At 39.8% G+C, this 121,675-nt stretch overlaps 2 protein-coding genes across 2 annotated transcripts in view; one reads left to right on the forward strand and one right to left on the reverse strand.

Moving 5' to 3' along the window:
* Positions 1 to 21,699: 21,699 nt before the first annotated feature.
* On the reverse strand, positions 21,700 to 70,130 carry lhfpl4a (LHFPL tetraspan subfamily member 4a). The gene is made up of 4 exons (XM_012874144.3): positions 68,897 to 70,130; positions 29,260 to 29,496; positions 23,957 to 23,973; positions 21,700 to 23,125 (listed from the first exon to the last, which is right to left on the reverse strand). Exons 1-4 carry the CDS (start codon positions 69,303 to 69,305, stop codon positions 23,072 to 23,074), a joined length of 717 nt encoding a protein of 238 aa, XP_012729598.1. The 5' UTR covers positions 69,306 to 70,130; the 3' UTR covers positions 21,700 to 23,071.
* A 30,665-nt stretch (positions 70,131 to 100,795) lies between these two features.
* LOC105934233 (copine-9) overlaps positions 100,796 to 121,675 on the forward strand; it is a 131,598-nt gene continuing 110,718 nt past the window's right edge. The window contains 2 exon segments of the mRNA XM_036124875.1: positions 100,796 to 100,884; positions 105,352 to 105,392. Of these exon segments, the coding sequence (XP_035980768.1) occupies positions 105,363 to 105,392 (30 nt within the window). The 5' untranslated portion in view covers positions 100,796 to 100,884; positions 105,352 to 105,362.

Raw genomic sequence — 121,675 nt, forward strand, 5'->3', positions numbered from 1 at the left:
GGGGACAGTACATTTACAGTTGTACAACCTGTACACTGACTTTTTTACATTAGTTCAGTGTCACATCTTCAGTGCGTCCCATTAAAAGAAAAAAAGAAACAAAATTTGTGGGCTGTTATTGCTAATGGGAGAAACTGTTTATTTGGTTTTCAAATATACAGTTGAATTGCACTATACACTGGTATTGTGCGATACAAACATCTCTAACCCTAACCCTTTGTCTTGGAAATCCTTCTAAAGAAGCCATACTTATTGCTAAGTCTTTATCGTACTGGCCTGTCACAGACTTACATTGAACATGCTCACTGAGGCCATACATCTAAAATGTAATTCTTGTGCTTTGGTAGTTTCTCTAAGCATTCAGCAGTTTGACATTTGGTTGAATTTACCGATGGTCCCCATTCCTTGGTAGTTTGCAACTGTCTTAAATGTTTTCCACTTGAGAATAATCTTTATCACTATAGAATAATGGACGTTAAATAGATAGAAAATGGTTGTTCCAGATTAATTGAACAATTGATCCTCTGCAGTCAATGTTAGTCTTTTCACCTTAGCATTATGTTAACATCTTTATCTTCCTGACCAACTAACTGCCAAACCTCCTCCTTTTATAGAGGTAATCAAACTTTTGCTGATCTGTTAATCAAGCAGTTGTGGCTTGTCAATAGGGGATGCTATGGCAGCGCCTACATCACAGTTAAAGAAAAACAGTGTAGACACAGTAGACATAAATTAAAAAAATACCTTAATGAATAAAAAAAATATTATCTTCTCTCTCATAAAACATGTCTGACATTTGATTTCTCAGTATTCCCATTACATTGTGGGCTTATTTGGGACTAAAGCCAATTTCAATGATCAGTTGTCAGACTTCTTATCTGATTTGGTGTTAAACACTGACAAGGTTATTATAGTGGGGGATTTTAACATTCATGTTGACACAAAATGGAATAACCTTAGTGTAGCCTTTTTAACTATCCTAGATTCAATTGGCTTTGCTCAAAATGTGCATAAACCGACGCACTCTTGGCTTCATACTTTAGACCTTGTGCTGACATATGGTATTGATTGTGTAGAATTAACAGGGATTATGAGGGATTGCTGCAAAGCCATGGACAATGCAGACGACTCTCCCTGTGGCTCTACGCTTCTCCAGGAGGGAACGCTGCTTGTCGGGACTTTGATGCAATCAACTGGGTTCCCTCATATAGGAAATGTTTGACCAATTTGTGTAATCTGACACAATCTGTATAATATGATTGAATTTGACTTTGTAAAATGCCTTGAGATGACATGTTTCATGAATTGGTGCTATATAAATAAAATTGAATTGAATTTATCTGCCTGAATTTCCCCATTATGGGACAATAAATGTATTTCTTATATTATCTTGAGTAACTCAAAATCTATAAACATTTCAATGGCAAGGACCAGTGGTTAGATGAGTGTGTATGTACGTTTTGCAACTTTTTGTTACCATGGGACTTCATGCTGGTTTCTGATTGGTTACCTAAACATTTTCTTTGGTGGACCAGCTCTCTGCACCCGTAGCCTGTCAGCGTTTTTTGTATCATCCAATCAGATTAATTCATGACTCAAGTCAGTCAAACTCATGCCCCTGGCAGTTTAGATGTGCTGGCACAAATGTCACTCACACAATGCAAACCTAAGAGTCCGGGTACCTAAAAAAGGACAGAATGATGGCAGCACAGGAATATTGTCATTTTCTTTACAAAATAATATTTTATGAGCTTATTGCTGGAGGAAACATTAAAGATGAAGGAATTTGGACCAAGTAGACCACACTCAAAAATCCAGGAGCAGGCAACTGATCATGGATAGATTTATGTTCAAGTAAAGTTTATCGTTGTGGTGATCTCCAACTTCTTGTGCACACCCCCTTCCCTGTGATAAAGAGCATTTGATTTGTGCACCTGGCAACTAATTCTGCTCTTAAATCCCATGGAAGCAACAAGGGTGCATTTGTTCCCCCCCCCCCCCCCCCCCCCACACACACACACACACACACACCCCAATACAGTATTTCACAATTCAGACAGTTTTTTTTAGATAAAGTCTAATTTTTTTGTAAACTCATGGATTCATTTGAAACATTTTCAAACCTTGGAAATTTTCAGAAATTGAGTTTTTAGAAAATTCCAATATATAAAAAAACGTTCTTTTTACCTTGGTGTTAGGACCTTATTGCTGGCAGTCGACTGAATCATTGCACAGCTGTTCCACCATTGACAATGCAAGAAACATAAACTCATTTCAAACCCACAGCACCTTGACAGTATCTTCAACTTTCAACCCCACCTGCCACCTCATATTGCTTTTCCAATTATGTACTGCCTAGTGCATTCATTTTCCCACATAGTTTCAATGCTTAAACGTTTTCTTTTGTCCCATTAAATCATTTAACAGAGACAACACTGCTCCTTCTATATTCCTGAAACTACAAAGAAGAAATTCTAACAAAAACAATTTTGAATTTTATGGTTATTTTACTATTATGGATGTTAAAATTCTTCATGCAGCTTTTTAAGAAACCATTGAAGGCAGAATGTGCCACAATTGCAAATACCGCAATGTACAGTGAATGAGATTTGAAGGATTAAGGTTTATTTATTTTTTTCACCTTAAGTGTGCTAAAAAAACAAAAACTTAAAGAGCATAAAGTATAATGGTAGCAATTGCATCTAATTTGTTGATCACTTAGCCCAGTAAACATTTCTCATCAGTAAAGATGAAAGGAACTAAAAGGCCACCATCACCTTGTGAGGTAACTGCACAAGGGGTTTTTTACCTAACCTACATCCTGTCATTTGCACTCTTGCTGAAAAACCCCAGAGTTCTGTTTAACATCCTGGAGAGGTTGCCATAGAGATCTTGGCGACAGGCTAAAGAAGTGAAGGGATTACTCAAATGTCTGTGGTAACAGTCAGGTAGGTTGAGGTCAACCCATTCTTCATGACTGAGTGAGGCTGACTGCGGTAGGCTAAATGTTACTAAGTGAAAGAGGTTTGACTTTAGAGTGCGGTGGGTCCACAGCCTGTTGTAAGAAGCAGAGACTGCAGATTAGGACCACACAAACGCTGACATGACTGATTGTATTCACAGTCAGAGATGTGGGCAAGTCCAAGTTGAGCTCTCTACTCTGCCTAAAGCAGCACAGAATTGTTTAATCCTTAGGCCTAAATTAAAACAAACTACTGCTGTGCGTTATCTTGGAATATAACAAAGTATATTATTTATTCTGAAAGCAATATTAGAATACATGTACAATGTCCTTCAAAAGTGTAAAAAAAAAACAAACCTGTTGAATGGCAAGTTTTTTTGATGTAAAAAATTATTTCTCCTACGTTTTAAAGTTACACAAATCTTGCGAGAGAAAACCGTAAAAAGGTACAATGACCTGGTCACATTGATTTGTACACCTTAAAACTAAAATTTCACCGAAGCACCTTTTTATTTGATATTGATTTTGAATTACCATCCGGCCCCGAGTTTAATTCTCTACTACTACTACTATTAGTAGTAGTAGTAGTTTATTTATAAAGCACTTTAAAACAACAGCAGCTGTGACAAAGTGCTACAGACAATAATCAATAAACATTTAAAATGGAAAGAAACTAAAGCTTACAATAGAAACATTAAAGGGAAAAAAAGAGTAAAATATGTGTTAAGAGTTTTAAAAGTGGACAGTAAAGGGACACTTCTAATATGGAACGGCAAAATGTTCCATAACTTAGGAGCGCCAACACTAAAAGCTCTGTCTCCCCTGAGCTTAAGTTTAGACCTCGGTACCTCCAGGAGCAGCTGGTCAGCTGACTAGAGGTAAGATGGAGCAAGACCATGTGAACTTTTAAAAACAAATAAAATAATCCTAAAATGAACTCTAAAATGTATTTTGCCAAGACTGAGTCCCATAGGGCAGCAGCTGAAACGCCTCATCCAGACGGCCTCCTTACCGGATGTCAAAGCCAACTCAACTGGCCCCTTTCCAAAAGTGGAAAGCAAATCATTTATTTAAGAACATGCACACTTGTACAAGCAGGTTAAGGCAGCTTTACATTTTTCCAATTGGCAAATGTGTGTTTGAATTGTACAGGATACACCAAATATCACATCAAAGGCAGAAAGGTTAAAATGATTGCTTATGATCTCGATTAAAAAGAATCCCAATATTTTAGCAGGGTTGTAAAGACGATTCCTACCTACTTAATACTTTGTTGAACTAATTGTGTGGTACTTTTTTTATTTCAAACATAGATACAAGACCTGATTTGGTGAAGAGCACTGCTGAGAGCCCAGTGTTGCAGCTGCTCCATATGGACCTCACAGAAGAGGAAGCCACTGATGAATTGCTGGTACTTACTGTGACAGTAAGTGTAGTCTCTAGTCACAGGTCACGCCAGAGCCTGTGTGTGCATCTGTGTACAGTTGGGTCTGTGTGATATTTTTGGCTGTGTGACTCAACATCAACACTGCAGAAGACCTGCAAAGCGTTATATAAATAATATTATGTCAGGCTCAGAAATAAATGAACACCCAGAGAACACCACTATAGAAGGTTGTTCACCTGAATTAAACATATGTTTCAATCAACAAATCCTCTCTACTAGGCAAGTAAAACTCAACTAAACTATTAAGCCAAATCAAGATAAGAAGAAGCTAAGGTACACACTGAATAACAAAAGGACAAAATAAAATAGTTTGAATACCGTTTTCTTTGCCTTTGACACCATGTGAGAAGTTGTTAACTTCTGCCTATTTCAGTAGTCTTTTATTGCATGGCCGCTAATGCATTTTAGTAATATTTTGTTTTCTTTGCCATAGCATTTTAATGCTTCATATGTTTTTCTGTAATTTTATACAGCACTTTGGTCTCTTTGGTAATTTGCAGTGCTTATCTGGGAAGCTAACAGCACTAATGTCAGCAGGACCTTGGCGCTTTCGTAGAAAGACTTTTGAGCCATATTTTGTCACAATGAGCAAACCGGAACACACAAACATTAATGTCCCATTGGTGTATAAAACCTTTATGGTGATAAAATTTGTTATAACTGTAAAAGACACCCAAAACAAATCAGCAAAGTATTGTTTCAGAATGGCTAACGGGAGGTAAGCTCAGTCTTTTACCTTGATCAGACCTTAAAAAAAAACAACAACAACACAGTACAACAACACAGTTGGGAAATCTACAGGCTTTCCCCACGTGGCTGTGTCCTGAGGCCCTCTGCACAGCTTGAAGGGACGATGTTCAGATCAGCTTTTGTACTGCAAAAGCTGACGAAAGGTTCCAAGCAGCCTGTTTCCAGGGCAGTCGGCTGTTTAAGTTCTGATGTTGGTTTCACAGAAAACAGACTTTACTTAGCCCGGCCGAACTCCATTCAGACCCAGGTGTCTCTCCAGTGTGAACCACTACTCACAAGGGCCCACGGACAAAGAGAACGATAAACTTGGGGGAGCCTACAGCAGTGTTGGCATCCCGCTATGATAGGGCAGTCCCCTGAATCCTGTAAAGGTTACACGTTTCCGGTCCCACATGGCTGAAAGCATAACACCAGTAGTGTGTTTGTAACATTTAACAGACAATGAACTGGGCTGATGGATTATTGGTTCTCAGTAAGGGACAATGGCCCATACAGCTATGGGAAAGAAGCTGTTTAAAGTCTATAATAACAATAATAATAATAATAATAATAATACATTTTATTTAACTGAGCCTTTCTTGACACTCAAGGTCACTTTACAGACAATAAAAAATACAAATACAGGAAACAGAAAAATATAAACAAACAGTTTATTTACAAAAAAGCAAGCTAGAACAGATGAGTTTTGAGTCTGGTTTTGAACAGGGGGAGAGAGTCAATTCTGCAGAGGTCAGGTGGGAGTGAGTTCCAGAGCTGGGGAGCAGAGCGGCTGAAGGCTCTGCTCCCCATGGTGATGAGTCGAGCTGGGGGTACAGTGATGAGATGGAGGAGGAGGAGGAGGATCTGAGGGAGCGGGAGGAAGTGGAGATGTGAAGGAGGTCTGACAGATATGGAGAAGCAAGGTTATGGATGGCTTTGAAAGTATGTAGAAGGATTTTAAATTGTATTGTATTGTAATTGAACTGGGAGCCAATGGAGCTGCTGAAGGACAGGGGAAATGTGGTGAAAAGAGGGGGTTCAAGTGATGACACGAGCTGCTGAGTTCTGAAGAACTTGGAGTTCATGGAGGGAGGCCAAAAAGAAGGGAATTATAATAATCAAGACGGGAGGTGATGAGGCTGTGGATAAGGATAGAAGCAGTGTGAGTGGTGAGGGAGGAATGGAGGCGGTTGATGTTGCCTAGGTGGAAGTATGCAGACCGGCTAATGTTATTTATGTGTGACTGAAAGGATAGGGAGGAATCAAGGATGACACCCAGACTCTTGACCAGAGGGGAGGGGGAAACCAAGGGGTTGTCAGTGGGTAGTGTGAAACTATTGATTTTGGATAGGGTGGATTTGGTGGCTACAAGGAGGAGTTTGGTTTTATCACTGTTTGGTTCACATCAAACGTCCTTAAACTAGTCTTTAATTTCAAGTAAGCAGTTAGTAAGGGACAAGGGGGGGGGGGGGGGGGGGGGTGAGGAGGTGGGTTTGCTGGATAAATAGAGCTGGGTGTCATCCGCGTAACAGTGAAAATAAATGTTGAATTTGCGGAAAATACTGCCAAGGGGAAGGAGGTAGGTGATGAAAAGGAGGGGGCCAAGAACTGAGCCTTGAGGGACACCAGTAGTGACAGGGGAAGGGTGGGATGTGAAAGATTTGAGTTGAACAAACTGAGTGCGGTCGGAGAGATATGAGCGGAACCAGTCAAGGGGGGTGTGACAGATGCCACGAGAGGATAATCTATTGAGGATCATGGAGTGAGAAATGGTATCAAAGGCCGCACTAAGATCGAGGAGGATGAGGATGGAGAGGAGTCCAGAATCAGCAGCTATGAGGAGATCATCTGTGATTTTCATTATGGCAGTTTCAATACTATGGGAGGGGCTAAAACCAGACTGGAAATGCTCGTAAAGACTGTTGAGGGTAAGATAGGCATGGAGTTGAGCAGACACTATTTTTTTGAGTATTTTAGAAATAAAGGGAAGATTTTAGATGGGACGAAGATTATTAAACTTAGTGGGATCAGAACCAGGTTTTTTCAGAATCGGGGAGACAGATGCAGTTTTAAAAAGTAAAGGGAAAATACCAGAGGAGAGAGAAGAATGAATAATGAAAGTAATGAAGGGGAGGAGGGAAGTGAGACAGGTTTTGACCAGAGCTGTGGGCAGGGGGTCAAGAGAACAAGTTGAGGACTTGGATTTACAGATGAGATCAGAAATTTCAGAGGAAGTGGGCAGTAGGAAGCAGGAAAATGTCTGGCTATGGGGGAGGGGCAGAGGGGAAGGGGGAGGCAAGGGGGTCATATGTAGTTGCTGGTGAATGGAGTAATTTTTTTATTAAAAAAGATAACAAGTCTCACGTGTATAAGTGTAAGTATTTGTTTAGATGGAAATGGTACAAACCGTGCATTCGGTGGTAGGGTGGGGTATGTGGCTACACGGCTGGCATATTTTCGGATGAAAATAATATCCATACTTCTTGCTAGAAATGTAATCAAAATGCATGGAAACATAGTTGTTTTGCTTAAATGTTTATTTTTCCACGTGCAACAGCAGATATGTTCTTTTTTCGCTGGGGAACACTTCATAGTCATGTGACCTGGTTGCAAGCCAATGTAAATGAGTAGGCCAAATAAAACATAGAACTGACACGTATTGAAGAGCTAAATTGTGACAATACTACATTTCCCTCTGTAGACAAACATGGATGCTACACTTTTTTTGGTGGGACTGGGTTGAACTTTACAGTCAGGGTTGTCAGCTGTGAAAAAAAAAATCTTCTGTACATACATCCCCTGTTCTTACCTTTTTTTCCCCCGAGCAATGTCTTGTCTGTTATAGACTAAAATTTGCTTTTACTTATCAGCTTGTTTTATTTATTTATTCTTTATTTCTTTCTTTTTATTTACACAATGCGAGCATTGTAATCCAAAGTCAAATTCCTTGTTTATACCCACAAACTTGACAAATTAAGTTCTGAAATAGGCCCAACACCACAGTTTGTGAAATATCTCCATATGATGCGTGCACCACCATGCTTCATAGTGTACTGGGGCTTGAGTCAGTGTTTTGAAGATTGCTGGATAAACCGTCTGCTGACCCTGGAGTCTTAATATAAAAATCAGTTCCCTTTGGCTCCCCCCAGTGTTTTTAAGATAATTTGCAGAAAGTCAGTGAAACCAAAATGAAAAAATAGAAATATTCTACTACAGTATCTAAGGCAAATTGGACCAGTACCTACAGTACCTACTGACGAGTTGGTGATCTAAATAATCAACTCCCCAGTAGGTAAGGGGCTTTTGGGAAAGACAACATATCTTGGCTGAACTAGGTTCCAGTTCCATGACCAAAAATGAGTTTGGTTTTCTGAACGTTACAATCAATGACCAGACTTATCACTACAGTGCTTTTTTCCTCAGGTATTTGACCCCTCTGAATATATTCACATTTTATCACATTGCGACCGTAAAGTTTCAGCGTTTTTTTGGGATTAATCCTTGCATTAACAAAGTTTCACTGAGAAGTGGAAGGAAAATTATATTTTGTAAAATCTTTTGCAGATGTAAATACGAAAGATGCATTTGTGTTTAGCCCAATTTTAGTCTCTGTTACGCCCACTTTAGACAGGAAGACAGTGTAACATGATAAAAAGATAAAATGGAATAAATGGAAATAAAATTAAAAGTGTATTTATAAGGTTTCTTTGAATAAAAGGAGACAACACCCAATACGTTGCTTACCCAAATTAATACGAACAAACGGGATTTAGATAAAACAGTTTCTAAACAAAACAAACCCAACGGGAAATCACAAACAGGGAGTGCCATTCAGCCCAACTCCATCAAGGAATAAAACCTACAACAAACAAAATATCTAAGTCAGGACTTAACTAAATCAACAACTGGCAAACTCACCAACAGTCAATATTCAAAAGGTAAACAACCACTAGTGTCTCAACACAATTGTGTCACAAAGAAGTTCCAGGCTGCACCGGAGGAGCCCAGCATGCTGGAGGCGAGGCCAACGTCCATTTGGCCAACCCCAGACATTTGCTGCCACAGCCTGTCATGGTTTAAGTTTTGTCTGGCTTCTTTGTTATTTTGTAGTTCACTTAGCTCTCCCTTGCTCAGCTTTAGTCACTCCTCTGGACACTAATTAGTTTTCATTCCCGTCACCTGTCAGGCTGCAATTACCCCTGATCTCTTGCCACCTGTGTTCACCTCTTTATAAGACTCACCTCATTCTGTTCTCGTCGCCGGACCATAGCGTTCACTCCCGCTCAGTCTCTGCTAGAATTATTGTTAGCTCAGTTTTTGTTACCGTCAGCCTGAAGACTTCCTTCAACTTGGTTTTTTGTTACAGTCAGCCAATAGACTTTCCGTCAGCTTTGTTTTGTCCAGTCTCAGCCTAGATCCAGCTCAGCTCTGTTCCCACTCCTGTTCTCATCTCCTGGTGAGCTGTTCCGGTCTCTAGTCCACGGTTCAGAGGATCTGCTCTCCAGTGCAAGGCTCAGACGTTCTACTCTCCAGTGCACGGCTCAGATGTTCTGCTCTCCAGTGTTCGGCTCGGAGGTTCTGCTCTCAAGTCCACGGCTCAGAGGTTCTGCTCTCCAAGACCTCAGCTCAGATGCTCTGTCCTGGTCGCTAGCCTTCGGCTCCAGAGTTCCTCCCGGTCAGTCTCTCCCCACGCCTCCTGCCGGCCAGCTTCTGCACCCTACACCTCCGTCTGTTGAAAGACTCTGGTCCCATCATCATCCATCTTCCACACCATTCAATAAAACTCACTCCTAAGAACTAGCTCTGTGTGTGCGTGCTGTGTCCGGGTTCATCCTCGAAAAATTTCATAACACAGCCAGTTTGGCATGAGTGTGGAGTCCAGTCTGCACCACTGGGAGCAAACACTTACTGTCGTAACAGTCTGATACCATAAATAATTTAGTTCTGTTTGCTTTATTTATATAGTACCAAATTCCCAACAGGTGTCACATCAAGGGGATCCAATTTACAATTTAGAATTTACAAATCCAATTTGGGGCTCTCCTCTGTTTTTTTTTCTGGGATACAGCTATCCCTGTATGGGTCATTCTTGAGCTCCGGCACTCTGGTGCTCGTTTCAATTGTCTGGGATTCTGGTCCCTCCGGTGTCTGCTTCAGAGCCCTGCGGGGAGGGTCTTTGGCTCCTCACACCCACTATATTTGTCACAAATCGAAGACAGGTGGACCCAGTATTCAACCAGACAAGCAGAGGTTAGGTGAAAGAACATTTATTTACAAAAAGCAAAAGCCAAAACGGGGATCAAGACAAAAATGGGAAAACTGCATCCAATAACCAAAAATAACAAAAAGGCAGTCACAGACAAAACTATAAGCAAAAACAGGGGACAGGCTAACTCAAATATCCAGAGGCAAACAGGGTCAGAAGAACAGGTAAACAGAGAGCATTGAAATCTGAACTTGACTCACCAACTGGGCACAGAAAAAACAAACAATGATGTGGAAGATTGCAGGGAGCAGAGGCAGGTATAAGTAAGGGAGTGATCAGGTGAATGGAGTGAAACTAATTACTGACATGGGTGGAGCTAATCGGGAACAGGGAAGTGCTTGGGAGTAAACTGAAGCCGATTGGATGGTGACTGGTGAAGGGGAGTGACAGGAAGACAAAAGAATGCTGGCAGGTGAACTGAACATAGACTGGTGACAGAAATGGTCTGAGGAGGCCGGATAAACTTATAACCTAAAACAAAATCAAACACTAAGACAGAACCAAAAATAGAAACTGAACTTAAGGCAGGAGAGTGAAGTACTTGATCCAATACAAACAAAAACTATAACCAAACCCAAATCATGACAATATTGGTTGGTTTTGCTGTTCTTTTTATCTCTCTGCAGACTCTGAGGATGTTATCTTGTACTCTCCTCTTCCCCCTGCTGTATTTTTGTCACCTTTGATTTCAGCGTCACATCTTTGATTGAATTTGTCACAGTTGATTTCATTGACCAAATCCACATGCCTTCAAAAGTCACCTGATTAGAATACACAGCATCTCAAACAAGTACACTCCTCACATGTTTGTAACTATTTTAGTATATCTTTTCATTGGACAACACTGATGATGTGACACTTTGATGCAATGTAAAGTAGTCAGTGTACACAGCTTGTATAACAGTGCAAATTTGCTGTCCCCTCAAAATAACTCAACACACAGAAATGAATGCCTAAAGCACTCTCTACAAGTGAGTACACCCTTAAATAAAACTTAGGTGCAATGTCTAAACTGTGCCCAAAGTGTGTTGGATCTGTGCAAATGCAAAACATTTGTGACTCCATGCAGGGGTGCCACCAAGAATTATGGGCCATGAAAAAAAATCAAAATCACCCCAAATGTTCACATTTATATAAGTAAATGTTCTATTTTGGGGCACCGGACTGTCAGGGGCCTTGGAATTGTCCTACCCCACTCCTCCCCCGCCCCTCTTTACAACGCCCCTGACTCCATGTCCCAGCAGGCTTTGCAGCTGCCTTCCTGTCCGTCCTGTGCTGCAGCCCCAGCAGCTTAGCTCCTCACACACAATACATGGCAAGAAGCAGGCTTCGAGCGATGCTCTTTTCACCCGTAACGTACCGTCGCATTGCTCTCTGAGAGCACATTCCATCTGGGTTTTTCAGAAACTGCTTTTCAGGAGTTAACAGAGAGTCAACTAGAATAACTACCTCATTCCTTCGAAGAAGAAAGCTCTGTGCAGCTTTGAAATCCAGCTGTGTGCCAGCTGATTTCCAACTCTGTTCCGATCGAAGGCTGGACCCAAGGCGGACCCTGGCACTAGAAAATTCATAGGAGATTTTTCGAGGAGACAAAGGCATTCTCGTTTTTCTTTTTTTAGTCGACCACCTGAGACTGAATAAAACCACCCACAGCTTTGAACATCTCACTGAGCATTTGGTTCCATCATCTAAAAAAGTAGAGTGTGGCCTAATAATACATTAGCTATGTTTACATGTGCAACAGTCCTTGATCAGATTAAAATTTGATCAGATTGGAAAATAAAAAAACAATCAGAATAAATTGTGTATATGGGCTCAAAATCAATTAATCAGAAAATAACATGCATTTACATGCACCATGCTTCATTCAGAATACAAGCACTCTGACCTGCATCATTCATCATTAAATTTAAACTAATAACCAAAGAAGAAAATGTACTTCTGTCTGTGCTGAAAAATGGCAGAAATGTTTTCTTTTTTACTTTATTGAACATATATCATATACAAACAAACATAGAAAATGAACACCAAACACATATACAAAAAAAGACAAAGTGTGTTTGTTCTGTGTCTTCTGAGCAACCAGAAAAGACCCACAGCTGGTTCTAAGAACGGTAGAGATGTTACACTCCCTGCTGAAGCTACAGGCTTAGCAACACATGTGCAGTCAGGGCAGTTTGCCCCAATCCGAACCACCTGAGCAGAACAAATGTTTACATGGAAGCTGTTCGGATTAACAATCAATTTTCCATGCTGGACTTGAACACAACATTGCACGCACAAGAGCGTAATGACATCAGTAACTGCTGGTCTAGAAAAAAAGCAAGCATGGCTGAATGCGCTCGAAAGTATTGGTTCTATTTTCCAAAATGCATTACGCTTGATGCAATATTTGTGATGCTAAGTGCAAGGCCAGTGCTAGGAATACCTCCAATCTGAGGAAGCGTCTGGTCACTGTTGCCAAGTTAGTGACTTTGTTGCAATATTTAGTGACTTTTCAGATGCATCCAGCAACCTTTTTCAAAAAAGTGACTAGTGACGAATCTAGCAAATTTTTTGTGTTATTGATGACTTGTGAAAGAACCCGTAGTTTTGCAGTCAGTGAGTGCTGCCGTGAGCCCTTTCCCTCTTCTCCAAGCGCTTTCTCACAAGTAGCTGCAGCTGCCTTGTCCTGAAACGCCCGCCTCCGGTCAGAGCAATGACAGGGCATTCACTATGTTTCCATATTACATATGTATTCATTCCTGGATTTCAAGGTGGGATAAAATACAATGTTTTTTAATGTAGTGTTTTTTTCTCTCTCTGAAACTGTTGCACTAAAATAACTCCATGAATTTGATTCACTCACAGCTTCAGTCAGTTGTTCACCTCGTTCACTCTGTGTGCCTCTGATAACTTTCATTTTAATTAAAAAAAAAATTTATTTGGTGTGAATTCAAGCATAAATTATTTCATTAGGTTCATCTGTAGATTCAAACAAGTTTATATAGTGAGAAATAAATATGTTAATTGAAATTCTTTTAGATGTTATTATCAATCTAATTAACATTTTTTTTTTACCACATAAACAAACAAAAGTACTGAAAACAGGTACCTTTGAGTATCGATTCCCAGGAACCAGGTATTGGTACCGTATCAGTTAACATGGGAAAGGTACCCATTTGTATGGATAATAGTACACCAATATCTGGAAGTGGCTAAGGCAAGTGTACTTTAGCATCTGGGAGACAGTGTAAATGATTTATGATCGATTCAGAACCCTTGCAACCACTGGGATGCTTGTAAACAGTTATTGAGTCTGTTGTGAGCAGCAAATTATAAAGTCTAACAGGCGCTGGGCGGAATGACCCGCGTAAGCGCTACATTGAGCATCTAGGATGCAGCAGTCTCTCAGTGAAAGAGCTTTCCAGCTCTGCAACAGCTCCATGCATGGGGTAGGAGACATTGTCCATCAATTATGTTATTTTTCTTACAGTCCTTTTGTCTCCCACCACCTGTACTAGGTCCAGGGGAGTATCCCAGGACAGAGCTGACCCTCTTAATGAGTTTATCCAGCCACTTCACCTCAGCTACAGATAAGCTGCTGCTTCAGCAAACCACCCCATAGGAGATGACTGATGCCACCACAGAGTCAAAGAAGGTCTTCAGGAGCACCAAGTCTGCTCTGACCTTTCCTGTATAGAGGATCAGTGATGTGACTCCGGTCCAGTTTATTGTTCAGGTGAACACCCAGCTACTTAGAAGAGTCCACTATCTCCACATCAGTTCTCTGGATGTTAACTAGTTTCTGTGAGGTGGGTCTGCGCCTGTGGAAGTCCACCACCACCTACTTTGTTTTCCCTGCATTTAACATGGGGTGGTTCTGTTGGAACCAATCTACAAAACTCTGGATCTTGTGATGAGACTAGCTATTGCAGAGAAGGACAGATGCAGATGTGGAGAGACTGTCACCCTGCTGGATGAACGGATGGTTCCCCTTCCTATTAAAGCTAAGCTGTGGCAGCGTTTAACCTGTGTAGCTTAAATAAAGAAATCACAACCGATTTTGAATGTAAAATATCTTTATTTACCTTTTTCAAAATGTGTTTTAATAACAGAATTTCTCATCACTGTGAGGTTGAATACTATTCACAAATAGGAATTAGACATAATTGTCAAATCAAAATCAGTATGTCACCCTTAACCATGGCAAGCAACAGGCCCCTTTGAGACTCTGTGTGCTCATTCATGATCAAGCAACTTTAGAAACAGACTTCTCGTTCCTTTTTATTTTTCCAAACGTTTTGGGCGTTGTGATCTCCAAAAGCAGCGGTCCATTGGTGAGTCCAAACGGAATTGAGGATTTTAGGTCCAGTAAGACCACACAACCGTCATATTTCATACCTAAATATTTTGAAAGTAAAATCATAACAGAACAGAAGAGTCTGCCGTAAACACATAAAAACAAAGATCTCATCAGAAATACATGACAAATATCTGTATATCATTCTTTTTGTTGTACAAAAGCAAAACTTTTTTTTTGTCTTTTTTTTCTCATGGTAACACATGATAGTTTATGGCATTTTGGCAACATCTGCATTTCAGGAGTTAACAGAAAGTCAACTAGAATAACATAAGTCACTGAACATTATTCTTTTTTTTCTTTTTTCTTTTTTTGTTCCCAATCTGTCCCGCCCCACACAATACGTCTTTATATATGATATTGCATGATAAAAAGATGACAAATCATTGACATGTCCATGACATTTACATAATCCACAAACATTTTGCTTGCAGCTAGAAATCAGATATTACTTCTCACTGACTCTTTTACACGCTTTCAGCCTTTTTCTTTATATGATCCTGCAAAGCTAGACTGAGGTGAATTCAGCTTTGAGTCCAATTGCAAATTAGAAATAAATGAAAAGATTTTTTTTTTCACTCTTAAGTTTTATATAGCAAAAGGTCTCCACAAAGTAAAGCAAGTAATCCGACTTTGTTTTAATTTCATCGTTTGAAACTGAATTAACCTCAAATCCGCAAATAACCCATCTAGTTTCAGAGCTCAGTCTGAGTAAGTAGTCTTTAGTAGAAAAAAAAAACAAAACAACAACTACCGTGTCACTACTTGTTTTGCTGGTTCTGCACCACATCAGAATTAATTCAAGAGTTCTTAGAGGCACCTGGAGTGGTACAAATATGTGCTCATCAGGGTTAAGGTATCGTCAGTTCCTTTTTAAGGTTCTTTTTTTTCCCCATAGGTTCATTGTCGAGTCCTCAGGAACAAAGTACCCGGAAAGAAGACCAGAACAACGATCGTACAGGTACTGATTCTTGGAAGCCTCACACGACCACTTCGGCCTCAGGGCTATGTTTTCTTCATATTCTAGGCGTTTGTATGTTATGCAATACAATATGTCCTGGGCCTGTGGAAAAAAAAAGAGCAAATGACAGATGCACACTACAGTGTGTGAGAAACATCACTGACTGCCTAATGCAGCCCTCGGTATGGAACAGTACACGAGTTCTGCTCAAATGATTGCACAGAAATCAAAAGCAAATGTGTGTATACTTCTTTTTTTTAACCATTTCTTTAATGGTCGAGCTCTGCTGCAAATGTCTGTTATTTTTTGACAGCTATCCCAAGGTGAAACAGAAAAACATTTCTTAAATGAGGGCCCAGCACTATTACACTACGACAGCGGATAGACATAGGCCAGGGGTCTGTGCAGAGCCTCCATAGACAGCATCATTAGATTCAGCATAAGGGCTGTTGTCATATTGTCTTAAAGGCCCAGATAGGAAAACAAGATCAGTGCTATTCTATTCTACGCTTTATCAAAAGAGACAGTGCGGAGCAAGGCATCGTTTAAATGGTGACCTCACCGATTTAACCAGTCACTCTTATATTTGACTTGTTTGTTTTGTAATTTCCACAATGAGCCTTTAATACAGTACTTAGTACACAGCTTCCTGAGAATTAGCTAGCTACCATTCTAAAACACACTGTACATCTAGCTATCTGCTCAATCTATGTTTATAAGAAAGGAATGCACTGGAATCCACTATAAACCGAGTGAAACAATATCCGATTGGTTCAGTCGGTGGGCATCTGTTCGTTTCGTTTACCAAATAGGCAACTTTTGAATATTGACCAAATATGTTATTAGATTATTTACGATGGAGTTTTTGACTTTTCCACAGTGAATGTATCAAAGTAATAACTGATTACAGTTTTCAGATGTCTTAACTGGAGTAGACAGAGGTCAGACCAATCGGACTTTGGAAAACCAAATTGAGATTGAGAACATTTCTAAAAGAGACAAAGGTTGGGCAGGTAATTCACTCCGAAACAAAATTGGGGTTGTTTATTTAACACTTTCACACTCCAGAACTCCACCACCTTTGGAAATCTGAGGATCTTTTATTTGGCTAGCTAAATTAACTGCTAAACCTCATCCACTTAGCTAACTTTATTATTTTGGAGTGGCTTATTAAACACATTTATACACACCTATTGCAATGCATAATACATAGCAGTTGCTCAATTTGTTAGAACGTTAGCACCATGGTCTATTTATTTTGTCATTTGATTCTACACAGAAACAATTTGCATTGCAAAAGTGGATCTTATTACCGTAAAGAGATATCTACATCTTAAAGCAATAAAGCAGACCTTTTGAAGCTCTGCGCCAGTCAACAAATGTGAAGAAATTATTTTGGTAATCCGGTTGTTGCATTATTGGGGAGCGTGAAACGATTCTCCAATCTCCTGGATTGTTCTAACTGCTGTCTACAGACAGTAAGACATTGACTACTCATGCGCACCTCTCACAACCTTGTTGAAAAACAACAAAAGCAAACTATCCCACACAGAAAGCATCCCTAACAGCTCATGGCATGGCTTACAGTGAGCTATGACACAGTAAAAGGTTATTTTGCACAATTCCTTATGTAATTTGGCCCGAAATGTAAACAATGAGGCGGACATTTGATAGTTGAGAGAAATTAATAAATCATCTTAGGAGGGTTTATGGCATGATTGTACTTTTCTTTTGCTTGGGCACAGCAAGTCAGTTTGTCATATAAAACAATTATCCATGCGCACAGCTAATTTTCTTCCTGTCATGACTTAAGCCAAGCTTTGGGAGTTTCTGTTACAGTATGTCAGCCTGAAGGGCTGCTCTGAGAGGGATAAAAACCCCCATGGTGCCCTGGATTACAGCAGACTGCTTTGTCATATTGTGCAACCACAGTTTGTCATGGTAGAATCCCGCTTGTCACTGGAACCACAGCAATCAGTGTCGCTGGTGGGGTAATGTAAAGTAGCTAAAGCCAAGGAAAGCCAAAGTTTGGCCAACAGGTACAGCAACTGATCAGGGTTCAGTCAAACGATAACAATGCTCTAGGTGGTAAGAAATAAACAGAAAGCGGGTGATAGCTTTTTGCTCAAATTTCCACAACTTCATTCAATGGAAACTAACAAACTACAGTACTTCCTTGGTTCCCATGGAATCTAATAAACCAGTAACCACCAGGTCTTTCGACACAGATGTGAAAGCATGCTTACGTTAAAATGTATACGCAAGGATAAATACCAGTTTAATGTCACAGCTACATGGATAATGTGGGAAAGCTCTAACAGTTATCCCAGAGGACAGTGTGTGGTCTGCATGTCTTTGGGAAACGTATGGGCAAATTTCAAAGGTCCTCACCGTAGAATCAGTTGTCCCATCCACACTTTTTATTCTTAAAACATTAAAACGAAAAAAAAACAAAAACAACACACACCATATGCTTATGTTTTCTAGGCTTGACTCTAGATATCAGTGAAGTTCTGTGTTTGAAACCTTATTAACTGTTGATCCAGCAAAAGAACCAAGTTGATAGTTGAAACGGGCGGATTGCAAAAACTACTAAAATGTGTCATCGTACTGTTCTTACAGTTTAAGGCTGAGAAACTGCCAGAGCGACAGATGTTTTCTCTGGCTGTAAGGAGTATAGAAAAGTGCAGCACTCCCTCTTCTCCACCTGCTGCTGCACACTGCCAGTCAGCTGAGAGAAAGAAGGCTACCACGCCTCCCCTTTGTTAGAGAGAAAGAAAAGAACAAATCTGGCTGTTTAGAAATGTTTTCAGGACATACTGGTGGAGGTAACCCATCACTTATAAAGCTGATGCTGTTCTAAAACTACGAGCAGCAGACCTGCTAACCAACGGACTGCAGGTTCGCTACCTGATCTGCGAGCCTGACCAGCCAGTATCAGCTCTTTACATTTGTATCGTTGTCTAAAGAGCAGACGGGCAAAGATGAAAAAGGTTTTGCTCAATAAGCACTTAGTTCAAATCTTAATCTTAGTTTATGCATCAAAATCCAAAATATAATTGAATGACAGTTATAGATAAATGTTATGGTATAGATAATAAATTAATATTATCAAGAGATATTTTTTCAAGAGTTGTAGAAAAAATGGTTGCCTTTCTGTTTTGCATAAAAGCTAAGTTGACTTCCGTTTTTGTGTAAATTCCACAAAACCATGGCCTTTTTCTCTCAAGGTTAATATACCATAAGAATCTCATACCGACTCATGACTCCTTCTGATCAAAAAGATTCAGAATCAAAATCAGAACAGTAGACCTTCATTTTTTTATCATCCAAACCCCTTATACAAAGCAGTATCCGTCGTCACAAATATTTTATAAAAGCTGTAAGTTCACAGCTAACTACTGACAAAAATCTGGAAATTTCTCTCAAGGTAGGCTCATCATAGCTATCCAACACATAAATCACCTGTCACTTTGCCATATTCTAAGATGCCATCTTATGTCCACAATTCTTGAATATTTTCTATTTTATTACTAAGGTCATTTGGGTAGATTACAGTCTTTTACTGGAAAGTCAAAACTTTTTATTCTGAAATGCCTCTTACTGCTCAGTTCTAGCATGGAACCATCCACTGTTTGAAGTTCCCCACCGTACTTTAAGTAACATGTTTCTTGATGGAACTTTTTCACATGGTAAAGGTAGCGTTTAATATTTTCTCATAAAAACATGCCCTGATTAGCTTAAAATTAGTCATTTCCAAGAAGTTTTCTGACTTTATTTTGTCATAATTCAGTAAAAGGGCAGTATTTTAAAATGATCATGCCTGAGGCAAAATGCTTAAAAAAAAGAGGGTGCGAAGATTTTACTTTAATTACCACCTTGTATCTCTGTGTTCATAAATGAAGATGACGAGAACAGAACACGATGCAACGTGATTGAAATTAACTTATTTATCAGTGTTTGGCTAAATGTTGCTTTAAAAAGTCGATTTTTTTTCCAAGAAGCAGAAACGTTAGAGCTAAAATCCCAGCAGTGAAGAAATGAAGAAATTCTCAGAGCAGTGGAAGGCTAATAGCAATTCATATGGGTGCACCCAATTTGGCTAATTTCAGTAAAAAAACAAAACTTAAACTAAAAATCCTATATCATGGGACGATGTGCTACATTGGCAGATATTAACTGCATTCACCCGGAGAAGACAAGAGTCAGATGCGTTTTTCACCGTGTTCTCAGCAGAACAACGTCCAGGTAAATTTGCTAAAGTTATTTTGGCAGAGGCCATGTACAAATCCAATTGGGAACATTTCCAAACCACTCTGAGATCTGTAATAGAAAAGACCCTCATCCTTTCACGGAGTCGCAGTAATGATATGTTGCAAAATATAAAAGTTTACACGCTCTCAAACAGCTTAAGGAGTCATATTGACAAATCCGACAGCCTCAACCAAAGTAAGTTCAGCGTAGTAAAACGGACATTGATTGGCTGAAAAAAGTCACTTGTGAAAGTGTAGCATTCAAAGTCCACTAGTGCAGCTTCGTATCCCACAAATGTAACTAGTTTAAGTTGAGTTGTTTTAAATTGCTGAAATTAGCTTGAGCTTAGTGATCTGTCTGGCTAGCTACAAAACTACAGAGTCTCAGCTGAGTTCTTTATTTTTTGAACTCACTGCAGTATAAAATGTGTCTACAACAGGTAGTGGACCTAACCTTGGCAATTTGTGTTTGGTTCTGTTTTCTTTTTTTTTTTAGAACAATGCTTCTTGGCATTAAATCTTATGTCATTGAAAACCCTGTGTTTTGCCACTTAAATTCTGCCGTACATGTAAAGAATTTGCTCTCTGGGCTGGCAGTAGGGTTTAGTATTATGGTCGCACCTAATCCACTCAGCCAATGCCAAGCAGTGTTTGGTGGAGGCAGTGCTATGACATGGGGTGGCGTCTCCCTCATGAGAAAAACAAGACTTGTCGTCATTGAAGACAATCTAAGAGCAGAGCCATATCAAAATGCTGTTTTACCAACTTGTAAAAATCTCCACATCGCCACTTTCAGAGATATTATTATATATTATATATAATAATATATAATATTATAATGCTCACCTCCACAGAGTAGGATTTCCAAAGTCTGGAGGAGACTACCTCCAGACTTTGGAAGTGGAGAGGTTGGAATGGCCTGCCAGCAGTCCTGACCTCGACCCCACCGAACAGTTAAAGGATCGACTTGGGCGGGCTGTCGGTGTCAAAGTGACCAACACAACCACACTGGCTGACTTGTGACAAATGCTATTTTAGAAATGGGATGCCATCCTACAGCAGTGTTTGACCAAGCTGTTGCTTAGTTTGGTGAGGAATTACTAGGCTACTGTTGTGGTTGTCTACAATTCCCGTCTACAGTTCCTGTTTGATAAATTGATAAACTGGTAAATTAACAATACGTCTTGTGTCCTCAAATGTCAACCTTTCAATGGAATAAAGGTTGCCAAACCAGACAGGAGCAAAATAAGCTGTGTGGCCTTGGTATAGTACCATGTTTCTCGCCCAATGACCGCTGGAGATAGGCACCAGCCTCCCCCCACGACCCTGCACGATGGCGTGGGTATAGACAACAGATGCAATTTTGACAAACCTTTCATTGGCGTAACCCACAAATTCTCTGATGCTTGACCCTAAAATGCATTTTCTTTACACATGTGGCACTATTTAAAGGGAGGTTAAATTTGAAGGGGTTTATTGCTTAAAAGCATTGTTGCATCAAATAATCTACCAAGCACAAATGTTCTTACTTTCTGTGTAAGAAAGTACACTAGTGATAACTTTACAGCATCTGACTTCAGAATATTCCAAACTATCGCTAGGATTTGTATTTCAAATTTTAATATCAAGTGTAGCATTCACTCATTCACATTTTCTATTCCATATTTATAAAGAACTACACTGAAGAAGTATTAAAACGGTTGTATTTCAGAAGAGTCCTGAAGTGTCTACCCTTTTTATCTTTGTCACATTAGCTGTATTTATGGACTGCCGTAACGCAAATATTACTATAGATGGTTGCCCCCCCCCCCCCCCCCAGTGATTTTTGTGGCATCTATAAACTGTTTCAAAGAGGCATATAAGTGACATCTTCTTAAGACAATGCAGCACTTGGGGCCAACTCTAGCAGTCATATTCAGAGACTCTTAAGACATCTGTAGCGTAAACTGATCACTGAATGCTGGAACAATAAACTGGCGTAAACTGCACACTGAAGAGAGGGATCTTGAGATGGCAGAAATGAGTGAGACACACAAAAAAAAACAAAAATTTTCTACATGACAGCTGCAGTTAATTTCCACATTAAAATCTACAACATACTGTAGGGTGAAAATCTACAATAAGCAGCTTCCTTTGAGGCCATTTTGACGCAGGATAAGTGTCTTTTTTTTTTTTCTTGTCCAAAAATAAATAAATAAAAATGTGATCAAACACAATTATTCTGAGTCACGGTGCTCTGCTTCTCTGTGGATCTTCCAGCTATGAAATCTGTGTTATTCCCATCTGTGTGATCCCACTAAATCAGTTGTGAGGAATCATGGGGACACAGCAAATATGCATGTACTCAGATGCTCTTCCAGCACAAGCAACACCGAAACCAAGGGTAGAAACACTATACTCGAATGCATCAGAGTCAGATGAGGTTTTGTTGTCGGCTGTTTGCGTCAGCAGTCATGTTATTTACATTGTTTCGTATGTACAGTAGAGAATCTCCCAGAGATGTTAAATTCTGTTAAGCTGCAATGGGGTACTCCTTTAAATTCCTCACATTTAAAAGTCCTTAGATGAAGAGCCATACCAGTCCCTGTAGTGTTTTTTTTTTTTTTTTTTTTTCTCTGAAGAGTGTAATAATGGACGTTCGGCTAGATTGCGAGTCTTCCCTCTGTAACTGTACGAGGAGTGCCACTAATTTGTCGGTCGATGCTATGGACGTACACATCACGCAAACTCAAAATCAGCAAATGGCGACACTTTAAAGAAAGAACTGTAAAACGGACATTATGGTTCTTCATCTTAAGGATTGGAGTTCTCACATAAAAATCAAGACTCTAAATACAGTAAATATCTTTCATCATAAAGGTATTTGTTGAGAAAGCTGAGCGTTAAATGCACTGTACAACCTTGTATTATTATTTTTTTTCAAAATATAGTTTATCCCCATGTGTTTGTGGTAGTTGTTTTTTTTTATCATACACAATCCTGTACACTTGGTGTCTGCATTGAAATTGGGTGATATCCTGATCATTGGATAGGAAAGGAGAAGAACAGAGGGCAAAGAGAATAAGAGAGGAGAAAGAGATAAACGGAATTTGTTCAGTGCCATTGTTGCCCTCAGCGAAGACGTTGCACTCCGTATCGTGGCTCTCTTCTGTCTCGTACCTCAATCTGATGAGAAAAACAAGACAGGGGACACATTACTGATCTGTTTATCAAAATTAAATGTAATAGAGTACCATTTATCAAGTACAAAAGGTAGATTTGAAAGTGTTGGTGCGTAAATATTTATGTCTTTGCTTTGTGTTTGTGAGTTCTGAGTCGGTGTCTCACCAACATTTAATTTTGGTCACATAATGTCAGTAAAGACTCTTGATTCTATATTTGTTAGTGAGTCTCTAATAATCATGGCAAGACGTATGTGTGGTAAGTTAGCATTAGTGTTGCAGTACAGCTAGCTGCTAAAAGAAGATATGCAAACGTTTAAAAATCCTATAAATGTTTGACATGAAAGTCATGGGATGTTTCCTCATCTGTTTGGTCGGTTCCATGTGAAAAGCTTTTGGCCAGAGATTCAAAGTGTAAAAGGGGCTTTTTATTGTGAATGTTGAAGACATCCATGCAATGTTGGAGTTTAACAACCGTCATGATGAAAGATCCTGTTGCACAGTTTCTCATCAATAATTTACTATAACATTCTTGTTTAAATGCCCCTAAAATTTTGGTTCATTTATTCTTATATATATATATATATAAACCTATTCTCTGTCTCTGCTGTTCCGTACTTTATAAATTCTCTATGTAATGTGTTCTCTTTTCTTACAGGCATTCTGCAATCCTTTTGTGATCCTTTTGTGATCTTAATTTAGTTAATGAATATTAATGGGAATCTTTGCCAGTTGCTAACACTGTCAGCTTGAGTTGGTTTATTTTAAGCCTATATTTCAACTCTGCTGCACATAAAAAAATATATGATGCTTCCTACAATGCAGGTTAACTTACCCTTGAAACAGCAAAATCTGTAAAGAAAGAAAAGGAAAAGTTTAGGAAAAGGAAAAGTTTTAGTTTTAGCCCAAATGAATATCTGTACATAAGCGTGAGTAAAACATTTTCTTCTGATTTGTTCATATATATATATATATATATATATATATATATATATAATATATATATATATATATATCTATATATATATATATATATATATGTGTATATTATCTATATATATATGTATATATATATCTATATATATAATATATATCTCTACTCGTATCTCGTCTCTCTCTACTCATCGCTTCTCTCTATCCTGTGTGTATATCTCTCTCTCTATCCTGTGTGTACTATATATGTCTAGGTATATAATGTATATATCGTACTGTTACCCCCCACATGGGCAAGTGCCCCGCAACACACAGATAGAACTTCAAATGCAACGGAAAATAACATCGCAAGTTGGTAGCCCCATTGGTGTGTGAACTCTAACTTAATATGCATAAAAACTGAAACAAGAGGCAACCGGGAGCACAACAAGTCATACGCATTGTTTAGATTCCAAAGATAAACTAACTAAAAGTACGCTCTAAATCACCCGTTTTGTCATATAGTAGACGAGAACAGTACTGTTTGTTGCCTACCCGCGGGACCCGGATGTAACGCTGACGTCACGCGTCAACTGGTCTATTAGTGGGCCGAGAGATAATGTAGGCCTACAAAGAACAGGGTGAAAGGGGCCGCGCACACCCGACGATCATGCCGCCTCGTGATTGGCCGGCCCAAACGACCTACGAGGGCCCGCGGCCCTTCTGGCATCTGCCCAAATGCCAGACCGTCCAGTCCGTCACTGTGTGTGTGTGTTGTGGCAATCATTCAGCCCATTCAACACCAATGTTTTTTTTTTTTTTTTTTTTTTTTTTTTGCTGCAAATAATTTGGGTTGTTGTAACCAAACAATAGGTCAGGCATTTTTGTGATTCAACATTATTTGTTGAGCTCTTGTTCATTTACTTTATTTATTATTGGAGTGACAATCAAAAATGCACAGAGCAGAACAAAAAAAGTTACATTTTAATACGGTGTTTTAAACTCCAAACAGAAAGTAAGCAAATTTTGGTTGATTTCTTTATTGTATTCGCTTAAATGCTCCAGCAAACATATTATTTAAACGGCATATGCTAACAGCAATTGTTGTTGCTCAATGTTACTGCCAATACTGTATTTTTGTACTGCCCACTGCTCATGTTCTCAGCAATGTGTTGTACAATACAATATATACAATATAATTATGTCAATATACTCTGTGTAGCTGTGTCTTTTTATACCATTTCTCACTGTTGTAAGCCACACTGCATCCACTGAAACAGTGTTTTGTTTTAAGTACGTCAGATGGTTTGAATGACAATAAGACTAAACCCACATCAGAATAATCAACGACAATAATCTTATACCACTGGATATTCTGTTGATTCCCCTTTAAATGGTGGCACATTTGCAAAAGAAATGCATTTGTGGGTTGAACTGCATAGTTGACAATGCGGGTCGGAGCCATGAAAAACTTGCCAACTTCCATCTTCCAGCATCAGAGTGCTTATTCTGCTATTGTGTCTTTTTGAGTGCTGTTCACTAGATTGGAGGAGTAAAGGCGAAGAAACAAGCCTTTTTTGGCAATTTAACAATTTATTCATTTGACAAACAGGGGAAATGTATATAGCCGCAACAACCAGACACCAGAACTGCAGTCAGAAAATTCCATCCATCTCTGATAAACCCTGCTCTGCGGTGGCAAGCATTGACATCTTCCTGAGAGAGGAGATATGGGATTGCCATTTGGTTGCAGAATCTCCTCTCTGTATCTCTCTGCATTGAGTTTGTCACCAACAACGGCATGCCTTGTTTCTCCAGGAGGGTGGATGCCCTCAAAAACATCACAGTGCCTCCACCAAAGGCTGCTTGGCATTGACAGAAGGGATTTGACCCCGAGGTTCTTCATGGGCACAACCCACATACTCAGTTCTGCTGTTCAACCCACAAATGCATTTTCATGCATGAAGAGTCATCACATTTTTCCAGCAGTATAATATTTGTTGCATGGAATTGTCACTGGACAAGAAACAAAAAGTGACCAAACACCAATTTTCTTATTTTTTGCAAGCAACGCAACTATTCAAATTCTGTTGTTAATATTATGTGGTGTTTATTTCAATTGTTTTGGATATTATTATTTAAATGCAGAAGTACACAAAAAAATCCTAAGTCAATCAAACTTTTATTAGACCTTTTATTGTTTTGAAAACCAGCATGGCTGAAGACTCAGTATGCTGGGTCAAACCCATAACCCAACACATCATTGTGAACTTAACCAAGGCCTAACCAAACCTATCCCAGAATGCAATTTTTATTTATTTTTTTACATTTAAAGTTAATCATAAGCAACCTAAACGAAAAAGCTGTAAAAAGCTGATTTGTATTGGTTTTCCAAAACAAAAATTAGGAGTCTAAGTATTTGCTTCTGCTAAAAAAGTGATCTAACTGATCACTGAAGTTTTATCCATTTATTGGTTCTACATGAAAGGAATGTTTATTTCTAAAAAAAAAATACATGGGTGTGTAAAAAAAAGCTTAGTTGATAAAGTGTCAGGGGGCGTTTAATGTGAAAACGCACAGACTGTTGGCGAGGTTAATCAGATAAGAACAGAAAGACACGCCCATGCTCTGGAATTTTGCCAGTTACCATGGAAACCATCATGGAACTGGATCGACGGAAAACTGAGACGTCTTATGTCACTATGCTCCTTGACTCTTCCTCTCCCTCTCTCTCTCTCTCTCTCTCTCTTTTACTGTTTCCTCTCATCCGTTACTTTGTTTCAGATTTCTTTCTCCCCCCTCTTTTGGTCTTTGTTTTGTGATGATGCACTTTAGGTTGCTGGAGTCAGATCAAACACAAAATCCTTATATGAGGAGACTTTATTGTTCAGAATAATATCTCCTGCCTTTGCCCTTCCACCGCCGCTCTTCCTTCCCTCCTCTTCCCGTTTCTTCTTAGAGCATAGAACAATGTGATTGGCCTGCCCTGATGCAATATCATGCAAACTGTCAGAGAGCTCCCAGAGGACTCTCCCCCACTCTTAGATTCAACACCGAGAGCAATTTGGCTGGAGATACAGAGGTCAGATTGAAGCGTATTCTTTTATCACCAAGCAAATCTTACTTTTGATAATGGTAATGACCTCATTTTAGGATCAAGAAATTAGTGAAGTTGGAAAATTTCACTTTTTAAGACAGTAGGTTTACCCACATAGCTTGGAGGGGAGAATTAAAAGTACCTGACATTGTACTGTGATAGTAGTTAAATTTGTTGAGAAATGTTTAAATTACTTTAACTGTGAGAAATGTGAATTAAATCAAGTTATGGGTATAGCTTTAAGTAATGCTTATAAAATAAGATTAGATTATGTCTAAAATCCAGGTGGAATTCCGGAAAAGCAATCTAAAACTGGCCTAAAGCAGAGGATTTAAAACTTTTAAGAGGATTGTTCTGCCCTTTAGATATTCCTTTAAAATCCCGTTAGATGCACAGGCAGACTGGTATCTACTTGTTTAATACACTGAAAAAATTGATTAATGTATATTCTTGAAACAAAAAACGTAAAAACCTAATTCTGCACTCTTTATATGGCCAATTAACTGCTGAGGTTTACCTGGTTTAGAACTGCATTATCTACCTAGCTTTGAGGCGTTTGAGTCCATTTTATGTGATTAAAAAAAAGGAATTTCAGAGTCTTGAGCCACGTTCTGTTCTTAGCATTGATGAATTGATGCGCAGCCTAACGGAAGCGAGACTGAAAACCCCTGAGCATAAATTGTGCATACATTTTTGTAGATTTTCTGTATATTTACACTTTTATATGCGAAGGGGGAAAAAACACAGAAAATTAGAACAAGAGACTGTACAGTAAGGGCAAACTTTCAACACAAGAACCAATACTGCACAGTTAATAAAGGTGGCATAATCAGATTAAAAGAACTGTGCTGGGTGATTTTTTTTTTAAATGCACAGAACATGCATGTGTAGGCTACTTGTGCATAAAACCAACAGCAGACTAGTTACAAGAAATGAAAAAATAGCAGGGATGTAAACACTTATTGAGTTTGTTGGGAGCAGTGATTGTTATAAAGTTAAACAGCTGCTGAGAGGAAGGATCTGCGATAACGCTCTTTAATGCATCTGTAGCAGTCTGTCCCTGAAGATGCTCTGCAGTTCAGCAAGAACTTCATACATTGTCCTAGAGTGAGGTATATAAACGTTGATAAAACATTTTGGGTATCGTCTTCTATTCAACTGACATCAGGGCTTTACTATTGGCGGCCCAAGACATTGTCTGTGTTTTCCTTAAGCCACTTTATAACCATTTTGGCAGTAAGCTTTAGCTTCATTGGCTATTTGAAAGACCCCTTGGTGCCCAAGCTTTCACGTCCTGACTGATGTATTGACATACCATTTCAATATTTCTACATAATGTTCTCCACCCCACCTCAGGATGCCATATGCTTTTGGAAATGTGCAAAGGGCACCAGCCCAACCCCCCCCCCCCCCCCCCCCTTTCAAAGTATAATGCTGTGACGCCCATATTAAACAGTTGTTCTCAGGCTTGCCGGTCTCCTGCTTACTTCCAAATTCAACACTGGTCATTATGGCTGATAACTGTAAATATGCTTTAATGACACAATAGGGGCTGTGCCCAACACTTAAGAGTTTGTCTGTGAGTATATTTGTGAGCTGTAATCTTTTTGTTTTTGCTTTTTTGTGGAGTTCCACAATTGTTTCATAATGTCACAAACGAGATCATGTGAGCTGTGTCTGCTTTTAACTCAAACATTGTGAATGTTGTGAATCAATCAGAAGCTTCCAAAGCCATGACACCATTACTTGGGCTTTCCAGAGTTCTTTAAAGGCATAGTAATCACAGTGTATGGAAACTACTGAATTAGAGGGAGTAATAATGATTATCTAAAAAATTCTCTCTGTGGGCATGAGGCTACATGTGGCAAAAAAAGTTTTATGTTAATAAGTTACTACAGATACTGTCTAATGTTAATATTCTGCAGATAAATGAGTTTTAAAAATCAAAATCAAACCTTTGTTCTTTCTGTTCTGGATCAAAGATATTTTTCACAAATGTTTCACATGTTTTCTTCAACTCTACAGGAAGTTACACCAGGAATTTATATCAGTAAACCAAAAGCAGATACTTAGATGTAAATACAATTAGGGAAAAACAAAGTCTAATGTTTAATTAGTCCTTTGCTTACCTTTGTTATCTGTCTGCAGATCATCAAGGTAGAAGTCTGTCTGCCTGTTTCCCAGGACAAAGGCCAGGAAGGAGAGGATGAGGGCGTCAAGGATGCCCATGATGGCCAGCATGTAGGCCCAGCGTACTGAGCAGTCACCCAGAGAGTATTTTCCTGAATGCTCCCCACACATATCCCGGATCACTTCTGCATCCCATCCGTCGGGGAAGATCATGCAACCCAGCACCAGGCACACTCCTGAGCAGGGAAATGGGAGAGAGCGTTCTTTTAGGTTAAAGTGAGAACAAGGATTGGGTGAGTAACAAATGACAAAAAAAATAAATAAAAATGATCCTAGTGGGTTTGCCCCTATTTTTTTCAAGCCAATCTTTTATTACTTAAACTACAATAAAATTATATATATATATATATATATATATATATATATATATATATATATATATATATATATATATATGTAGAGAGAGAGAGAGATAGTGTTTAAAACCAAAGCAAGAAGTTAAAGTCAACATTTAGAGGGTTGCAGCTTAAACAAGAAAGGGTTTGCCGTCCATCAAGGCAAAACTGTTTGGGACTACATTTAGCAAGCTAAGAGGGCGAGCTTTGTAAAGCAACAAACTGTTAGCCTGAGTAATTAACCAGCTAGGACAAGGTCGTTATACTCGTATTGTTACTCTGTAAAGAACAGAAAGGCAAAAACTGATCATATTTCGTGTTTTCATCCCCATGTTTCATGAAAACCCCTTGCTGACTTTAGCATAAGCTTAGTTTGACTTTAACTCTGAGGTTCATGTCGCTAAAGCTAAAAAAAATGTTTTTCCCCTGATTTTTAAAATATCTTTAGATGACAGAAACTGACTGGTAAACGACTGTCATGATCAGAATCAGAATCAGATATACTTTAATAATTTCATGGCTATGTATCAAAAATAACAAACAAATGTAAAATGTTAAATATACCAGTAATCTTCAGTGTGATATTATGTTAGCGGCAGCTGGAAGAACTGTTGATTTTCTGTTTTAAAAAAGCAGTTAAATCTTATAATATGTTTTTGTTTTAAATATTTGTGTTAATACCATGATATAATTAAACTGCTGTATTTTCACTCACTACTATAACAGTTTACTCACTACTATAACAGTTCAATCTGAAAAACTCACACAGAAAGAAAAGACAATTAGAAGAATTTTATTGATACAATATTTTAAGACTTTGGCACTCAGACCTCGGTAGGAAACAATAACACTGAATTATACTTTAATATGCATAAGTAGATGTAAGAGAACAGGGATATTGCCCCCCAGGCCTGAAACTGGTGGTGGAGTGGAGATAGTCAAAGTTGGCTCAGTCCATAGACGCTGGTTGGCAAGACGATCTGCTTGAGCTGTATTGGTGGGATCCAGTAGACTGAGAGAGCTGATTCTAGTGCTTCACTCGGGGACCCAGAAAGATAAATGTCCAGTTTGGATAAACACAGGTTTGCATGAACTGTCCATGATGAGCAAGCATGAAGCAACAGTGGAGAGGAAAAACTCCCCTTTGGGAAGAAACCTCTGGCAGAACCAGGCGCAACATGGCGGTCTTCTGCCGGACTGATTGAGATGTGACAGGGAATTCCGTAAAATTCCGGGAGGAATTACACTCTGATAGGGATGAGGTTGAAGGAACACCATGGAAAAGCCATATGGAGCTTAGCTACGATGGTGGAGAAGGGAATGGAGGTGGGTTGAATCAGGGTCATCTGAGTCCAAATCAGACATTGCGCAACCACTGCTTGCTCTTTTCCTGGTAGACGGCTGAGACGTGGATTTGAAGTTCTTTTAAGATGAACTCAGGATGCTGATTGGCTTCGTGGAGGAGCAGTTCAAAGCTGATTGGCTTGCGTCGGAGGCCAATGAGCCTCTGATTGGATGTAGGTAGGCAATAGAGTTTCTTCAATTGAACTTCCGCTTAAGCTTCATCTTTACTCCCACCTATCCCTTAGCAAGGTGTAAAATAACATGTTTAGCTTTCTGTTACTCTATCCATAAAGATTTCCTTAAATATCCGCAAAAAGTTTAAATCAAGATCCATAACCTCAGAACAAGACAAATTTGTATTTTATTTTTTGTATTTATGTTTTCCCAGGGGGGGACTGCATTTCATATTAAAAATAATACTCTGATATTAAACACATTTATAAACATCCTAACTCCGAACATCCTGCTATTTATGACATAAGTCCTTACATTGATTTGGTGTTGATATATGGTTCTAAAATCTCTCTGTTAAGTGAATCTGTTTAATGTGAACGGTAGAGTAGAATGAAATTAAGAACAAAGCAAATAGCCTATAGCCAAAAAAGTAAAATTTTGTACATTAAACAGCATAACATTTGGACTACACTTCTGCAGTTTCCATTCCCGTGTACTCTCCTCAGAGGAGATTTTTTTACTGGAGATGCTTTCTCTTGGCTGGGAACGTGAGGGAGGTGGTGCTTATTAGGGACATCTGTCTGCTCTACAGCATGCCGAAGACACCTCCACTCAGGTGGGACAGAATGCAAAAAGTATGGAGATTACAGTTTGTTTCTTTCCAACAGGTTGAGAATAGCAAATGAAGCGCTACGTATTGTTAGCTTGTCAAACACCACTAACACGAAGCTCTAAAGGCAGCCTTAATGTTGAAGAGCTAGTGAAAGGCAATACACAGATCAGCAGGAGGAAGAAAAAAAAAACAATGAGGAAGGAACTCTTACAGCGTGGAATAGATCACATGCGAAATGTTGACAACACACACTACAAGGAAAGGAATGTATTGTATGCATTTTTCCACGCTACAGCGGAGAGAGGACTCCATACTTTGCACCTGCTCATTCATCAAAGTGTGCATCACCAGGGAGCTGATTTTGCCATATTCTGTGCTCACCAGCACTGTTTAACAAGCAGTCATCGTGTGCCTCGGGGGGCTGTAAGTAAAGCTGTGGGTACACGGCGAGATGGAACATGCACAGTAGACATCACACCAGATCTTCCTTTCAGACCAGTCATGTCTTTTCCACAGGCGATGTCTTTAGTCATACGCATAGAAAGCCGCTCAAATTGAGTCAAGTCAGGGTTTAATGCTGCATTCCAATAAAGGTCAGAGGGGTAATGTCTGCAGCTCAGCTGCTTTGCAGTTGGGATCATTTTGAGGGCTCTGTATGCACTTTCAGCAGTATGATATTCAGCAGCTTAAAAACAGACACAGTTATATTAGTAAGGTGGATTTTGTTTTATACTGGGAAGCCAGATTTCCTGCTCTCCCAGTTGGACAAACCAATAAAACGAAATGTAAGGTTGCAGAACAGCTTAGAGTTCAGTATCCACTACAGCTGCGGTGAAAATGAAACCCAGTGAAAGTTGTAGGTATAAACTATTTATTCGTAGTTGGGACATTTTTAAAGGAGCAATGATGAACAAATGGTGAACAAATTTGTTCACCACTAGGTGGTGCTTGACCATTATCTGTAGACCAAAACAAGATGTGTATCAAGCCACGCCTCTCTCTGGCTCCGCTTTCCCCTCCCCTTCTCCCCCTTCTCCTCGAATGTGCATATTTACAAATGATAAAAACACAGCAGAACAGCATCACCTTTTCAGGAACATGTGTAGTGAACAAGTAAGGAACTCATAACTTTATAATGCTGTTAGCAAGAGAACGTTTTGATCCGCTGGGCGCCCTCTCTGTCATTTTGTGCCTGGCAGTGGCATTTTTAAGGGCAGGGGAGGGGGCTAAGCCCTGAGTGGCAGTTGTTCAAATGAATGTATGTGCACCTACGTACCCGTACAAAACTATTTTTTTAGTTATTTCCATCTAAAATAATGACATTTTACTTATTGCTCATTTATTAACCAAGTGTCACACATTCTTAGTTTCTGAAAACATACCTTTATTGTTTAAATAAGTATAATGGAAAGGAATGTGCTATTATCAGCTTGTGTGGCTAGTTGTACTCAGCACCAAAACAACTAGCAAATATCACTGCTTTTGATCTAGAGAGTATGGGCTCAACTTGATAAAGTCCTTCCCAGCTATGAGCTCTGTTTGCCGAGAGAACTGAAACTCACCATGAGGTTGCCCAAAGATCAATTTCTTGACACAGTGGCCTAGCATTAGACTACAGCTCAACACACCATATACACCCAACATATGCACAGCTGCTAGACAACAGATACAAACGTGACTGAAAGGTCGCTGGAATGACCCAGTCATAGCATTGCCTAATCTTACTCTATCCTATGTCTGCACTGAGGAAGATTCACACACGGCATGACAGATGCTCTAAACTAAGTGAAGGCTGTAGACTTCCAGGTTATTATTATATGATCACTTGGAGGCACTCTCAGGGCGTTGCAATTATCATTATATAATTATTATAATCATTAGATTCTTAAATATATATATAAAAAACAAACAAACAAACAAAACAAAAAACATGTGACCTCATAAAAAAAAAACCTGTCCTGACCCAGCAGAGTACTGTGATGCATTAATAAATGCACAATTTAGAACAAGGCTGCATCAAATGTGACACAATCTGCAGCTTACATTTAAATTGTGCACAATGCTAAAAAGTTCACATTTTTATATCGCTCTGTGTAGATTTTAACTCCACTAATTAAATGTGACTGCTATTAATTGTTGTCAGGTCTTCAAGTGATACCAAAAAACTCTTTTTTAATTATTTATTTATTTGTTTATGTATTTTTTAGAACTATAAACATTTTTTTTTCTTCTTACTGTTATCAACAACGACCACCATTAGTGCTGGTGACAATGTAACCTGAAGGATCTCAGTGAATATCACAATGTCACTGGTGAAGAGGGCACAGAAGCGACTGTACTTTCTGCGGAGGATGAGGAGAGCCCGCCTACCCCCGCCCATCCTCACGACCTTCTACAGAAGCATCATAGAGAGTATTCTGACCAGCTGTCTCTCTGTGTGGTGTGGAGGCTGCAGTGCCTCCGACTCGAAGAACGTGAGGTGAGTGGTGAGGACAGCAGAAGGGATCATCGGGGCTCCTCTTCCCTTCATTAAGCACATCTCATCACAGCGCTGTGTGTCCTGAGCCCGTAACATCATCAGGGACCCCTCACACCCCCACCATGGACTGTTCTCCCTGCTGCCCTCTGGGAAGAGGTTCTGCAGCATCTGCTGCAGGTCCACCAGGTTCTACAACAGCTTTTTCCCTGTTGCCATCAGACTGTTAAACTGCTGTTGAACCGCTAATCTACAACCCACAAACTCTGCACAACATTTGCATTTTTTGCACATTTTGCATCATTGCAGCTCATATAGCATTACAAATGCTATTGGACTCCTAGTCTTAAATTGCACAAATAAATGCATTCATGCACAAATGCCCTTGCACAATCCAATTCTGTACATAAAAATGTCTCTTTTTTGTTACATTTCAATTGTTTGTATACTGTATATTTAAAATCTACTATTTACTTCTAAATCTCTGCTGCACCTAGAACTGTAATTTAACTTCTACTGCAATTTACAAAAGCTGTATGAAACGAAATTTCGTTCTGTACGCACTCTGTGCATACCGAATGACAAATAAAGTTGTCTAAGTCTAAGTCTAAGAATAGGTTGGAGTTTAGGTCACAAAGTTATCTCAGAGAGACAGGTGGGAGAGTGCTAGCTATGTTTTCTTGAAGGAAAGTTGATAAGTAGACAACACTTAGAGGTGGGGTCTGTGACATGAAACCGTTATGCCAGAAACTCCTTGATTTCTACAGAAACTGAGTGGTTGAGGTACATCTTGCCAAAGGACATTTTTACTAAAATATTCATTTAGTTGTGAGGACATCTGAAAATGTGTGCCGATTAGAGAAATAACACAAAATATATCTTTTGTGCACCCAACACTTTGTTGTAGTTGTATGCTGTGTAATCAGTTAACCCTGCAAAAAAAACAAAAAAAACTTTAAATGAATAATTACATGTACCAGCACGAGGATGTTTATAGCTGCAATAAGTATATGTAACCTTCTGACCAGATCTGTGCATCTACACAACAAGATTGATGTAAAACAATGGAAGAAAAGGTGGGAATTTCGACTATTGAAGTGAAGTCAATTAATCATATACCTCTACTATCTAATGTCGGTGATTCCCACCGAACCTGTTTTTTTTTTTTTTACATACTGGCAAGCCATTATGAGAAAATGGTGGGCGGTGAACTCATGGCAACAGATGAAGGAGGATATGAGATTAGTCACCACCTCACTGTGTAAACATGCAAACACAAGGAGTCCTATTTTAGGCTGAGATGCACACCGTTTCAAACTGTGGCTGCAGCGCCGACAATGTGATTGCTGGTGTAATGAGAGAATATAATGACGATAATACAGTAAGTAATGAGGGAAAGCAAGAGCAAAGGAAGGGGTTATCATGGGAAATCATCATGTTATTAGCTTCTTTTATGACCTTTATGCGAGATTTTAGCCATGATGGGTGAAGATAAAATCATTAACGCTGTAATAAGCATCAGGTAACATGTTTTATGGATTTTTGATGGATGTGCCTCCTCCTGGCATCAAACTCATCCAAAGTTTATTATGTGGGCTTTCTGCAAACATGGTTCGAGAACCACACAGAAAATGATGGTGGTTTTAAATGTCTCGACACGATGGCAACTCATTTACCAGTTATTTCCCATTGTAGTAACTGTTATTTATGGCATTCAATTAGCTCAAGCAGTAGATGCTACAATTATATGAAGTCATGAGTGCAAATTATGCAGAGTGAGTAGGGAAATATCTCTAGAAGGTCAGGCGCTGTCTCTCTGCAATAATACCCAAATCCAAAGTAATTACAAGAGTGTTACACTATGTAAAAACTGCAGCACTCAGGATGTCCGCACTAGCAATCATAACTACCGTGCCACCAGAAGGTATTCACACTTTCTTTTCACACTTTAGTACATTACAGACTTATTTTTAAATGGATGTATTTTTATTTTGTCACGATCTAAACACTTTAAACATAATGTAAATGAGAACTAATTGCTAATTTGTAAAAAGATGTGCATTATTTTTATAACAGAACTTTTTTGAATCTGGTATTTTCATGATTTTAATATTTTGTTGACATACTTTCGGCGCCAATCGCAACCTGATGTCTTCTTGGGTATCTCTCTGTAAGTCTGCCACACCTGCTTTTGGATATGTTCTTCGTTTTGTCTCTGCAGATCCTATCAAGTGACATTCAACAGCCACTAGAGGACATTCACAACTCCTGAAGCTGCTCCTTTGTTACTTTGGCTGTGTACTTTGTGTCAGTGTCACTTTAGAAGATGAATCACCAACTTGGTTGGAGTTCCACTGCACCCTGGAGGAGGTTTTCATGAAGAATATCTCTATATTTGGCTGCTGTCAGCATCCCCAGAGCAGGATGCTATGTACCCCTCCCTTCACAGGAAAGATGGTGTTAGCCAGGTCATGAGTAGCCTGTTTATCTTCAAACATGATTGTTGGAGTTTAGGTCACAAAATTCTGTTTTGGCTTCATCAGAACAGAGGATTTAGTGTCTTCTGGCCTCCTCTCTTCTTTTGACTCAATCAAAAAGACCCGATTGTGGAGTGTGTTGTTCTCCTATCTGCATAAGCAGACAATGGAGCTCTACCTAAGTGACAACTGGGTTCCTGGTCACCTTTCTAACCAACCATTTTAAATGTGAAATGGTAGACATCACTGGGATTTTAGGAAAGTTCAGTGCTGCCAAATTATTTGAATGTTTCCCCAGATTCTTACATTAACACAATTTGATAAAGGCTGAGATGTCAAGAAAAAATCATTTGGTTTTGTTCCAGCTATCAAATATGAAACATTTTAATGACAATTAACATTCAATCAAATAAATCTAGCACAGGTGGACTTAAGTGACGTTATAGAATCATCTCCAAGATGATCAAAGGAAAACAGAATTCAGTATATTAAAAAATGCCAGAAAACTGTTTTTTTTACTTTATTAATATGAGCTACTTTGGGCAGATTATTTTAAAATAAAGCTACACATAGATTATCTTTAGAACAAGTCTGTAACCATTTCTAAATGACTTGCTGTGGTGACCATTGAAAGGGAAAAGGAAGATGAGAAGAAAACTTTTTAAAAACTGCTTTAGGTGCATCACTGCAAAATTGATTTTCAGAAATGATAACTTAACCTCCTACTACACACACTGTCACTACCTCTACCTTTGCTGCAAACCGTACCCACAGTTGAACTATGTCTAAAGGTTTGTCTTAAGGTTGTCATTATTAGTAGCAAAACACATTGGTATATGATGAAAAAAAGAATATACCCTAATACAGATATAATTTCAGACGCTACAATGAACAGTAGAGCCACCTAGATGCTAATCGATAAACCTGCGCAAGGTTCCTTGCATCCTTTTGGCACTGTTTCATTTATTTTGTTGTTCGTTGCATCTAAATAAAAACACATTTAAAGGAGCATAGTGAAAGTTCCAGTATTCTTGCAGATGTCTGCCTCCTCTGGCGACAAGTGGAAATTACACCAGTGTTGTACATGTGCATGGAAGAAAAGGAAAAGCATCTGCCGCTGGGACTATACAGGTCTTTTGTTTAGAGGTGTAAAGTTTTCTGAGGTAAGAAACCTATAAATATTAAAGTTAGCCCGTATTCTCTTGCTAATGCGTTGATTGCAGCAGAGACTAAACAAAGGAGTAAGGTAAAAGACAGTATGCAGCACGTCACATCAACGTGCACAACCAAAGGATTCGGCCTGAATCATTCTCTCATGAATTGACTAATCAAGACTATAGAGGCAACTCCGGTAAATAGAGGAAAACTCATTTTACATGTAGGGTAATTGTAAAGACATGTATGGGGTAAAATGTAACTTTCAAACTTGCACAATCCACCTTTAACTTAAGGGAGGTGTATCTGTCTTTTCCCACAATTGCAATCGATGGGAGTTTCCGTCTGGCAGAGACCCGACTGAGCCAAGCCGACCACATGAAAGGCATGGTTTGTTTTTGTTATCAAGAGTGACCTGAACCGTCGTGATCGACGAACGGCGGGACCGGGCCAGCGGGCCCGGCCCTGTCCGGGCTACCGGGAAAACTCCCGGTGCTCCTGATGGCCAGTCCGCCCTTACCGCTATTGACGTTCTAAAAGGGTAGCTATGTTTTTCCCATAAAAAGTTGACTATTGACTCAATATGAAATAGTTCCGTTCAAAATAAAATATTATTCTATGTAATATTATCTAACAAAATAATATTTCTAATTGTCTTACCTAAGGAGGCAGGGCAAGGCATGTTTATTTATAAAGCACTTCAGTAACAAGACGATTCAACGTGCAGAAGTCATGACAGCTAACTTTTTTTTTCCTTCTCCCATGCACATGCACAACATTGGTGTCATTTCAACTTGTTGCCAGGGGGACAGACGTCAGCAAAAATCCTGGAACTTGCACAATGCACCTTTAAAAACTTTGGCTTGAATGTGAAAAGAAGCAATGTGTTGTTGTAGTTGTGTGATTCTGCTCAATGCCTGGAATATGAGCTTTTTAAATCTGCTTTTAAATCACATCCAGGCACTGACAGCACTTTAAAATATTTTAAGTGCTATTTTGTCTCTTGTTGTGTCCATCAAGGATTCATAGACTTGTCCTTTTTGCCCCCAATATGCTCCCTTTCCGTCAAGTATTAAATTGCATGGCATCTGATTTAATTGCTAAGTGGATGTTGCACAAATTTACACTCTAATAAACTGTGACGGCAGTCCCTTTTGAAATAGCTTTTCCAGTATTTCTAGTTGTTAAAGCACAATTGGCAATACGTTTTCTAAATGAAAACAAAATAGAAGTTTTATATTGTGGAACTTTTAACATCTTAGTTTTTCCACCTTTAAGTGATTATTTGAGGCCCATGTGTCAGCTTTTTATTGGTTTTTAAACCTGTCCAAATCAATGCTTTTTCTTTGTTTGATGTCATTCTATTGACAATAACTTTTAGGAGTTTTGCAGCACTTTAGCAAACAATTGTAATTTTAAATGTGCTTTGTGAATAAATTGACTTGATGTGTATTATTGGCAAGAAGATATGTTTTTTTTTTTAATGATTAATGGTGCAGCATCACAAGTTTGTTTTTGCCTTGTTTTTGTCTTGAGCGGCCATTGTAAATGAAATCACCTTTCATTGCATATTATACACAATGGGATCTCTAGCTTAACCATGTTAGAAAACTCCATGTTCTTTATCAGTATAATCACACGTGTTTTTGCTTGTCAATAGCTTGCACTTGTATAGCACTTTAACTTGTCTGACATCCCCAAAGCACTTTACATTATAATCAGTATTACACTCATTCACACACACATCCACACTATTACAACACTGATGTGTGTTTAGGCTCTGTAGTTACTTCTCAAACTTGAACGAATGAATGAATGAATGATGTATTTTAGGCATTCTGCCAAAATTATAATTTAACACTTACAATAGTATGTATAAATATATGTAATTAATAATATATGTATTATTTAGTGATCATGTCTTTTTTTTTGAGTGTTGAATTTCTCTTCAGTATATGTTATACATGTTTAATATTGTATTTTCTTTTCTTTGAATTTTAGGGATTAAATAAAATGTACTTTTATTTAATATTGACATTTTTATATTCCCTACAAAATATTGCTGTCAAAATGTTTGCTATTTTGGAATATATGCTGGAGAATTGACAAACACACATAATATGGATATACACATGACGACAAAAACATGAAGTCCTGTCATGACTTTGTGAGTCTTTCAAGGCACCTCTGTTTTCAATTGTGCACTTGTATTGAAATCAGTGGTTCTGGAATCGTTCTTCAACTGCATTAGGACCGAGTATGGTACTTTTATTCTGATGTCACATTCTTATGTATTCATGTATGATTCCACTGAGTGTCTGGAAATATGATGTCTCTATAAGTGTCCCCAAGTGGTCAGAATGGCCAAATTAAAATCTTATTTCATGGATTTATTTAGAAATGTAAAAATATATATTATATTTGTGTGTTTCCTGTGAATCAGATGCTAAATGATGTAGAAATTGATTACTTAATAGCACATATAATAAATACAAATGTAGATATTTAGAAAATAAATAAGTCATAATTAGACACAACCCTGACCACTAAAGGATGCTTTCAATATGATCTCTGATATGTGTGGGAAATGACTCAATTGGCATTGTGGTAGATTAACTATTTAAATGGGTTGAGGTGAATTTGGGTCAATACTACAAAAAAGAACCAACAGAAGTTGGTTAGTCACTAAAAGTGACTAGTAACTTAGTCACTTTTAGTGGTGTCTCTGTCAGTTTCAAGCATCCAGCATGTCGAGGTGACTTGAGCATCTGGATAGCATCACATTATACTAAGTAATATTATTGGGTCATTGCTATTATATTTGAAAAACAGTTGTTGTTTTTAGGAAGTGACACATGAATAGCTGACCTATAGTGTAAGCTCCAGAAAGCCCAAATGTATAACCCCGTATAAAATGTTGATTCCCAACACAGGATTTGCTTGTTGGCTGGTGAGAACCTGTTATTTGTCACATGTGTGACAACAAGACTGCTGTGGCCGGCCAGTACGGTCTCTCCTGCGCTATCCTTTATCTGCTTTTCTTCTCCATCTCAAATATTCAAGTGGGCACCCGAGGGCTAAAAATAACCTCCACCTTCCCTCAACCCAAGAAAAAGCCCTTTGAAGCTCGAAGGGGGTTTCCCCCTCCCCCCACTGAAGATACTGCATTCTGAACTTGGAGGGAAGGAACTTCAAAGGCGACAAGCAGTGGGATTGAACACAAAAGGTGAAATGAAATGTAGCGAGGGAGGAGATCTTGAGAATAAAGGGGCTCAAAGAAACAAGTGTGTATTTAGAGAATTTAGCTCCATTATGTGTTCTTTTTTTTCCTCATTGCTTCCATTCACCCTGTTTTTTCAGGGCCGCACTGTCTGCATTAAAACAGACGGAGCCAATAGAAACAGCTGGAAGCATAGGTTTGATGTCCCACTGAGTAAAATGACTGAGTTAATTTATTTATAGCATCTCAGCGATATTTTTAGACTTGTTACATAAAAGTTTTGCCAGACTGTTTCATCCAAATGTCTTCACACTTCTTTTTTCTTTCTTCAAACAAAACGTCACAAATATTATGTAACACTTCTAAAAATACCACCAGTGTCCTATGTGTGTGAGTGTGAGTGTGAAGAAGGCTTCACACTGTTTCTTCTGAGCATCTTGACTCTGTTAGCCGTGACGCCATCCAGCACTGTCTCTTTTGGTCTTGGTGGGCCCAGCTTCAGCCTACATTACTGTTGTCTATAAGATGGTCACTGTGTCAGAGAAGGGGAATATAAATACATCCTTGCAACAGCCGACCTGTGATGCAAAGCGTCATCCATCCAATCCAATACAAGCTTATCTATAAAGCACTTAAAAACAAATACAGATACCTAAGTGCTGTACAGACAAAGACGACATATAATAAAAGTCGCAGAAAAGAACAGAAATAGGCAATGTTATCTAAAAACGCATACACTCATTGTTGAGCTGTGTAACAACCTCATAGAAACGCAACCTTTTGCAAAAAAAATGGAACACTATAGGCTTTCCTATAGGCTTGAACAGAGAAGAGCTTACAAGAATATGAAAACTGCTTTTAGATTTTAGGTGTTTTTGCTGAAGTATTTTATCCAATTTTTGAAATTAAGGTTCTGTGAAGTCATCATTGTTTCAGAAATAGTCTGCATGCCTTGATGTTTGATTTTATAAACCTGTTTCCCCCGGAAGTGATTGGTACGGCTTAATTAAAAAAATGGGAGGAGTGAGGGAACACGGGTTGCTGTAAAGAAAAACTGACAATAGACTGTAGCTTCTTTATTGTCGTCATTAAGTGGAACTCATGTAAACCGTGTAATATTGATCAAATCGAGTGTGCTCTTTACTGCACTTTGAAGGCGTACATTGTAAACAATAATGTACATTGTATTGATTTCATTAGCCTTAATTAATTGTTGTCTTTAAAAGGGACTCAATAACTGCAAATATGCTCATTGGCACATCTGTAGTTTATACCTTTTCTGGGAATATTTTTAGCAATACTGATAAGCTAAAGCATTTAATAAGCCTTTACGATTTTTTCTAGTTTTTATTTATTCCTTTATTTGTTTTTATTGGAAAATGAAAATCAATACAATAGATCTTGATTTATCCATCCATTTTCTGACTCACTTAATCCCTCATGGGGTTGCTGGTGCCTATCTCCAGTGTTCACTGGGCGAGAGGCGGGGTACACCCTGGACAGGTCGCCAGTCTGTTGCAGTGCAACACAGAGACAGACAGGACAAACAACCATTCTCACACACAATCACACCTAAGGACAATTTAGAAAAGCCAATTAATCTGACAGTCATGTTTTTGGACTGTGGGAGGAAGCCAGAGAACCCAGAGAGAACCCACGCATGCATAGGGAGAACATGCAGAAAGACCCAGAGTTGGATTTGAACCCAGAACCTTCTTGCTGCAAGGCAACAGCGCTACCCACTGCACCACTGTGCAGCCCATCTTGATTTTATAATAAAAGAAAATAATTGTTGTATTGTAGACTGAAAAGTTTTCTGCGCTAACACAAAAAGCAGCAATTTAGGAAGCAAAAGATACCCCCAAGGAATGATCACCACAGTTCAAAAAAGTATTAAATTTACCAAAATTTCTAAGGTTTCACTAAAATCATAGAGACTTTTTATTTTTAGTTACACTACTCTAACTATATCTCAACCCATGATGTAAAAAAATTGTGAAACGTTTTATATAATAATGGATTACAAACAGATTAAAAAAGGAAAAAGAAACATAAGGATACTAAAATAAAATAATAATAAAAATAGGTAGAAACCAGGGTAGGGGTGTTTGCATCTACAATAACAACAGCTGGTGTAACAATGCCATGGGAGTCTCAAGTCATTGCTCTCTGGACATTGAGTTTTTGACTATTAAATGTGGACCTTTCTATCTGCCCAGAGAATTTACCACAATCATCATCACTGCGGTAAACATCACCCCCAGTGCCAACACCAAGGATGCCCAGAGATCCGCACTTTCAATCGTCTTACTGGAAACTGCTTTATACATAACCTTGCCTTGCCTTCTAAGTGTGCTCCACAGCTCCATCGGTGACTGTGCAAACCATAGATCCAGAGGATGCTTTCGTTGTTGCTGGGGACTTTAATCAAACAGAAAGGCAGTTTTCCCACATTTCTATCAGCATGTAAACATACTACACGATGCCTACCCATTAGGGCAGCCCCCTGCTCCCACCTTAGCTGATCAGACCATCTCATTGTTATGCTAATTCCTGCATACAGGCTCCTGCTTATCAGAGGAAAACTCGCTATGAAACAGGTGAGGATCTGGCCTGTAGGAACTGTGTCAGCATTACAGGACTGTTTTGGGTGCATGGACTGGGGCATGTTCAGGGAGGGTTCAACTGAACCATCAACGTAGAGGAGTAAGCTGAATATGTGTCTGCATACATCCAGAAATCCATGGAGAATGTCTCTGCGACCAAGATTGTCAAAGCATGGGCAAATAAGAAACAGTGGACGACTATGTGTATAATGCTGAGGACACAGAACGCAGTATTAAAGTGTGGGGACAGAGAGGCACAGCCAGAGCCTACCTGAGCTGTGCCATAAGAATGGCAAAGCATGCCTATGGTCAGAAAATCCAGAGATTCTTCCACAACCATACAAACACCAGACGCATATAGCAAGGCATCCTGACCATCATAGAATACAAGGCTGTTCTTCTTCTCTGCAGGATAACACAGACTTTCTCAATGCACTCAATAATTACTTTAGTCAGCTTGAAGCTCTCAGCAACACTCCTGTGAGGAAATACACACCTCATCCAGATAACCAGGCACTCTGTTGTCCAGAGAACATTGAGAAAACTCATTGCACAGAAAGCAGCAGTCCCCGACAACGTACCGGGAAGGGTGCTCAAAGACTCTGCCGACCAGCTGGCTCATGCCCTTACAGACACATTTAGTACCTCACTGGCCAATGCTGTTGTCCCATCCTGTTTCAAGACTTCAACAATCATACCAGTGCCCCAAAGCCCCACAATTTAATCACTCAATGATTACTGCCCCATCGCACTCACTCCACTCATTATGAAGTGCTTCAAGAGGCTAGTGAAGGATCACACCATGTCCAAACCCCCGTCTTTTGATCCACTCCAGTTTGCTTACTGTTCCAACCACTCTGCAGAGCACAACGTCTCCTCTACACCCCATCTGAGTCTGGAACAACACTTACACGTGTATGCTGTTTCTGGACTTTACCTAAACATTCAACACAACCCTCCCCCAGTACCTGGTGAGTAAACTGGTCTCTCTTGGAATCAGTTCCCCACTGTGTGACAGGCTGTTGGATATTCTCAAAGACTGACACCTCCCTCATCATCTCCCTCCAACTCCTCCTCCCAAAGGTTGTGTACTGAGCCCACTGCTCTTCACTGTGATGAAGTATGGGTGATGTTCAGTATGACCCACATCATTCAGTATGGGGATGACAAAACCATGGTGGGTCTTATCAGGGACAGGACTGAACTGGTGCGCTGGTGGCGCAGCACGACCCATGTAGAGAGGCCTTAGTCCTTGACGCGGTCAATCCAGGTTTGACTCCGACCCATGGTCCTTTGCCACATGTCACTCCCCCTCTTCCACCCCCTTCCTGTCAGCCTACTGTGTTAAAAAGCGAGCCACTAGAGCCGTGACAAAAAGTCTAAAAAAAAAACGGCCTAAGAATGAACTGGCCCACAAAGAGGAGGTGAAACACCTGATGGACTGGTGCGACAAAAACAACCTGATCCCAAATGGTGACAAAACAAGAGAAATTGGGGTTGATATCAGGAAAACTCTGCCAAATCACACACCCATCCTCATCAACAATGCCACAGTGGAGCAGGTCTGCAATTCCTTGGGGTGCAGATCACAGAAACTTTGACCTGGTCCCTCCCCACTTGAGAAGAGAGCACAGCAGTGTCTGCACTTTCTGCGTCGAATGAGAAGATCAAACCTCCCCCTCTCATCCTCACCACTTTCTACAGAGGGACAATAGAAAGACTGGAAATGTGTAGACAGAGTGGTGAGGACACTGGATAGAATCAACAGGACAGTACTTCCCACCATCTATGACAGTGCTCGCAGATGCTGCAAGGGCTCAGACAACCATGAAAGACCCCTGTTCGGCATGTTTTAAGTTTCTGCTTGCTGCCACACACCTGACTTATATGAATGAGTGATGAAGAGGCTTCTGTAGCCATTGATAGCTGCTGAGGAGGTCATAAAATCATCTGAATCAGGTATGCTGCAACAGAGACACATCTAAAACATGCAGAGCATGGGGTACTTAAGGACCAGCATTGGGGGACCCTGATGCAAAGTGATCTGGGGCTCTCATCATTAATTATAGACAGGAATAACATTTCAAAATGTAATTTGCTATGTGAAAAACATTTCAATCTGAAAAACTCACACGGAAAGAAACGACAATTAGAAGAATTTTATTGATACAATATTTTAAGACTTTGGTGCTCAGACCTCGGCAGGAAACAATAACGCTGAATTATACTTTAAAATGCATAAGCAAGTGCATGAGAACATGGATGTTCCACCCAGGCCTGAAACTGGTGGTGGAGGGGAGATAGACGAAGTTGGTCCAGTCCATAGACGCTGGTTGGCGAGATGATCTGCTTGAGCTGTATTGGTGGGATCCAGGAGTAGACTGATTCTAGCTGATTCTAGTGCTTCACTCGGGGACCCGGAAAGATAAATGTCCAGTTTGGATAAACACAGGTTTGCATGAACTGTCTAGAATGAGCAAGAATGGAGCGACGGTGGAGAGGAAAAACTCCCCTTTGGGAAGAAACCTCTGGCAGAATAAGGCTCAACATGGCGGTCTACTGCTGGACCGATTGAGATGTGACAGGGAATTCCGTAAGAGTCCGGGAGGAATTACACTCTGATAGGGATGAGGTTGAAGGAACACCATGGAAAAGCCGGATGGAGCTTAGCTACGATGGTGGAGAAGGGAATGGAGGTGGGCTGAATCGGGGTCATCTGATTCAAAATCTGACATTGCACAACCACTGCTTGCGCTTTGCTGGGTAGCAGGCTGAGACGTGGATTTGAAGTTCTTTTAAGATGAACTCAGGATGCTGATTGGGCTTCGTGGAGGTGCAGTTCAAAGCTGATTGGCTTGCGACGGAGGGGGATGAGCCTCTGATTGGATGGAGGTAAGTAATTCAGTTTCTTCAATTGAACTTCTGCCTAGGCTTCATTTAATATTTAAGGTAATAAAACCTTTATATCCACATTTTTATATTTTTATATATACCAAAGTAAGCTATAGTAAGCTTTTTAATATTGGTGCCTAGGCCTCCCCCACTCTAACACAAAAATGGTTTGGCCAAGAGTTTTTCTGCTGCTCTTAAAGTTTATTTAGCTGCTTAAGTAAAATATTAAAATGTCCGGTTTTTAGACAAAGGAAAGAAGAGAGAAGAGAATGTGAAAGCAAGAGAGGGAGATGACCAGGTAGCAGACCTGAACATAAATTATCCATTTAAGCATTTTTTTTGTTCTGGTTTGGTCTGTCATATATACAGTCTACAAATGTATTTCTTATGTACTGAATTAGAAAAAAAGATGACCGAAGTAAGCCTCTTATTAACTGCCAAACTGACATGGAACAGCAAAGTAGCAGAGTAGCTACAAAGGAAACAGGAAAGTTAAGGACATTACAATGTATTTGGATGGATGGATGGATGGATGGATGGATGGATGGATGGATGGATGGATGGATGGATGGATGGATGGATGGATGGATGGATGGATAAACTAGCCTAATTCATTTTACAAAATAAAGTAAAGGAATACCCCCCCGCGCGCTTTGGTAGACCCAATGTTCCGCCCATGCCCACCACAGATAATAGTCATAGCACAAATGGAGGTCTGGATGTCTAGTCGGAGACTCTGGGCAGGATAGTTTAGGGATCGATTACTTAATATCAGCGACCATGCATTATGGCCAACCAAAATTACCATTTCTGATCGAGTGAACATCGTACATGTAATGACAAAACAAATACCTTTCTCAGAAGGAACTGCCAGCAGATACAGAGGGCCGGAATTCCCAAATGATTTGACTTATTATACCCCCCAAAAAGATAGCGTTGTCTCGGGCCCTGACTATGCTGTTAGCAGGCTTGCTTGAACTACACAACTGTCAAATATCCTGAACACTAACTTCCTCTGAATGGTTTGGCCTTCTCCGAAAGCTTCTTCTTGAAGTCCAACACAAATCTCTGGAGTACAAAGGTGTGAACATGAGTACATTAGGAGATCACCATGTTCTATCCACGGGATAATAAAGCTATCTGGGTTGTGCCCTTCCCTACGCCTTTGTGTCTGGACCTTGGCCTGATGTTCGTCATCTAGCTAATGGATGCCCTCGCTAATATGTGGGGCTATTACGATGCAGACTAAGCCTTGTATTTGTGTGTGTGTGTGTGTGTGTGTGTGTGTGTGTGGTGGAGCGGGGGGCAGTCTTTTGAGAATGTGAATTGCTGACAGGGTCCTTTACAAGATGCTTTGCTGCCAGGGTTCACCGACTCACTTGGCACTGAGCTCTCTATCTCTATTGTTCCATTTTTGCAGCCTTTCTCTCCTTACCCCTAATTGTGAATATGTTGTGAGTTTCCTTGAGTTCTTGATATTTATTAAAAACAAGTTGAAGATATTCCAGAGAACATCATGCTGTGACTTGGAAAAAGTATTGATGGCACAGATTCATTACCATTCTTTCAAATCCTAACTCAAAACTCATCTGTTTAAAGTAGCCTATGCACTGTGATAGTTTATTTTGTATTTATTTTTACTGTGTATACTGTGTATTAAGAAAGGTGCCTACAAATAAAATGTATTATTATTGATGTGTGCATGTAAACTGCAGATGATTTACCAAATTGAATGCACTTTTTTTTCACTGGTGTCTCCTTCATTAATTGAATAACAAGAAAGCTGCTGGTGTAAATAAAACATGCCGGGAGGATCCCTCCATCTACAGTCACATGAGAAAATTGCATTATTTTCAATGATCTATGTTAAGAGTTTAAGTTCCTTACAAGCCTACAGCATGTTCCACCAGTTTCTGAACCAGTAATTCTAACTGGACAACAACATCACTTCTCGTTTTAACCAACGTTTTAGTACTGCAACGACAAAAAGCTAATCCCATTTCTAAAACAATAACTTTTGACATTGCAATAATTTTTCGGTGGTGAGAATTTAAAAACTGAGAGGTTAAAATAACCCCAACACCTTTTGGCACACTACATCAGCACATAGGACCAAGTCAGTATTGGAAGCCACCCGCGTCCGTCCATCCATCCATCCATCCATCCATCCATCCATCCATCCATCCATCCATCCATCCATCCATCCATCCATCCATCCATCCATCCATCTTCTTCCGCTTATCCGGGGTCGGGTCGCGGGGTAGCAGCTTCAGTAGGGAGGCCCAGGCGTCCCTCTCCCCGGCCACTTGGGCCAGCTCCTCAGGAGGAATCCCAAGGCGTTCCCAGGCTAGAAGAGAAACATAGCCTCTCCAGCGTGTCCTGGGTCTCCCTCAGGGCCTCCTCCCGGTGGGACGTGCCCGGAACACCTCACCAGGGAGGCGTCCAGGAGGCATCCTGATGCCCGAGCCACCTCAACTGGCTCCTCTCGACGTGGAGGAGCAGCGGCTCTACTCTGAGTCCTCCCCGGATGACTGAGCTCCTCACCCTGTCTCTAAGGGAGAGCCCAGACACACTACGGAGAAAACTCATTTCAGCCGCTTGTATCCGGGATCTCGTTCTTTCGGTCACGACCCAAATCTCATGGCCATAGATGAGTGTAGGAACATAGATAGTAAATCGAGAGTTTCACCTTTTGACTCAGCTCTCTCTTCACCTCAGCAGACCTGACATGGCACCTTCTTCAATGCAGACACAGCACCAATCCGCCTGTCGATCACCCGTTCCATTTTTCCCTCATTCGTGATCAACACCCCAGGATACTTACACTCCTCCACTTGGGGAGTTTGAGTATCACCCGCATATTATAAATTAAAGGGTCAGTTTAGACTTTTTTCAGGTGACATTCTGTGAAGTTATAATCAGTAATATTTCCTTAACCAGCAAATAAATCCTGGCATAGGTGGAAGCTAAAGGCAATTACACGTAAACTGTTCTTTTTGACCTTAGCCATTAAAACTACAGTTTCACTACAGACCATTGTGTTTGCCGCTGGTTTGATCAGCTGAACATCTGTGAAGTTGCCTTGGTTGAGCCTGCCTATTGTCAAAGTAAATTCATTGTTTGCTTTTGAATTTTTAGCATCTCACAAAAGTGACTACACCCATCACATTTGTGAAAATGTCCTATTGTGTCTTTTCATGAGATAACGCGGTAGATATGACACTTTGATACGATGTAAAATAGTCAGTGTCCAGCCTGGGTAACAGTGTAAATTTACTGTCCCCTCCAAATAATTCAACACCTAACCATTAATGTCTAAACCACTGGCAAAGAAAATGAGTACAACCCTAAGTAAAACATATCCAAAGTGTGCCAGAAGTGATAAAGTGTGTGGCCACTATTCTTTTCCAGCACTCCCTTGATTCACTTGGGCCTGGAGTTGACCAGAGCTTCCCAGGTTGCCACTGGAATCCTCTTCCACTCCTCTGTGATGACATCACGGAGCTGCTGGATGCTGGAGACCTAACGCTCCTCCATGTTGTGTTCAACAGGGTTTGGGTCTGCTTGGCCCAGTGCAGCACCTCTACCCAACATTTACAAAGATGTGAAGAGTGTACTCACTTTTGTGGGTTTACTGGACATGAGCTGGAATTAGACAAGTTTGAAATGTTTTACATAAAAAGGTGCATAAACTCTATAAATAAGGTGCACAGACAAGAAACAGTAGACAAAGACATTTTCTTTTCCACATATTTAGTCAGGCTCGCATTTTGTCTCCCACACGGGCCTTTGAATGCACAGAAACATGCATTCAGATTAAGTGACAATAAAGAGAGGGGTCAAAGAAATCCATTATTTAGCTGTGGGGATATTTTTAGAAGCACCCCAGTGACTTTGGAATTATTTATTAACTGCCTGATAATTAAAACATGTACGTTTGGTTGAGAAAAGCCGACAGAAATCTCTGAGAGAGAGAGCAGGAGGCGGGGATGTCCCCCCGGGGAAACTCTTCCCTCTACATCTCTCTGCATTTCTGCCCAACCAATTCTGCAGCATTGATTTAACAGGAACTGCTGGAAAGCCCTACTCAAATGCACATCTATCTACCAAAATGATGAAGCTTTTTGTCTGAACATGGAATTGTGTGTGTACAGTTTTAACATTTAGAGCATACAAACCACACAGACTCTAAAGAGCAGACAAAAAGAAATCCAAATTAATAATTTAACTCTCACCTCGTCAAGTTTACGTTTAGCTGCCGACTCAGATGCTCACGTGAGCAGGCTAACCTGCATATTTTGGGCTCTATAATGTCTGCATGGGTGGAAAATATTATTTTCTTTTTTTTCACCCAGTCTTAACTTGGTTTCTGCCATACTCACAAAAGCACAATTAAACCTTATTTTGTTCTTGATTTGTTCTTTATTTAAAGGACCGAAACGAAGCAATGAACTTGGCTAGACTTAACAGTGGTGAGTGTGTTTGTTGCAATTTACCTGAGATTTTATTTTACTACAAGCAACTGATGCAACACAGTTTATCTTTGGGGAAGTTAAGAATCCACATTTTTTTTGATATTGTAACAAATAATGTAATTGTTTAAGAAAACAACTACTTCTTTAAAATAATTTGCCATTTTTGTTAAATAATCCAGTACAGGTTTACAGTGTCAGATTTACAGTTATTTGGAGGAGAAAAAAAATCACTTCACCTGCTTGTGGTTTTACTAACATCTTTGGACATAATGGATAAGTAATATGAATTCTAACAATACTGTACATTTTAAGCACAGTTTAAACCCCTCAGGAGGTTTGCCCAGTTTAAACCTCAGATATTTATTTTGGTGTGCTCCTAGCTGTTGAAGCGAGAGAAAATACAACAGTAGGACCCAAAGAGCTGAGTCTGGTGAGGGTTAGAGAGATCTCAAATAATTTGAAATCAGCCGTTCCACTGTACAGATATAGTCTCCAAACAGAAGAAATTTAAAAACAACTGCTAACATGCCCAGGTCTGGCCGTTCTCCATTAAAGCAGACTGCAAAATCCCAAGACAAGTCTGCAAAAACCCTAAAGCATCATCATGAGACCTCCGGTAGGGCACTATATTAAAGTGCATGCCTGCGTAATAACAAACTGGTTACACAAGTTTAACTTTCATCTAAGGTCTGCAAGAGGGAAACCTTTGTTCTCTAAGAAAACATGAGAACCAGACTAATGTTTACCAGAGAGAACAGACAAAGATCTGGACTTCTGGAATAATGTTCTGTGGCCTGATGAGTCTAAAACTGAGTGATTTGGTCTCTAGCACATAGGATTAAATGCAGCATTTCCAGGATGGAGCGACATTCCAACTGTGAAGCATGGAGCTGAAAGTGCCATGGTTTCTGAAATCTTTACTGCAAATTGGATCTGACCACATCCCCATACCATTTGAGAGAAAACTGGGATCCTCTGTGAAAACATTTGGAGCTGAAGCAGAACTGAACCATGCAACATGACAAAAGACACAAATCAAACCAGTAAATGCAACAAGGAGGGATTAAGAATTAAGGAATCAAATGTCCTGGGCCTTGTTTTAGTCCAGTAACTGTGTCCCTAGACACAACGCTTTTGTGGACAGGATCACATAAATACAACCTAGGTATGCAGTTTGAATGTCAAATGTTACTATCCTCCTCATGTGATATTCTATAAAGATGGCAATATTTCCTTCTAACTGAAATTAGGAATGCCCTTTTCAACTAAAACAAATGTAGTGCCTGACTGGAAGCTGGAAGGCAAGATAATTTCCACTCCTTATGTAGATGTTGTGCTAATTCCACTACTGAAGCCCCTAATCAATAAGTAATCATTAAATCACATTATTCTGACATTTTGATTAGCTTTCCAGACACTTTGGGTCAGCAGCTCACAATATTCATCTACTTTGGACAGTTAAAGAGGGCACTTAGCCATAAAGCTGCTGAATTTCAGCAGAGTCATTCCCCACTATTCTGATCTTTATTTCTGTTAACTGCAACTGCAGTGTTTGAAGTCAAACTACCATGTAGTTCAACTTTCTGTCATGGGCCCTTTTTTATTTTTATTTTTTATCATTATTATTTTATTTTCTACTGGTCGCAGGCATGCATGTGTCAGGGCTTCCACATAAAAGCAGATTCCCTTTTTCCTGTGTTTTCAAATTGAGCTGTTATCAAAGTGCAAACCGTGACAGAACCCTGTTACTGGGCTGTTCGTGAAGCTAATAACAGTTAGCACTAGCTAAAAGGTCTGTAGTTCTGGTGGGTTACAATTTTGCTGATGCACGTGAGCTTTACGTTGCTCTGAAACATCCGTGTCATACTGTTAGCTTAGCACGTAGAAACATTACGCTCACGGACAACTTGCAGTGTAACAGCTGTTAAACTGAAATGTGCTGCCAAGAATCTTCCCCATCGGAGTTGGTGGCTTGTTATGCTGATTTACCCCATTCAACCTCCCAGGTATGTACCATATTATTCAGCCGGTTGTGGATGAAGCTGTGTCATTGAATAAATTGGCTTACCAGATCAAATGTCAGTTTTTAGTCCTAGACTGTGAGAAATACATTTCTAATTAAATACGTATAGTAAGGTGTGACTTGTATATATGTTTTTCCTCTTTATCACGCTTTTTTTGACTGATGCGACTTATATTGCGGAGCGACTTATGGTCAGAAAAATACAGTAAACTGATTGTGCGGTTTCATTTAAAAATGGTTAAAATAAGGAATCAGTGTTTTGCTGAAACTGACCAAGGCTTTAAAATTAATTTCTTTTTTCAGCATCTGTAATCCAAACCAAATAAACATATTCTATTCTTAAAACATGAGACTAATCATCAGTCAGCTTTTCAAACATTCGCACAGTATTGACTAAAGCGGCAATATTATGCGTTATATGAAACAGATTTAGATTTAAATGGTTCCTCAAACTACTTTTACACATCTTTTTACATGCAAAGTGAGTAACAGCTGATCATTAGGGTTTGATTTTTATTTAACGCTACATGTGTACACTCGTATTTAAACCTGTCCGCTTGTAACTGAATCTGCCAGAAAACATGCAAATGACGGGTCAGAACAGATAATGAAAAATGAAAAATGAAACCTCTGCCTAATGCTCAACGTCAAGCCAATGCCAACCGCTAAGATTTAAAAAATTTCAATAGGAAAAAAAGGTTATTTTGTTAGCTAAATGTCTTATCTGTTTATCCCAGGAAACGGTGTGTTGCACTGAAGTATTGCACTGAACTGTTTTTGCTTTGGCTTTGTAGGCTGAGCTTGTGGAATCAGCAGAGGTTAATAAACTTAATATTCAATTCACACTATTGTGTATCTGCCTTTCCTCTCAGTGACATGGGAAAACACTATAGTATACGCAAATTGATCAATACATAAGCCAGGCTGCCACATGTATTTTGTGGAAATGTTGAAAAAGTTAAACTCATGAGCGCTGTTGCTTATATAGTCAGAGTGCATCACTGGACTGATGCAAATGCACCTGAAACACTGCTACAATTACCTAAAAATAATAAAAAGCCTTGTTCACACAACAACTATTCATAAAAAAACGGGTTGTTACCAGATTAACGTGACAATGTTTTAATTGTGACCTCCGTGCAGAAAATGCTAACAGAAATGCCAAAAATTGTGTAACTTTCCTGTCACGACACTAGTAGGTGGTATATTCTTTGAAACTCAACAGCATGTGCATGTCTACAAACTACAAAGACTCTGTCATGATTTAGGGTTTTGTTTGCTTTCTTCTGGACTAATGCGGTACCGCGCACGTGACGTCACCGTCTCAAGAGCAACGCCCCTTTTGCCGCTTAGGTATATTAGGATAACCCAGCTATTACAAGCGCAACAGAAACAGCAATATGACCGACTTTACAGCCGTTAAACTTTCCCAAGACGATGTCCCAGGCGCACGGATTACTGGCCGAACTGTCGAAGAACACACCAACCTTCAGCTCAAACGATGGCTTGAGGTTCGATGGCTTAAAAAGACTGGAAAACTAGCCGAGTTGATGAACGGTAAGCTTTGTTTTTTTTTTTCTGCGCGGCGATCATGGCAGCGTCGGCCGTTTTTTTTTTTGTTGTTGTTTGCAATCACCGTCCAGGAATGGGTATATGTTTAATGTTTGTCTCATTTGAAATGTTTTTGAGTAAGCTATCCTGGTAGCAGGCTATCATGTTAGCGCCTGCTACCATGATAGCCTATATGCTGTCATGGTAGCAGGCGCTTCTTTATTAACATGTCGGCCACCAAAATACTCTTACCTTGACTTGATGTCGCTGGAATTGGGTCAGGATGTTCTTCGGTTGGGCCCTTTCCTCCAACAAAATGCTTGCTACATATGTACTTGAATTTGGTAACTTTTTCCGGGTTGAACTGTTGTGTAGGCCGACCGCCCCGGTGTTCCAAGCGCCCCGGTGTTCCAAGCTCACACATTTCTCCTTGGCAGTCTTGAAGAAAACATCCTTCATATGCGGCCGATCAGCGTACCTCGAGTCGCTGTTGCCCGTTCCATAGCAACAATGTTTAAAAACCATGGTCTTAGATTTGGAAAAAGCAGTCGTTTTACCGAGTAAAAGCAAGGCTAACGCATGTCTCTTTTAAAGCAAAGCAGCGGCGGGTTTCAGGAGTTTGCCCCACTGCGTACCACGTGATGTGACGTCATTGTGACGTTGTGTTTCTAAAAATAGCTCGCGCGCGATACCGCATTAGTTCACACTCCCCTCAGTCAACAGTCACCCAGTCCGCTCTGTCCACACCTCAGTCACTAGTCTCCAGTCAGTTCAGATCAGCTCCACCTGCTGCCAGTAATTACTGTCAACTCTGCTCACCTGTTCACCTGCCTTCAGATACCTGCCTCACCTACACACTCACTGCCAGATCGTCGCATCACCTCACCGATGATCTGCCACCGTGGTGTTTTCAGTTCCTGTGTGTTCCACCTGCATCTCAACTCTGGTTCTGTCAGCAACTTCTGATCTGTCTACAACACTCCCAATAAACCTTTTAAACATAACTGTGTGTTCAGCTGAATTTCGGGTTCACACCTACAATCGTTACAGTCTCCCTGCTCAAAAAGGGCACCACCACTAAATAATCCTTTAGAATAGCAGGGACTTAAACGTGAACATACGACATATGACTGTGTCAGGCATGACTTTAAATCACAGTACCTCCACTTTGGTTATCAAACTAGTGACCATTACACTACATTAGAATGCACATTATTTTCTACTGATAGCAGTCATACAGTGCATGTGTCAGGGCTTCCGCATAAAGGCAGATTCCATTTTTTTGGTGTTTTCAAATTGTGATGTCGTCAGAGAAAACGCATGCCTTTGTGATGTACACAAACAGTAGAAACACGACACAACTTTTCTGTTTTAACCAAAATTGTTGTGTGCACCAGGCCTTAATCTCACCCTGTGCTATACAGTCACTCACTCACCTCAGTATCTTAGATGCTTGAAACAGAAAGTGAAACTGTTGCCATGACTTGCTTTCTGATTTATTTGACTAGAATTTATGAGCACTTCATGTGCAGAGCATTGCTCATAAAGCATCAACATTTAATTTCCAGATGAAAATAGAAAAAAAAGGAAAAGTAACTTACCAAGTCCAGAGGCAGCTATTTATCCCAGTACACATGCACTATTCAGAAAGGAAGTGCATTAAATGTAACACACATATTTCAAGCAGAACTGGATATTCTACAGATTCCCTTTGCTCCCCACATTTAGACATGGATTCCTCAATACACCAGGCAGTGTTCTGCCTGTTCACCCTTAACAAGAACTAGTTCCAAAGTTTGCTCAACTAAGTTAAAAGTCGTTTATGTTCCTGATTCCTCACCTTAAAAATTTGCACTTAGTTCACAACTCTACCATAACCAGCTCTGGTTGATATATCATATTTCTGAAATAACATTTAAAAATAAATCTGGGTCAACCAGTTAGCATATTGATTTTTTTTTTTCATGCAGTATTTGTAACTTGGCCTTTACCAGCTTTTTATACCACTTCAATAAAAGAAGCTCTCTCCGGTTCTCTTTGCTTATTTAAACGACATTTTACTGAGGCAAAATTCCACAAAAGCTGGAGTGGGTTACATAAATTTAATGTTTCCATCATTAGAAAACCAAATGTGTCTTGACTAAAACAAAGTCAATTAGGGCACATTTATTATTGCAAACATTTTTAAAGCACTCTGTGGTTGGTGTTCATCTTTATTTAAGTCAAAGGTAAGGCATACAGTGGTATTTTGACAACTTTTTTAGATGATAATCTGAGGGAAATTTTAGAAATGACTCAGCTGAATATTTAACTCTTTGTTCATCCCTTGGTTCTATTAGTTTGGCGGTTTTGGCTTTAGCTTTCATTTTATACAGTTGCATTTAATGTCAAAAAGACTTTAGTCAAGTTTAAAGGAATGGGAGAGGCGAACATTTTCGGTATCAGGTCCGTGCAACCAATCCATGTGCGTAGCGGCTGACCCAGGCCTGCGTCCGCGTGTCGACAACCAAAACCACGCGTGCACAGAAATTTTACAAAACTTGAAATTTACAAAATTGCATTTTAAATCTTCCATCCGGTCCGGAGAAGTGTAGCTGTTATAGGATGTCATTAAGAACTGTGTTCACTTCAAATTTGTGATTGAAAATCAGCTTTGCTCTGTTTAAAGTTCTCATAAAAAAAAAAAAAAGTGAGCGGCACATATCAACGCTGACGCAGCATACGCGGCAAATTAGAAAACAGGGTGACAGCAGCTTTTGTTGGGTTCAGCTGTTGTCTTGCGAAAACAAAAACCCATACAAGCCAAACAAAGCAACTGTCACACTCGTGCATCTGTCTAGCTTTTCTGAAGCCCATGAATATACACTGTATTAGGTAAATAACAGGTCACATTCATATGCATCTAATACCATGGCATGTCTAAATCAACTAGCAGGCAGAGCTGGTATTTGCCAGCCTTCTGTGAGCAAGATTACATGGAAAGGTCTAGTTATGGTCTAACTGCTTTCCTATCACAGAACATAGTACACCTGCTGAATTTGAAAACACAAAAGCTCTTCATGCATGTATTACATATAAATGCTCGTAGCTGATAGATTCATGTAGATGGGTGCGGAGCTGGACGGATTCCACGGGTGCCGATTTTATTGCTGTTTCTGAGTCTTGGCTTTCTGAAACCAGACCGCTTAAATACCAGGGAGGAGAGGAAGGGGGGAAAGCATGATGAGCAGGTGGAGAAATGTAGATGAGTATGGAACACAGGTGAGAGCAATGCAGGCAGAGAGCTGAGGGAGAGGGATAAGGATGGCCAGAGCAGACAGTGGGAAACACTGGAATCTAACAGAAACAAGATTCAAAAGGAACTAACACAATCTGCAAGCTAATAACTAAAATACACCACAGGGTGAAAAACTGAATAATGAAAAATCCCACAAACTGAAAGAGTAAATCCAAAACAGCAATCTTGGGGATTGGGAAATTTTCCTATTTCTTGCTATCGTTGGACCTTTCCCGTCTTGTTCATCCTCCTACATGTCATTTAGACCCTCTCAGGACTTTATCTCCTTCAGCACTCTGTTAGCGTGATCAGAACGTGGGAAAAAAAAAAAAACTAACTGTTTCTGCTCTGCCCTGTCAATTCAGAGCACTCCAAGTTGAACAGGGCGGAGCTGGATCCAAAACTATCCACACCCATTCCTCTGGGACATTGTAGATTTATTTCAAGAAAACATAACCAACTTTTCCAACAGAACTTGCTCTTGTTTTTAGGACACATTTTGAGATGCTATTTAATCTGAATTTAATGTTTTAATTATTTGTATTGTTACTTAGTTTTCAGTACAGTACTCTTGTAATGCGATCTTGGATATCAGTGAGATAAGCTGTATAAAGAAAGGTCAAATAAAACCAATATAGTTTGATCTCCACCTTAGCCAGGCTGTCTTGGGTTTTTTTTTTTATTATTGTTGTTGGCAAGATGGAGCAACCATATCTACCGCTCATATGTGGACATTGGTGCCAACTTTATACTGCAACAGCTCAGATACCATGGCAATGACCCAGTTGCCCCTTACTTAATGTTGCACTATGCTAGGCAGATGCTCTTTCACAACTGATGAAGAGTCACTCAGTGTACAAAGTACTTGGAGTGGAGTTGGACCTGTTGTCTAATTAACTCTATCTGAACTCTTGGTGGCACTCAGATTGTGTTTTGAGAATGGAAAAAGAAGCAAAGACATGACACCAATTTGGTTGCAGCTTCTATCCGAATACACAAAACGATATAAGTAACACAGTTGTCTCATAAGTGACACACATAATTCTCATAAGGAAAATAACTTGATGTTCCACCAAAAAAAAGTGCCGGATTTGATCATGTTTGTACCCACGTAAACAGCATTTTTAGACACATCAATGTTCTTGACAAGACAGGATGCGTTGTGGCAGCCGCCGTAACATCTTTCTCTGTGACGGGCCGGCGGTGACTTGTCCAGGGTGGATCTCACCTTTTTACCCGTTTGACTGGACACGGACACACAAAGTAGGTGCAGGAAATCAAACTGAAATAAAATTGATGAAAACGAGCTGAACCAAAAATAAACTCCTCCGAAATCCTCCAAAATCCGTCATTCATTTTTCAGAATAGATATTTTTCTCTTTCTCGCTATTCCTTCAGTGACACTATTTCCATATTTTCTGTCTCTTACACACACACACACACATACACACACACCTTTGTCTAATGTATATAGTGAGAACCATGCGTCGTCTTCCATAGACTTCCATTCATCTTGAAGCCTATCTACGGCCTAACCCTACTTCTAACCCTAATCCTTACCTAAACCAAATTGACACCTAAACCAAACCCCAGGTCATAAAAAAAAGTGAGGACCTTTTTTTGGTCCTCACTTTACAAGTAAAATGAGGGGAAAAATTTTTCGCACAGCTGCAAGTACAAGAACACACACACACACAGACACACACACACACGCACACAGATGTACAAAGACTGAACAGTCACTGACAGGTCGATTCTCCCAAGAAAGCGGCTCTCTTGTGCCTTAGCCCATGTCCTGCTTAGTTCTGTTTAATATTGCAGCAGACAGGGTCAGACGTGAAGAATGGATGCATGAGCTGATGGAGGAGAGGAGGGAAAAAGGGAGCCATCAAGCTGCAGTGGTTAGCATGTTACTGACTTTTTGCTATAGTACCTCAGATCTGCTGGAGCAATAAAAGAAAAACCATTAGAACCAGGAACAAGGGGAAAGTGGTAAATATCTCTTAGGGTCCATTGGGATTGAAAAGTTCAACCCCCCTGTTTTTACGTTCCTCAAAGATTTGAGGATAAAATTAATCTCTGTCCAGCTTGGTTAAGTTTAAACAAAAGCTCCAGAGCTTTCCCCGGGAGCCTTTTGTCCTAAATTAATCAAGATCCCAGCAAAGGTGGGAGCAGCAAAGTTCTTCACAGATTCAATGTGCTTTTGGGAAATCCAGTCCTATCTTTTCTCTTTGTGTGTGAGAGGGAAAATGCTGCTTAGTCTGGATTTTAAGAGCAAAATGACCCCATTTTTCACTTTCCCATTCAGGTGAGACATAACTGGGGGAGACGGGAAGCATACCAATTCGCAGGAAGTCACTGATTTTTAATGCCTCTGAGTGAATCTACTTTTTGTTTTTCAGCGTTATTGATTCATATTTTACCTTCCTGACCTCACAGTAGTGTTCAGTTTACTCCTTCACCTTTAAGCCGGTACAGTTCAGTCCTGTTCATATTAATTTTGTACATTTAATACAGTTCCTTATAGATGTGTTTTTCGTATGAAAAACACATGCAACCTTTTTTTACATCCACTCATGACAGAAAAATATAATTTCATCTTCGGAACACAATAAATATCTACACTACTATGAATAGAGCATTTTAAGCTTATTTTCTTTTATGAAGGTAAGAGCTATACAATCATATTCAATAAATTAGAATATGATTTAAAAGTTTATTTATATCATTAACTCAGTTCACTAAGGGAAACACATTCTGTAGATTAACGCAGATGGACGATGTTTTTACAGCCATTATTTTATGTTAATTATGATTTTTTTTTCTTCTTCCTTCAGTTAATAAAAACAGGGCATTTAAGATTTGAATATTGAATCAGACTGGTAGAAAGCTAATTTTTTTCAGGCAGAAATGGGGCTTAATCAAAAGCATGTTTAAAACCTGCTTAAAGGCTGTTCTTTTTTCCCCCCAAAAGGTCAAAAGAAGCCTCTTAGAAATGCATAATCTAATTTATTGAACATGACTGTACGTGAGTTTAGATGTATTACCAAATTGAAAAAGGCTGAAAAAATGGTTTGACATCGCACTTTCATGTACAGAGCTCTCATACCCATTCTGTAATGTTATAACCACAATCTTCAGGGTATTCTATTGGGCTTTTATTTGATAGACCAATCTGTGGTACAGTACAGTTGTAAGGTGAAATGTAAAGGACACCTGCTTTCACTCTCTTCATTATCTTTGCAAATCATTGCTTTGAGTGGTTTACGTAGGTGCTTTAGCTCTTCCACCTTTATTATATCTTCTTGCAGCTTCACTGTGCCCCCTGTCTCCTTCTCATCTACTCACACGGTTGTCCCGTTACTCCTAATGACTGCCATTCCTCTTCTCTCCGGAATGTACCTCTAACTCATCAGGTGCCACCTGCTCCCAGCTGTCAATACAAATCTCTTTGTCATCTGTAAACACCACAAACCATGATGGCTGTTTCCTGACCTTATAAGTCAAAGTTGTCATGGCACATTGCAACCAAAAAGGGCAAATGTATGCTTTCTGTAGATCCAGACAGTGAATACTCTCAACGCCACCATAACATCTTCCTCACATCAACCAATACTGCTACTCACTGACTGCCAACTCTTTTTTTAACCAACTTCAATAGATTTTTCCTATATTTACACAGACTTTGTGCCTTTGTAGCTACTACAGTTCTACAGATAACCCCCTGTTTTTTTTTTTGTTGTTGTTTTTTTTTACCACCGGACTGTGTTGAACAATCTCTGCTTATCACTTTGCAAGTAAACTGAGAAGAGATTCTTTGATATCTCAGTTATTATAGTGCACATCGCAGACATTTTTACAAACCGTGTCCATGTCAGCCTCCTGTAGCACTAATGAGGTCTCGAGAGCACTGTACCACAAGTGAAAATTCATCATCTAGAAACATCTAGCATGTCAGAGAACCCCTTCTCCTTTTGAAAAGTAATAGATTTGCCCATACTTTTGGACTCCAGCAACACTTTCATATCAGTAAACTGAACATAGTTAATTCTAAAAAAAGAAAAAAGAAAAAAAAAACATCAGATATATAAGAAATGAGAAAGCAGTTTACGAACTACCATGACTGGTTGGAATCCAAAGACCAAAGAACATTGTCCAAAAAGTAGATAGAATAAAGCTTGTTAAAGGAATTACAATTCTGTCTTGTTTTTCATATAAGTTAAAGGAAGAGATTCATATCTACTTGCAGAGTCATAGATTGTTATGTAAAAGTTTGCATTTTGATGTTGTATTTGTGGTTTTGTCAAGTGCATGTGTTGTAATCCTGGGGCAGCCAGTGGTAAGATGGTGCCACATCTTTCCAGGTTAGTTGGTGTGCAAGAAAACGTCTTATATGCACCTAAAAATAAGAACAATTTGCTTCTTTTTTTGGAGCTCAAACTGCCATGCGACTTAATGTTCAATGTTTTGTTAGAGCCCCCAAGTGGTCCAATAATTCTGACATTATTGACATTATAGTTATTTATTAATTAAAAGCTGAATTAAATAAAAAGTGGATTGTGCAGCTGTGAGTTAGAGCTGGTCCAAGCATCCAGCATGCTGAGGTGAGTGAATCGTCTTTTGGTATTGGGTCACTCTTTGGGTAATACTTGTTTAAATTTTGTAAAAGTGCAACATATTCACTATTTTAATGGCGTCTCAGAATTGCAATGCTTATGTCACTGATTTGTTTTTAAGATGCCAAACCATCTGTAGCAGCATTACAATGCCAGGGATCACATTAGGCTGTAGTGTCATATGTAATTCCTGGAGCTTTATTCCCTTAAAGCTTATTATGCCTTTGAAAGGCAAGACAAATGTATGATAGAGTGAAAGCGTTATGAGTAATATAGCTAGGACTCCCCACATCAAACCTTGTTCACCAAGGTGCCTAAGAGCATTAATACTATCTTTCTTTTAAGCTAAAGGAGCAGAGCATTTTAATGGCAATAGCAGTTTTTGTGTAAACATAGACATTTATTTAGGACATTTTTTGTGTGATCTTTGCCTTAAAAGTCCCTGACCTGATCTGAGTATAAAATGCTTTGTAGTACCAAGTTAAACCCTAACAGGACAATAAACTACTACTGTTTACTGCAATCCTCTGCAATGATATCGATGGCACACTGAAAGATTTCTTCTTGGGACTATAACAGGTGTGCCTCATGCATGTGAAAAATGTACCCTTTCAACAAATTGTGTGGATCGTGTTTTATTCTGGCCTTTACTGCATTTCCAAGCTTTTATTTTGACATCACGGTATGCATAATCACAATGTATTGCTGGGAGTCATGTGTGCCATCCTTAAGTTATTTTCAAGTGCTTTAGCCTCATTCACATTTGGTCAGTTCATCTTATATAGAGGCCAACTTTGGCTTGTTTTCAGCTAATGGATGCCAAGAAGTGCTGTGTCAATCTGCACTGGCAACAGTCCTGCATCCCAGGCAGCGTTTTGGCCCCACTTCCAGTTTGTCCTCATCTTTTATTCCACCTTTACTAAACCAATAAGTCTCATTAATCTCTGCCACTAGGTGAAGTACTCACCCAGATTTTTACAGGACGTTTATCAGAATAAACCATGGCCCTACATGGATGTTCATACCTTCTTTAAACTCACACCCTAAATCAATAAGGGTGAGTAGGTGAGAGCATCTATAGCAAGACAGCAACATTTATCTTCTAGTTACTGTCCTAAGCATTAGACATCAACAATAATTAATGTTCAGATGACCCCCGACCCCAACAAAGGCTCTTAATACATTTTACACAAACCCAGGCCCTGAAAATCCAGATGGAGCCATGCAGTTTTTGCTATTGTACGTTGAGACAGGTCAGTGCCAGGAGACCTGCTGCTACACCCTGCCAGACAACGTGGATGATTAAATAATCAACTCCATAGTTTTAAACTGCATTTAGCTGTCTGGCAAACTATACATATACTGTATATAGGGTGATCAATAAAAAATTCTGAAGACCAAATAACTTGGAAAGTACTTCAAGTTTGTTTTTGAGAGGGAAACGTGTTCTAGACTTTTTTAGACTTTATATGAAGAGTCGAATAATATTTCTTCTCTGACCTTACTGAAGAAGTGGAAGTCATACAAAAGGGTTTGTGAACAGACAAGACTAAAGTGCTCCTGATTTTATCATTTTTTTTTAAATCTTGCATTGAGACAAAAACAACACTAGAAACCTGCCCAAGGCCCGAGGAAGCAAAATGGAATAAAACCGCTTTACTAGAAGTCCAAAATATTGGCATGTTCTGAATCCTTCCTTATTTGTTGATGAACAATAACGGAATGCTAGTCAGTGTAACAGTTTATACAAAAATAAAGCACAAAGTCATGTGCAACAGATGTTTTAGTTCAACTTGTATCTCCTCTTTGAGCTTTGTTTCCTCTGGTAAAACCCCTAAACCAGCCATGTTGTCCATGCATTCGTTGACGATGCCCGTGTGTGGGACAAAGGCTGCAGAGATCTATGCATTACGAGGCTGGTGGTTTCAGAGGATAACAAGACCAATCAAACACATTTGTTATTTAGTGCTTCTATCACTTCTCTACCTCTATACTGTTTTTTTTACTCCTGTGTACACATTTGTACTTACTGTAACATGTTGAAATATCACAAATAAGTTGTTAAAACAGAGATTACCAAAATATCCCAACAGCAATTTATCTAGTGGTCCTTTAGAAGCGTATTGACATCCAAAATAGGACACACAGTGCCATGCAAAAAAAAATAAAATCATGAAGATTAAACTTTTTTTTATCTTTTCTTTTTTTGTCATAGTGATGTTATAAACTCTTTTGTGGCATCATTGTAACGCTTTTCCTGGAACTTTATGGGACACAGCAACAAAAGGAAAGCAAAAGGTGATTAAGAATCATTTATATTTGTTCTATCTTTTTTGTAAATAAAGTATGCAGTGCATTTGTTTTTGGCCATCTGTAGTTTGAAAAACATTGTTTTTGGAGTATGTCTCTATCAGCTTTGCTCTGTGTTTGCTTGCCTGTTCTTCTTGAGAAGTAGCTCAAGCTCAGTTAGATTAGATAGTAAGCAATTATAGAAATCAAATTCAACTTCTTACCAGAGATTGTTCATTGGATTTAGGTCTGTGCCTTAACTAGGACATTCTGCACATCAGTATGCTTTGTTCTAAACCATTCCATGCTTACTCTGGCTGGATGTTTAGGGTTGCTGTTTTGCAGGATGGTTCAAGGAATGTACTGGTTTCACTTTTTTTTCCTGATCAATTTTCCTGTCCCTCTTGAAGAATTGCACCTAAAACATTATGCAGCCACCATCATGTTTCACCATGGGGATGGCATGTTCAATTAAGCCAAGTAAACCTTTTTTTTAAACTGTGAGCAGCGACCAAATGATTAGAATAATGTGCACTGCTAGTTTTCCTCAACACAGAATTTGGCCTGCAAGCCAAATAGCTCAACGTTGGCCTCAAATGGCTTTCTTTCCACACCAGAAAAAATGTCAGCACATCAGATTCTCCTTCGAAAGGAGTCGATCACTGAAGCTCCTCTAGAGACTGTCCTCTTGGCTGTTTCTCTGATTAATACTCTCCTTGCACAACCGGACAGTTTAGAACAGTGGTTTTCAACTCCAATCCTAAGCACCCACAGTCCTACATGTTTTAGATGTGTCTCCGCTCCAGCACACCTGAATCAAATGATTGTATCACTTCCTCAGCGGCCATCAAGGGCTGCAGAGGCCTCTTCATCACTGATCTATTTAAGACAGGTATGTGGAGGTAGGGGAACACCTAAAACATGTAGGACAGTGGTTCCAGAAGACCAGAATTGAAAACCACTAGCTTAGAAGGATGGCCATGTGTTAGTGGGTTTGCTGCTGTGCCACACTCTGTTTTCGGGAAGATGGATTGAACAGTGGTTTGAGCTTGGGATATCCTTCTATAACTTAATTCTGATTTAAACTGCTCCACGACTTTAATACTAAACTGTCTGCTGTGCAGCTCGGTCTTCCTCATGCTGTTAGTTCCATGGTGTTCTCCAACAAACCTCTAAAGCCTTCTCAGAACAGCTGGATTCTCCCTGATATTAAATTACATATATATGGAGTAAATGTGCTAATTAGGTGACTTTGAAATGCCACTGGATGCAAAGGGTTTTATTTAGGACAAATAAAGAAGGGCTCACAAATTCATTACAAACTTGTCAGATTTATATGTGTTCTGAACACCTCTGATCATTTCCGTACACAATAAGCACTTCTTTGTGTTACTCTATCACGTAAAATCCGAATAAAACTTTCGGGTTTGTGGTTGTAACGTGACAAAACTGAGAAATATTCCCAGGATTATTAATTATTTTGCTAAGCCGTGCATTGTGTTTGTTTTCCCTGTCTGCTATGTTGACCAAAAACCGAATTCAAGCCAGAATTGTGTTTCATGAGAGGAAAGCAGAACTGACTGTAATTTGACCCCTTTTTAGGAGTGGATCTTAGGAACAGAAAACAAAAATCTGTTAAATCCATGAATTGCACCAAACTGATCCTTTACATGCTTTTGGGATGTGGATATTTGCATTCTTCCTGCTTTGCATCAAATTACTTTCGATGAAGACTATGGATTAGCTGCATCTCCCGTTAATTCATGAGCATTTAAAGAGAGGGAAAAAAACTCTGTACCTCTGCTGTCCTGCCCGATTCGTGCTGATCGTAGAGCAACAAAACCTCTTTCAACACACTCGGCAGAACAGAGGACAGAGTGGGCAGATGAGGATGAGAAAAAGAACAATACAGAAGGAAAAAAAAGTGCTGATCTTTCTCTCCCTCCCTCTCATTCAGTATGCTGACTGTTTCTGTACAGAAAACTGACTCCCACGCTTTTCTGCCTGGCCTATTTATCACACTGATCAGGTTATGAAGAATGCGGATATACACGGGAGGCTAGCTCGAGACGCGCATATGAGAATGTTCTTGATTAGTTTCAACCTTCCACTCTGCACAATAGACTTGCCATTTTTGAGGAATAAAATATACCATTTTTTAAATTTACATTTTTTTTAATAGCCCAAAATAATGTGTTGCCCAGCCGTGCCCTTCTTTGGGTTCACAACAGCATCAGCAGCTACCAGTGAAGCCCCACTTCAGAAGGATCTTACAGTGCTATCTGCAGAGATATGAGATGAGCTATCAAACTTTCCTTTTTTTATTGTCAACCTCGTTCCTCTATTCCGGTGAAGGCAACACTGCTCAGTATGTCCCGCATGTGTTCAGGAAACCACACTTTGTCTTCAATAATCTCTCTACAAACTGTAATCTACACCCACAGGGGTGGGAGAAAGGAAAAAAAAACACACAACCTCCCTGAAAACAGTAATCCAATCGACCCGGAATGATCCTCGAAATAGCAGCCACCATCGCAGGGAATTCACATTTCCACTGAACCATGCACAACACACCTCCCCGCCTGGACATCCCATACACGGTTGGCCTGATGGATGGATAGATAGATGGATGGATATATAAATGAAGGGACGGATGCCATTTGCATTTCATCAGCACAAAGCAATGATCCTGCTGCTGCTGCTTGCTTTGGAGATGCAGTGGTGTATCCTCGGAATATCAATGGTAAAATGGGAGGTGTGGGTGGCTGGGGGGAGCTCTAGCTCTGTTACTGATGTCAGTGTGTTTAAGGAAGCGTCAAAATGCATCTACTCAGGGAATATCTCAACAGTCTATTTGGGAGTCAAACATAGAAATACATACAATACGTCTCCGGCACATTATTGCGAGATAATAAAAATGAACGAACAGAGACTTATAAACCTGCTTTTTCTCAGTCAAAAGGAAATCACATGATGTTCCCATGATGTTTTGCTAAATTAGCAAGACCAGTATTGGATATCTTGTTAACTTAGAATATTAAAGGTAATTTTTGGTTTATCGTATTTAATATCCTATTTCAAACGTATTTCTGAGAATTCTATATTTGAAACCCCAGAATGCCACATGTATTATTTTTGACACATTTATTTCCAACAGTTTGTACCTCTTTAACTGTAAAATACAAACGCATAGTTTTTAGAAACCCGCATTTGTGAGACATTTACCTCTATTGCCCCATCATGCCGGAAATCTAATTTGTGATGCATGCATTTATAGGAATTCTACCTCTTTAATCCCATACGGTATTTTGTATCTTTTGTTTTTTTTTGGGGGGGGGGGGGGGGGACAAATTTCCAGGACCTTTGCCTCTTAACTGCCATAACCTTAAGTGTATACTTAAAATAAGCTTTTTTTTTCCTGATACATCCAGCTCTTTATCTCCATCATGGTAAACCTACCACCTACAATGTGTGTACTTCAGAGACATTTACCTCTATAGGTCTAGAAAGCCAAGCAAAACTGAATTTGATATACATATTTGTCAGACCTCTAAATTTTTAATTATACTTTCATCACAAAACTTTAGCATGGAATGGTTTTTGGAACTATGTCCTGCACATACATGTTTATGGTGCACCAAGACATTATTGGTGGTGGACAAACTGTCACAATACCTTAAACATCATTAAATGTTTTTAGGAAGACTGGGACACCGGAAGTACATAAGTAGCTTTTAGTGGCCTTTTTCAACTAATTTTTCAGATAGATAGATAGATAGATAGATAGATAGATAGATAGATAGATAGATAGATAGATAGATAGATAGATAGATAGATAGATAGATAGATAGATAGATAGATAGATAGATAGATAGATAGATAGATAGATAGTCAAAATCATCCAATGGACAGGTCAATTGTTGGATGCTATTAACTGGCTATTATTTAATGTAACAGGGTTTAGAGTCCAGCTGATTTCTGTGAGTATGTGAGGGGAGGTTTTGGGGGGTGTTGCTCCAGCATAATACTAAAGACAGAAAAATGGCAACCTACCGCACAGCAGCTGCATCCAGGCACAGGTCTTGTAAACGGTGGAGGTGTTGCAGAAGAAAAAGAGCGCCATGCAGGCGATGCAGCTGAGGATCAGCACCATGGACAGCAGCACGAACACCGAGGCGGCCTTGAAGGCTCCCGACGGGATGGAGCCGAAGTCGGAGAAGCTGCCCACGCAGGTGAGGTCCCGGCTGGACGCCTGCACGCTGCCCACGCAGTAGTGGAACAGGCCGAAGTGGCCGATGTGCGGCGTCTTGACGCTGTCGCCGATCCAGTAGGGCTGGATGAACACCACCACGTTGACGATGGCGAAGCAGATGGTGAAGATGGCCCACAGAACCCCGATGGCCCGGGAGTTGCGCATGTAGTTGTCATGGTAGATCTTGGAGGCTTCTTGTGAGGGCAACATATTTCTGTTTTTTTCTTTCTTCTTTTGCACCCCGTGATCTGTCTTTGTTTACTCTTACAAGAAAAATAATATGGATATGTAGAACCCCCCCACACAGATTGACACATAAATATCCCAAGCTCTCTTTGCGCTAAGATTTCCCCCGCTTTGGCTCTTTCTGGAATGGGCCTAAAAAAATCATGGAACCTGAAAATATGTATATGACCCCAAAAGACAACACATTACAAAAAATGAAATATAGGAAATGCTACATTAAAGCAATATAAAATCATAATCTACTTCTACCTCTGATGAATAATTTACCAACACCAGTGATTCAACATTGCTGGTTTTTCCTTGGGGCTACACCATGAATGATTAACCAAAAATCCATCAGAATAGGATTTAGTTCCTTCCCAATCGCCAGGTGGAGGGGGCTAAAGCTGTTGTTCCTCTTCATCCATCAGTCCGGAGCTTTTCTTCAGGATGTCCTTTATCACCATACGGGGGGTGAGATGGTGCCTGTAGCGCCAGCGGTAGAGCTCGTTTTTACCTTCCAATGCATCCGTGGGGGTGCTCCTCTGCCTCTGCTCGCCTTTTTTTTTTTCTGATGTCCACGCAGCGTGTGGAAACCAAACGCGGCGGAACGAGCAGGAGAAATCAAAAAATGCAGCGCTCTCTTTGACACGAGCCCTCTGTCAAATTTCAACAGTCCTTTCTGGTAAATCCGACATCCTCCACCGCCTTGACTCCATTATCGTCATGGTTTTTGTCGTAGCCTTTAACCAGTATGTCTCCTCGCTCCCTCTCCCTCTCTCTCTCTCTCTCTCTCTCGCTCGCTCTCTCTCTCGCTCGCTCGCTCTCTCTCTCGCGCGCGCGCGCGCTCGCTCTCTATCCGTCGTCCTCCTCCTCGAGTCGGTCTGCGCGCCGCCCGGAAGATCCTGATGTTGTACTGATGACAGCGATGGAGCGCGTTCACGGCAGCAGCAGCAGCAGCAGCAGCAGTAGTGAAGGGAAATTTGCATAATTTCGCCTGTGATCACCTTGAATTTGAAACCAGGTAGCGCAAAATCACGAAGGTTTTACAAAGCAATGATGTTTGCCACGAGTTGGACCATAACACACTTCGACGCTGGCAATATGGGGTGATATTTGAGTTGAAATGGGAGACAAATGGATATGTACTATTATTATCCCTTTGGTGACACAAAAATGTAACTAATTATTTAGACATGGTCTTTTTTTACTAACAAATATTAACACATTTTATTTTTTTCCCGTTATATTTTATTATTTACATTTATTTTTAATTCCCTCCATATTCATATCTGTTCTAAGAATTTCTATGTTATATTTTTATAGAGAGTTTAAAGTTATTTGAGGTCCATTTAATGAGTTTATACTTAAAGGTAATTTATCATATTAGAGGATAACATGAGTAAGTACACAAAGAAAAATGATTTTTCTTCAAATTAAGTTTGACTGTCTGTTTGGCGGAAGGAAGGCCCTACAAATGCACTGGGTAAACTGTCTTGGAGAACCATTCCACAATAGTGAGGATGGCATCAAGGCATCAAGGCAGTCAACAGATGGAAGACCAGTAACAAAGTCAAGCCTGACATGGGACCAGGGACGTCTAAGTGGAAGGAGAGGTAGATGATCCCCTGCAGATGGATGGGTGGAGGACTTGGACCGGGCACAGATGTCACAAGCAGAAACCAATTTACAGACATGCAGAGCCATGTAAGGCCACCAGAGGGCACGTTAGAGGAGATGAAGGGTCCTCTCTGGGCCAGGACGCCCCCAGAGAGGGAGGAGCATGCCCAGGCCATAGCCTCATGACAACACTGAGATGAAATAGACCAGGGTTCACCAACATGGTGTCCGCAGGCACCAAGTAGCCCTCGAAGACCACATGTCGCACCCACAACCTTATTAAAAAAAAGCACAATCCACCAATGAGCTGCATCTAAAACTTTTTTTATTCTGTTGTGGATCAAAGGTCAGTACTGGTAGCCCTTCATATGACACAACACCAGTAAAGTAGCTCTCAGTTTCAAAAAGGTTGGTGACCCCTGGAATAGAAACACAACTAGCAGTAGTTTTAGGAAGAGGTGGTTTGGCAGGCTGGACAGCAGCGATGGAGTGGGCGGGTAGGATGGACTCAGGGAATGGGAAAACTGTCTGGGCTGCATCTGCCTCATCATTTTGGAATCAGGACAATAGACGAGATGAAAAGTGTAGGACTCATATAAAAGATTGCAACAAGCCCATCTAGAATTATTAGATTCCATGTGCATTAGATTGTTATGATTGGTGATTGATGATCCATCCAGATTATAAACTGTTCTCCCCATTGCATTCCTGCCACGCCTCCAGGCCCCACTTGATGGCCTACAGCTCCTGGTCCTGAAGCTGTATTTCTGCTATTTGAGAGCGTATAGCACCAGCGCCTACATCAGAGACATCAACTTCAAGTAGAAAAAGTTTAGCAAGATTGGGATGGAAGAAAAATCGGTGCTGTGGTGAACAAACAAATGAGGTACTGGAATGATTGTTCCTCTGAGGAGAGAAAGAAAAAGGTTTGGCTGGTTAGCAGGCTTGATGAGAGACAACCGAGGTAAGATCTCAAATGAAGTGCCAATAGAATTAGGCAAATCCTAAAAAGCTTTTAGGGTCTGCTGCTGTTTGAGACCAGCGGTTGAAGCCAATGAGTAACTGATTGGACTTTCTGCATTTTCATGGCTAAACCTTTGGAAGAAATGGTAAAACGGAGGAATGTGGTGGAGCACAGGTGGAAGGCACATTTTTTCAGTTTACTAAATAACTGGTGCTTAAGCAGGCGGTTAAGTACCGCCCTTCCATGACGGACATGATCTATTTCAATCTATGTCCAGGTAAACGAAGACCAACCAACTTAGCATTTCATGCAGCATGTCATTTTGGGAAATCGGCAGGACTATTGCACCATCTAAATGGTAGAACCAGGTACTCCCAGTGATCTTCAGGGGTGCTAAAATCTGTATTTCACCCGTCCACCTCTCAGAGGCGCACCAAGGTCTAGTGCTCTTTGGAGCAAAGGGAGGGGATGGTGGTTCCTAGTCGCGATGGGATAGGTCAGATAAAACCTTGTAAAAGAGCCTCAGTAATGTACTCTTCCATGGCCTTGTTGTCCTTGGGAAATAGAGAAAATAGACAACCTCATGGTGGTGTAACTGCAGAGAGAAGTCCGATGGCCATGTCATAGGGGTGGAGAATAAAGGGATTTTTTTGGCCAACAGAGTGACCTTGTCAAAGTCTGTTCTTGGATCAGATTGAGGCATACCAGTGAGGCTCTAAAACTGAAAATATGTCTGCGTCAAAATGATTGTTCAAAAAAAAGTAAAGTAAAATTCCCCTAAAGCATAGTAAAAGACTGTTATTTTCCTGTTATGCCCAGCTATTCATAACAGGTAGGCAGGTACTTTATTGATCACAGAGTGTAATTCAAAATATCCAGTAGCCAGAGGTGTGTAGAGTACCAAAAATTCTACTCAAGTAAGAACATATTTTTACTCAAGTAAAAGTAAACAGTTGTCAGTCAAGAAATTACTCAAGTAAGCGTAAAAAGGCATTCAGAAAGAAGGCTACTTAAGTACTGAGTAACTAATCGTAACATCTGATGTTTTAATGTTTTAAAATCATGTAACCGGACTGACAAAAATATAAGGTTATGTGCAAATTCTGTTATTTAAAAAACAAAAATGAAAAACTATACAAAGAATAATAAGCAAAATAACAAATTCATGCAGAATAAACACTTTTCTATTTTTTTTCAAAATTAAACTTGAAAGCACTACTTACAGTAGTTAATGTATATATAGTATGTTAGAATAGTGCAAACTACTTCCGATGACAACATCTACTTCTTACTGTGTGTTCATTTGACCTCCAAATGGCTCAATGAGCTCAGCAGATAGAAAATAACATTAAAATAACAAAGCTTGTTACAAATAAGAAGTCTCGCTTCAGCCTAAACTCTGGGTTTTTGTCTCTCTGGTGCAATTTTGGTGAAAACAAGTCTGTGAAAACACTGCAGTTGGTAGAGCATTCAGAAATTTTGCTCAAGTAAGAGTAGCGATACTTGAGTAATAATGTGACTCAAGTTAAAGTAAAAAGTACAGCGCAGTTAAACTATTCCTTACTACTACTCCTTAAGTAAATGTAACTGAGTAAATGTAACTTGTTACTACCCATCTCTGCCAGTTGCTTATTCATGAATGCATATAGCATAAAAAAGCATGAACTCAGTTCTAGAAAAATAAACAAAAACATATAGTAAAGGACACACAATGTCAGCACAACAAGTAGCAATCAAATATTCTACACATGCACATGTTCGATGGAGGATACTATATCCAATTGTCCAGAGTGCAGCAGTGATTTAATTTACTATGCTGGGAGGTGTTAAACAGTCTAAGACTTCCTAAACCTCTCAGTGGAACAGGACAGAGAGAACACTGAAAAAAAGAAATCGAGCATCTGTTGGTTCTACTTTATACTAGTTTCTTCAACACTATTGTTTCATGTCTTAATCCTATAGTTGGTGATCCTTTTTAGAAACACTTTTGTTTTACTGGATAAAATCATCCTTCCATACTGAAAATGGTTAATACATTTTGTAATAACATACAGGAGGTTAAAAACCTCGTTCTCTGTGGGAGCTGCATGCCTGTAAAAACTCTAACCAATCTCTGCCGTTCAGTCCGAAGGACAGGGATTTGTCAGTGTTTTGGTTCTGCTCTAATCCCCCTCTGTCCCTCAAGTTCCCAGGGTATTCCTTTTCTATTGGATGTCCCACATGCCAATCATTCTGACACACTCACATATCGCCAGTGTTCATGCTCTTTCCTACATAGTTTCCACTTGCTGGCTGTGTATGTGCACTTCTAGTGCTTATGTATCCGGTTAGCTTAATGGCTAGGTAAGCGGTTAGCCGACCATTGTGGCTCCACTGCTCTCACTGAACATGGCTGAGAGTCACAAGAAGCGAACCGCGCTCATGTTTATGAGAAAAAAAGAAAGGCTCAGTAGAAGGAAATAGTTGATTTGTGAGATTTATTTCACACGAACCAATGTGCAGTTGTTCAAAAAGGGACTTGGGGAAACTTCCGGAAAAAAAATCACTGGTTCTAGCTTTGAGTTGAACATAATAATACTGTGTAGGTACTACATAATAAATTAATGCAATGAGAGAAATTCATTTACCTGAAATCAGCTGTTAACTCTGTTGCAAAGAATGAACTGTTGGTTCAAGTAAGTTGTGTGCTTGCTGCACACAAACGTATTCGCCTCACTTGTCTGCTAGCCACTAAACGTAACATCACAGGTCAAGGACACATCTGTTGTAGTCAACAGGTTGCAAGGTCAAAAACAATGAGGTATCCTATTACTTCAAACCCGCACCAGTTTTGATTGATTAAATATTTTTTGAGGGAAGTGATTGAGTTGTGTTGAAGTGACCAAATCATCAACACAACATTATAGGCTGCTGCAAAAACATCCGTTTTGTGTGCAACCAATGTCCACTATTGAATTAAGTAGATCCAAAGCATTTTCTTTCAGTGAAGAGTCAACCACCGACATCTGCCTATGGTTCTGTGCGCATGGTGGTGGATATTATCATTACACTCAGGAGTTTATTGAGGGCCCTCCTCTCTGCCACTGATGTGAGTCCAGTTAGGTTTCCTGTACAGAACCAGCCTTCCTCACCAGTTTGTCCGGAAGCTCAGTGTTTCTCTTCTTAGGTAGGTATCGGTGCCAAGGGTAGCCCGATCAAGTTTTAGGTTTCCACTTTTTCACATAGGATTAGTTGTTCTGGATAGCTTGTTTTTAAATGAAATAATCTCTTGAAAACCTACATTTTGTATTTACTCATGTTACATTTGGTTGAAACTGAAATTAGCTTGATGAACTAAAACTTTTTATTGTGACTAAGAGCAAAAACAGAAGATGTCAGTAAAAGGGAAAATACCTTTTCACAGGAGCGCACTCCGACACATGGCAAGACCACCCCAGATTTAGCTTTCACTAGGCCGGTAAACTTTGCAAAATAACTCCAGCAACTTTTTTTAACAGAACACATTGTTCACATTTAAAAAGTTACATAACTGGGATCCAAAAATAATGTTACCCAGTCTCATGGTACACTTTGCAAACACTGATACAGACTCGCTCACCGCGGCCTTCCTTTAAAGAAAGGCCTCCACTCCTTCTTGGGCAGGTTTTGGCTGTTTTTCAGAGTCAAACAATGGATTACATGGTGGTGGTGTGCTTGCCTCTACCCATGCCCTTATCTTCTTTTTTTGGCATGTTATTCAAATGCACATGTCTTGTTGGTTTTCATGTTATATCTGGAATAAATCATGAAAAAAGACATACAACAGAATATCTAAGAATCACATTTAATTCTAATGTAATAGCATACTGCAATTAACTCAAACTACTGCACACCTTTATTTAGACTCAACGGGGTATAATTTTATGTACATTTAGGGAAATAATGCCATCCCTGATCTTGTTCTCAATGTTCAACAGAGGCCAAAGGAGAAGTCCAATGCACGGGAAAGGAGCTCTCAGCAGTTTAAAATCATAATAAACTCCAGGATGATGCCAAATTCAACATTTGACTCATACTGGCATTTTCCATCCATCGCAGCGAGGTTAACAAGACCGATACATATGATAATATACATCATCAGAGGCATCATCAAAAATGAAAGTTTAGTGCTAAAAGTGTTAAAATTGATGCTCCCAAATGTTTTAATGGATATTTGCTCCTCAACAGACCATTTGCTTTACATGCAGCTCAGGAGTTCAACAACCCAATTCACAGGAGAAAGTAATAGGGTTATAGGAATAAGTTGGATAGACAGCGGGCCAAATCATAAGCCACACATACTGTACGTCATCAAGTCTTGACAGATGCAACATGATATGTGCTCAACTTCCTCCCATTTAGACCCTCCTAAAACCTGATTTTAGACAGTCACATATGACGTGAAAAAGTTAAGACATCCTATGTCAGGGATCACCAAAGTGGGGCACCAACACATCTCGGGGGTCAGGAGGTGATGCTAATGTGCTAAAATATTTAGCATTTCCTTATTGGTGAAACTGATATCAAGGAATAACTTTACAAGATGCTCTACATTTTCCATTGTAACGCAGAGGGAAGACTGGCCTTTTTTCCTACAAAAATCTGACCTTATTCTTGTAATTTTACAACTTTATTCTCATCATTTCTAAAAAAGAAAAAAATCTCACTCACCAAAATATATATATATATATATATTTTTTGTTTTGGCACTGTTATTAAAGGGGTCGCAGGCGGAAAAGTTTGGGAACACCTGCCCTATTACAGCAGAAAGATATTGATATTTAATATCAGATTTAACAATATAGGGGGAAAAAAATCAATTAGGTTACACAAATAATTGACCCAAAGAAAAATACCTTTCAAAATGTTCAAGAAAATGCAACTAAGGAAATGTTATTTCCCTTGAGGACCAAAGTAGGAAATCCCCGCATGTATTTACACTTTAAAAGGCTAGACTCAGAGACTGGTTAGAGCATTGCTGCTCAGCTTGTTGAAGGAGGTTTGCCCTGTTTAAACCTCAGACATTTAGTCCAGTGTGCTCCTGATGGCTGATATGAGGGTGATCCTGCAAATAGACGTTACCAGAGCAGACCGTGGGTTAACAGTCTCAAACGTCTCTGAGTGAAAAGCACAAAGTCCCCCGTCTACAGCAGTGTGCATCACAGCCCTCACTTCCTGCCCTCCTTATTCAGCCGCCTTGTTCTCCTCAGGACCAGATGTTGCCTTAACTATTGAAGCTTTCTTCGTCTGTCCATTAAAAGCTTTGTTGGTCACTCAGGGGAGAGACACATCTGCCCCGCGGCTAAAAGTTTCACACTAAACTAGGCCAAGGCTGGTCTGTGTGAGAGGGTGGATTGCGTTTTTTTTTTTGGAGGAGGCAAGAGGGGGTTGGGTCGGATAATCATACATTTGGTTTCCCTGGAAGTTGACAGAGGAACGACAATCACACGAGATAGATTGAGCCACTACCTTCTTCAGCATGCTTGAGCGTTCTGACGCCGTAGCGATGCGCTAATAAAGAGGAAAACGGTCCCTTTCAAGCTAATCTTCTCGCCCCACGGTGTTAAAGCCCACATTGCACATCTGGATGCTGTCTAAACAAACACGGATTGATTTATTTTTTTTGCCCTCTGCTTCCACAGCCCTCCGCCGTCCTTGATCCTGAGGCCTCCTGTCATCTGTTAGCAAGCAGCAGGGGAGTTGACAAGCCGTGTGTGCGTCTTCCACGTGCGAGCGTCGATCCCCCGTGTGCAGACGCGTGCTAAATTTGGCAGCGTGAGAGCAAAAGGTGCCGTGTAGCTGCTGAAAGTGAGGACATGTCAGTGGGAGAAAATAGAGCCGTGAGCCGCTCGGGGAAGCCTCTGGAGAACCAGAAGGCTTCGTCATTAGGGGAACAGACGGCTTTTTGAATTATTTTGTGAGTGATGTCTGTGTGGACGCAGTCATGCATTTTAGGGTAGTTTAGCAGGAAGGTGCTTGCTGATGTGAGAATAATGCCATAATGTCAGCATTGTGTTGCCTTTAAGCTGCCGTTTGTGTCTTCCCATTTTTCTTTTTTTTTTTTTTTTTTCTTTTTTTTGCGCTGAATAATATTTGAATTATGCATCGCTCCTTTTTAAGCACTTGCACTAGATGTGTTTAACACAAAGCTTTTCCCAGCGCGTTTCCGGTTCAGGGCACAGCAGCACATGAACGGCTATTCTCAGGAGCTTGTGCGAGGCTGCCATCTGTTGCATTAAAAATGAAATGCAGGAGCCCCAGTCGGTGCAAACCATGAACCAATTCCAAGCATGGGCCAACCTATTGAAACCTCTCGTACGGAGAGATACAACTCTCCCAAACATTTGGCTGCAGTTGTTTTATGAGCTCAGTCATTTCTTAAAACACCAGGACCTTTGTAGTACTTAGTTTGCATTAGGAAGGTCTATTTTCAGCGCTGGATTAACATACATGATGGAGAATTAGCGTCAACGAGATATTAATAAGTCACCCACAGTTCATGTTTCATAGAAGGAAGAGGCCTTGCTCTTAGTCTTGTTTCTTTTTTCATTCTTGAATGAAATGTATGTTTCATAAAAATAGATCTGATATGTTTTGTTCTTGTAATTCATTCTCATGACCTGAAATGTATTTAAAAGCACTTTGATTCAATTGCCTACTTCTAGTTGTGTGTTTGATTCGTTTATTTCCTCCTGGACAGGTTTAGATGCCATGCTGGCACTCCTATAAAGCTGCTGCACCAGTATGTGCTTTTATGCGTTAATTTTTGCTCGAACCATAAGAGACAAGGCCTCTGGTCAAATGGTTTCACCGTTACAGTTTATATGTATCCTGAAGAAACGAGTAAAACATGAGTTACCAAAATTCTTACTATCAAATAAATCAAAGGCAACCTGTATTAAACTTTGCATCATTGACCCTTCTTCCTTGGAACTTCTGTTTTTACTGCACAGCTGAAACCAGATATTTACAAACTCCTTATAAAAGACCAATTTCTTTCAAATGGCATTTGGTACAAATGCGGTTAAACTGTATAACTTTGGTTAAACCTTCACATGTCCCTCTATTACTACTCCCAATAAGCTGCTGGAATTTAGATATATAAATATGGCTTAACAAAACTGGTAAAACCAAATCCATATTTTGATCAGTATTGACAAACTGATCTAAACACTGACTTCATTGTCTTTAAGTCATCCTGGAACTGATTTGGTGGTATGTTGAGGATCATTGTCCACTTGGAAGACCTATTTATGCCCAACTAGTCCCTTCTGCAGCAAAACGTCCACTTGTTAGGGTGGGATGATGTTCTTGTGTTTGAGATCCCCCTTTTTCCTCCCAAATATAATTGGGGTTATGATGGCCAAACACTTTGGTTTTAGTTAAATCAAAGCACAGGACATGGCTCCAAACCTGACAATCTTTTTCCCTGAGTACATTTGTAAACTGTAATCTAAATTTCTATGTTGCTTTTGAAGTGATGGCTTCTCCTGTTTGAGAGGCCTTTCAGTTTATGTTGCTACATGACTCATTGCTAATGATGCTGTCTTACCAGATTCAGCCAGCATAGTTGAATTGCATATGTGGTTTCAACTCCTGGACCAAAACCTGACCGATGGTGACCCATTCCTGTCATCTTAGTGTGTGGAACTGATCCATGTTTGTTGATTTCTGTTTGTTTTTGGGAACAAAGCTCAACTTCTCAGCACGGTTGGGATCTGGAGAGCTTCCTGGCCACAGTTCTGATATTTCATTGCTCTGAATTTGGGTCACCGCATCACAGCTTTGGCTTTGTGACACGGGGCTCCATCACTGTGGAAGATAGATAGACATCACGAAAATGCTCTAGCAAGCAAAAATACAGCAAGACTATGGGCAATTAATAAACCATCTGACTAATAAAACTAAAAACAAAATAGATAAATTAATAAAACAAAAATATATAACAAAACATAAAAATAAAAACCAACTTCTCAACCCGAGTTAAAAGCAAAGGAAAAAATAATGTGTTTTAAGGGAAAAAGCAGCAACTCAGTCAGCTTGTCTGATTTGCAGAGGCAGCGTATTCCACAGTTTGGGGGCAGCGACTGAAAACGCTCGCTCACCTCTCAACTTCCTCTGTGGTTTCAGGACGACCAACAGTAACCGATCTGCCGACGTGTGAGAACCCGAGGGAGCATTCATGAAGGTGTTCTTGGGTAGAACTGGGATTGAGCTCATAGCTTCGGATGAGAAGCTACTCCTTATATACATTGTAGCATTGTGTATGCTTCACATTTGGATTTACCCTGACTTTTGTTTTCCGGATGTACCAAACAGTCTAAAAGATCTTAGATTTTTTTTTTTTATTGCAACAGTCTTCTGGTACCATTAGCTGTACTTCCTGCTGAATTTCATCCATCCGTTTTCTACTTATCCATGGAGTATCACGGACTGGCTGGTACTTATCTCCTGCACTGAGTGGGCGAGAAGCAGGGTCTGCTAAATCTCAGTTTCCCTTCATTTTTTTACCTTCTATTTTTGATCCTGTTTTCTTAGGTGAAGTATCGCACAATAGTCTTAGCAGCGTGTGAGGCCATATTAATGCAAAGAGACAATAAGGCTCCATGCACCACATGCTTCTGTTTGGAGGTACTCATTGCTAACCCAAAGAGACAATTATTTCAATTGCATCTCCACCTCTGTTAGAATGTCCAGCAATTGAAAACACTTTGGAAATCATCCCTCATTGTCCTTCTGTTTCACTATATACTTTCTGTTGGCCTTCCACACAAAATCCCAAATGAAATACGTTAAGGTTTGTGGTTGCAGTGTGACAAAATGTGAAAAGCAGCAGCACTTACTTTACTTTGTTTGGCTGAATACCACACAGCATGCAGTAGAACGAGGCGTCATCAAAGACTCAATTACAACGCCTACTTAAAGTCCATTACTGAACCAGCCTGTTACAGCCTCAGAAAATCCAGAATAAAAAGTTTATTTTACAAAGAGGACACAGACAAGCTTATGCGTGCTTTTATTTTCAGTAGCTTAGATGATTAAAATGCCTATACAGATCTGGGTAAAAAAATAAATAAAAAAAATAACGGCACTGCAGTACGTCATGAATCCTGCTCCCAGAGTGTTGGCCAGCACCAGATAATGGATCACATCCCATCGGTCCTTAACTCACAGAACTGACTCCCTCTTTGTAAAAGCATAGAATTCAAAATCAGATTGTTGATCTTTGAGGCACTGGATGGTCTCGGGAGCACCATGGAGACCCTTCAGGTCCGACATATGGGTATAAGGATGGACTCAGACCTGAACCTCCAAAAGCATCTAAACACAATTACAAAGTCGGCTTTATATCACCTGAAAAACATTTCCAGGATTAAAGGACTAATGTATCGGCAGGATCCTGACAAACTAATCCATGTTTTTATTTTTAGTCAAATGGATTACTATAACAGTGTCTTTGCAGGTCTGCCAAAAAATGTCCATGAAACATCTGCAGTTGATCCAGAACGCGGCTGCCTGCGTCCTCACTAAAACTAAGAAAGTAGAGCACATCACCCTGGTTCTAAAGTCCTAACACTGGCTCCCTGTATCTCAGAGAATAGACTTTAAAATACTTCTGTTAGTATATAAATCCCTGAATGGCTTAGCATAGACTTGTCAATGTATCAACCCTATGTGTATCTATGACCTCTTATTTATTTATCTATCATGTTTAACTTTCTTTTTATTTAACGGTTAAATTGTATTATGGTTCAAAAAACAGACACTTGGAAGGAATCAGTTGATCCAGCCATGCGCTTACAGTAAGAAAACTGACAAATATTCTTATCCTTGGCGATTAAAGAACTCCATGTAATAATAATAATAATAATAATAATAATAATAATAATAATAATAATAATAATAATAATAATAATAATAATAATAATAATAAAATGTTGGTTCATGTGCATCAAAATCTAACTATTTAGTATTTAAGTCTCTTTTGCCCTGTGGTGTTCAAATACATAAATGTACATTAACTGACATAAGGCGCAACTCGATGGGTAAAAAATATCTTTGGTAATCTAATAATAATAATGCTTACTCTTATTTTGTTTTTCTAGTATTGTTCACTGGTGTTGTGTTTATTATTAGCCACTAGATGTCACTGTTCTCCTGTTTTTGGTAATCTAAGACGGAAAGGAAACCCCCTGTTTAAAACTCACCTAACATTTCTGCTCCATCTTTTTCTGAAATCTACAGCATGAAAAAGAAAAAAAAAATGTCAACTTCCAGCCAATCATCCAAACATGTGTAATAGATGTTGACGTGTCACTCCAGAGATTTATTATCAGGCTGCCGAGCTAGGGTGGGGGTATAAATATCTTGTCTCTGCATTTAATGACAAGCTGACCTTTGCATGTCAGGTGGATGCTGTGAGGAGGGAAGCCCATGAGTGCATCTGATATTTTTTTTTTTTTACTGCAAGCTTCATAGTGTTGCTGTTTGCTCTACTTATTTGAGAATTGTTTCAATTTCCCTATAGACATAGTAGGGTTTATACAATATACAATATCAATCTGAGCAGAATTACTGTGGTTCCTGAGGTCCAGATGGTTTGGGACTGTTTTCACTTAACTCTTCTGTCCATCTCCAATACGTATGTCGCCATTAAGAAGTTTAGGGTGAGTGGTAGGTGAAACAATCCCTGGTTTTCAGAAACTCTATCAGAGCTAATTCATTTAAGAAACACATATTGGAAACAAGCTAGATTGTCAAACTCTCCTGCTGATTGGATTTCATTTAAAGGGGACATATCATGCACAATCTACTTTTTTGCCCCTTAAATACAGACTTGCTTTGCACTTGAGTCTCTAAAAGTGCAGAAAAGTTAAATGTAGTGGTCGAGGTGCTGCACAGATGTCTTTATATTCTGTTTGGGTTATATTTTTCAAGATGTTCTTTTCAAGAGTTTTCTCTATTAAGTTTTTTGACCAATGGCGTCACAGTAATTGTTGCGGAACTGCTAACTTCTAGTTCACCAATTTCACAAATCAGCCATTTTCATTTTACGCTGCGATTTTTGTAGTCCAAGCCGAAGGGTTTCTATGTGGAATGGTACTCAATTTGTTCATCCTTCCCAGGAGCAGAGACAGCTTTGAGTGTTCTGTCTTTGGGAACCATAGCTGAGCGCCGTTGTGTATGCGGTCCAATGCAATGAGGACTGCTCAGAGTCCTACACTGGAGAAACTAAACAACAGCTACATAAACGCATGGCACAGCACAGGAGGGCCAGCAACTCGGGGCAAGACTCAGCAGTCCGCTTGCACCTCAAGAACAAAGGGCACTCTTTTGACGACAGTGATGTCCAGATTTTGGACAGGTGGTTTGAAAGAGCAGTGAAATTAGCCATCTTGGTCAAAAGAGAGAAGTCATCACTAAACAAAGGGGGGGGTAATATGCTTCCAACTCCCGAGTTTTAACAGCTCAGTCCTCCAACACATTCCAAAGAGATTACATCAGTCTCATCATGATTCAGGAAACCAAGTACTCCATTAATACCAAGCAATAGCTTCTAATGACCCAGGACAGTGACAGGGGGGTCATTGATATGCATCTGACTCAGAATGCTCATATGAGGGTGGGCCTCCATATCCCTAAAAACAGAAGGGCACCAACTACAGGTTGTTCAAGTGCGAGCCAACAGACTTGACAAAGACTCCTGGATAGGTGTGGAAACGTTTTCAGAAAGAACTGTGCGAAAGTCCGGTTGCCTCCGATTTAAGCCGGTTTGCCAATACAATAATGATCATTTTCTGTTATGAGATTATCAACTGCTTCTTACGCAGACTCCATAATGTAGGTATTAGTTTAGGCTCTTGAAAACATCTCCGACATCCACTCTGGTTTTAATTCTTTCTTATGAGGCCTTCCTCTTCTTCTCATAAACCTATGAGACGGTTTGTTTTTTGCAACTCTCAGCCATTTTCAAAGTATACAGTGAGAGCAGAGGCGCTACAATGAATGGTTAACACTAAAGCTAACCGCTAAGCTAACCGGATACATAGGATAAGATAAGATAAGAAAGAACTTTATTCATCTCACAATGGAGAAATGAATCCGTTACATCAGCTCATGTAACAAAGAGTTAGGAAACATAAAACAAAATTAAGAAGGAAGCTATATAGATAAAAAAAAACAAATAAAAGAAAATAATTAACACTAGACGTGCACGGCCAGCAAGAGGAAACTAGCAAGGAATGTGTCACAATGATTGGCATGTGGGACAATCAATAGATACCAGAACTCAAAGCTGAAAAAAGTTCATCCACTATACCTTTAACAGTTGCTCAACGAGTACGCTTTGACTTGAAGTCATCAGGAAACCTTAGCTTGTACCATTAAAAGTGGAACAAATAAAACAAAAGCAAGTTTAGAAGGATGGAGAGCTTTGGTTGAAGTGAAATGAAATGAACCGTAGCTATTTCCACACCTCTCCCTGAAGGAGGTTCTTATTCCAACAGGAGTTTTCACATAACAAATGCAAGAACTACTCTACATACATAACACACACAGTATTCAGTACTCAGACCTTCATGTGTTGCATAAGCTGTTAAGACTATTTTCAGCTGCGTTAATGTGTTGCCTAGAATGACAGTATGCATCATATCTACAAATTCAAATGAATAAAAATTAACAGATATGAAAATCCTTGCTTGATTGGGTATTTCTTTCTTTGTCACTGACATCTTTATTATAAATTATAAATGTATATATATATATATATATTACACTTTATTTTAGAAAACAAAAATCTACTTGGACATTTTTTTTTTGTTCACAGTTATTGTTTAAAATAAACTTTCATTCATTCATTCAAAGTGATCTGACAAGACTTAAGGGCAAAAATTAATAGCATTTTGTGAATAGTGCTTGCAATTATAAAGATGTAAACATCTGTTGATAACTTTATCATAAACCAGTTTGATCGGGTTGAATTAAAAACCCCAAACTGCTGTGGGTAGACCAGACCCATGAACAATGGCTGAACTACAAAGATATGAGCACCACTCAAGGGTAAAGCATGTGAATAAAATATCACGTGATAGTGACACAGAAACAGCAACCCAAGCCTAAAGGTGCCATTCACTATTCATGCTTTATGTTCCTCTTTCATGTGATTTAATGAAGAGCTGGTGTTCCTCTCATTCTGTCTCTGCACAAGAATGTTCAGATGATCACAGGCTGCATGTTGGCAGCGACTTTACTGACTATGGGGTGTCCAGGCACAGGCATTCTGAATCAAATATGCTGTCAGATCATCAAAGTTGTTTCAGAACTGGGCTTTGTGTTGATATCATGAAAATCTGTACAATGAGCAAGGGGGAAAAAAACATGCAAAAACACAAGCGGTTGCCCATTAATTAATCTACGTCACACCACCTGGATGTGTACTTTTTTTTAGCATCCATTTCCTAAAGCTCTTACGCTGAGAACAACAGATTTGGATATTAAGTGTACCAGCTTGCCTTGCTATAATCAGCATGTGCTTGTGTGAATTAGTAGGTAGTTATCTTAGCTGGAACTATGAAGCATCTCATCAAGCATCGTCAGACAGGCTTATCAATTCCCAATCAGAGCCAACTGTAAATGTAGCAGTAAGTGGAGGCCTGTGATTTCTGCATCTAAGCATATTTGAGCTGGTTTGGCAGAAGATGGAAGAAGCATGATTCAAACTGCAGTGAAAATAGAATTCTCTGGAAACACTCAAAATATAAAAAAAAAATCTCTTGGATAAAGTATTAGTAGAAAGAGTGAAGAAATAAACTGGTTGCATTGTATTTTCCCTCGAACATATTGGTTACAAACGTAAGGCAATCCATTCCAACCTAACTGTGTGCTGCAGCAGCGCTTCAATGTATTTTCTTTGGACTTTAACGGTTAATACTATGCAAAAGTATACAGAATTAAGCAGCAAACAGAAAACGTGAAACAACTGAAAACATCTTTCATATTTTAGATTCTTCAAAATATCCCCCATTGTTTTTAATTGCTGCTTTGCACAGTCTTGGCCTTCTCTCAGTGAACTTTATAAGATGGTCACCTGAAATGGTTTTTCCAACAGCCTTGGAGAACTTCCCATAATAAGGAATAAAAGTCAAACCATTGAATCAGAAGGCATTTCCAAAATCAAACTTGTGACTGGTAGTGGATGTGCTACTGTCACAGCATGTGCACAACAGCTACTCGTATATTGCAACAATAACCCAATTTACATTGATGTAATCTCATGCAACACTGTGGAAATGCTCAGTGTGCTCTGAGAAAAGAACAAGACAAGTCCAGTTCCCTTCTATTAAATCTCTTTGGACAGTGATTATTCAAAATGTACAACCACGTCAATTATGATGAGCTAGCTTAAATACTAGGGAAATAGTGTGTTTGCCTCCTTTGAAAACTACCACATTTAACACCTGGTGCATTTCACCTTTAATAAATCCAATATCCGGTGACTTGGTAAAACTGCAACATGATAAATAATCTAAAAAACATTTTCCAGTTGTGACGCACATCCTGTAACATGCAACTAAAAAAAGCGTTGTTGGGTTACATATATCCTTGCAAAAGTATTCATCTCCCTTCCTTTTGGTTACATTCAAACATATAATTTAAATATTTTTAATCTTATTGTGTGATGGATCTTCACAAAATAATCAAAGTCAGTGAGGTGAAATGAGAAAATGATATATTTGAGAGAATTACTAAAAAACAATTGGCATGTTTATGTATCCACTGCCTTCACCACGAAGCTCCTAAAGTCTTCTGGTACAATCAGTTACCTTCCAAAGTCACATAAGTAGTATAATGAGGTCCACCTGTGCACTGTCTAATTGTCACGTGGTCTGTCAGTATATAAACAGACATTTTCTGAAAAGCTTCAGAAGCTGCTGCACCACTAAGCGAGAGGAATCGCACCATGAAGACCAAAGAACTGGTCACTGAAAGCATAAATGTGCAACCCTAACTGGAGCGTTTCTCTAATGCTCCATATTGAAAATAACAATCAGTTGATCCGATAGTAGATGGCACAGAAATGTTTTTTATAATTTTGCAGTGTCTGTGTGATTGCTAACCTTAAGTTACAGATGAGCTAAACAATGTTAGCGGGCAGCTTTTGTTAGCATATGATTTGTAGCTTCTGAAAAAGCTGTTTAAAGGCCACATTTTAAGCTACCAATCAGAGGCTAGCTTCAGTCTGGTTTTTCACACCTGAAACAGGTGCGAACTAATGTTTGCACAGCTTTATATGAGTTTTCCTGCTGAGTCATTGTTAGAAAGTATTTCCTCCTGGGAACTGGACAAGGAGAGTAGAGGTCAACATGAATGGCCTTTCTAAAGAAACTCATAAAAATGTTATATTCCATATAATTTTTTATATAATTTTGTTTTTATTGTTAAACTGCTCACAAAAAGTTAAGGAACACTTCAAATTTGATATACTTTGTATGTTGAGCTGATCAGTTCTGTAGTGGTGGAGGGGATTGTTAATCAGGGTTTGGTTGTTCTGGTGTTGATGATTATTTGACAACAGGTCAAATAAAGAGGTAACAATTAGACAACCCCAAACAAACTAATGGTTCTACCTTACAATTTTCCTTTTCCTGTTTTTCTGACTGCCTTTCAGTAGTTTAGCATTTTCCCTGGGTCAGTGGCGGTACTGGCTGCTTGAGGCGATACCTGGACCCTACAGAGGTTTCATGAGCTCAGATGAAACCTACTTTCATCTGTGAAAAGAACACAGCGCCAGTGCTGGACCTGCCAATTCTGGTGTTGTCTGGTACACTACAGTGTGAATATCTCTGACCAAACTATTGGTAGCAAAACACTTAAAGTTTGCTACCAAGGTAGCAGAACACTCTTTGTTTTCTGCTCTACCCTGTTTCCCTCGCACGTCCTGCAGATTTTTGAACGCCAGACAAATGTCTTCCTGCGTCATTTATTTCCCAATACTCCTGCCAAAGCCTCTGAACATAATTACGTGATTTTATTTGGATGTTCTGCATTTTTAGATTGCAGCGACTGTGTGGCAAGAACGTCTGCATCTTTGCTTTACTCCGTCCCACAAGCATTGGAGTTGAGCTACGTTGTTTCCCAAACACCTGACCAGGTAAGCAGCTGAAGAGCTTCAGATGTCAGTGAGCAGTGGAGACAGAACCGCCCACGGGATAGATGCTGCACAGGGAGAGAAGGGAGAACAGAAAACAGGAACCCGAGACATCCAAGAATCATACAAAAGATTAAGATGATCTCCTTGCATGAAGACAACAATCAACGAAATGGGATAACCAAAATTCCACAGAATTTAGTAAATACCAACGTGCAGCGGAGGTGGTACCAAATAGTTGTGAGAAGTCTAAACAGTAGCCTCGCAGCACTGTGATGCTTTTCTAACATGAAAACTATTCAGAGAGGTTGCCAAGATTGCTGACAGCCTTTCTGAAAGAGTTCTGGTTGGGCTCTATGCGCGACACAAATCCACTGCCTTCTCTCCGTGTCTGTACTAAGGAGTAGAGCTGCAAAACAAATACATTCTGCTCCAAAGAAAACATGCGGGCCTGACTAAAATCTCCCCGAACCACTTGGAGCAATGTGAAGCGATCTGGTGAAGCCAGACTTCAACCGCAGCACGATGAACGCTGTGACTGAATGAGACGCTTCTTTGACAAAGTGTTAGTTTAAGGGTGTACATTAGAAAATCAGGCAACGCCATTTTTATTGGTAAATATCGCAACCATGATATTAGTTGTGATAAATGTGATAAATCTTTCCCCTTCTGTTTCTCATGTGTGCTTCCAACACTGAATCGGTCATCTGGGTGAGGTGTGGGCATCTCCTGGCAACAGTCCTATATGATGTTAGTGTCGCACCCACTGTTACGGCAATGTATTCCAAGTACAACGAAGCCCTTTTGTGCTGACGTATGCTTTATATTCCCCTCTATCTTAGGTTGGTTTTCCTGTTGAATTGTACATGATATGCTGTGTGCCACATTAAAGGTCAAAAAAGGTTTTGATATGATCTACCGTGGTTTCCTTTTTTTAACATAACAAAAACCTGACATTTCATCACCATATGTGGACTCTGGAGATCCACGGTGCCGAGCATTGACTTTCTGAGCCTCGATAAGGTGTCACACGTGGACTCTGTACCTGCCAGTGCCTATTCCTAAATCTAAATGATTTACGTCAGCATTTAGGACAAAGTAAGAAAATATAATCCAGACATGGCTTGTATTTGCATGCATCTTTGGTGTGCATTTTAATGTAAAAATCTAGGACCTCACAAACGTGACGGATGCTTTCTGGGGATGAGTCTAGCAGAGGAGGCTCTCTGCAAGCTCTCAAACTAAGGTGATTTTGAAGCCAGTCATTCTGTCTGAAATATTGAATGCCATGCAAAGTGACAAACTCAGTTACCAGAAAATAGCCACTTCCTGTGCCACACTTCTAATACAAATTTTCATCTGCAAGGTAAATTAAAACGACAACCAACAGAATGACATGGACAATTGAATAGACCTCTTCTAAATATATTTTATGTACCAAATATTTAGAGTTGATGGATGGAAGCCGATTGCAGACTTAGACATGTTGGGTTTTCGATAGTTGTAAACGGGGACTCTTTTCTCCAAAGGATTTTATCCGTCAAATCTTTTTATTTTTTTTATTTTTGTCGCACCAGGGGCCTTTATTTGACAGTTGGCTGACAAGAAATGGGGTTGAGAGGGTGGGGGGAAGACATGAAGCCAAGGTCCACAGGCCCCATGTCTAAAACGCTTCACTTTAATTCACTGCTACTTATCTGCCTGCATTTGGCTCCAACTGAAAACCAAACATGACAGCTCCATCAGCTTTTTAAAAGGATCATGAGTTTCTTCTTGGCAGCTAAAATCAAAAGAAGAGCTTGAAACAAATGTAATGAAGAACAGGACAATGCAATAAAACATCACTGGAGTCATCAGTTGTCTTCTAGTTTTCTTTCCAGAAGGAAACCGTTTTTCTTTTGTCTGTCATTAAAACACATGTCAGCAAACTGTGTGTGCAGCATTGACATTAAAACATCACGTCTTTGATTTTGAATCAAATGATGATGTAAGTGTCTTTTATCTCCTTGTGTCTGCTCTGTAATGGACCGACGGCTTCACCAGGTTCTGCGTCATCTCTCTGTCAGCTAGAAAGACTGATTGCTACTTTAATCCACTGCAGATAAAGCACAGAGAGTGGAGGTATGGACTATAACATTTAGTTTTACTGGTTTATTTTGTCACCATATTAATATGAAGGATAACATCTTGGAAATTGCAAATAAAAATAAAATAAATCAATAAAATACTTGCTCAAGGGAACTTAATCGCAGAAAAACATGAAATTGCAAATCTAATTAGAACTCATTTAATAACATTTCAGTCACTTCTGAGGTAGATCAAAACTGCCTTCCATCTCCATCCTTTCCTTGGTTTGTTCTAGGGTAGAGATCCCCTACATTGAAGAAAACTGACTGTGTTGGAAAAAGGATTCTCCTTCATAAAAAAATTAATATTAACACTAAATTAATTTATAAAATCTTGAATAACATTTTATTCAGCAAAGTTATCCATTTCAAACAGATACAATGTAAAACCTTACATAAAGGTTCAGCTATCTATGAAATTTAAATTATACAAATTAAAGCAGCACTGTGCAAGTTCTGACCCAAGTATTAGCCTAATTTGAGATATATCAATATACAGCACTTGGCGTGTATTGATGCGTCGCGCGGGCTGACCTTAAAAACCTAAGTAACTTGAGAGGACCGGATCTGTCGCTGAACGGGTCATGTGACCTAGATCGCCGCTTTACGGCAGTCAGAGCTCCCCTTAAACACAAGAGCTAATGTGTGAGGATCCCCAGGGGTTTGGTTACTTCTGATAACTGCCTGGCAGTTCTGCAGTTTCTCTTTTGCACTTTTAGTATTGTTTCTCCCTAGATCACAGGTGTCAAACTCAAGGCCCGCGGGCCAAATCCGGCCCGTCAAGGTAAGTTATCCGGCCCTCAAGAGCCAAAAAAAAGCATATCATGTCATAAAGTAGAGGCATATATCCTTTTAAAGTGTATAAAGTGGCTAAATCTGTGCCTCCTGTAAGTGTAATTCACCCCAATATCAACATTTTTTGCAGATAAACTGTATAAACTGGGCCTAAGGTTGCTACTTTTATGTTACTGTGCATTTTTTATACTTCTATCTGAACTGGAATGAAATTATGAAATTAAAAGTATCGTCTATACACGTGCAACCGGCCCTTTTCATGACTTTGTGACGCCAAAGTGGCCCCATATAGAAATGAGTTTGACACCCCTGCCCTAGATCCTTGTTTCTGTTATTATTTTAGTTTCTGTTCAGTATGTATGTTAATAGTACATTCTAGATTCAGTTCCTGTTTTACTTAGCTTTTGTTCTTTATTTTTTCAGTAGTTCTGTAGATTTTTCTAGATATGATTTTTCTTATTAATTTTTTTTGGACTCATGTCTGGCCATTCTCATGTTCCCTGTAAGATTGTGTTACCCTCCTGTCCCTGCCGGTTCATTTTCCTCCTGTTCACCTGTGTTTAATTGCTCCACCTGCTGTTCTTTCCGTGTCCTCCCCTATAAGTTCAGCCAGTACTGTCACAATAATTGATAGTTCCTCTGTCATTCTACTCTGTTCTCATCTTATCCGTGTCGTGCTCCTGGTTCCTGTTTTCCTGTCATTCGGTAAGCCTTGATTATTTACTTCACCATGCAACATGCCTCTCCTAAGATTTTGTCCGGACTTCCGTCCAAACACAACTACAGCAAACCTGATATGACTAATGACGATGACTTCTCAACCTACTGGTTCAAAGTGATCTGCTGTAAGATTCCAAACCACGGAGGGTGACTGAATTTTGAGACAGTGTACTATTGCAAGTGGCCTTCAAGAAGTCACAGGTCTAGCGCCCCTAGTGGTTATTAACTACACAACACTACTCTTTTTTTTTTTTTTTTTACAAAAATATTGAATTTTAAAGCAACATTCTCAGTTGTATTTTCAAATGTAAAACTTGTATTTATATCATTTTGAGCTTCAATTTTTTAAGTCAGGCGAAACCTTTTTCTAGTATCAGCCTGTCACCTCTCAGTCACTATCCAATCAGCTCAGTCTCCTTCCAGCCACCACTCTGCTCTTAATCAGATCCACCTGCTGCACTAATTAGAGTCAACTCTGCTCACCTGTTCACATGCCTACTTAACGTCTTGTCTTTTGTGATGTGCTCTGCCTCTACCAGATCCTGTGTGCTCAGCCAGCTGGACTCTTCTGTTGAAAGTTGCCTGAGTCTGCGTGCTGCAGTTCTGCCTGTTTCCACATGAGTTCCGCTCTGCCAGTTCTGCTGGTTCCTTCGGTCCACATCGCCTGTTCTGCTCAGCCACTGCCCTCTCTACTGGTTTGGCCCGTCGATGCCTGCAACCTTTGGTCAGTCTGGTTCTGCTTTCCTGCTTTACCTGCCACTACTCATCCCCTTCAATAAACCTTTTAAAACATAACTCTGTGTTTGGCTGAATATCGGGTTCACCAGCGTAATCCATTACAGAGGCTCCATATTCATACCCTTAATAATAGCTTATAGCTCCTGTTCCTTGACATTTCATGGGGTCAGCAGTAAGAACTTCATCGTGTGGATGAAAGGATCTTTGGAATGTTGTGCTGATGTCGGACAGCTTTTAACTCCGATGTCATTATGTGACAGAAACACACATGGATGCTGCCACTCAAATCCGGGCCTACAGCCTTCCAAAAAATAAACTACAAAGTGCACAAACTCTTCTCTCCAGACATTTCCGTTGATTTCCGTGAGAGGGCTGTGCTGATGTGTCATGTCACCCAAAGAATTGTGGGATACCTATAATTAATTGTGGGGTTCCTAGGCAATACTAGCTGCAGTAGGGAGCATATAGGCTACTTTTCCTACCGCCTTCCTTATTCACTGCACATTTCTGCTGTGGCTAAAGAGTCCTTACTCTATAAGGGAATTCGGAGTGAGCTGAAATGAAAGACTGAGTGTTTAATCTGTTCTTCATGTGTTTAAATATTTTGGGGCTCTAAATTTAACCTAACTGATTCCACAGTGATTCTACCTGTCCTTCTAAGAAAGGCTTTCCCAAAGATCTTAGAACATCCTGACCTGAGACTGCATACCAGATTTTATAAGGTATGTAGAATTAGCAGATAAATATATCAAGGGAGCAATTCTTCTTTTTTTTTCCTTACCAGGAGAATGCCACGATGGGTCAGACCTGCTTTCTGCTGGCCACTGAGATGGAAACTAAACAGGATTTCCCCTCCTTGGGTAATTAGCTGCCTCTCCACGGACTCAGACACACACTCCCTTGAACCCAGTGTCCCCTTTATCATGCCATTACGTGTCCCAGTTCTGAATGATCCAGAGACAGCAGAGGGGAAATTGGGTAAATAACACGACTTTCTTCTGTCTCCTCTAGCTTTTCTCTTCATCCCACTCCAATTTCCCCCTCCATCGTCCTTTCTTTTCATCCCGGCCCCCACTTCCCATTTTCTCTCTCTGCTGCCTCCTTGACCCATGAAAATTTTCAATTTCTGCCTGATCAGCTGCAAAATTGAGTGGGTCTGCAGACACACACATGCAGACAGAGGAAGGCACACACATACAAGAACGTGCAGTTGAGAGTAACATCTATTTGTCATTATGGGTGTGCAACAAGCCTGGGAGAAACTTGATATAGTCGCGCTCGCTCTCTATTACCTGGGAACCATCCATAAAGCTATAAATGTTTTAGACAATGCTTCGACCCGAATCTTCTTCAGGAGATTGAGCTCTTTTTTTTTTCTTTCTTTTTAAGCTTCACCCCTACCAGTCTGCGTGGCAGTAAACATCACTATTTCCTGTTTGCACTTGCTGCTACTCGGATTTCTGTCTCCGTGTTTTGGGTAGCTCCTTCTGATTGTTAATGACCTGTGCAGCGTTGCTTTCCAAAAAAAAAAAAAAGAAACGAGGTTTCAAAGCGCAGCCTTGTTTCACAGATGATGGGACGATGAGGTCTTCGTGGGAGGCTCTGAAGAGGTTTCATGCTGCTTACAGGAGACCCGAGTAATGGAAAATTACTAAGTGATGCAGCCCATCCAAATTTAGAAAGCGCCGACATCTCATTAGAAGAAGGCAGCTTGGGTTTTCTTTGGTGCTAATTGACGGTGGGCGTGCAGGCTCAACTAAATATCTGATCCAGTGAATATGTACAGGAGGTGTATGTGTCCTTGTTTGTCAGAGGTTACTAACTCATATCCCACACTTATGTGCAGCGTCTTACGAAAACTGTTCACACCAAACCAAAAATGTTTTGGGTATTTTTGGGGGGAGATTTAATGTGATGGAACAACACAAAGTAGAGGATAACTTTTAAGAGGAAGAAATGTGGAAATCTGCACAGTGTGTCATTTGGCTACAGTTGTGGGTCTGGGTATGTCTCTACCAGATTTAGAACATTTACAGATTGAAAATTTTGTTCCAACCTCTCATACAAAACAAATGTATGCTCAATTAGATTCAGATCACAGTTTAACACAAGTACAATCTTTAATCCGAACTATTCTGGATGGATGCTTAGGCTTGCTGTCCAGCTAAAAGCAGAACCTCCACCAGAGCCTCACGTCTTTTACGGCCTCTTTTAGGATTGGGGTGTAAATCATCATCTTTATCATGATCCCATCCTATATTGATTTGTTTGGATGACGATATGATATTTGCCGGTATCACAAAGTTTACAATTTTCCGATTGATCTGCCCGCTGTGATGCAACATCATCAACCTAATGTAAATAAGCCACTGTTATTTACATTGGTATCAACGCACAAAAACAAAGTCCTAAAATAATTTGACCATTTTATTTCTATGTGCTCTTACATTTATCAGGAATTGAAATCAAAAAACAGCATTTTTCTAACTTTGAAATAATAATATCTAGATCACTCATTCACGGTAGTCTCATGCCGGAATTTCAAACTAAATCTGTATATTTAAAAATGACAATATGGACCTGTATTTTCATTTTGCATCAGTGTAATTGGTTTGTTAATCATTTAGTCTATATATCGATGTGGATCGATGTATTGTTGCACCCCTGGTATTTAGCTCCATCCACATTCCCGTCATCAGTATCTGCTAAAAAAATAAAAATCCAAGCACCCCCACAGCATGATCCTGCCACCACTGTGAGGATGTGTTGAGGGTTTTAGTCTCCCAGAGTAAATTGTCATGTACGTTTGCCAGGAAATACAAATTTGGTTTCACCTGATCAGACCAACCTTTTCCACATGTTTGCTGTCTTCCCGCTTATGAGAGACTGCAAAAAGGATTTCTTATGGCTTGCTTTGAGCAACAGGTTTCCTTTTTGCCATCAATATTCTAAGGTTAGATTTGTCGACCATATGAGTTTAATCCGCCGTCAATCTCTGCAGCTCCTCCAGAGTTGCACCAGGCCTCTCTGCTGCTTCCCTGATGTAAGCTCTCCTTCCCGTCTCTTATCTTTTCTTTGAATGGCCATCTGTTGGAAGGGGTACCATTCTGCCATAGTCTTTTCAGGTGATGGACTTTACAATGCTCAATGAGATGTTGTTTTTCCACTTAACTCAGCTTTTAACTTCTCCATTACTTCATACCTGGCCTGTCTGCTGTGCCTCCTGGTCTCCATGATACTGTTTGGCTATTAACGTTCTCAAACAAACCTCTAGGGGCTTCACGTCATAGATGGATTTATCCTGAGACTAAATCACACACAGGATGCATTATAAGGCAACTGGTTGATTTGAAATCTGTATTTAAAAAAAGGGGGGAGATTTAGAAGTAGAATGTAGAAACCCATGTATAATTCTCCTTCCAGTTCAAAGTGATGTTCTGCCTTATGTTGGTTTATAAAAAAAAAAAAGAAAAAACTCCTATTAAAACACATCTGTGTTTGTGGTTGTAATTTGAGAGAGTGTGAAAAAGCTTGAGGGCCATGAATACTTTTACGAGGCACGGCGGTTCTTCAAGCTTCTAATGAACGTTTAAAATCAGCCATTTAAAACAACACTATTCCATATAATTTACTCGTTCTGTAAGCCATAACAGTGGTATTCTCCCAGCTAACACTGTTCTTAAGGTTTTGATCACATTATTCTTATATCTGTACTGATGGTAATCTGTCACGCTTTCTGATCAGACCAACGTTTGTATCTAATTTAAGGTCAACGTAGATCTTTTGAACGCCCAGAAAAACAGGTAAGGTTTTCTCAAAGGTTCCAGAACTGTTACAATATAAAGCAAACGGCAGTAAAACTGAATCGGCGGTCCGTGTTTAAGTACGGTGCAGTGGTCACGTCATGGAACACACATTAAAATCACACTAGCGAAAAAAGAGAGAGGAAAAATCAATCAGGTGACAAGCTCAGAACGTCGGTGAGGTGTGGAGGATGAATTTAGTCGTCTCACAGCATGAGGGAAGAAGCTACTGTGAGGTCTGCCGCGACAGATATACGCTTCTGTGTTTCCTCTAGGTGGAAGCAGGTTGAACAGGCTGCTCGGCAGCTGTGAAGCGATCATGTTCTGGGAACAGCCTAGCAGTCCTGGATAATGCACCTCCCTCTCTACTTTCTGAAGTTTCCAGTTGAGGTCACCCCACAGTGAAAGTTAAGAAAAAAAACGTCATCTTCAGAATGTGCCGCTGTTCTTATGTGTTCTTTCTGTGCAAGAACACTTCTGCTGCAGCCGGGGCCAGGTGACAAGGTACTTGAACATGATCGTTTTAAAGACCGGTGAGCTTCAACACGAGAGCAAATCCACCAGACAGAGGAGGAGAAAGACAAAACTGATAGTCAGAAAATAGTTACACCAGTTTGGGGAACATAGGGCAGCATTTTTTTTATGGTTTAAGGGAATGCTTATTAATTGAGTATTCTCTGGTGTGAGTTTTTCAGTAAAGCTATTTTCTTCCAGCCTCCTCATTGTTGGAAGTTGATTTGGAACACATATGAAATGTTCTTTTCAATAAGAAGATCCAAACTACAAAGGAAATCAAATTCATACATACTGGTAAATTCAGGCTCAGATTCACATTTGCACATAGGTGTCAGAAGCTAGAGTTTATACCTACATCTAACTGATGAGGCCTTTGCAAACTGAGATTTTCTATTCAAACTGGACTCCAAGCAACCCACTTTCTTAATCTTAATTTATCTTGAACCAGTTATATTACATGGACTTAAAGGAAAAGCTGATACATTTTTGCTTACTGATGTGAATTATAGCCAGGGCAAAAACATGTACTCTACATCCATCCATTCTCTATACTTGCTTAGTACTCTGGGAGTTGTTGTGATGGAGTGGAAACCAGGAACTACAGCAGCTCTTACTCAGCTGGTATCCACTAAGAGGACAGAAATGTTACCGGATGTAAAGGTCAACCCTTCTGTCAGGTGTGCGTTTTCTACAAACTTTTTCTTTCATTCACTGTCTCACATTTAATCAGAATAAACCTTTCCAGTTTTAGTTCCAAATCCTTTTTATATGCTAAATAGCAAATAACCGTTTTCTATTGAGATTTTTTTTTTTTTTACTATTATCTTCTTCAAATTCAGATTTTCATTTACAATAACATTACTATCTCTGAGAAAGCCCAGACTGTGATACCCGGTTTTACTTTAGTAATATGAAAGTTATAATGGAGGATGTTAAAGTCTGATGAATTTGAAATGAGTGAAGGGAACCAACATCGCCACCTGGAATTATCCTACTGGGGAAAATAGTAAAAGGACACACAGGTTTGTTCCGCTTCAAGAAGGAGACGAGATTCAAATCAATTTTACAAAATTTATTGCAGGGCATAGATGTTGCTACATTTAAAAAATATTTAAAGTTTCAATTTGCGATGTCCTAAAACAGAAAAAAAAAAAATAGTTAAGATAGAATTTCTAAAATTGTTAGACAGGACCTTGGCTGAAGTTATTTAAAAATATGAGGGGTGACTGAAGCTTTACCAGTGAGGAAGGCTGTAAAGACAAGGGGACAAGATCCAGTAAAAAAAAGGGATCACCATAGATCAGGGATAACCAACCTTTTAGAAGTTGAGAGCTACTTCATCGGTACCGGGCCATACAAAGGGCTACCTGTACGGACCTTTGAACTAGAAGAGTCAGAGCTCACCTTAACTTTATGTAATATAAACATGTTTTTAATACAGTTCTCATTTTAAATCTATGTAAATACAAGTATGATTAAAAAGGAAGAGCAACTAATTCAAATAACATTTTAGATGCAGCTCACTGGAGGGTTGTGCTATTTTTTTAATCAGGCTTGAGTGCACCACACGTATGGTCCTTGGGGGCTACGTGGCACCATGTTGGTGGCCCCTGCCCTAGACACTACATAAACACAGGAAACAAAAGAAAAAGGGTACTCCAACAAAATAAACACACAAAACGAGACACCGCCACCAGGGGTCACCACCGCCACCATACGGCGCCTCAGTCCCTAAAAAAGAACAAACAAAACAGCCTGAATAAAACAGCGGCATCACAGCGCTTCAACAAATACACTCACTCAGTCCATTAAACTGCGCATTTAAAGCAACAAACAGTCGGCGAGGTTTGAATTGATGTTTTAGAATCTTCGTCCAAAAAGGAAAAAAACAGCAGCGAACAGACTCCCAGCTGGATAACTAGCAGACAGGCTCATTGGGAGCTAAACATGGGGCAGATTGCTACTATTAAGCCCACTTGCTAACCAAAATAGAACTTACAGTGTTGATGGCCCACCTGTAAACTGGTAGGGTACAGCATATCCGTGTGAGCAGGTAACATATAGAACAGAGCGCTGTATGAGCAATTGTTTGAACAAACACACTCCTTCTGTTTGTGTCATAATTGGAAAATGAAAGAAATCCGCCAAGACATCAGGAAGAGAATTGTGTGGTCCGTCCTTGGGGACGATTCCCAAATCCCTGAAGGGGCCTCGGTCAACTGTTAGAACATCACAAACAGCATGTGATGGTACAGTCATCAGACGGTAGAGGGAGGAGATGGGTTCTGTACTCCCACACACCAATGAACATATTTTGACCTTGTGGAGTTAAATGAAGCTGACGAAAGCGTGCATCATCCAAAGTGAAACCACTCCTGTCTCAAAAAAACACACCAGCATGGCTCTGTGATGACGAGGCCATTACTCCAAAAAGCAACACGAAGTGTCAGAGGTTGCGAATGCACCCTGGAACTACACCGGCTAGTTTTTATGGGTTGTACAATAACTGTTTGGCATGAACACAATTTGCAATTTAGCACAAGCTAAAGCTAACAACAGGCTATAGTTACACCCCTGTGTCCATTTAGAAAGCATGCCGTTTAGAAACTGTTGCTGCATCTTTGCTGTTTGTGCAGGAGGCTCCACTTGTTCTGCCTCTGGGTCTGACTCAAGGTCAAAGATGTACCATTGTAACCTTGTGCATCTGTTTGTAGCCTTTTTCACATGTATAGAGTGCGAGTGTAAACACTGAATTCTGGGGGTTCAGCTGCAGCTCATTTTCATGAAAGTGACAGAGCTCTAAAACTGCTCCTTTTGAAAGCTCAAAACAGGTGGCGACAAGGGGGTGACATTTCATTATCTAAGAATGATTTTGTACAAAAAATGTAAAGAACATGTTTGATATAGTCAATAGAACTATCCTAACCTGTTTAAAATTAAGCTTATTATCTCTTTTGATGCCTGGTGTCATGTCCTTCAGAAGGCTCTTGATTACATTTAGGCATATTAGATGGAAACGCATGGATAGAGACATGTGCTGCGCAGTTTTCTATTTTTTCTATTACAAAAAGCAGCGTGAAAATCATGCTTTCCTTTAACTTCTATCTTATAATTTACCAACAAAACTTATTGAAATGTGTGGTTGTAATAAAATAACAACAGAAAATAAGGGTAAATTGCTGTTGAGGGAACGCAAGCCACGGATAAACTCTAGCTGATAGGATTCCATACCATGGAATATTATGCAGGTACTATGGACAATATGTTTTTTTTTATTTTACTTCATGCTTTTCATCCTGTCAGCGGATCTCTGGGTAAAGTCACGGCATCAGAATGCCTGTATTCTCAGCACAAGGGCACTATAAGATCGCAAAGCTGAAGGGAAACCCTGCGATCGAGCCATTAGCCTTACAGGATTTGCGCCCTGCAACTGGCACGGTGCAGAAAACAGAAAACATCATCAGATTTCCAAACAGAGGGGGAATCCCTCATTTAGACGACGACAGAGACAGAGGGGAGAGACGGAAAAGGTCAGGTGACCGTTTCTGGAAACACAGAAGGGACGTTAATATGTATGAGGGGTTGGTTCACAGCTATAATGACAATAAACTTTGAGACGTAATCGGCGTTAAGACGCGCGGGGGGTTCCAACGCGCCCTGGAAAGCAGAAAGGAGGCGCACCTCGCTGTTGCTGCTGGATGCCACCGGTGGGTGGCGCTCTCCTCCTTCCGAGCCAGCGCCGGGACAGACCCCGGGAGCGCAGCGTGGCCGTGCACATGACAGGAGAGAGGGCTGAATGAACTTTAAATCTGCCTCCCAACTTTCAGCCTCTCTCCTCATGTGGGCTTGCCCCCCCCCTCCCCGCCCCTCCCCGCCCCTCCCTCTCCCTCCTCCGCCGCTCCGCAGGTGAAAACCCAGAGGCAGATCTCAGCCATGGATTCACTGCGATCACGATCCGAGTGCTGAGCCGTCACGTCTTTCCACTCTTCCAGATTTCCAGGCGGGTTTGCGGATGATCATTAGCGTCGTGAGGCGAGATGATGGCTTCAATAGGGGAGTTCGACCCTCTGAACACCAGAGTCCCTGCAACTAAAATAGAAGTTACAGTTTCCTGCAAGTAAGAGCAAAATTATTATTATTATTATTACTATTGCCATTATTATTATTATTATTATTAAAGAAGTCTGCATCCATGTATGTATGTATGTATGTTTGTATGTTTGTATGTATGTTTGTATGTTTGTATGTATGTATGTATGTATGTATCTATCTATCTATCTATCTATCTATCTATCTATCTATCTATCTATCTATCTATCTATCTATCTATCTATCTATCTATCTATCTATCTATCTATCTATCTATCTATCTATCTATCTATCTATATTGAGAGCACCATGTGTAATTGGGATTCCCAGCTGCCTACAGTGTGCACATCAAAGTGATAAAAATGTTCTAGTTTCTTCATCTTATTGCATGGAGTCTGGCGGCCGAGTGGATTCCCTCTGATCCCCCCCAGCCTGCCAGTGTAATTTAGCCCACAGTTAATTATGTCAGATTTTGGATCCTGAAATAAATCAACACTTTTTTTTTTTTTTTTTTTTGCCCCTTGAGTTGAAGGGTTGGAAGACTGAGCGACGGACTGACCGATCAGTAAAGCTCAGCAGGGTCTTTTCTTTTTTCCTGCCAGCCTGCCTGCTCGCCCGGTGGTGTGCCTCACTGTCTTCCCAGCTTGCTCCTGAATTATGAATAGCCGTGGCTCCTGTGCAAGATCCTCCTGAGACCGGCGAGATTTGAGAGGGCCAGCTAGACGGCTGGCTGAGTTAGATGGCCCCAACCTGGGAGCCCAGACCTGAGCCCCGAAATAGAGAGCATCCGTGATTAGGTTGGCCGTGTCCAACACTGGGGCTGTCTTTGCAGCGTCTTCGTCAAAAATGCCTGGCTGTGTTTCCCCGTTTCGCTCTTCAAACAGAAAATGACAAATGTGCTGCTCTCTGTTTGGGAACATGATCTGCTGAAAGATGGTCTTTGCTCTGAGTAGCTGATATATGTAGTGCTGTGATAAGTCTTTTTTTTCCACCTGCAGATTTCTTTCTTTGGTATGTCGGGCTGAAATTTTTCTGATCATGAAGCTAATTTTAATATAATGCAAAGTATATATAAAAAATTTAGATTTTGTTTCTTAAGGGAAAAAAAGCTCTTTTATCTTAGCCGGCTGTGTGTGAAAAATGTATTTCTCTTCATTTTAATAACTGGTTTTGCCACCTTTGGCGGTAACAACCACCCTCAAAGGTTTGCTGTAACCTTTCACATCTCCGTGGAGGAAATCTGCCCCGCTCTGCCTCGTAGAATTGTTTTAATTCAGACAGATTGGAAGATACGGTCATGCCATAGCTATTAGATCATACTCTGGACTTTAACTAGGCCACTCCTTGTGTTCTCTTTGGTGTGCTTTGGATTATTGTCCGGCTGCATAACCACATGGAACTTGAGTTTAACATCACAAACTGTTGGCTCCTTCTTTTTGTTTTTATCAGGTTGTCGTTGTGTGATATTACCATTTGGGGGGTGGGGGGGGGGGTGATTTGAAACATTTAAGGGTAACAAAAAGCAAAAACAGAAACGGTCTGTAATCAGGTAAATCATCTTTTTTTCCCACAGCACAGTATCATTCCATAAATCTTCAGAGTTCTATCAGATGTGAAGTTATCACTACTTCACAAAAAAGATGCTGCCTTGTGGTTGTAATTATTAAAGAGGACATATTTCTTACTGCTTATATTATTTTTTGACATCTATCGAATGAGTTTTCATTTAGAATGCTTGACAAGATTGCTCTGCTTGCAGCAAAGCCCTTAACCCTCAGTGTCATTTCTTATTCATTTAAAGAACAACTGAAACCAGCGTGACGTAAAGCTAGTCACCCCCTTTTATTAGACCTTTGTGTAATGCAGAACATTTCAAAAAATACATGAAAAATAAATAAAAATTGGGAGATCATCAGATAGAAATATGGCAAGTGTAAAGGTACCCTGATGCACAGCGAAAGATGTTCGAAAGCCTCAGTAAAAGCACAAAATGCTGCTTTAATGAAACCTTGAGTGCGTCTTGTTGCTTGTGCGAATCTCTTAGAATCCGTCATGAGAACTTCCTCACAGCTGCTGTGGTGATATCCAGACTGGGTGTTAGATGGGCTTTAACACCTCGAACGTTTAAACATCAGAAAACCGGCTGGCTGAGATAATTTGCTGCCGTACTTTTTAAAAATGCTGGTAGATTTTACTATTAAGCTTCCTCCATTACTGGAAAAGCTACAATGCAATTAGAGCACCCTTAAAAGTAATGAAGAGTGTAATTAAAGATTTTTTTTTTTTTTTAATGAGCATACATTTTGTTAAGCATTTTTATTGTTATTGTTAAGTTACGGTATTTTATTTTATTCAAGAAAATATAAAAATTAAACCATTTAATTTTTCATACTGCAACTCTTAAAACACATGTGACATAACACCCCTAGTGCACATCATCTAAAAAACAAAAAACAACATAAATGATGTTAACTTGTAAAAGAAACCCTGCAGGGGTTTCTGTTATGTCCCTCCATCCACCTGTACATCCGTCCCCAGGCAAGAAGGGAAATATTTGGCTGGTTGTGGGTCTTCCCTGGATCACCGCCTATGGCCATATGTCCAGAAAAGCTTCAGACAGATTTCTTGGAGACAAACTGATAAAGTATCTCAACCACATCAACTGAGTCCTTTGACTCTACCTTGAGTCGAGCCATGAGAAGCTCACCTTACGACTAATGATGTTTCCAAACTCCCTGCAAGGGAAGCTTGTCCTACGTTCTTGTATCCAGAATCTGGTTCTGTCAGCCATGACCCACACAGCATCTCCTGATGATAGGAGAGAGCAGGCATGTAGGAAGAACTGTAAGTTGACAGATTTCCTTTTTGGAGAGTTTGTTCTTCACCACAAAGTAACACCTGTACGTCCTCACATTCTGTATCTATTTATCTATATATAAAAACTGCTCTCTCACCCACCCCTCATACTCCTCAGCAGGGTGGGTTGGCTCTCCATTTGTCAAGCTCAGGTCCTCCACCAGAGGCCTCTTAGGATCATATATATATACATATATATATATATATATATATATATATATATATATATATATATATATATATATATATATATATATATATATATATATATGTATTGACAGCTGAAAATAGGCACCAGCACCCCTCGCGACTCCATAAGGAAAATGAATGACATTTTTTGAAGGTGCAGGGTTATTTCTGATTAAGGGCAAAACACAATACATTTATGGTATGAGAAACTTGAATTTAATTATCTTAATTCTTCGTTTAGTGAAATATATCGTTTGGCCAAACAGTAGGAAAGATAACACTAATAGTATAAGTGTTAATACTGTTTATGGAAGTATGTACTTTTGATTCAGTCATGTCATTATTTTATCTCATTAGAACTTATGTTTGTGTGAACTTACACACACTTATTGTGTGCATCCATTTACATGATCAGTGATGGGAGTAATGGCGTTGCGAAATAACGGTGTTATTTAATTAGCAATCTAATCTAATTACTTTTCTCATTTTGGTAAGGCATTATGTAACTTACAATGTAATGTGGTGCATTACTACAACTCAATCAATTTAATCAACTTTTCTCAAGAGCAAGAGGGTTTCTTTCTAGTGCAGGGAAAAAGGCGGACCCCGTGGAGGGTAAGCAGATAGAGGCATATGCGACGCAGAATGGCCGAGGAGGGTTAAGGTGTGCTGGAGCATTGCTCACAGGTAGAGTAGACCAGCATTAAGAGACACACACCACGATGCAGGAGAGTCCCGCACATTCAAAGACAGCATAGGAAGCTGAAAGTTGGGCACAGTTTTACATTCACTCATGTTAAAAGGCGAAAATGTGCAGGAGGATGGATAAACAAATAAGTTAATGGAGAGTCATAGTTACTAATGGAGTGCTGTTTGGATTTTTAATGAATGATCAGAAGTAGCCCAAAAGCTTATACTTATAAAAAAAGCTCAGATCATTTTATTATGTTATGAGGTAAAATGAGCCCTAAAGAATGTATTAAAAAAAGGGCGTACATTTTTTAATCACTGTATATATCAAACACCGTGGAATGCTGCCATAATGTGGGAATTCGGCGTAGGTAATTGTTATGGTTCTCTTAATTCCAGCTTGGTGTTAATACAGTTATCTCCCCAGCATGATTAACAATGACTGCTTTGCGCTGAGGAACAAGCCAATTTCATCACCTCCTTCCTGAGCCTCCATGACAGCCAGTCCTGCACTCAGTTCTTGGAAACGCATGACATATTCTTTTCGAGGGTTGGTTTCACAGTCACTTTTCGAAACTGTTAAATCTGCTCTGACCTCACTTTGGGGGCTTAGCTGAGGCTTTTTCTGGGAACACTCAAAAAAAGAGTGAAGAAAAGAGATCCAAAAGGGAATTCTGTAAATGTTAATAAATGAATCTATTGGCAGAACACAGTGAAGTAGGTTACCTACATTTTACCTTCATTTGTTCTTTATTTCCAGGGGTCTCCTGGATGTGGATACATTCTCCAAGTCAGATCCAGGTATGTGTGAACCTTTTTATTTCCTGAAATGCTTGTTGTTATTTTCTATGTTTGCCGATCTTTTACCTGTATAATGCAAACCTTTCTTAAAATAGCAATAATCTGTATTATAGTTTTGTCTTGATAAGACAATGAATGCTTCTCCTCTCCCCTGTGGCTCAAATACGTTTTAACAACCCCAAAGGTCAGCATTCATTACGCGAGGCAGTGGTAAATTACATATTTGGATCAAGACAGAAAAGTCAGGATGGAAAGGTTGATGGGCTTTAGCATGCAGGGCAGGATGGAAATGAGCCAGGATTGAAAACCAGTCAAAGTGGCACAGGAATGTTTCTGAATACAGGACTCAACACCTGCACTTATCCAACTAATATTAAAAAAATGAAAAAAAAAACAATTAAATAGACAACTTTGAACGGATAGTTCAAATTAAGGCTGCAGCTAACGATTATCTTTGTAATTTAGTATTCTTTCAATTATTCTGTTGATTAATCAAGTAATCAGGTAGACATTCTCCAGACTTTTTTTAACTACTTGTGCTTAAAAATACATGTAAGAGAATATGCAGGTAAGCAAATAATTAAATTACTTAAAATCAATATGTAATGCTTAAAATATAATACAGCATGTCTACAGCTAAAAATTTTCTAACATCAACATTGTAAAAGTTCACCCTCTCGGTGAGCCACCGACGTTAGCATGTGCATGCTTAGCTTATGGTGCGTATAAAGACGGCTCAGAGAGACACTGCATGTCAATGACAGATTATGAAGTTGTATTTGCTGAGAAAAGTGTGGGGGAACAGAGGACACAGATACGGGACGTGCTCCATGTCCATTTGGCACATGCTTGCATGTCCAATTCTGGAATTTTAAAGAAAAATTCTTTCCACATCAAAAAGCGTAATGTTGTCCACATGAGCATATGTAATGCATGTAGGTTCTTGCTGTTTTTAGAGTAAAAACAGACGAGAAATTAAAAATAAATATAATTTGAAATGTTTGATGTTTGACAGCAACAAAAAACGTTCAGTTAAGTCCACTTCTAGGAGAAAACCTCCATAAGCTAACGCGCTAGGTGTTATTAGCTTCATGCACGCCACGGTATCTGGCTGCGCCCCTCCTTCGAGCTGCATCACGTAACGCTCCTCGTGTTTACACTAAGTTTAAAGCGATCCTACACTTTTGACACTGTCTGTCATATTCTCAGTGCTTCTCGCTGCCTCCCTCTAGGATGCCAGTCCCACATGGCATCCACATATCAGCAGCGCAGGCTATCATTAGCGGGAGTGAGAACGATGTGCAACGCAAATAGGCGCCAGGCCAGAATGCAGTGCGCTGACTAGTTAGATAGACTTTGATGAAGCCTTCAGGGAATACATTGCCTCCAGGAATTTGAGTAATTAAGTTTCTCCAATCTTTCAACTAATAATTTCAGCTCTAGTTCAAATTAAAACATATACTAATCATCAGCATAAGTGCCGAAAAGGGCTGAACGATATACAAAAAAAGAATATCAATAAAATAGAAATCATGTTGATCAATATGACAGCTGGAGACAGCTGGAGGCCCTAGCACCCCTCGCAGCCCCACAAGGGATAGACGTGAATTATTGATCAACATCAATAATTATCAAATAATTTTAAACATATATTGTAAGTGCAGCCCTGACCATTTTATGTGGTTGCTTACTGACCTATTTTTAGGTAAATAACACTGAATTCAAACTCAACCCTTTATTTGACCAGGCCTTTACCAAAACTCTAAGTTTAAAATAATAAAAAAAAAAGAACACATGCTCTCTGAACTCTTTGATGCTTGTTCCTGGGTCTCCGTTTGTGATTGGATGGAAGGATGTAATGACTGTAGTATTAGCCTACAGGATACGTTAGAAAGTACAAAAGATAGGAACACTGTTCTTCTATTGAACTTTTTATTGTACCCTCTTTTTTCTGTTGAACTGCACATCTATCGATCGATATATATTGCTATTGAATTATCGTCCGAAGTGCCCAAATTTGGCCTTTGATTTGATGTGTCTGATCTGTGTTTTTTTTTTCTGGGTGAACCAACATACATCATCAATAAATAAAAAAGGACAGAAACAAACAAAACTAGATCACGTTGGAATTTATTGTGGACTTTCTCTAGTTTGTGCACACACTAAATTAAATCAAACAGCCTTAAAAATACACATACAACCCCACTGGTATTTAATCAAAATGTCCGTCGTTTAACTACTCCTTGATCGACTTGCTGGATAGTGAACCAACCTTCTTGGGACAACTGGTTAGTTTCCTGGTGATGATTTGGCGTATAAATAATGCATTTTCACAACAATTAAGTTCAGGGGTTTGAAAAGAACATTCCAAGTCATATTTAGCCCATTTTATCCTTTTTAAACATGTTTGGATGTGTTTAGGATTGGTATCCTGTTGGAACACCCAATTTTGTCCAAGTTTCAACCACATAGCTGTCAAGTTGAGGAGAAATTGAATAACTTTGGTAGTGGTCCTTTGTTATTCTGACCACCCACCGTATGGCTCACCACATAGGGAACAAGTCCATTGGGGTGGATACACAGTGGAAGTTTCTAGTGTTTATTTGTTTGTCCAATTAATGGGAGACGGGTGTTGCCTGCAGCTGGCTAATGATGCTGATTCACAGCTGCTGATTCTGAGCTAAACTAAGTGGCCTTGTGTATATATTTTTTTTATTTAAAATATCCCCAGATAAAATCAGACAAAATTCTGAATACAGATCATTTTACACTGAATAGAGCTTTATTGAGATTCATGAAATCTTTATTCTGTCCGTGAAACCACATAAAACTGCACATTTTTATTATATTTGTGGCTGTAGTGACCTTGAATCGACAGTTGCCAGAGAGGAAATAGGAGAAGAGAGTTAGAAACATGTTACACAGGTATCTGGGTCAGGATTTGAACCCATGATAGCCACGTAGAGGGCTGAGGCTTCCGTACATGGGACGCCCCAAAACAGCACTTTTAATGTTGTTTTGCATTAGAGCAACATTATAATCAAGCACACATATAAAAACATGCACTGGAAGTTGTTCTACATGGATTAATGTTTTAATACACAGTTTACTGTATTTGTGAAAAACGATAAGGGGGAATTCTTGGTTTTCCTGACAATATTGTTGAAATTAAGTCAATACTGTTCGATAGTAAGAAAAACAAAGTAGAGTATTTTTCGGACTATAACTATCACATTTTTTCTCATAGTTTGGCCGATTGACTTATAGTCAGGTTGACTATAGATCAATTTTAAATGGTAGTTCATATTGACCAGCATGAATCAAGGAATAAAATTACGTCGCAAGAGGGCTCGCTATGCTTGTGAAAACTATCCTGCTCCTCGACCACTTAAAAAAGAATTTAAATATTAACCTATAGAAGACTGAACACATGTTTGTATGTTTTTCCCTGTTCGGTATGCATTCATGCAGGGAACCGTTGAGTGGTGCAGCTCGAAGGGAAAGCTCAGACCGCGGCAGAGCCTCATTAATGGGCTGTCCGCGAAGCTAGCAGCTAGCGCTAGCTTAAAGGTCTGTTGTCCGGGCTGTTTGAAACTTTGCTGATGTGCGGGAGCTTTATATTGCTCTCAACCATCCGTGTTGTACTGTTAGCTTAGCGCGTAGCACCATTACGTTCATAGTCTAATTTCAGCATCATTTTGACAACTTTCAGTGTAACGGTACGCTGAAATGCGCTGGCAAGGCCCTTGCCGGTTAGAGTTGCTAATTTACTCCATTCAACCTCCCAGGTATGTTATTCAGCCGGTTCTTGATGCAGTTTTCATAAATTGGTTTACCAGATTAAATGTCAGTTTTAGCCTTGGATTGTGTGAAATAAATGCTTATATAAATGCACGTAATCCGGTGCGATATGTTCTTTTCCTCTTTATGACGTATTTGTGACTTAAGTTATATTCTACAGCGACTTATAGCCTGAAAAATAGGGTAATGTTTAATATATGGTCACATTTGATCTATTAAGTTTTCTTTTGGGCTAATCTCTTCTTTATTAAAATTTAAAATTTTATATAATCTTACCTTTATTGGTGTATGAAGTCTATGCATTAGTCGTTCTCCATAAATATCTCCATCACTTGGTTGTAAAAATTGTCATCGTTTCACTTCATGTTTTAAAGTCTGGCTGGGTGACGGTCATCCTGTATCAATCCTTTGCCGATGTTTTCAGTCTTTTCAAAGCTGAAAATTCAAGGCAGAAAAAACTTATAAAAATACAATATGAAATATATTCTGTTAGCTGTGACGTCATCCAGAGGGGAAAATCATCTGCCATTATCCTGCTAACATAGAAAAGATTCCTGGATCAATGTGTGCTTGTGTGCTTTTTGTGTTTCTGCTCTGTCTTCTCAAACCCCCAGCCGGTCGAGGCAGATGACCGTTCACACTGAGTCTGGTTCTGCTGGAGGGTTCTTCCTGTTAAAGGGGAGTTTTCCTCTCCACTGTCGCTTCATGCATGCTCAGTATGAGGGATTGCTGCAAAGCCATCGACAATGCAGACGACTCTCCCTGTGGCTCTACGCTTCTCCAGGAGTGAATGCTGCTTGTCGGAACTTTGAAGCAATCTGCTGGGTCTCCTTTGATAGGAAAATTTTTGATCAATCTGTCTTTATAATTTGATTTAATTGACTTTGTAAAGTGCCTTGAAATGACATGTGTTGTGAATGGGTGCTATATAATTAAAATCAAATTGAAAATAAAAAGCACAGAAAGCAGAAAAGCTGGCCTCTTGTAGCACAGGGCTCTATGGGTGTACTACTCTAAAGGACACTCTGAAAAGAGCAGTCACCTTTCTCCCACCCATGTAAAGCAGATCTGACACCTCTGGAGTTGGCCCTCCTCTCCCTAATAATTCCACAGAAAAAGTTTAGAGTTTAAAGTTTAGAATATCCTTTAGTTTTCAGATGTAATCTTCGGTCGTCGGAACAGATTTTCATGAAGGTATCGTTTGACTCGTTGAGTCGTCCGTAGAAGAGACCACGCAGCGACTGCACCTCATATCTCATATACCCCTGTTCCTCTAAGGCTCACGCTGACCCCTGTCAGTGCACCATGGTACTTTTTGCCTCACCCCGTGAATTTTCACTGCCCGTTTACAGGTGATTACAAAGACTAAATACTCACATACGTTCAATATTTATTTTAGACACACGGAACATCAGCATGTGACACATGTCAAACTGTATCGTATATACATAGCATGGTACCACCTCCTGCATTCAGTGTGCCTCACACCATCAGCGTTGATGCACATCTCCTCACTGCCTCGGCCCTCCTCAGTTTTACACATGAGAACATATAGTGCACCATTTGCTCATAAGGTTTCATGTGGTAAAATGGTTTGAATGTGTACATAAACATGAGATCGTGTCTATCCATTTCATACGTATACAACAGCTGAGAAAGTAATATGGCATATGCACCATGTAACTATATTGAATATTCCAATTGTAGGATTTGTTATTCTAATTGAATGATCAGCTACAGAATGTGCAGTTGACCACTGTTTATCACTATTCCAGAACAGCACATTTGAAAAAAATGTATGATATTCTACTTGAACCAATCATTTTAGCATTTTTTGATAGCTTGATGAAGCATGTACTACTGTACTTCCTGCCTAATATGTGCTAATCATTATATGTCATTATAATTTAGGCTACAGATCATGATGCACGTGGCCATTGTGATGATTGAACTCAGTCCAGTCATCGGGTCTTTACACTACATTTGAAGCAATAATCAAAGATTCATACATTCAACACCATTGGACATGCTCAATTCTTTGCATTTTACTCTGATGAAAGACTTGCCTTACGCCTGCTACGTCAGTGACATGAGGCAAGGATTCAATATGAGTTACATTGGCACACTTAATCAATTCTTTGGAGCTCAGGATGAATGAAGCATTTCGTGTCGTGGGTAATTCAACTGAGGAGGCCTTTGCAGATAATGGTGTGGGAGATTTGCTGTGAAACTGTATTTGTGATAAACCTCTCTGTATTTGGACGCTCAGCAGCCAGACACTTCGGGGTTTATCGGAATCAAGAAAAGGCTTTAAGTGTGCTTTCACGACCAGCTTTTACACAGCTTAGTAGTGCTGCTTACCCCGAGAAGGAAAGGATAATACATTTTATTTTTATCTTTTTGAACATATAAGCTCCTCAATTTGTTCTTGTTTTGTGCCTTACACTTGTAACGGTTGACTGTGTTGTTCTGACACGCTTTAATTTGTTAGCTGGGTTAGTTGTTGTCCAGTAACTGATAATAATGCTTAACAATACTGGCTTTCATCATCCAGAGATTCAGTCGGTCGATTCAGTGGCTTCGACTCTAGCTTCCTCCCCTGTTACATGTCGATGTCACAGCCCGTCTTCCTCTCGGTGTGAGACTGTGTGATTGGTCGAATCTAGCGTAAAGTGCTTTGAGTGGTTGGTCTCACTAGAAAAGGGCTATACAAAATTCAGTCCAGTTATAATGCCTGACAAGTCTTGCTTTCATCATTGCTGCCTTAAAGAAATTCAGGGCCTCATTAATCCGCTGCCAGTATTCAGTGCAATTAGCTTTATAATCCAACAGTGTGCAGCTGTGTTACAACTGATTTATTTGCAAAGATTACATTACAAGACTGATGGACTTTGAGCTGTTGTTTAAGTAAAACTGCATATCAGTTAATTTAGAAACATTCAAATATGCAACATTTTTGTAAAACAGGTAACATAAATGAGGGAAAATGTACAGTATTTCTATTTTGGGTGTGTAGTTGTAAGATCAGATCGAAAACATCAAAAAAAGTAAGTCTGCAGAAAAACAAACCTTTCATTTTTACATCAGAATATATATATTCTTCTTTAAAGAGATATATATATATATATATATATATATATATATATATATATATATATATATATATATTATATTCACATTCACAATTGTTGTTAGTTCTTCCGACAGCCCTCAGTTGTCCTTGAACAGCCACTCTTCTCCTAGAACATTTCTTAAGCTCACAAAGGGAAAAGGGATATCTGACCATTTCTCTTTGCACAATCTCTCTAGATCGTCCTAGAACCCTGGGTTTTTGCTTTTATTCTCTCGCCTCTTCAGCTAACGCCAAAGGTTTTCAGAGGGATTTGAACTTAGGACAGAGATCACAATGGAAGAATGTTGATTTTGTGTCTAATTAGCTTTTTCTGTTTTCATTTTGGCGATAAAAACTTTGGGTAATTACCCTGCTGAAAGACTCAATTACAGACCATCTGTTCCCTTTTAGAGTCTACCAGGTTTTATGCGTAATTGTCTGATGTTTCAAAGAGTTCATGATGCAATGCTCTGTAACATGGTTCCTGAGGTGTGTGGAAGAGAAACAGGCCCACAACATCACAAATCCTCCGTGATACTTGAAAAAGTTCCCCCCGTATTTTTCCTTCTCACTGGACACATCTGGACAATTTGATCTCATCTAACCAAAGTGCAAAGTTCCAGTTAAAGTAGAGTTTATCTCCACATGTTCACATTTGTCATGTAAGGAGAGAAAATACTTTTATCCGGGCATCACTCCCAATCAACCGGTTTCCATGTAGCCAGTGCCTAATGGTTGTTATGGAAACCTGGCGACACCAAGATGCTGCTGGATTACTACTAATTAGAGTTTCTTCCTTAATGATCACCTTAGAAAATCCAAGTATACTTAAAAAAGAGGTTGTGGAATATTTTATTTAAAGGGATTGTTGCAACTGTCAATGACCGTGCCATTGGTGATTTTATTGATAGTAATTACTGAATTTTTTCCCCCAGTTAATATTTGAGTTCAATTAAATGTTATTTATATTGCCCTAATTCACAAATTCTCATTTCAAGGCACTTTACAAAGTCAAATACAATCAAATCATACACATACACATCATGCCATGACAATAAAATATAGATTTAAGGCATTTGACACATCTTTATCAGGGAGGGCAACAAATCTTTTCTTTAAAGAGAAATAGAGCAAAATGGCAACCGTATGGTAAAGAAAAAGGCATAATCCTACAGGACACCCTAAAGGTGCGTTCACACCCAACACACAGGGCGAATGGAAGAAAGTCATTTACATTATCCCGATTAAGAGGCATGTTCAGGAGCGATGCAAACGACATGGATCAGGCGAATAGAGCAAAGCAAAACTGTGAAAAGCGCAGTAACGCATGAACAGAGCGAAGCGAAATTGCGCTGCAGTTCAGTCAATTTGCATTGCGTTAAGGTCCTCATCATTCATTTATTTAAGCGCAAACATGTTTTTTTATTCAATTCAATTCATTTCAATTTTATTTATAGCGCCAATTCATGAAGCATGTCATCTTGAGGCACTTTACACAAGTCAAATTCAATCAGATTATACAGATTGGTCAAAAATGTCCTATATAAGGAAACCAGTTGATTGCTTCAAAGTCCCGACAAGCAGCATTCACTCCTGGAGAAGCGTAGAGCTACAGGGAGAGTCGTCTGCATTGTCGATGGCTTTGCAGCAATCCCTCATACTGAGCAAGCATGGAGCAACATGCTTATGTGTTACATATTTAGACAGTACAATTAGGCTATATTTCTATTGAGCAATGATGACACAGTTTGTGTCCCAGAGGGTGATCCTTTATCTAATGTGGGGCAGCAGCTCCTCATCCTGGGTCAGAAGTACTGCTGAAAGTGACCATCATCCAGACACACCTTCAGGTGGTGGTACTTTCCAACCGGGTGCGTCTCCGGTGGACCCAGGGGTGCCAACGCCGTTTTTCAGCTTTCCACGTTACTTACAGCGCCGTGACTCGCTCAGTGAAATCCATGTCCGCCACAGTGAGTTGAACAGACAAAAGGAACCGGCCAGCGAATAGATGCTCCTCCTATCATGATGCAGTGAAGCGAGCTGAGCAAAATTGCGTGGATAATGCGCGGGCTACGTTGTCCATGCATTGTCAGGGTGAATTCTTTGCGTGAGAGAGGTGAAATGTCAAACGACCAGCAGAAGATCAACAATTCGCTTTGTTCAAGGATCAAGAATATTTATTGCCACCATGTGTTATCATAGTGAATTTCTTTTGAGGCCGATTCCGGCTCAAGATGCGCACAGATTACATATAACAAGCAGATACAGTCTTTTTTTTCATTATTTTTTTGTTCGCTTTCAGTGTGAACGTACCTTAACTATGAGGTCAACTTTACAGCTTAGCCTTTTTGTGTTAGTGTTGAAAAGTTAAGAATGTTTACGAGGGAATGACCCTGTGATGGACTGGTGACCTGTCCAGGTTGTACAGCGCTTCTTCCCCAGTGACTGCAGGAGATCAGCACTCCTGCAAATCTGCAAAGAAAAGTGGATTTAGACAAGGGATGGATAGAAGAAACAAGGGTATTGTCATTAAATTATTTATTCATTTTTAGTGTGGTGGCAACTGAAACAATATTTAGTCCAAATTGGACCTCAATTAGTCTTCACTTTAAAAAAAGAAATGTACCTATTCTTCATTTGATTTTGATTTTTTGATTTTTGGGGATCAGTTGATGAGATGCAAGTCTGATCCATAGGGTCTTCTCCTAAAAAGTTTTAAAAAATATTTTTGGCTAAGTTGTGAGCCTTCCATATTCTTCTTTTAAATAAAAAGAGACCAAGAAGTCAAAGAGCTGTGCACAGAGCGTCACAGTGAGCGCATATTCTCGGCACCTGCCAATCTAAATGGCTCTATTACAAGTTTTTATGTGTTTATCCCTTTTGGCCTCTTGACTTCAAAGCTTTCTGCCGACTAAATCAAGCCCAGCGGTGTCTGAGCGGATAAGTAGAGCCGTGCGGCTCTGAGCCCAAAGGGCGCAAATTTTCTCAAAGAAATGATGCACAGGGATCAGACAGACAGTCAAGATTGAAATGAGTTTCACAAATCACAGCTGGAGAGCACAGCTGTCTAAAGCCCTGGTCTTGAGGCTTGGGCGATAATGTGTGTGAAGGATCACAGATGCGAGGGCTGCCTGAGGAGCTACTGGGCTCCAACCAGTACAGACAGGAAGAGGTGATGCATGAGGTTTACCGCCAGTTTGACTTCAGCAGATGTGAGGTTTCACTGATTGTTCTCTGCGGTCCAGTAACGTGATTCAGTCGGAGGACTTCACGAAGTCTCAGTTAACAGAGTACACAGGCTTAAAGACAGTTTTAGGGTTTTTTGCTTTTTTTTCATACATAATCTTTACACCACTGCTCAAAGTTTAAGTGGCTGTTTCTGTCCTGACTCTCCCCCAGAAGTTGTTTGGAGCATGTTTGTGTAATTTAAACAGTCTTGATCTTAAATGTCTGCGTATTATATTTCTGTAATGAATGTTGAAACTCTCAGGTTCAGAGGGTTGTCAATGTTTCCCTACATATTTGAAAAGCACTGTTACAGTTAGAATGTAAAATTTCTGGCTGGCCCATAAAAGATCAGGCAAGTCTATGCACAATAACAGTGTATTTACTTGGTTGTTAAATTGTTTAAAATGAAAAATAAACTTTCATATATATTAAATGCATAGAGAATTGGTTCAAATTATTTGGTAACATTTATCAAAAGAAAACTGACAACAATTACCTGAGTAATGTAACTTAAAATTAATGTCAAGCACAAGAAAAAAGATAATATCTACTTAATTACTTCATAACAGCAAATACTTCAGGGATATAAAATGTACTTTAAATGTTGAGGAAAATTATGTTTGTGCCTATGAAAAACAAGTAGACTGTACTTAATTTGTTTAAATAAATATATCTTACAACTTGGATGTAATTAAGTAAATGTTACTTAATATCTTCACTACTGTTATGTTTTATGGAAAGTAAAATTCACTTGATACTGACAATCGAGTGTTACTTGATATTGCAGCATTAAAAGTTACTTAAATCATGTGCGTCCAAATACTTACAATATACATTTTAAGTAATGAGTTATTTTTTCAGTGCAATAAAGTCTGTACAAAATTCAAAATACACCAAGTAGTAGCAGAGATTTGTGGCTGGCTCCTCCAGTTTATAACCTGCTGGAACTGGTTTTAGAAAATGTTCATTTCTTTAAACAGTTTAAAAATATATATTTCCATTACTCCTGCAGTGTGCTGTGAAGTAATCTTTGTAGCAGTCTTAAGTATCCATTTGTATGCCATGGAGAATACATACCATTACTTTAGGTTAGAGATTCACCAAAGCATGTCAGCATTCCGTAATCTTATTCCATTACAGCCCAACTGTTGTAATCTTATTTTTTGTAATGTCCATTCAATATTTTAGCTCATGCTGAGATGCTTGCTCAGCACTTATTCCACAGCTATCTGTACATAGACACCACCCTGACTTTTTTGTATCTCAGAGGTGAAAGCATAACGTCTGTTCTGAGTAAAGTTGGTAGAAGACAAATGCACATCCCACTTTTCAAATATCTGTAAACAAAATGTTGAAAACCATGTTTTTTTTCATAAGCACAATCATACACTACTTTGTGTTGGACTGTCACGAATTGTTCATTTCAGTTAAATACACAGAAAAAAGTTAGAATACCTCTACAAGGCAGTGTACCTGAATCTGTGGACATCCTTCTCTTGTGTATTGCAGTTTAAATTTTTCCTGGTGCAATTTCTAATGTAATTTTACACTCCCTGACATGCCTTCGACCGATAATCAACCCAGCAGACTCCTTAACATTGTTGAAATTGAGCTGATCTCTTTCTGGAACAACCTCTTAACACGTCTTAACTGTCATAATGCGTTGAAATCTTCCTTTTGGACGCGTTTCTGATTGCGCTCAGAAGTACGTCACAGGTGGTTTCCTAAGTCAAACCAGTTAACTGATTCATTTTCCACTCGCAGCTGCTCCCTCTGTGTCTGTCCAGCTTACCACTGCCAGCTCTTAGGTATTTGATATTTGGCTGCAAAGACGAGCGAGTGCAAATGCTCTGGCAGTGAGAAGAAACAGCGTTGACAGAGGAAGAGGAGACTACGCTCAGCTCTTAGTCATCTCTTTTCCAGATCTCACACAAATATTTTAATCAAAGTAATCAGAGGTACATCTGTGGCAGCTCGGCTGATTGTGGAAATGCTAAATATAGAGACTTTAATAGTCAGAGAGCCAAAATAACCGAGTATGCAATCAGGTCAAAGAGAGTGTCTTGCCATGTCAAAAACGCAGGTGATTTAATCACTCCTAATTTTATTCAGTGCTAACAGGAGGCCCTGAGTAAATAGGTTAGCTGTACTGCAGAAGCATCAAAGAGGTTAGGGGGATGTTGTTGCTGTTCGTTTCCATTTTTATGACATTTGCAAACATAGCAATTACTTTGATGAAAGGAGGAGATGAGGCTAATAATGGAAAGGCATATGATGAAAAAGAATCCTTAGCCAAATACAAAAGTCCATGTCAATGCAAAAACATTATCGGACAACTTCATGTCACAAGAGAAATATCATCAGCAGTGGTGAAGATGTGAAGAAGTCCTGGTAAAATCACTTTATCAATCTAATTAGCAGACCGAGAACTTTAAAAGGGGAGCAGATGTCATTGAGATCATTAGAAGAACATCACAGTCATCATCACTTTGCATTCAAATGGCCTCACATATGAGGAATCTGCTGCTGATAATATTGCACCTGGAGTAAAGGATTTCTTGAAACATAAGAACTTCAGATGTGAGGTTCAGTTTTATTGAAGAAGGGCTTGCAGGACATCCATGACTGACCATTTTGATTTGCTACATGTTCCCACCAGTGTAGAACTTGGTCGTCATTGGTAGCATGGGGGTGTGGGTGTACCTGCAAGCACAGCGAGGCGAAAACCTTTGGACAACAGCCTTGTGACAAGAAGAGCAACAAGGAAGCCAGATTATTCAAGAAACACATTGACGCGACACTCTGCAGGATGTACAGACACAATTTGGTGATAATCTGTGTATGTTCTGATATTATGAAGCACCATGTGACAGACCATTGGTAATATTCTTTTACAATTATGTCCTGCCTTCCCTGTTTTCCCCCATCATTTGTTTGGGCTGGCTGGTTTTCACTCTCGGCTCTGCTCATTAGCAGAAGCAGCTACACCTGTCTCTCTCCCAATTACCTTCATTTTCTCCCACCTGTTATCCTAACATTCCCCGCCAGATTGTTGAAAGCCATTGAGTGAGTAGAAGTCCATAGTTCTTTGCCTGCCCAATCTGTTCATGACCAAGTTTTCTTGTCTGTTGGTTTTCCTGCCTCGTCTTGCCCCCTTTCAAACACGTTATCAGCTCTCTGACTCCTGGACGCAACCTCAACTGTTTCTTGACCATGTTCCTAGCCAAGCCCTGTGGCACAGTCTGCCAACTCCTGCCAGTTTTACGATGTATGAACCCTGCCAGCCTCTTGGACCAGATCCCTGCCTTCAGTCCTTTTTGCTTGCCTGCACCAGGTTCTGTTTAAACGCAAAACCGTGTCCGGTTTGAATATCGAGTTTTCTGATTCTTCTGAAGTCTTACATTTTTAAGTGACTTAAAATGCGTAATACTGACATTTTTAGACCTTCCACCTCCATGGTGCTAAGAACTTGTGGTAATTTCTCAAAAAGAAGTTGGATAAAAAGTCAGAATTAGGCCCAGTAGTTTCTATCCAACCACCTTCTTCTTTTGGCTTTTCCCTTTCGGGGGTCACCACAGCGAGTCATCTGTCTTCATCTAACCATAACTCCTGCATCTTCTTCTCTCACACCACTACCATAATGTCCTCTTTCATTCCACACACGTATCTCCTCTTTGGTAGCTCTTTAGGCCTCCTGCCTAGCAGTTCCAGACTAAGCATCCTGTTACTTATGTACTCACTATCCATTCTCTGTACATATCCTAACCATCTCAGTCTGGCCTCTCTGACCTTATGAGATGCCTTTTCACGCCAAACGTTTAATGCTCAGCAGATCAGAAAACCCAGTATTCAAACCAAACCTTTGCGCTCTAAAGGTTTGTTTTAGAACTAAAACTATTAAACACAATCAGATGCAGGCAGGGAAATGTCCACAGTGGAGCAGGCTGCTCACAGCAGGACATGACAGGCAGATGAGGCTGGAAGCAGAGAGCAGGTCCGCGAGGCAAGCTAGGGTCATACAGTTTGGCAGGCAGGCGAAAGCAGACAGGAACAGAGGGCTTGGCTAAAATCGTGGTCAAAACAATCCAAGGTCCTGTCCAGAAGACAGAAAGCCAGTGAGGTATCCAGTGGGGGCAAGGCAAACAGGGAATCCAAGACAAAAAAAAAAAAAAAAAAAACTGATCAGAATCAGGGATGCACACTAATGCTGGAAAATAACTCAGTCAAGGCTTTAAGACGATCTGGCAGAGAATGGCTGTAAAAAGGCAGGTATTTAAAAGTGCAGTAACAGGTGGAACTAGTGGAGGTAATCAGGGGTAGAGGAAGAATCCAAGGTGAAACTAATTTCAATTCATCGAATGGAGCAAAGCAGAGAATAGCCAAAAGGCTGGCCAGCCCCAAAACAAACAGACAACTAGATAGCATGACAGAAAGAGAACCTCAGTTTTGAAATTTCTGCCAGCTGCAGCTGTTCCTCCTGTTTCTTGCTCAGTGCCTCCTTCTCTAAACCATTCAGCATAACTGGTCTCACCACCGTCGTGCACAACTTTCCTTTCATTTTTGCTCATATACTTTTATCACTTTTCCCCACCCGTTATAACTTGCATGGACTCATTTCTTCACCTCCTTTCCACAGTCGCCATTGCTTTGGACCGTTGACCCGAAGTACTTAAAATCCTCTACTTTATTTATCTCTGTGCCCTGGTTTGCTGTGAGTTTTCTTGTAGCCTCACGGCTCCACTTTGGTCCCTCTTTTTCACACACTTGTATTCTGTCTTGCTACAACTGACCTTTATTCCTCTCCTTTCCCGAGCAAACCATCATCTCTCTAGATTTCCACCCACCTGTTCCCTTCTCTCACTGCAGATCACAATGTCATCTGCAAGAAACAAGAATCTTTGTTGTCATTATGTAATTATAATTAAATTTTGGTTAGACACTGGCTCAGAATTCACACATAACACAAAGACACAAATCAATGGCATTTAAAGTTAAACTGCACAGCAGAAGTCATGTCAAGTCAAGTCTATTTGTATAGAACATTTCAGCAGCAAAACGGTTCAAAATGCTTTACATCACGAAAACATAGAAACATCATAAACACTTTGAAACAGTCACTGGTGTGTGAGGCCAGAGACAAACATTAAATATTATCAAGTGAAAATATCAATACACATCAATATGTTGGTCAGTGTTTCTGTTATTATGGGCCGTAAGCAACTCTCACAGGTGGGTTTGACATTGGAATGTGAAAGACGCTGTAAAAATGATTTATCAGATCAAGAACCTTGGAACCAGTAGCATGTTTGTAAACATATAAACAAACTATGAACTGGGCTGGCACAGATGAGGATTGATTTAATGTTCCTGAATCGTTTTGCTGAAGAAAATGCATTTTCCCGGGTGGGTGGGATCTGATGCTATACGTCTGGCCCCTTTCTAGACTCTTGCAGCATAAACCGTGTCCAGACTTGTAGACAGCATCCCACAATCCCCTGTGCTGTCCTCACCACCCATGGTGAATCCTTCCTGAATTCTCCTGTGCCGTGCTACTCCAATACCACAATGTCATGCTGAGAAACAGGGTGCTTTAAATTGTGGCCCTACAAAACTTTATGAGCAGCTGAGTAGAGAGACCAGTTTCGTTTCAGTGTCCTGACAAAAAGAGCTGTTGTTCGGCTTCTTCATCAGGTGGGCCAGGGACGGGCACGGCCAACCAAACAGCCCTGGACTTTGACTTGACCACTCACAACATCTGTATGTGGAAAGTCATCAGCTGCTGGCATGAGTGTCACAATACTTGAATCATGGCTCATGACCTATACCATCCAATATACCCCAATAGCACCGATGCTGACTAGATGTTGCACTCAGAGAATACTATTCTGATCTTAAATATTCCCAAGAAATGAAGATCTCATCACACTCAAGTCCCTCTGGCTGAAAAAGGTAAAACGTGGATACCGCTGGCATCTCTCCTTGTTATAATTAGAATCTGTTGAGCAATGGGAGCTAATAATATTCATAGTAAGATGAAATTAGAAGAAAGCAGCACAGCTATTACCAATGGTCCTTTATGGAGCGCTACTGCTACTACTGTGTGGGATGTGTGGTGACGAGACAGGAGATTGACGTAAAAGAC

The sequence above is a fragment of the Fundulus heteroclitus genome, chromosome 1 (genome assembly GCF_011125445.2).
Source record: "Fundulus heteroclitus isolate FHET01 chromosome 1, MU-UCD_Fhet_4.1, whole genome shotgun sequence".
NCBI classification, from domain to species: domain Eukaryota; kingdom Metazoa; phylum Chordata; class Actinopteri; order Cyprinodontiformes; family Fundulidae; genus Fundulus; species Fundulus heteroclitus.

Coding starts and splice junctions, on each gene's coding strand:
- lhfpl4a (XM_012874144.3), bottom strand. CDS start 69,305: ATGTTGCCCTCACAAGAAGCCTCCAAGATCTACCATGACAACTACATG. Junction 29,497..68,896: donor CTGGATGCAGCTGCTGTGCG/GTAGGTTGCCAT, acceptor TTCCCTGCTCAG/GAGTGTGCCTGGTGCTGGGT.